Source organism: Loxodonta africana, chromosome 10, assembly GCF_030014295.1.
Source record: "Loxodonta africana isolate mLoxAfr1 chromosome 10, mLoxAfr1.hap2, whole genome shotgun sequence".
In the NCBI taxonomy this organism is placed as follows: domain Eukaryota; kingdom Metazoa; phylum Chordata; class Mammalia; order Proboscidea; family Elephantidae; genus Loxodonta; species Loxodonta africana.
The window spans coordinates 9453967-9598145 of NC_087351.1; positions in this window are offsets into that span (position 1 = coordinate 9453967).

Sequence of the window (144179 nt, forward strand, 5' to 3'; positions counted from 1 at the left end):
CACACCAGGTATAATAAGTTGTCAGGTTACTAATAAAAAATAATATTATTAAAGTTAATAAGTTATGCACAATTATCCATGGGTTTATGGACATGACTGGTGGGGTATAGTTATTGTTATTTTCAAGATTAGTAGCATAAACGCAATTAGAATTATTAAGACACCTCGGAGTGTTTGGTCCACGATTTTATCTGCCTGAGAGTTGGTTGATCTTGTGTAATTGTAACTGTCCTTGTCCTCCTCTTGTCCAAAAGGTGGGACCATTCCCTCGAGCCAAAAGCTCCTGTAGAGAGACACAGCCATGGTCACGATTTTTAACAAATACCTTATATGGCACTATCTTTCCACAAGGGGAAGGATTCCTGTCTATTTCTAACTTATCAGTGTTAAATACCATATCATGAGGAGAAGGTGTATACAACCTTTCTCTTTGATTTAATTCAAAGCAAGCTACAGTTAATTGTTCCTGAAATGTCCTGGCTTCTTCTATTAAAGCCAGTTGATGTTTTAGCAGCCCATTAAACCTTTCCACATGTCCTGCTGCTGTAGGATTGTAGGTTAAACGATAGTTTGGTTGTATATCCTTTTCCTTACCATATTCCCTAGTATACCATACTGTAAAATGAGTTCTTTGATCTGACTCTACTGTTCTGGGTGCCCCATAACGTGCTATCCAGTTTTCTAGCACTCAGCACGCTGCTCATGCTGTAGGTTATGAGGCGGCTGTAGTTGTTCCTACCCCTGAATAGACATCTACTATAGTACATGCATATTTCTGTGGATATTTATGATTTATTGGTCCTGTAAAATCTATTTGAACTATAAAGTTAAAGACATTTGGCTTATACGTAGTAGTAGTAGGTGCCCTTAATCTGTATTTGTCTATGTTTTGTTTACACTCCTCACATTGACTTATTCCCCTTCTTATCTGTGACCAAGTTAAATTTAAATTTTGATTTTCTGCCCACTTATATAATGTATGTGTTCCTACATGTCCCAATATCTGATGTAATCGCATTATATCGTAAAGAGTCCATTCTTTATATTGTACTGGCGGTGGTGTCAATTTCCATAATGATCCTTCTCTTTTTAATTTTACTGGTGGAATCTTGGGTATCTCCCAGTTCCCTTCCTTGTCTTTTATTAATTTTAATTTTACGGGGTGTCCTTGTTTTGTCTGCATTGTTAAGGTTTCTCCAGCTACTTCTTTGGTCATCTGGTCAGCTATATTATATTTAATTTGTTCACTAGAATCCTTTCTATGAGCATCCACACGAGTTACATATCTTATTTTCTTACTAGCTTCATCTAACTTCTTCCAATATTGCTGTGACCATAATTCTTTACCATTAATTTTCCATTCTGCCTTTCTCCATTTTCCCAACCATAGTATTAATCCATTATATGCGGCCCAAGAATCAGTAAATACATATATTATATTCTGTTCTTCATCTAAGGACTGCTGGACGGCATTGCTATAGCTATTAACTCAGCATATTGTGTTGATAAAGACTTACCCTGCTTCAATATCTTCTTCTGATCTTGGGGTCTTATTGCTGCCGCTGTCCATATTGTTTGCCCATTTTTTACTGTCGCGGACCTGTCTGTAAACCATGCATTTATTAGTTCCTTAGAATAGTTAGGGCCCTTTTTCACTATATTATGTTCAGGTACATCATTTTCCTTTATATTTTCTGGTATTTTGATTTCTATTTGTGCCAGTTCTTCTATTAAATTTCCTGGCTTTCCTTGTCCTTTTATATCCCTGCTCTCCACATACCATTTCCAAGCTAATAATCTGGGGTCCATACTTATTCCTGCCATCTCTTCAAGTGTCATTCTGGCCCATTGTAATAAAAGTAAGTAACATCTAACTATTATTTTATTATTTTGTGTTAATGGCTCTGTGTCCTGCCAGAAATGTCTTTCAAATGGTGAATATTTATTAGTAGCATAAGGAAATTTTGATGTCCAAAACCCTATTGGCATAAACTGCTTATGTTGTTTATCTTTTTTCCATAGGGCCCATGTCCCATAATCTTGTGTATATAACAAATCTAATCTTAATTTTGCTTTAGGTGAGGGGTATTGCAATGTATGAAATTGTATGTATGTTTTTACCATTTCTAATGCCTGTTTTTCTTCATTTCCCCATGCAAAATCGTCTGCCTTCCTGGTTACCTTATAAACTGGTTTTAATATAACCTTTAAATAAGATATATGTTGCCTCCAATATCCAAATAATCCAATAACTAACTCTCTGTGCCCCTTGTTTATTCTGTGGAGGCGCTATATTGGCTATTTTATCTAAAACAGTTTGGGGGATTTTTCTCCCTTCTGAGGACCATTGTATTCCCAGAAGCTTAGCTTCCGTGGAAGGACCACTCATCTTAGCATCATTTATTGTCCATCCTTTTGCCCTTAATTCCTGGGTTAGCCATTTCTTTTCTCCGGCCCATATTTCTTTATTATCGTTGGCCATAATTATATCATCTATATATGTTAAAATCAGGCTATCATATTTAGTAGTATCAACGCGAGTTGTTAATATTGAATGGGCCATAAACGGACTATTAAGATATCCTTGTGGGAGGCACTTACACCTATATTGTTTGTCTTCCCAACTAAATGTAGTAATTTCTCTGTTTTTTTAATGCAATGGTATAGCAAAGAACATATCTAACATATCCACAGTAACATAATATTTCTTATTAGCTTGGGCTATTTTGTTGACTCTTTTTTCAGCATCTGGAAGGACTCCAGGCAATTTGGGGGAGTTTTGGGTTAGATTTCTATAATCCACCGTAAATCAATATTCACTATTAGATTTTCTTACTGGCCATACTGGGCTATTATACAGGTTAGAGCTAGTTATTTCTATTATTCCTTCCTTTAGCAAACTTTGTATCTTCTTTGTTATTTCAGCATGGCCTCCTTTTAGTGGGTATTGTTTTGTAAATGTAGGTTTATTAGGTGCAGGTAACTTCATTGGGTGAATTTTTACCTCAGCCAAATTTACTATTTTACTTTCTTTTAACCTTTTTAGCGGTAACCAATTTGTTATCAACCTAGGAATTAGATCCATACCTATTATATTATCTAATTGAGGAGTAGCATAAAATGTATATTATATAGGATTTCTATCACATAACAAAACATTAACTGAACATGGGTTAGCATACACTGTATGATTTCCTAATCCATTAATACCTATATGCTTATGAGAAGAAATAGGGTATTTTAATATTGAAACTTGTGATCCAGTATCAACCAAAAGGGTTATATTCTCTAACTTCCTTTGTATTTCAATACTTAGTGACATATGTGGTCTGTTATCTCCAGGCAGCATGACCAGTGTTGTCTGGGTCTGTTCTAGTTTTCTGAAAAGAATCTTGAGGTTTAGTCTAAGACCTTCCTCTGTGAATTGGTAGGATACCATCCACTATTTCCTCCCTTTGGCTGGGAGTTTCTATTTCCCTGATTATTTTGACTTCTCTGTCCATTCTGTTGATTACCATTTTGATTTCTTCCCCAAAAGTCTCTATGCCACTGTCTTCTCCACTGTTGTCTGTTACCGTTATTATTATTAGGGTTGCCTCCTTGTTTGGGCACCGAGTTTCTAAATCCTCCTTTCAGCAGGGAGTTATCAAAGCCCTGCCTAAACTCTCTCAGCCTTATTTTCTGCAACGGACGAGGAGGTTCATATGTCTTCATCCACCCATTTTCAGGTCTAACCCAGCTCCAATCTTTTTCCTCCTTTTTCTTTTTGGCATTAAATGCAATTTTATTAGTGCCGGCCATTTCGGCGTTTAGCGTTACTATATCTATCATTTGTTGCATAGCATTGGCTCCAGAAATAGTGGTGGCACATGTTAATTTTAATTCTTCAGGTGCTGCAAATAAAAAGGCTCTTTTAAATTCATTATTCACCGGGACCACAAATGGGGTCATATACTGTTTTTCCTAAAACAGCCAATTTTCTTATCACCTTCTGCGCTTTGTCTAAATTTTTCTAGATTAGACTGTCGCCAAATTTAGCGGGGTTTTTTAAGTATTATTAAGTACAGGTACGCGCACCTCCAAGCAGCAGTCACCCAGTCCCACAAAGTATTTCTCAGCTTAGGATATTTCTGTGTTAACGTCATTAAATGTTGATTTACTAAGGCGTTCCCCGCCAAGCTACTTACTTGGTACATTTCTATTCCATTAAGACTAATGGTGTTAGCGTCCATATCCCAAATTTTTAGAAACCATTCTGCATCAGCAGTTTCCTTTTGACAAAAACCTTTTTTATTTGCTGCAACTCAACTCTAGTAAATTCCTTCTGTTCTATTTCCACCTTAGAGTTCCCTAGACTATCTACCACTGTTTTTCTAAATATAGCTGGTCTGGCTTGTACGATCCCAAATCCCCAAGGATTGCAGCCATCTGAGGACACCCATCATCAGGAGAGTCCTCAAGTGGGACAACTTCAGAACCCAACCTTATTTCCCCTAAGGTCTTTATATCATCTTTGAAAGGGTTTTTCTGTGATAAATTGGCCAAGACTTTTCCTTTTTGTCTTTGCTGGTCTAACTGGGATATGGTTTGTAATAACAGAGAAGGAATCTCTTGTTTTTCTGCTCTTTGTAGTAGTGGCTCTACATTCCTAAAAACTTTCAAATCTATGTGCACATCATCAACTACCTTAAGAGATATTTGCTTTTTAATAATGTCCTCTGAAGGTCCTCCAAAGGCAAATTACTTATTTTACGGCCTTTAAGCTTCAAGAACGTCTTTCTTATACACTGCATTCTTATTCGAGCCTTTCTGCCCACTGGTATAAAGTTCTAACTATCCAATATTCTATCCTCCAACACAACCACAAATAATTCACAACCTTAGCTATCAAAATACCACCTCTTTGATTTGCTAAATTATATATGCAATCCACTATTTTCATATCCTCCTACATAACCACTGTCTTTCTCCTGGTGGAATTCCCCAAGGTATAATAGATGGGAACTTAACATTAACCTTCACTAACTTGAGAAAGGAATATTCTAAAATCTTAGCATTAGTTACTGTTTTGGGAAAGGAGATCTCTGGTGAAGGGCTTTGCTAAGTTATAATTTTCATTTTATAAAATTTTCATTTTGTTATAAAAGACTATGTTTTATATAATAATCTTATGTAATTTTTTAATTACATAAGTTTAATCTTATATAGTTTTATATAATAATCCCAATTCACCAGTGGAAAGGAGAGGGAAAGCAAGCCAGCTTATGGCAAATGAGGGAGGTATTTGAGCCTTGTTGTTTTCTCATCCAGGCCAGCTCTTGACCACACTGTCATCGATGGCTTGGATGTCAAATTGGTCTCGATCCTCAAGAATCTTTCATGGATCTCTAACACGCCTCTTGAGCAGAAGGGCTTATTATCCCTTAGCTCTCAACATATGGCCGAAGCAACGTGTACCAGGTTGGGAGTGAACTAAGAGTAAGCCTGGGCGAGCTGCCACGGCCCACCGCTTCCCAACTTCCTGGATCCTAGTCCTCAACATATGACAGAGATAGACAATGTCTTTAGGACTTGGGAGTAAGCCGAGGCGAGCTGCCACAGCCCACTGCTTCCCAGTCCGCAGCGTATGACTGAGTTGGCTCTGGTTATGACTCCAAGCAAAGTTGAGCCTTAGTGTCCCTTCTTTTATATTCTTTGGAGCTCTTTGAGCCCATTTGGTTGGTGTTGATAAGTTCTTGTTTACAACTTAGTTGGTCCCAGTGTCTTATGTTGATAAGGTTGTTTTTGTCCTTTAAGTTCCATCAACTTCTTTATCTCCTTTTTTCATATGTTGTTTACTTCTACATTTGCTTTTGGTGAGCCTTCTCTCCACACATTTCATCTTTATCATTGAATTTTAATTTATTTTGTGTAATTTTAGAACATACAAAAGATAACACCAAAGCATCATATATAAACACATATACCTTGTATAAATGCTCGTTTTTTACCAATAGGATATAAAAAATTTTGGAGACTCTTTCTCTAGGAAATGAAAAGTGAGTGAAGAGTTTTAAGAAGGACACTGGCATGGTAAGACATGTGTTTTAGAAAGATTATTCTGACAGTAACCTGGAGAATCAAAGTAGGACAGTGAAGCAGGGTGTGGGCTGGCCAAGACTAGAGGTTTAAGAGAGTTCTCAGGGCAATAAACCAGGTAAAAGTTGAATATCTCATTATTAAAAGCAAAGAAATTTGTGTTGGAGAGGAAGGTTCAAATCCAGAGTGATAATGTGATATTTTGTATATACAAATCAGATTATATTACTCTCTTGCTTAAAACTATCTAATATCTCTTTATGACATAACCAACCCAAACAAACCCATTGTCGCTGAGTCGATTCTGACTCACAGCAACCCTACAAGACAGAGTAAAATTGCCCCATAGGGTTTCCAAGGGGTGGCTGGTGGATTCAAACTGCTGATCTTGTGGTTAGCAGCCAAGCTTTTAATCACTGCACTACCAGGACTCCACACTTAAAACAGGATTTAAAATTGTTAAAACAGTCTCAAGGCACTAGCTCCTGACTACCTATCTGAACTCATTTCTTACCACCCCCTTCTCCACTAACTCAGTCCAGGCACATTGCTCTTCTTGCGCCACTCTTCTAGAAGGCTTACCTTATTTCTAGTTCATACCCTTTGTGCTCACCATTCCCTCCACCCATAACTCCCTTGCCCAGATAGCAGATGCATCTCTCCATCACTGCACAAAGGTCACCTTTTCAAGAAGGCCTTTTCTGAATCCACCCCACTCCAATCTAACATAACTACAGATCACGCTTTCCTTTTTTCTGATTTATTTTTCTTCATAATTCTTTGAACATCTGACATTTTATTTTCTATTTATTTATTTATTTGGTTGTTTATTATATGACTTGTTCACTGAACAAACACTTCATTAAGGCAAAGAATTTATCTCTTTTTCACTGTTATTCCCAGACCCTAGAATATTCGTGTCACAGAGTAGTTGCTCAGTTGTTAGGTGCCCCTCAGCCAGTTCTGACTCATAGCAACCCTATGTACTACAGAATGAAACCCTATGTACTACAGGACTGCCCAGTCCTACACCGTCTTCACCATAGTTGCTCTGTTTGAGCCCACTGTTGCAGCCACTGTGTCAGTCCATCTCTTTGAGGGTCTTCCTCTTTTTTGCTGACCTCCTACTTCATCAAGCTTGATGACCTGTTCCAGCAAATGTTCCCTGCCAATAACATGTCCAAAGTACATAAGATGATGTCTCACCATCCATGCTTCTAAGGAGCATTCTGGTTGTACTTCTTCCAAGACAGATTCGTTCATTCTTCTGGCAGTCCATCATATATTCAATGTTCTTCACCAACACCATAACTCAAAGGTATCGATTCTTCTTCGGTCTTCCTTATTCATTGCCCACCTTTCACATGCATATGAGGCAGTTGAAAATGCCATGGCTTGAGTTAGGGCACACCTTAGTCCTCGAAGTGACATCTTTCTTTTTAACACTTGAAAGAGGTCTTTTGCAACAGATTTGTCCAGTGCAAAACATCCTTTGGTTTCTTGACTGCCACTTCTATGGGCGTAGATTTTGGATTCAAGTAAAATGAAATCCTTGACAACTTCAATATTTTGTCCGTTTATCATGATGTTGCTTATTGGTCCAGTTGTGAGAATTTTTTTTTCTTTTTCCTTTATGTTGAAGTGTAATCCATACTGAAGGCTGCAGTCTTTGATCTTCATCAGTGCTTTAAGCCCTCAAGCAAGATCATTTGCATATCACAGGTTGTTAATAGGCCTTCTTCCAATCCTAATACCACATTCTTCTTCATATAGTCCACCTTCTTGTATTATTTTCTCAGCATACAGATTATATATATATGGTGAAAGGATGCAATGCTGACACACACCTTTCCTAACTCTAAACCACACGGTATCCCTTTGTTCTGTTCAAACGACTGCCTCTTAGTCTACATACAGGTTCTTCATGAGCACAATTAAGTGTTCTTGAATTCCCTTTCTTGGATGCTCAGTAAACATATTAAGTGAATGAATTCAGGTTATATTGGGAAAAGATATAGTGACAGAGTGGATTTGGATAAACGTGTAAAGGATGTGAAAGCTCCTGATTTCAAAAATGGTGTGGATGTGGTGCCAGAAAGCAAGGTAAGGACTGATGGGAAAGTTTACTTTTAGAGAAAAGACAATGAGCTGGGGTGTAGGTGTGTCAGTATGGAGCATCCTGTGAAACATCCAAGCACAGGCAGTGGGGGAGCAGACAATTTCCTGAAGAAAGTGGTATTCGGCCTTAACGCATAAACGTAAAGCAGCACTCTTTTTAAAGAATATCTTAAGACGATGTTACACAGTTTCGTCTATGAACTTCCAAGAATTTTCTAAAAGATCTTAATGTGTTTTCACTTTTACGACAATCAAAAAGTAATATAGTATATATTGGATCATTTGGATGACCATTTTAAAACCGAGTACTGCATGGCACATTAATTGTCTACTTTTACAATTGTGTGTATGTTCACACTGGACCCAAGTAATTCCTAAAATTACTATTTTAATTTTTAATGTGCTGGCTATCCCAGTGCCCTGACATTGGCATGTGCTAATGACCCACCAGCAGCTCCACAGGAGAAGAGACCAGGTGATCTGCTCCTGTAAAGATTTAGAGCTTAGGAAACCCTATGAAGCAGTCATATTCTATCATATAGGCTTCCTTTGAGTCAGAATTGACTTGATGGCACACAACTGCAGCAATGTCATAATAGAGGGTAGTGGTGGTAGAATTCTCACCTTCCATGTGGGAGACCCAGATTCAATCCCCAGCTAATCCACCCCACGAGCAGTTATCACTGGTCAGCCAGTGGAGACTTACATGTTGCTATGATCTAAACAGGCTTCAGCAGAGATTCCTAAGATAGACCAGGAAGAAAGGCCTGGTGGTCTACTTCTGAAAATCAGCCAAAGAAAACATTGTGAGTAACAATGTTCTAATTCTGTTGTTTATGGACTCATCACAAGTCGCGGGCCACTTCAATAGCAGCTAACAACAGCAACAATGTCAAAATGACAATTGTCCTATGTCTCCCACTGTATACCTGTTGAATCCCCACAGAGCACAACGTAGTTACATGTATGCCAATATCAAAAGAATTTGAGTCAGCTCTTAGTAAAACAGTCACAATGTGAGAGTAAATTTAATTTTAGCAAAAACAGGTTTATCCATCATGTTAAATCAATGTTGTTAATTTGACTTTTATTGGTTTTGTAGTTTTCTCTATTTAATATGTAAATTTGTTTTGATCGTATTCTTGTGTAACAGCTATAAGCAGATGGAGCATACACCGAGCTTTATGTTCATACATACTTAAGTAACATAATAAAAATCATTTAAGTTAATACTCCATATCCAGAAATATGTTTTTACTCTTTATAAAATGACATAAATTACTTGTTTGAGAAAAACTGCCCTGGATCATTTTTAGCTCTCCCAAGAAAAGTAAGATTTGATGGGAATAAACCAACAGACTACCAACTTGAGGGAGGAGAAGAAAATATGAGTTGTAAAGGGGTAGAAGGAGCCCCATAAAAAGCAGGGGAAGCACTATAAAATGTGGAGAAGATTAAAAAAAAAAAAAACATTGCCATTGAGTTGATTCCTACTCATAGCGACCCTATAGGATAGAGTGGAACTGCTCCATAGGGTTTCCAAGGAGCAGCTGGTGGATTTGAACTGCCAACTTTCTGGTTAGCAGCCATAGCTCTTAACCAGTGTGCCACCAGTGCTCTAAAGGGAGGTGATACTAAGGGAAATTTTCCCCAACCATACACTTTTATCCTGTTCCAGTGCTGAAAAATATGATGAGCATCACTGACTCCTATATCTGCATCAGATACATGGATACTTGAATAATACAAAAAAGATGGATCAAACTGAATCTTTCTGTGTAATTGGGTGCAATTCCACCATAGGTCTGCCTTGCCTGAAAACAACTCAATGGTCACTATTAGCGTTTGAAATTGAGAAGTAAGGCAGTCTCATTTCATGGCAGTTGAAATGGCCTCCTCACTGGAGACCAAGGCTACCAACATTTACAAGACTGACTGTGTAAATCTTTCACTTCTGTGACTTTAATCAGTCCCAAGAGGTTGAGAGTTCGAATTCTCCAGGTGCTCTTTGGAAACTCTACGGGGCAGTTCTACTCTGTCCTATGGGGTCGCTATGAGTTGGAATTGACTCGGCAGCAGTGGGTGGGTAAATCAATACGATTATTTTAGGAGTGTGAGTACAGTGAAGACTTTATTACAGCCTGAGATGAGGTATGGGTGGTTAACACGCTTGGCTGCTAATCAAAAGTTTGGAGGTTCAGTTTATCCAGAGGGACCTCAGAAGAAAGGCCTAGTGATCCACTTCTGAAAAAGCAGCCACTGAAAACTCTATGGAGTGCAGTTTGACACACGTGAAGTCTCCGTGAATCCACTCAACAGCAGCTGGTTTTGGAGATGAGGTCAGGATTAGGATGCATTGTAATGCAAAATTTTTTCCGTATGTTTCCAGGCTAAAAAACAAGGGGAGGGGGTTCCAAATATAATTACAAGGAGATATTCATACCCATAAACAGAGTGTAATATCAACCACTACAAAATGTCTGGGAAATATTGGCATTTTTATGATTTTATATTGAATTTTATGAAATCATATTGAATTAGCTGAGAGATGGTACAAGAAGTTCTTCGAGCATCTGTGGGCAGCTGATTTTCGACAAGATGTCAAAGTCCACTCAATGGGGGAGGAAACAGTCTTTTTAACAAATGGTGCTGACAAAACTGGATATCCATTTGCAGAAAGATGAAACAGGAGCCATAACTCACTCCATATACAAAACTAACTCAAAATGCATCAAAGACCTTAATGTTAAAGTTAAAATACAAAGTTCCTGGAAGATAATACAGGGATAAAACTATGGGACGTAATCTTCTTTAGAAATAGATTGTCAATCACAATTACAAACACACAAACATCAGAAGACAGATTAGATAACTGGGACACCCTGAAAATTTAAAAGCTTATGCTTATCAAAAGAGTAAAAAGAGATCTTACAGACTGGGAAAAAATCTTTGGGAATGACATAGCCGATAAAGGTCTAATCTCTAATATATACAGAAAACTTCAACAACTCAATAAAAAAATAATAGTCCAACTAAAAAATGGACAAAGGACATGAACAGACCCTTGGCCAAAGAGGACATTCAAGCAGCCAACAAACACATGAAAAGCTGCTCAAGATCATTAGCCATTAGAGAGATGCAAATAAAAACTACAGTGGGATACCATTTCACCCCTGCAAAAATAGTGCTGACCAAAAAAACAGAAAATAACAAATTCTGGTGAGTTTTTGGGGAGAATGTAACCATTTTTTTTTTTTTTTTGTAACACTGATCCACTGCTGGTGGGATTGTAAAATGGTACAAACACTATGGATATGGTATGGCTAAAAATAGAAATACATTATGATCCAGCAATTCCACTCCTAGGTATATACCCTGGAGATCTAACAGCAGTGAGACAAATAGATATATACACACTTATGTTAACTGCAGCATTATTCACAATAGCAAAAAGATGGAAACAACCTAAGTGCTCATCAACAAATAAATGGATAAACAAATTGTGGTACATACGTAAAATGGAATATTATGAAGCAGTAAAGAATAATGATGAGTTCTCAAAACATAACATAGATGATTCTGAAGGACATTATGCTTAAATAAGTCAATCATAAAAGGACAAATATTGTATGATCTTACTTTTATAAAAAGAAAAGAATAGGTATACATACAGAAAACGACGTTCTTTGGTGGTTATCAGGAATGGAAGGGGTATAAAGGGAGAATTACTTTCTAGATAGCAGTCACACTCATTATTTTTGGTAATGGGAAAGAATAATACTGAATGTGGGTGAAGTCTATACAACCTGGCCAAGGTAAATAATGACACAAAGAAGTACATGAGAATAAGGGAGGTTTTTGGTAAATGCTGTAACACAGACAATTTTCCAACAATAGCAGTATCAATCAAAAAAATATGTGTGGTTACATAGGTAGATAAGTATACATATATGTGTATAGAAAGGTGTATGTGTGTATATATGTGTGTATCTATGTATCTGTAGACATAGTTATATAAAAAAAAAATTGGGGTTAATATATATATATATTCATATACATAATAAAGCACATGGGGGCATAGTTGTGGATACTTCCTAAACATAAACAAATACCTAACAGGAAGGTTTACTGGATTTGAAGGCTTAGGCCCATAGTCTCATAGGACAACTCAGTCAAACGGCACAACATACTTCATAAAGTTTATGTTCTACATCCTAGTCTGATGACCAACATCTAGGGTCTTAAAAGCTTGCAAGCAGCTGTGTAAGATATAGCAACTGGTCTGTACTCATCTGAAGCAAAAAAGAAAGGACTCAAAGAAGGACTCAAAGATTCAAAGAAGAAACTACACTACAGGACTAATAGCCCACACGAACCACAGTCCCATCTATCATGAGACCAGAAAAACTAGATGGTGTCTGGCTGCCACTATCCACACTTATGACCGGGGACACAATAGATAGGCCTGGAGAGAATGGGAGAAAAATGTAGAACGAAACTCAAATTCTTAGGAACCGCCTGAGATTGTTGCCCTGATGCACTCTTTAAACCTGGAACTGAAACTTCTGGAGATCACCTTTCAGTTAAATGACAGATTGCCATATTTTTATGCACATAACGCACTCCCTCTGCATTTTTTGTTGGCCAAGCCCCAACCACCCACCCAGGCAACCTCACAGACTCCACCATGCCAATTCTCTTCCACATGTTGCTGTAAAAGAAATTGGCATAGAGTACTCAGGAAAATATCTGGTGTGGAGGAGGGCATGGCCAGCAAACAAACACCAAAGGTGCCCGTAATTTGCCTGAAAATTCAGTGTTGTTGTTTGTTGTTAGGTGCCATCAAGTCCATTCTGACTCATAGCGACCCTATGCACTGCAGAAGGAAACACTGCCCTGTCCTGCACCATCCTCACAATCGTTGCTATGCCCTAGCCCACAGTTACAGCCACCGTGTCAATCCACCCCACTGAGGGTCTTCCTCTTTTCTGCTGACCCTGTTCTTTGCCAAGTATGATGTCCTTCTCCAGGAACTGATCCCTCCTGATAACATGTCCAAAGTATGTAAGATGCCGTCTCGCCATCCTTGCTTCTAAGGAGCATTCTGGTTGTGCTTCTCCCAAGACAGACTTGTTCGTTCTTTAGGCAGTCTGTGGTATATTCAACATTCTTCGCCAACACTGCATCTTAGCCTTCAAGGTGACTTCTTTGTTTTTCAACACTTTAAAGGGGTCCTTTGCAGCAGATGTACCCAATGCAATGCGTCGTTTGATTTTTTGACTGCTGCTTCCACAGCTGTTGATTTTGGATCAATGAAATCCTTGACAACTTCAAACTTTTCTCCATTTATCATGATGTCGCTCATTGGTCCAGTTGTGAGGATTTTTGTTTTCTTTATGTTGAGGTGTAATTCATACGGAAGGCTCTGGTCTTTGATCTTCATTAGTAAGTGCTTCAAGTCTTCTTCACTTTCAGCAAGCAAGGTTGTGTCATCTGCATAACGCAGGTTGTTAATGAGTCTTCCTCCAATCCTGATACCCTGTTCTTCTTCATATAGTTCAGCTTCTCGGATTATTTGCTCAGCATACAGATTGAATAGGTATGGTGAAAGAATACAACCCTGACACACATGTTTCCTGACTTTAAACCAATCAGTAGCCCCTTGTTCTGTCCGAACAGCTGCCTCTTGATCTATGTAAAAGTTCCTCGTGAGCACAATTAAGTGTTCTGGAATTCCCATTCTTTGCAATGTTATCCATAATTTGTTGTAATCCACACAGTCAAATGCCTTTGCATATTCAATAAAACACAGGTAAGCATCCTTCTGGTATTCTCTGCTTTCAGTCAGGATCCATATGACATCACCAATGATATCCCTGGTTCCATGTCCTCTTCTGAAACTGGCCTGAATTTCTGGCAGTTCCCCGTCGATATACTACTGCAGCCGTTTTTGAATGATCTTCAGCAAAATTTTGCTTGCGTGTGATATTAATGATATTGTTCTATAATTTCCACATTTGATTGGATCACCTGTCTTGGGAATAAGCATAAATATGGATCTCTTCCAGTCAGTTGGCCAGGAAACTGTCTTTCGTATTTTTTGGCATAGACGAGTGAGCACCTCCGGTGCTGCATCCGTTTGTTGAACCATCTCAATTGATATTCCTTCAGTTCCTGGAGGCTTGTTTTTTGTCATTGCCTTCAGAGCAGCCTGGATTTCTTCCTTCAGTACCATTGGTTCCTGATCACATGTTACCTCTTGAAATCGTTGAACATCAACTAATTCTTTTTGGTATAATGACTCTGTGTATTCCTTCCATCTTCTTTAGATGCTTCCTGCATCATTTAATATTTTCCCCATAGAATCCTTCACTATTGCAACTGGAGGCTTGAATTTTTTCTTCAGTTCTTTCAGCTTGAGAAATCCTGAGCATGTTCTTCCCTTTTGGTTTTTTATCTCCAGCTCTTTGCACATGTCATTATAATACTTTACTTTGTCTTCTTGAGCCGTCCTTTGAAATCTTCTGTTCAGCTCTTTTACTTCATTTCTTCCTTTTGCTTTAGCTGCTTGACGTTTGTGAACAAGTTTGAGTCTCCTCTGACATCTGTCTTAGTCTTTTCTTTTCTACCTTTTCAATGACCTCTTGCTTTCTTCATGTGTGATGTTCTTGATGTCGTTCCACAACTCGTCTGGTCTTCGGTCACTAGTGTTCAATGTGTCAAATCTATTCTTGAGATGGTATCTAAATTCAGGTGGGATATACTCAAGGTCATATTTTGGCTCTTGCAGACTTGTTCTGATTTTCTTCAGTTTCAGCGTGAACTTGCATAGGAGCAATTGATGGCCTTGGTGATAGAAACAATGCCAGAGATCAAATGATAGAATTTTGCAAGACCAATGACTTTGTTGCACATATCTTCTTTCACCAACATAAACAGCTACTATACACATAGACCTCACCAGATAGAACACATAGAAATGAAATTGACCACATCTGTGGAAAGAGACGTTGGAAAATACAGTAACTCCTAAAATAAACATTACCCAAGAGTACTACGCTCTTATAAAAACAAAAGTTAACTATATGTCAATATATAGTCAATATTCACCCTAAATCAAAGATAAGAAAGAGGGTTGAGGGGCAGGAAGCTAGATTAATGGAAATGGAACAACCAGATTGGAAATTATGAGAATGTTGACACATTATGAAAAATGTAACCAGTGTCATTGAAAAATACACATAGAAATTGTTAAATGAGAACCTAATTTGCTGTGTAAATGTTCACCAAAAACATAATAAAATATTATTTAAAAAATAGATATTCTTCTGATTTGTCACTGTTTTAACATACATCCTTCTCTCCTTTGTGCTCTTTTTATGCAGTTTCTTTTTACCTTATGCTCTGTGTACTCACATCTTTCCCAGTTCAGGTTTCAGCTCTTTTCTAAATAACATTCCAACATGCTTTCCTGGGCTGACACGTGGGAGACAGATTGTGCACATGGCCCACTGTATACTTCCTGGATTGGTGAAGGAAACTGTTGGGGACCTGATTACATTGGCCTGGTTCCTTGTGGCAGAGTGGGCTGCTCAGGGAGGGTGATAGTGCCTGGAAATAATTAGATTAATAAGACCTGGAGCTTGTTTGGTTTCAAACATTGTTTTATTCATTCTCTTAATCACATTTACACATTCCTGGATTTTTGCCTTGCAAACATATTTTAAGTAAATTGGACACCATAGTATCTTAGAGTTTGGACATCTGCGTTTTCTCGGTGTGCATTTTCCCTGGGACAGATGCAAATAGCTCCTCATAGCTTGCCATGACCTTCTGCCTACCAGGCTTGTCTGACCATATGTAGGTATGATTTGCACATTTCTATCACGAGCTTGATTGCTCTACCATGGCAAGGACGATGTATCTGGCACCCTGGGTGTAGAGAATGATCACAGAGTCAACTTTCTAATATCATATTTAGAATAGAAAAATAGGGAGTTAAAAAAATTAAGGATTTAATTTAAAATCTCCATGTTTTACTAATACAGAATTTATATATTGGCTCAGTAGATCAGATGAATCTACCTACGAATATGTTGAGAAATCTCTATGCTCTTTCATTCGGTCAGTAAACATTTATAAAATTTCCTGCTAAAAACCAGATACCTTGTTAGAACCTGGGTATTGTCTTTCTCAGGGGGTTCCTATGTCTTTCTCTTTGACCCCCTCCATACCAGTACTATGGGGAATTCTCAAGTTTTGTCTGGTTACTGAACAGATCTTATGCCTATATCATGGTCTTTTTCTTTTCTAAATTGAAAGGATCAACCCTACCCAACAGACGCTGAGGTTGTCTACACCATGAACCTGTTAAAGTTAAGCTTACAGGGGGCGGAACCAAGATGGTGAAATAGACAGATGCTTCCTGTGAGCCCTCTTACAACAAAGGCCAAAAAAAAAAAACTAGTGAAATGAGTATATTTATGACAAGCTAGGAGCCCTGAATATCAAAGAAAAGCTTAGAAAACAAACTAAAGGGGCAGGGGGTGGAAGAGATGGTTCAGAAGTGGAGAGGAGCTACCAGACCTGAATTGTGGGGAGCCCTCAAGCATCAATCCTGGGAATGACAGTGGCAGGCTGGCACTAGCGTTTCGCCGCAGTTTCCTCAGAGAGAAGCAGCCAACCACACAGCCTACTCACACCTCCAGAATCAGAGAAGGATGGCACCCTTGGCAAAAGCTAAGCACTTGTGTATATTTTACTGCACCACCACTCCCCACCCACCCCACTCCCAAGCCAGCTTCAGTGGCTGATTTCCCTGGGCCTGAGATAGGCTCTGTTGAGTGCCTAGAGCCATCCTCCCGGCCTTGGAGAAGGACTAAATTTGCAACTGGGGGGAAAGATAGTTTGCCAGCTCCACTAACCAGGGGAGCTCAGGACAGAAGCAGCTCCTGTCCAGGCATAAATGGTCCATGGACTTTGAGTACCTTTCCCCTCCGCATTGACCTGTGTGGGCCTATTTCAGGAGAACAGGCCCTTGTTGGCAGACTCCAACCATTTCAGTTGTGCAGTGAAGAGGTGGGAGTTTGATGTTTGACATTGCTTTGCCTATTACAACAGGGTCCTTACCTACCCGCATCAGGGGCCCAAGGACTGGTGGCTCTACTCAGATCTCAGATCACCCAGCCACCTGTGACAGGGGTCCAAAGATAACTGGTACCTCCCAGTCCTTATAACCCAAAACACTGGATGTTCATGGTCTGTCTGCAGAGCCCACCCACCTGTATGCTGTAGGGAACAGACACACGTTTTCCTCAGAGATATGTGGCGGATGATTCTCAGCCCCCTGCCTTGTTCAGAGTGTGACCCCCTATTGCAACCAGATACCAATACCTACACTGATCACCTCTGCCCCTCTAAGACTGTAGGACAGAGCCTATACCACACACTTGATGATCAGCTACCTGGACACCTGAGCTGAATTCATACAAAAAAAAAGGGAACGGACTCCTAGACTGATATACCAGGTAACTGCTCTAGCCATCTGGGGACAGGACGTCAGAGCCCCAAAGGCAAAAATAATCAAGCTAGCTCACTCAAGTAACCCATTTGGGCATATCAAAACAAAACAAAGCAAAGCAAGCTACGACACAGTAAGCAAACATAAAATAAATACAATAACTGATAGATGGCTTGGAAACAACAGTTAATATCAAGTCACATAAAGAAACATGCCATGATCACCTCAACAAGCTCTCAAAACAAAGAATAAAGAGATCTTCTAGATAAAGCTAAGCTTACAGCCCATCCTTTGCAGTTGACCTAGAAGACTCCTTAGCAATGCGTGCATGATGTGCAAATATAAGTTGTTTTCATATGACATTTCTTAAAAGAGGGCTTACCAAATTGCATGACCTCCAGGCCCCACAAAACCTGGATTTACCCTTATGTAACAAGGCATGAGCATGAAAGACTAAAGGGCCACCTCTTGCCCCAAGCTGCTGTAGCTAGAACATTGGAAATGACCAGGAAAAAAGAGCACCTCTTCCTTTTAGCCTAGTTGAAGCCTATAGTGTCTTAACTAGGAAGATGATGAGTCCTATAAAACTGAAAAAAAAAGAAAGAATTCCTAGGTAGACAGAATTTGCAAGAATCACTCCAGTTTAAAGGAAACGTGAAGAAAACCTAATCTCCTAAGATCTCTGTCATTTCTATATGCAGTAGCAACTAGGACAGAATAAGAAACAGGTGAGTTCTAGATAGTGTGTGTGTGTGTGTGTGTGTGTGTGTATGTGTGGAGGCAGGAGACACTAAAATTAAAGGCTGACATTTGAACAGTTGTTGCAAAAAGAAAACTTGAAAACATCTGCAGTGAATATGATGGTGTCAGTACTGGGAAGTCCCCTGATAAGCAAGAAACTGTGTGGACCTTGGGTAGACTCTCTAATCCCTCCAGAGTAAGGGCTTCTCCAATGTCCTGTGAGGATTCATTATCTAGCAGTTAAGAGCACTGATTTTCTATTCGACTTAAATTTGAATTGTGGATCCTTGACTTATTAGTCTTGTGACCTCGGACAACTTAATCTTTTAAAGTCTCAATTTCTTCATTTGTAAAGGAAAAGTTATAATACCTATTCCAAAGAGTTACCATAAAGGCAGCATGCAATAGTGCATGGTACATAGCAAACACTTAAGGAATGTTTATCATGGCATTTATGGCATTTTTTTTTACATTTTCTTATTGTTGGAAACCCTTGTTGGCATAGTGGTTAAGTGCTACAGCTGGTAACCAAAAGGTTGGCAGTTTGAATCCACAAGACAGTCCTTGGAAACTCTATGGGGCAGTTCTACTCTGTCCTATAGGGCCGCTATGAGTCAGAATCAACTTGATGGCGATGGGTTTTATTGCTGTTAAAGTATAGATAACACATTTGCCAACTCAACATTTTTCAAGTATACAATTCAATGACACCAATTACATCAATAATAATGTGCTACCATCACCAATATCTGTTGCCAAATTTTTCATCACCTACTATGACATTTTTAATGCTCGATTTCTAACAACAGAGCTGTTTTGTGCTTTCCCTGTAACTTGCTGAATATGTTTATGCTTAAATTGACTATGTAAACTGTGTTCAATATATAACATAGTGTGAAGTATTAACTCATGTTGACATTTATTTTTTGTAGATATATTTTGTAAAAACCCAAGATAAAAGTACTCTTTCAAGTATTTTCAAGTGAGGTAACCTCAGCCCCTTACCAAACCTGTTGCCGTTGAGTCATCCCTGACTCATAGTGACCCTATAGGAGAGAGTAGAACCACCCCATAGGATTTCCAAGGAGCATCGGGTGGATTTGAACTGTTGACCTTTTGATTAGCAGCAAGATCTTAACCACTGCACTACCAGGGCCTCAATAACTGAGCAGTGTGGAGCAAAATATTTGTAATGACCATTCTGGTTCATAACTGGGCACACTATGTAGTATGCCTCATACAGCAGTGTTCTCATAGCTACCCTCGAAGATTCTATGGAAGACACTAGGTGACTGAAGATAATTGTAATGAAACATGCACTAATATAACAATAACAGGAGAGAAATGACACATTTTCTAATTCCAGGAAAGCTGTTAGTTACATATCAACTTAAAAAAAAAAGGTGATCTAATTAGATTGCACACGACTTCAGTCTAGAAACATACAATCATCAATAAGAAAGTACCAGAAACTAGATGGGGGGCCAAGATGGTGGAATAGCCAGAGGCTTCTCGCCATCTGTCTTACAATGAAGACCTGAAAAATCAAGTGAAACGATTATACTTATGACAGGCTAGGAGCCTGCTTCTTGGCAGAAACTTCCCTGATATCATGAAACATGAGAAGATGTCAATTCAAGATGCTCACTGAACTCCACATAAGGTAGACTTTAAAAGAAAGTCACCAAGACATATTATAATCAAACTTCCCAAAACCAAAGACAAAGAGAGAATTTTAAGAGGAGCTAGGGATAAATGAAGTCACCCAGAAAAGACAGTCAATATGAATAAGCTTGAACTACTCGGCAGAAACCATGTAGGCAAGAAGGCAATAGGATGACTTATATAAAGCATTGAAGGAAAAAAATCACCAGCCAAGAATCATATATCCACAAAACTATCTCTTAAATATGAAGGTGAAATTAGGACATTTCCAGATACAGAAGTTTAGGGAATTCGTAAAAACCAAACCAAAACTATAAGAAATACTAAAAGGAGCTCTTTGGTTAGAAAATCAATGATATCAGGTATCAACCCAAGACTAGGACACCTGACAGAGCAATCAGATGTCAACCCAGACAGGGAAATCATAAAAATAAATCAAGATTAAAAAAATGCTAAAAACACAAAAATACCAATGTCATTATGTAAAAGAAAACCACATTAAAATAATAAAAAGGATTAAGAAATGTAGTCATAGATCTTTCATATGGAGAGGAAGACAAGGCAGTATAAAGAAATAAAAGTCAAGTTTAAACTTACAAAAACAGGGGTAAATATCAAGGTAACCACAAAGGAGACTAACTATCCTACTCATCAAAATAAAATACAAGAAAAAATAGAGACTCAGCAGAAACAAAGTCAACAACAACAAATAAGAGGAAAAGACAATAAATAAAGATAAACTACTCAGCACAAAAAAATTAAATGGGAAAAAGAAACTGTCAACAACACACAAAAAAAAAGACACCAAAATGGCAGCACTAAACTCATAACCTATCTGTAATTACAATGAATGTTAATGAACTAAACGCACCGATAAAGAGACAGAGAGTGGCAGACTGGATAAAGAAACACGATCCATCTACATACTGCCTACAAGAGACACACCTTAGACTTACAGACACAGACAAACTAAAACTCAAAGGATGGAAATAAATACATCAAGCAAACAACAATCAAAAAAGAGCAGGAGTGGCAATATTAATTTCTGACAAAATAGACTTTAAAGTTAAATCCGCCACAAAGGATAAGGAAGGACACTGTATAATGATTAAAGGGACAATATGACAGGAGGATATAACCATATTAAATATTTATGCACCCAATGACAGGGCTGCAAGATACATAAAACAAACTCTAACAACACTGAAGAGTGAGATAGGCAGCTCCACAATTATAGTAGGAGACTTCAACACACCACTTTCAGTGAAGGACAGGACATCCAGAAAGAAGCTCAATAAAGACATGGAAAATCTAAATGCCACAATCAACCAACTCCACCTTAAGGACATATACAGAACACTCCACCCAACAGCAGCCAAGTATACTTTCTTTTCCAATGTACATAGAACGTTCCTTACGACAGACCACATATTAGGTCTAAAGAAAGCGTTATAAGAATCCAAAACATTGAAATATTACAAAGCATCTTCTCTGACCATAAGGCCATAAAAGTAAAAATTAAAAACAAAAAAAGCAGGGAAAAGAAATCAAACACTTGGAAACTGAACAATACTCTGCTCAATAAAAACTGGGTTATTGAAGACATTAAGGATAGAATAAAGAAATTCATAGAATACAATGAGAATGAAAACAGTTCCTATCAGAACCATTGGGACACAGCGAAAGCAGTGCTCAGAGGTCAATTTATATCAATATATGTGTACATACAAAAAGAAAAAAGGGCCAAAATCAAAGAATTATCCCTACAATTTCAACAAATAGAAAGAGGGCAAAAAAAGAAACCTTCGGGCACTGGAAGAAAGTGAATAATAAAAATTAGAGCAGAATTAAATGAAATAGAAAACAGAAAAACAATTGAAAGAGTTAATAAGACCAAAAGCTGGTTCTTTTAAAATAATTAGCAAAATTGATAAATCATTGGCCAGACTTACAAAAGGAGAGCAGAAGCAGAAGCAGAAGCAGAAGCAAATAACCAGAATAAGAAATGAGATGGGTGATATTACAACAGACCCAACTGAAATTAAAAGAATCATATCAGATTACTAAGAAAAATTGTACTCTAACAAATTTGAAAATCTAGAAGAAATGGATGAATTCCTAGAAACACACTACCTACCTAAATTAACACAAACAGAGGTAGAGCGACTAAATTAAAAACCCATACAAAAAAAAGAGATTGAAAAGGTAAAAAAAAAAAACTCCCAACAAAAAAAAAAAGCCCTGTCCCGGTCGGCTTCACTGCAGAGTTCTACCAAACTTTCAGAGAAAAAGTAACATCACTACTAGGAAATTTTTTTTTTTTTACTAGGAAAGGTATTTCAGAGCACAGAAGAGGAAAGAATACTCCCAAACTTCTTCTATGAAGGCAGCATATCCCTGATACCAAAACCAGGTAAAGACACCACAAAAAAAATAAAAATATTACAGACCTATATCCCTCATGAATTTCGAGGCAAAAATCCTCAACAAAATACTAGCCAATAGAATTCAACAACATATCAAAAAAATAATTCACCATGACCAATTGGCATTTATACCTGGTATGGAGGGATGGTTCAACATTAGAAAAACAATCAATGTAATCCATCATGTAAATAAAACAAAAGACAAGAACCACATGATTTTATCAGTCGATGCAGAAAAGGCATTTGACAAAGTTCAACACTCAATCTTGATAAAAACTCTCAGCAAAATAGGAATAGAAGGAAAATTCCTCAACATAATAAAAAGTTTTTGTGCAAAGTCAACATCATCCTAAATGGAGAGAGTCTGAAAGCATTCCCCTTGATATTGGGAACCAGACAAGGATGCCCTTTATCACCACTCTTATTCATCATTGTGCTGTAGGTCCTAGCCAGAGTAATTAGGCTAGATAAAGAAATAAAGAGGATCCAAATTGGTAAGGAAGAAGTAAAAGTATATCTATTTGCAGATGACATGATCTTATACACAGAAAACCCTAAAGAATCCGCAAGAAAACTACTGAAACCAGTAGAAGAGTTCAGCAAAGTATCGAGATACAAGATAAACATACAAAAATCATTTGGATCCCTCTACACCAAAAAAAAAGAACATCAAAGAGGAAATCACCAAGTCAATACCATTTACAGAGGCCACAAGAAGATAAAATACTCAGGATTAAATCTTACCAGAGACATAAAAGACCTATATACAGAAAACGACAATACACTACTGCAAGAAAGCAAAAGAGAGCTACATAAGTGGAAAAACATACCTTGCTCATGGATAGGAAGACTTAACATTGTAAAAATGTCTGTTCTACCATAAGGGATCTATAGATACAATGCAATTTCAATCCAAATAGCAGTGATATTTTCTAATGAGATGGAGAAACAAATCACCAACTTCATATGGAAGGGAAAGAGGCCCCAGATAAGTAAAGCATTACTGAAAAAGAAGAACTAAGTGGCTGGCCTCACTCTACCTGATTTTAGAACATATTATACAGCCTCAGTAGTGAATACTGCCTGGTACTGGTATAACAACAGATACAGAAACCAATGGAACAGAATTGAGAATCTAGACATAAATCCATCCACATATGAACAGCTGATACTTGACAAAGGCCCAAAGTCCGTTAAATGGGGAAAGGTCTTTTTAACAAATGGTGCTGACACAACTGGATGTCCATCTACAAAAAAAATAAAACAAGACCTATACCTCACACCATGCACAAAAAAGAACTCAAAATGGATTAAAGACTTAATATAAAATCTAAAATGATAAAGATAATGGAAGAAAAAATAGGGACAACTTTAGGAGCCCTAATACATGGCATAAACAGTATACAAAACGTTACTAACAATGCAGAAGAGAAACTAGATAACTGGGAGCTCCTAAAAATCCAACACTTATGCTCATCCAAAGACTTCACCAAAAGAGTAAAAAGATTACCTACAGACTGGGAAAAAGTTCTTAGCTATAACATTTCCAATCAGTGTCTGATCTCTAAAATCTACGTGATACGGCAAAAACTCAACTACAAAAAGACAAATAACCCAATTTAAAAATGGGCAAAGGATATGGACAGACACTTCACTGAAGAAGGCATTCAGGTAGCTAATAGATACATGAGGAAATGTTCACCATCATTAGCCATTAGAGAAATGCAAATCAAAACTACAATGAGATTTCATCTCACTTCAACAAGGCTGGCATTGTTACAAAAAACACAAAACAATATATGCTGGAGAGGTTGTGGAGAGACTGGAACACTTATACACTGCTGGTGGGAATGTAAAATGGTACAACCACTTTGGAAATTGATTTGGCGCTTCCTTAAAAAACTAGAAATAAAACTGCCGTACAATCCCACTTTTTTTTAATTACAACCCAGCAATCCCACTCCTTGGAATATATCCTAGAGAAATAAGAGCCTTTACACGAATAGATATATGCACATCCATGTTCATTGCAGCACTGTTACAATAGCAAAAAGATGAAAGTGGATAAATAATTTATGGTATATTCACGCAATGGAATATTATGCATTGATAAAGAACAATGATGAATCTGTGAAACATTTCATAACTTGGAAGAATCTGGAAGGCATTATGCTGAGTGAAATTAGCTTCAAAAGGACAAATATTGTGTAAGACTACTATTATGAGAACTTGAGAAATAATTTAAACAGAGAAGAGAATATTCTTTGTTACAAGAGGGGGGTTTTCACTAATAGATAGTAGATAAGAACTATTTTAGGTGAAAGGAAAGACAACACACAGTACAAGAGAGGTCAGCACAACTGGACTAAACCAAAAGCAAAGAAGTTTCCTGAATAAACTGAATGCTTCAAAGCCCAGCGTAGCGGAGGCAGGCGTTTGGAAACCATAGTTTCAGGGACATCTAAGTCAACTGGCAAAATAAAATCTGTTAAGAAAACATTCTGCATCCCACTTTGGAGAGTGGTGGCTGGGGTCTTAAATACTAGCAAGCGGCCATGTAAGATGTATCAATTGGTCTCAACCCACCTGGAGCAAAGGAGAATGAAGAACACCAAAGACACAAGGTAATTATGAGCCCAAGAGACAGAAAGGGTCACATAAACCAGAGACTACATCAGCCTGAGACCAGAAGAACTAGATGGTGCCCGGCTATAACTGACGACTACCCTGACGGGGAGCACAACAAAGAACCCCTGAGAGAGCAGGAGAGCAGTGGGATGTGGACACCAAGTTCTCATAAAAAGACCAGACTTAATGGTCTAACTGAGCCTAGAATGACCCCAGAGGTCATGGTCCCCCGACCTTCTATTAGCCCAGGACAGGAACCATTCGTAAAGCTATCTCTTCAGATAAGGATTGGACTGGACTAGGGGATAGACAATGATACTTGTGAAGAATGAGCTTCTTGGATCAAGTAGACATATGAGACTGTTGGCATCTCCTGTTTGAAGGGGGAGATGAGAGGGTAGAGAGAGTCAGAAGCTAGCCAAATTGACACGAAAAGAGAGAGTGGAGGGAACAAGTATGCTGTCTCATTAGGGGGAGAGCAATCAGGGGTATATAGTAAAGTATTTACAAATTTTTATATGACAGTCCGGCTTGATTTGTAAAGTTTCACTTAAAACACAATAAAAAAAATTTAAAAAAGAATGTATGAGAAACTAAACTGTAAACTTTCACTTGAAGCACAATAAATAAATAAAAGCAAACAGCTTTTGAAACACTCTTAAAAAAGATTAGTTGAAGCATTAATTTATAACCATCATTATAAATGAAGAATTTTTCCCCAATTCCATATTTTTCCTTCATTTGATTACTATGAAGACATCCTGATCGGCAATGACACATTTGAGAACTGAGTAATAATAATGTAATTCACATATCAATGAATTTTCGGTAATGTTAGAGGTCTTTTCTTACCCAAGCCAGTATTTACAAAGTTTCATAAAAATTTAAAAATGAATAAGGTCTGTATATTGTACAAATGTCAACTTGTTAGTTTTGAAATTATACTAGAGTTATGTAAGATATTACCTTTGGGGAAAGCTGGATGAAGTGTACATGGGACTTCCGTGTCCTGTTTTTACAAATTCCTGTGAGTCTATAATTATTTCAAAATAGAAAGTTAAAGAAAAATTCGCTTCTGTTTTATGTATTAGAATTTTTAGCAAAATTTAAATTCAAAAGGGGATTCTAATCTAGAGACCCACTTCTTTGCACAACTATGCCCAAAGTGCCCTAGTCCCACCTCCCTGTGCCATCCCTCAGCTTGGTATCCAAATATTACTGAGGCTCAGTTTGCCTACAGTGAGACCACTGAAAGGCATTCAAACCGAAGTCCAAAATGATGTATAAACTGATAACTATGTTTTAGGCTGTTTGCTTTTATTTTACTTATTTATTTATTTTTGCTTTAAGTGAAAGTTTACAGTTCACTTTAGTTTCTCATACAAAAATTTATACACACATTGTTATGTGACCCTAGTTGCTCTCCCTATAATATGACAGAGCACTCCTTTCCACCCTATATTTCCTGGGTCCATTCAACCAGCTCCTGTCCCTTTCTGCATTATCATCTTTATTAGTAGTGGTCTTAACTCTTCTCTGAAAATTTGGTAGGATTCTCCAGTGAAGCCGTCAGGGCCAGGGCTTTTTTTTTTTGGCAGTTTTTAAATTACCTTTTCAATCTCTTCTTTTGTTATAGGGTTATTTAGTTGTTCTACCTCTGTTTGTGTTAGTTTAGGTAGGTAGTGTGTTTCTAGAAATTTGTCCATTTCCTATAGATTTTCAAATTTTTTAGAGTAAAATTTTTCATAGTATTCTGTTATGATTCTTTTAATTTCATTTGGATCTGTTGCAATATCACCCATCTCATTTCTTATTTGGGTTATTTGCTTCCTCTCCTGTTTTTCTTTGGTCAGTTTGGCCAATGGTGTATGTATTTTGTTGATATTTTCAGAGGACCAGCTTTTGATCTTGTTAACTCTTTCAATTGTTTTTCTATGCTCTATTTTATTTAATTCTGCTCTAATTTTTATTATTAGCTTTATTCTTGTACTTTGATGCTCTCTTTCTATTTGTTTGAGTAATAGGGTTAGTGCTTTGATTTTGGCCCTTTCTTACTTTTGAATGTTTGCATTTATTGCTATAAATTGACCTCTAAACATTGCTTTTGCTAAGTCCCAAAGGTTCTGGTAGGATGTGTTTTCATTCTCATTTGATTCTGTGAATTTCTTTATTCCATCCTTAATTTCTTCTATAACCCAATAGTTTTTGAACAACGTATTGTTCAGTTTCCATGTGTTTGATTTTTTTTTCCTTGCTTTTTCTGTTATTGTTTTCTACTTTTACGTGTTTGTGGTCAGAAAAGATGCTTTGTAATATTTTGATGCTTTGGATTATGTTAAGGCTTGCTCTATGGCCTTAAATGTGATCTATTCTGGAGAATATTCCATATATGTTGGAAAAGAAAGTATACTTGTCTGCTGTTGGGTGGAGTGTTCATAGATGTCCATGAGGTCAAGCTGGTTGATTGTGGCATTTAGATCTTCTGTTTCTTTACTGAGCTTCTTTCTGGACATTCTGTCCTTCACCGAAAGTGAAGTGTTGAAGTCTGCTACCATTATTGTTGAGTTGTCTATCTCTATTTTCAATGCTGTTAGCATTTGTTTCATGTATTTTGGAGCCCTGTCATTGGATGTGTAAATATTTATTACGGTTATGTCCTCCTGGTGTATTGACCCTTAATCATTGTATAGTGTCCTTCCTTATCCTTTGTGGTGGATTTTACTCTAAAGTCTATTTTGTAAGAAATTAATATTGCCACTCCTGCTCTTTTTTGATTGTCATTTTCTTGATATTTTTTTCCCCAGCCTTTGAGTTTTAGTTTGTTTGTGTCTTTAAACCTAAGGTGTGTCTCTTGTAGGCAGCATATAGACAGATTCTGTTTTTTAATCCATTCTGCCACTCTCTGTCTCTTTATTGGTGCATTTAGTCCACTTACATTCAGCATAATTATTGAAAGGTATGAGTTTAGTACTGTCATTTTGATGTCTTTTTTTTCGGTGTTGTTGATCGTTTCATTGTTCCACTTAATTTTCTGTGTTGAGTCATTTTTCTTTTCATTTTTTTCATCATTGTTGATTTTGTGTTTTCTGAGTGTTTATGTTTTTCTTGCTTTTTATTTTGATGTGTAGGATTGTAAGTTTCCTTTTTGGTTACCTTCATATTTACAACTATTTTTCTAAGTTTAAACCACTCTTATTTCTTGATATTGTCTTGACTTTCTCTCCATATGAAAGATCTATGACTATATTTTTTAGTCCCTCTTTTTTGTTTTAAAGTTGTCATCTTTTACGTAATGACATCTCTGTTTCCCTATTTCCAGTGTTTTAGCTTTATTTATTTATTTATTTATTTCCCTATCTGGGTCAATACCTGGTTGCTCTGTCCTGTGTTCTAGTGTTGGGTTGTTATCTGATGTTATTGATTTTCTAACCAGAGGACTACCTTTAGTATTTCTTATAATTTTGGTTTGATTTTTGCAAATTCCCTAAACTTCTGTTTATCTGTAAATGCCCTAATTTCATCATCATATTTGAGAGACAGTTTTGCTGGCTAAATAATTCTTGGCTGGCAATTATTTTCCTTCAGGGCTTCATATATGTCATCCCATTGCCTTCTTGCCTGCATGGTTTTTGCTGAGTAGTCCGACTTTAATCTTACTGACTCTCCTTTGTAGATGACTTTTCTTTATCCGTAGCCACTCTTAAAATTCTCTCTTTATCTTTGGTTTTGGCAAGTTTAGTTATAATATATCTTGTTGACCTTCCTTTGGGATCTACCTCGTGTGGGGTTCAATGAGCATTTTGGATAGATACCTTCTCATCTTTCACAATATCAAGGAAGTTTTCTGCCAACAAATCTTCAACAATTCTCTCTGTATTTTCTGTTATCCTCCCCCCCCAACCCCCCTGCAGCCCCATTCTGGTACTCCAATGACTCATAGGTTATACTTCTTGATAGAGTTCCACATAATTATTAGGGTTTCTTCATTTTTTTTAATTCTTTTATCAGATTTTTCCTCAAATAAGTTGGTGTCAATTCTTTATCTTCATCTCACTAATTCTGACTTCCATTAACTCAGTTCTGCTCCTATGACTTTCTATTGAGTTGTCTAATTCTTAAATTTTATTGTTAATATTCTGGATTTCTGTTTGCTGTCTCTTTATGGATTCTTGCATCTTATTAAATTTGTCATTATGTTCTTCTCTAAAGTCCCTCTATTGCTTTGTCTGTGTGTTGCTTGGCTTGTTCTACATTTTATCTGATCTCCTTCCTGGTGTCTTGAAGGGTTCTGTATGCTAATCTTTTGTATTCTACCTCTGGTAATTCCAGAAAGTTCTCTTCATCCAGAAGATTTCTTGATTCTTTGTTTTGGGAGCTTGCTGAAGCCATCATGGTCTGCCTCTTTGTGTAATTTGATATTGACTGTTGTCTCTGAGCCATCAATAAGTTATTATATTTATTTATTTTATCTTTGCTTACTGTGTCCTAGCTTCTTGTTTCGATATGCCCAAATAGGCTGCTGGTGTGCATTAGTTTGATTATTGGTGCCTGCGAAGCTCTAATGTCCTGTCACCTGGTGGTTAGATCTGTTTCTGGGTATGTGAGCCTAGGAGTCTGCTTACTTTTCTTATATGGATTCAGTTCAGGTGTCCATGTTGTCAGTCACCAAATGCATGCGGTAAGCTCTCACCTGCAGTCCTAGATGGGCAGGGGTGATTGCGGTAGCCACAGGTATCTGGCTGCAGTAAGGAGTCATGAGCTGAGCAGGGCAGGAGGCTGACAGTAGCCCCTGAGTGTCTGTGAGAAAAGCAAGTCCCTGTTCCTTAGAAGACGTACGTGAGTGGGTTTTGTAGCCAGACCATGGGCACCCAGTGCTTTTGGCTGTAAGAGCTGGGTGGCACCACTTATTCTTGGACCCCTGTTGAGGGTGGCTAGGTGGTATGGATGGAGCCATCAGTCCTCAGGCCTGTGAGGTGAGGATCCTGCTTAATAGTCAGAGAGGTGTCAAATGTTATGAACCTGCCTCTCTGCCATGTAGGTGATACAGGCAAAGTTAGGCTTCAGGTATATACCATGTTGTACTGTGCTAATGAGAGCCTGCACTATCAAAATGGACCCACACGTGTCTACTCAGGGTTGAAAGGCATTCAAAGTCTGTGGACCCCTTATGCCTGTGCTAGGCAAAGGAGCTGTTTCTGCCAGCTTAGGGGAGTTGGTAGATCGTTTTTTCTTGTGTGTTAATTTATTCCCTCTCCAAAGCCAGGAGAATGGCTAAGGACAAGCAACAGGTCCTACTTTTGGTGCTGAAGCTGTCTGAGGGGTCAGGTAAATGGGAAAGAGGTTTTTCCTAAAGCAGTGTTTTTTGATCTGCATGGTAGGTTATACGCATGTACTTACCTTTTGTCCATCGAGTGTTACTTTCCACTGGTTCCAGAGGTGTGAGTAGACTCTCAGGTGCTTGGTCTCTCTCCCTGTGGAAGATGCATCCCAAGTGCCACTGCTTTCCTCATCTGTGCAGCTGATTCAGCCTGCAGTATGCCAGTTCCCACCAGCTCACATCTGGCAACTCCTTGCTGTGTCTGAATTGCCTCTTCCTCCCTCTGCTCCTCAGTCCAATTCCTCAATTTTGCCTTTGATGTTCAGAGCCCCTAGATTGTCATATATAATCAATTCACTCACTGTTTTTCGAGTCTTTGTAAGAGGGACCACAGGAAGCATCTGACTACATTGCCATCTTGGTCCCATCTTCTGGGCTGTTTGCTTTTAAATACCATGTTTTAGGAAGGTACCAAAAAGAAAAAAACCTGTTGCCATCAAGTCGATTGTGATTCGCAGTGACCATGTAGGACAGAGTAGATCTGTTCCATAGGGTTTCTGAAGCTGTAAATATTTGCAGAAACAGACTGCCACATCTTTCACCCCCAGAGCAGTTGGTGGGTTTGAGCCTTTTGGCTAGCAGCTGAGCACTTAATTTACTGTGCCACCAGGGCTCCTTTTTAGGAAGGCACAGCTCCTTACAAATCTGATGTCCAGAGTTTTCATTTTGGTCCTGACGCTGAGATAAAATGTTTAGCCCTAGTAAAATAACCCATTTTCCTCAACTCCAGAACTGTAACACTGGGCACATGCAAAAATTAATGAAGTGCTTTCCTTAACGCCCAGGTCCTTTGCTCAGATACTTTACCCCCACTCGTGCTTAAGCATGTTCTGTTGATGAAGAGGGAAGAAGGAAACGAGATCTGAGTTAAACAAAAGCAAAAATCATTTGAATCAATTCTGACTCATTGAGAGCCCGTGTGTGAGAATAGAAATGTGCTCCGTATGGTTTTCAATGACTAATATTTTGGAAGTAGACCACCAGGTCTTTCTTTTGAGATGCTTCTGGGTGAACCCCGACCTCCAATCTTTTGGTTAGCAGCCAAGTGTGTTAACCATTTGCACTGCTCAAGGTATCCAAGCCACCATATTCAATGGTAAAGTTTCAGACATTCAGTGGTTGGCTTCTCATTGGAGAGGATTCAATGCATGGCAGCAATTGCTGTGTTTGCTGGCAGCAAAGTTACAACATAGCCATGTTTGAAATGCCGGAGTGGGGAGGGGATGAACTTCAGCAGCTCTCATGTCTTTGGCAATCACTACAAATCAAGGCATCCTAACCTGACAGCAGGAATTAGCCTGTGGGATGTCAGTTCTGCACCACGCTCTCTGCTCTGATTCCTTAAGAAGCTCACAGAACATTTTCCACATGGCATCCTTCTGTGCAGCTTCTTTTCCTACTGTATGTGTAACTGGCTGATAGAGCTCATGCCTTTCAATTTTCACTTGCTCCTTGCTTTATAATAAAGATTGTTGCTTTCTGCTTGGTTAGGCTCCTGATCTTGTGTTATTCCCACAGGCTTCTGGCATCCCTTGGTTAAAGTCCACATTTTTGCATTCTTCCTTGTTATTTCCACTCCAGTTTCACAGCTATGTGGGCCCTAAAGTCATTGATATAGAGACAGACTGCTCCTTTATTAACAGGAGGAAAGCACACTGGAAAGACAGGGTTACTTTACTGGGATTCAATAACCCTTCTTTCCATATTTCACCCATCCATGCTGCAGCCTAGATCCCAGAAATCACTCCTGCAGCTCCTCTATATAGGCCTGCTTTTGGGGGTTCAGGACCACATCTTTGCAGATCCATCCTCAGTTTAAGGGCTTCCAAAAAGGTAAGCAAACATACTAATTCTTTTTAAGTTTCTGATGGGTGATTATGAATCAATATGTTATTAGTGCCATAGCAGTGCCTCCCAAGTTTTCTCACTCTTTGTCTTTCATCAGAACTCATTTTATGTGCTAGATAAGACTGGCATGTTATCTCATTTTAGTCAAGAGGATAGATGCCTTTGGGCATCCCTCCAATAGTAGCACCTAGTTCCTTGTTAGTGTGGTCCTTCCCCAAACAACCCTGTAGTAGTGTGGCCAGAAAATTCAGCACTGGGAAGAGTGGACAGGATCCCAGCCTCTAGGTCAACAGTATCACTTCTGAACCTGCATTTCTGTCGGCCAGAGCCCTCAGTGAGGGCACACTACTGCAGTGGCAATGCCTATACAAAATAGAGTCTTACTATATCTGAAATGCTGTATTCTTGGAACTCAAAGAAATGAAAGCAAAGATTAAGTTACCCATCTAGAGTTCTCTGCCTTATAAATAACTTGTCTTTGGATGGGTTTTGGGGGGCAATTATTGTCCAAAGTGGACACTTAAACATTCCAATATTTGGAGCTAGCTCTAGAAGTTTCCAGAGCTTTCTAGCATTCTGAAGGAAAGGTAACAATGAGAATGAGCAGGTGTGCATTGCCTAGTATTCCAAAATTGTGCTGCCCTCCACATTTTCATGACCAAATATGGCAGAAGTTGCTATTGGCAATTTATTATTTTATTTCCTCTGGATTATGGATGAGGAGTTGAGCCAAACACTTTTTACTTTCTCACCATATCTTGCTCAAATTCTCCTTCCTGCCACTGGTAGTTAAGACAAATGGAAACAAACTACACTTCCTAGGGGGAACTAAGAAAGGCAGGAAGAACCTCTGTAATACAGGGAATAGAAACAGAAAACAACAGGAGAAAGAGAGGTGAGGGACAAGAGGGTCTTCTGCATTTTGAAGAGGAAGAGTCTCCAGAGAATTTTATGGAGATAGGTAGTACAAGGGCTAAGCCCTCACCAACTAACCCAGATCTTGGTGATTGGAACCGCCAGTGGCTCTGGCTCTGCAGGAGAAAGAACTAGCAATCTGCTTCCTGTAAAGATGACAGCCTAGAAAACACTATGGGGTAGTTCTACTCATAAGTCAAAATTGACTCAACGACACCTATCAACAACAGAGAACTGAAAAGAGGACAGAGAGCGATAAGAAATGTAGCTGTGAGCTATATGCTTGGGCACTCTTTGAGTCTTGAGAATTTCAAAAATATTATTTGAGTTATTTCTAAATTCATTTTGGAAACCAGACTACTTTCCTTATTGTAACACCCTCTGAAATCAGACAACATGGTTTTAAAAGGGTGCATCCACATTTTTAAATCTAATACACACAATGGTAAATGTTGGTCTAGACCAATAATTAATTATGCATGTGTGGAAAAAGGAAAAAAAAAAACAAACAACTTACAAAAATATGCAGAAACTAAACATAAGCCAAAGCTAGAATCTTAGAATGTCGTAGATGAAGGGAAATAAATTAGCATTGTACAATAAAGAAACTGAGGCCAACACAAGTTAATGGACTTGTCCAAGGTTTTTCCCAAACTTTGCCCCCAGTTCTAGGGCACAATCTCCTTGATCTGCTGCTTCTGATAAACACAAATCGATCTAATTTGGGGCTCAGTTTTGCATTTGATATACTTTAGATCAATGGGAGCTATAAGAAACCATGAGTGACATTTACCTCAAGAAGAATGGCAGAAGTAAATTACAGGGAAAACAAAGTTGAATATGGTTAACAACACCTGCCAAGAGCAAAGGGAGCATGCGCTCATCTGCCATGACACCAGGAAATGAAGCTAAAATAAAAGACAGAGTTGGGGGGCGGAGCCAAGATGGCGGACTAGGCAGACGTTACCTCGGATCCCTCTTACAACAAAGACACGGAAAAACAAGTGAATCGATCACATACATAACAATCTACGAACCCTGAACAACAAACACAGATTTAGAGACGGAGAACGAACTAATACGGGGAAGCAGCGATTGTTTCCAGAGCCTGGAGCCAGCGTACCAGTCAGGTACGGCACAAGCACAGAGACCTGCTCCACCCCCCTGAACTAACCCCGGGAGGGGGACCAGCCGGTTCCACGGGCGGCGTGGGACGCAGCCGGTAGGAGAAGTCCCCGGGAGGCAGTGACTGATCTTGGAGCAGAAAGAGCAGCATCCGAGCCGGGGAACCGTCTCGCACGGATTTGGACTGCACGCAGGTACGCCATAAACACGGAGAGTTGCTCCACCCCCTGAACTAACCCCGGGAAGGGGACCAGCCGGGTCGCACGGGCGGCGTGGGACGCAGCCGGTAGGAGAAGTCCCCGGGAGGCAGCGACTGGTATTGGAGTGGGGAGAACAGCGTTCCAGCCGGGACACTCGGTCGCGGCACAAGCACGGGGAGCTACTCCACCCATCTGAACTAACCCCGGGAGGGGGCCTACCTGGTTCAAGGGGGCGGCACGGCCACGCGGCTGGAGGGAAGAGAAGTCCCTGGGAGGCAGCGACTGATTTTGGAGTTGAGAGTGCACCGTCCCAGTAGGGGAGCCTTGACGCTGGGCGTGGGGCTGGAAGCGGAGGATCTGACCGTGACTCCAGCGGGCCAGACCCCCTGGGGGCAATCTCCACACAGCCAGCACACTTAGGCAACGCGCCCGCGGGAATCTCAGATATAACAGTCATTCCAAGCAAGACAAGCAACTCTGGCTATATTCTGAGGTGCTACTCTCCTATCTCTCTGTTCCCTCCCCCACCCTCCCCAGGCGGCTTCATTAACATCTGAATAGCCTGAGCCAGAGGGAGAACTCTGATAGGGATCTGATCGCAGTTTTTTTTTAGCGGATTTTCTGGAAAAACTAGTTTCCCAGTGATGGCTCGGAGACAACAATCCATATCAAACCACTTAAAGAAGCAGACCGTGACAGCTTCTCCAACCCCCCAAACAAAAGAATCAAAATCTTTTCCAAATGAAGATACAATTTTGGAATTATCAGATACAGAATATAAAAAACTAATTTACAGAATGCTTAATGATATCACAAATGAAATTAGGATATCTGCAGAAAAAGCCAAGGAACACACTGATAAAACTGTTGAAGAACTCAAAAAGATTATTCAAGAACATACTGGAAAAATTAATAAGTTGCAAGAATCTATAGAGAGACAACATGTAGAAATCCAAAAGATTAACAATAAAATAACAGAATTAGACAACACACTAGGAAGTCAGAGGAGCAGACTCGAGCAATTAGAATGCAGACTGGGACATCTGGAGGACCAGGGAATCAACACCAACATAGCTGAAAAAAAATCAGATAAAAGAATTAAAAAAAAATGAAGAAACCCTAAGAATTATGTGGGACTCTATCAAGAAGGATAACCTGCAGGTGATTGGAGTCCCAGAACAGGGAGGGGGGACAGAAAACACAGAGAAAATAGTTGAAGAACTCCTGACAGAAAACTTCCCTGACATCATGAAAGACGAAAGGATATCTATCCAAGATGCTCATCGAACCCCATTTAAGATTGATACAAAAAGAAAAACACCTAGACATATTATCATCAAACTCACCAAAACCAAAGATAAACAGAAAATTTTAAAAGCAGCCAGGGAGAAAAGAAAGGTTTCCTTCAAGGGAGAATCAATAAGAATATGTTCTGACTACTCAGCAGAAACCATGCAGGCAAGAAGGGAATGGGACGACATATACAGAACACTGAAGGAGAAAAACTGCCAACCAAGGATCATATATCCAGCAAAACTCTCTCTGAAATATGAAGGCGAAATTAAGATATTTACAGACAAACACAAGTTTAGAGAATTTGCAAAAACCAAACCAAAGCTACAAGAAATACTAAAGGATATTGTTTGGTCAGAGAACCAATAATATCAGATATCAGCACAACACAAGGTCACAAAACAGAACGTCCTGATATCAACTCAAATAGGGAAATCACAAAAACAAACAAATTAAGATTAATTAAAAAAAAAAATACACATAACAGGGAATCATGGAAGACAATAGGTAAAAGATCACAATAATCAAAAAGAGGGACTAAATACAGGAGGCATTGAACTGCCATATGGAGAGTGATACACGGCGATATAGAACAATACAAGTTAGGTTTTTACTTAGAAAAATAGGGGTATATAATGAGGTAACCACAAAAAGGTATAACAATTCTATAACTCAAGACAAAAACCAAGAAAAACGTAACGACTCAACTAACATAAAGTCAAACACTATGAAAATGAGGATCTCACAATTTACTAAGAAAAACGCCTCAGCACAAAAAAGTATGTGGAAAAATGAAATTGTCAACAACACACATAAAAAGGCATCAAAATGACAGCACTAAAAACTTATTTATCTATAATTACCCTGAATGTAAATGGACTAAATGCACCAATAAAGAGACAGAGAGTCACAGACTGGATAAAGAAACACGATCCATCTATATGCTGCCTACAAGAGACACACCTTAGACTTAGAGACACAAACAAACTAAAACTCAAAGGATGGAAAAAAGTATATCAAGCAAACAATAAGCAAAAAAGAAGAGGAGTAGCAATATTAATTTCTGACAAAATAGACTTTAGACTTAAATCCACCACAAAGGATAAAGAAGGACACTATATAATGATAAAAGGGACAATTGATCAGGAAGACATAACCATATTAAATATTTACGCACCCAATGACAGGGCTGCAAGATACATAAATCAAATTTTAACAGAACTGAAAAGCGAGATAGATACCTCCACAATTACAGTAGGAGACTTCAACACACCACTTTCGGAGAAGGACAGGACATCCAGTAAGAAGCTCAACAGAGACACGGAAGATCTAATTACAACAATCAACCAACTTGACCTCATTGACTTATACAGAACTCTCCACCCAACTGCTGCAAAATATACTTTTTTTTCCAGCGCACATGGAACATTCTCTAGAATAGACCACATATTAGGTCATAAAACAAACCTTTGCAGAGTCCAAAACATCGAAATATTACAAAGCATCTTCTCAGACCACAAGGCAATAAAACTAGAGATCAATAACAGAAAAACGAGGGAAAAGAAATCAAATACTTGGAAAATGAACAATACCCTCCTGAAAAAAGACTGGGTTATAGAAGACATCAAGGAGGGAATAAGGAAATTCATAGAAAGCAACGAGAATGAAAATACTTCCTATCAAAACCTCTGGGACACAGCAAAAGCAGTGCTCAGAGGCCAATTTATATCAATAAATGCACACATACAAAAAGAAGAAAGAGCCAAAATCAGAGAACTGTCCCTACAACTTGAACAAATAGAAAGTGAGCAACAAAAGAATCCATCAGGCACCAGAAGAAAACAAATAATAAAAATTAGAGCTGAACTAAATGAATTAGAGAACAGAAAAACAATCGAAAGAATTAACAAAGCCAAAAGCTGGTTCTTTGAAAAAATTAACAAAATTGATAAACCATTGGCTAGACTGACTAAAGAAATACAGGAAAGGAAACAAATAACCCGAATAAGAAATGAGAAGGACCACATCACAACAGAACCAAATGAAATTAAAAGAATCATTTCAGATTATTATGAAAAATTGTACTCTAACAAATTTGAAAACCTAGAAGAAATGGATGAATTCCTGGAAAAACACTACCTACCTAAACTAACACATTCAGAAGTAGAACAACTAAATAGACCCATAACAAAAAAAGAGATTGAAACGGTAATCAAAAAACTCCCAAGAAAAAAAAGCCCTGGCCCGGACAGCTTCACTGCAGAGTTCTACCAAATTTTCAGAGAAGAGTTAACACCACTACTACTAAAGGTATTCCAAAGCATAGAAAATGACGGAATACTACCCAACTCATTCTATGAAGCCACCATCTCCCTGATACCAAAACCAGGTAAAGACATTACAAAAAAAGAAAATTATAGACCTATATCCCTCATGAACATTGATGCAAAAATCCTCAACAAAATTCTAGCCAATAGAATCCAACGACACATCAAAAAAATAATTCACCCTGATCAAGTGGGATTTATACCAAGTATGCAAGGCTGGTTTAATATCAGAAAAACCATTAATGTAATCCATCACATAAATAAAACAAAAGACAAAAACCACATGATCTTATCAATTGATACAGAAAAGGCATTTGACAAAGTCCAACACCCATTCATGATAAAAACTCTTAACAAAATAGGAATTGAAGGAAAATTCCTCAACATAATAAAGGGCATAAAAAAATTTTTTTTTTTTTTTTTATGCAAAGCCAACAGCCAATATCACTCTAAATGGAGAGAACCTGAAAGCATTTCCCTTGAGAACGGGAACCAGACAAGGATGCCCTTTATCACCGCTCTTATTCAACATCGTGTTGGAAGTCTTAGCCAGGGCAATCAGGCTAGACAAAGAAATAAAAGGTATCCGGATTGGCAAGGAAGAAGTAAAGTTATCACTATTTGCAGATGACATGATTATATACACAGAAAACCCTAAGGAATCCTCCAGAAAACTACTGAAACTAATAGAAGAGTTTGGCAGAGTCTCAGGTTATAAAATAAACATACAAAAATCACTTGGATTCCTCTACATCAACAAAAAGAACACCGAAGAGGAAATCACCAAATCAATACCATTCACAGTAGCCCCCAAGAAGATAAGATACTTAGGAATAAATCTTACCAAGGATGTAAAAGACCTATACAAAGAAAACTACAAAGCTCTACTACAAGAAATTCAAAAGGACATACTTAAGTGGAAAAACATACCTTGCTCATGGATAGGAAGACTTAACATAGTAAAAATGTCTATTCTACCAAAAGCCATCTATACATTTAACGCACTTCCGATCCAAATTCCAATGTCATATTTTAAGGGGATAGAGAAACAAATCACCAATTTCATATGGAAGGGAAAGAAGCCCCGGATAAGCAAAGCACTACTGAAAAAGAAGAAGAAAGTGGGAGGCCTCACCTTACCCGACTTCAGAACCTATTATACAGCCACAGTAGTCAAAACAGCCTGGTATTGGTACAACAACAGACACATAGACCAATGGAACAGAATTGAGAACCCAGACATAGATCCATCCATGTATGAGCAGCTGATATTTGACAAAGGACCAGTGTCAATTAACTGGGGAAAAGATAGCCTTTTTAACAAATGGTGCTGGCATAACTGGATATCCATTTGCAAAAAAATGAAACAGGACCCATACCTCACACCATGCACAAAAACTAACTCCAAGTGGATCAAAGACCTAAACATAAAGACTAAAACGATAAAGATCATGGAAGAAAAAATTGGGACAACCCTAGGAGCCCTAATACAAGGTATAAACAGAATACAAAACATTACCAAAAATGATGAAGAGAAACCTGATAACTGGGAGCTCCTAAAAATCAAACACCTATGCTCATCTAAAGACTTCACCAAAAGAGTAAAAAGACCACCTACAGATTGGGAAAGAATTTTCAGCTATGACATCTCCGACCAGCGCCTGATCTCTAAAATCTACATGATTCTGTCCAAACTCAACCACAAAAAGACAAACAACCCAATCAAGAAGTGGGCAAAGGATATGAACACACATTTCTCTAAAGAAGATATTCAGGCAGCCAACAGATACATGAGAAAATGCTCTCGATCATTAGCCATTAGAGAAATGCAAATTAAAACTACGATGAGATTCCATCTCACACCAGCAAGGCTGGCATTAATCCAAAAAACACAAAATAATAAATGTTGGAGAGGCTGCGGAGAGATTGGAACTCTCATACACTGCTGGTGGGAATGTAAAATGGTACAACCACTTTGGAAATCTATCTGGCGTTATCTTAAACAGTTAGAAATAGAACTACCATACAACCCAGAAATCCCACTCCTAGGAATACATCCTAGAGATACAAGAGCCTTCATACAAACAGATATATGCACACCCATGTTTATTGCAGCTCTGTTTACAATAGCAAAAAGTTGGAAGCAACCAAGGTGTCCATCAACGGATGAATGGGTAAATAAATTGTGGTATATTCACACAATGGAATACTACGCATCGATAAAGAACAGTGACGAATCTGTGAAACATTTCATAACATGGAGGAACCTGGAAGGCATTATGCTGAGCGAAATTAGTCAGAGGCAAAAGGACAAATATTGTATAAGACCACTATTATAAGATCTTGAGAAATAGTAAACCTGAGAAGAACACATACTTTTGTGGTTACGAGGGGGGGAGGGAGGGAGGGTGGGAGAGGGTTTTTTTATTGATTAATCAGTAGATAAGAACTGCTTTAGGTGAAGGGAAAGACAACACTCAATACATGGAAGGTCAGCTCAATTGGACTGGACCAAAAGCAAAGAAGTTTCCGGGATTAAATGAATGCTTCAAAGGTCAGCGGAGCAAGCGCGGGGGTCTGGGGAACATGGTTTGCGGGGACTTCTAAGTCAATTGGCAAAATAATTCTATTATGAAATCATTCTGCATCCCACTTTGAAATGTGGCGTCTGGGGTCTTAAATGCTAACAAGCAGCCATCTAAGATGCATCAATTGGTCTCAACCCACCTGGAGCAAAGGAAAATGAAGAACACCAAGCCCACATGACAACTAAGAGCCCAAGAGACAGAAAGGGCCACATGAACCAGAGACCTACATCATCCTGAGACCAGAAGAACTAGTTGGTGCCCGGCCACAATCGATGACTGCCCTGACAGGGAGCACAGCAGAGGACCCCTGAGGGAGCAGGAGATCAGTGGGATGCAGACCCCAAATTCTCATAAGAAGACCAAACTTAATGGTCTGACTGAGACTGGAGGAATCCCGGCGGCCATGCTCCCCAGACCTTCAGTTGACACAGGACAGGAACCATCCCCGAAGACAACTCATCAGAAATGAAAGGGACTGGTCAGCGGGTGGGAGAGAGATGCTGATGAAGAGTGAGCTAATTATATCAGGTGGACACTTGAGATTGTGTTGGCAACTCTTGTCTGGAGGGGGGATGGGAGGATAGAGAGAGAGGGAAGCCGGCAAAATTGTCAAGAAAGGAGAGACTGAAAGGGCTGACTCAAGACGGGGAGAGTAAGTGGGAGTAGGGAGTGATATGTATGTAAACTTATATGTGACAGACTGATTGGATTTGTAAACGTTCACTTGAAGCTTAATAAAAGTTATTATAAAAAAAAAAATGGAGCTAGCACGTCAAATTCATAGACTAGTTGAGAGGATTAAATAAACTAATTCATGTATGGCAAAAAAAAAAAAAAAAAAAAGACAGAGTTGTTCCAAGGTCTGTAGCCAACTTGGCTCTCCTGGGCACATAAATACTGACGGCACAAGCCTGTAAATGCAAACAGTGGTGCAGGGGTGCCAAATGGGTCTGTGTGTATAGCCCTTACAGACCCCCAGCCTTGCACCTTATATAAATCTCTAGGTGGAGTAGAATGTTGGGATAGACCATGGGGAAATATGGCATCTGCTTGCTGAAAAAAATAATGGCAGGTGAAAAGGAGCCATAACCCCTGTCAGGGGCCCTGGTGGCGAAGTAGTTAAGCATTTGGCTGCTAATCAAAAGGTTGGCAGCTCAAATCCACCTTGGAAAGCCTATGGGGCCATTCTACTCTGAGTCACTATGAGTCAGAATCTGACTATCTGGACATAGAGGATCACTTTCATGTGCTTTATCTCTCAAATGAAAAGGAATTTAACAAGGACAATCAAAGATGCACAAGTACATATAAATCACATGATGTTGCAAGACGAGTAAGACAAAGCACTCTTGTTCATAAATCTCATGTTGCGAAGTTATGTACACTAAAGAAAAGGAAGACCCTTCTCCCACTGTTGATATTATGAGAGCAGAGGCCTAACATCTGTAAGGTGAGAGAAGGGATATCTCCATTTGCCATAACATACAAGTGCTCTGATCACGGCTCAGGAGGCGTGCAAATCACAGACTTTATTGGGCTTTGCAGCTCACAGACTCTTGACCTGCATAGAGAATTCTACAGAGCTCTAGGTTTTATCATTTTCCAATTTTACATACATTTACTGGTAATCTCCTACATATCAGCTCTGTGTTTTATTCTGGAAATTTTCTGTTATTATTCAGATGATATCCTTTGTAGGTAGCTGCATTTAGAATGGCAAATTTGGACTCCTATTGTCTGCAATATAGTGAACCTGACCACCTGAATACCATCCAAGAACAAAACACTTCAAAATTCAGGCTAACACCCCTTAAAGTGGTCAGCTGAGCTCACAAGAAAAAGGAAAGAAGGAACTGGGAACATAACTATTCAGCCTGAGGCTACTCTGTAGGATTTTCTGTCAAGGTATGACAGAGACTATTAGCACACATCCATACTTGTGTGTTCCTCTATATTTCCCAGTTTCTCTTGCAGATAGATTGAGTCCTGGCCAATAAAATACGAGTGGGATTGACTGCCTCTAAATATATATTACACACTCTTCCACTAGCTGTGTCTCCCCCAACCTTTGCTGCAAAAGAAAATAGGGAAATTATGTGATGAAAGCCATCTGGATCTTCAACTCCCTGCCTAGAGGAAAGCTCCCAAGAGAATTGCTCAATTTTTACTGGATTATGTATGAACAATAAATAAACTTGTATTTTTTAAGCTCAAGTATACTGGGGTCATTTGTTTCAGCAGATGACACTAATTACTAACATACAAGTTACCTGAAGTTTGCAATTTAATTTTCCCACAGAAAAAGATGATGCTTTAGGTCTTTGTGAGAAAGTGATGTGAAACTAGGACCCCCAAATACTGTTCATATAATCTAGAAGAGGTGGATACTAGAAAAAGTTTAGCACTGTTGTTGTCATTGTCATTGTTGTTGTTAGTTGCCATCAAGTCAGCTTCAACTCATGGCGACCTTAAGTATTAATAGACAAAACATTGTCAGGTCCTGTTCCATCTTCTTGACTGTTGGTATGTTTGAGTGTATTGTTGTGACTATTGTGTCAATTCATTTCACTGAGGCTTTCTCTTATTTTCACTGACCCTCTGTTTTACCAACCATGTCCTTTTCTAGCAATTGGTCTTTCCTGATGACACATGCAAAGTAAGCAAGCAGAAGTCTCTCCATCCTCACTTCTAAGGAGCATTCTGCTTGTATTTCTTCTAAGGCTGATTTGTTTGTTCTTCTGGTAGTCCACAGAATATTCACTGTTCTTCACCAACATCACAATTAGAGTGTATCAGTTCTTCTATCTTCCTTTTCCATTGGCCATTTTTCCAATATGTATGAGGCTACTAAAAAGACCATGGCTTGGGCCAGGGGCACCTTAGTCATCAGAGTAGTATCTTTGCTTTCGAAAACCTTAAAGAGGCCTTTTGCAACAGATTTTTCCAGTGCAATATGTTGTTTGATTTCTTGACTGTTGCTTCCGTGGACATTGATTGCTGATCCAAGTAGAATGAAATTGATGACTACATCAATTTTTTTCAATTTTCCTGATGTTTAAGTTAACATTGGTTTATTAATTCATTTATATTTTCTGATGGTTTAATTACATTCGTTTGGTTAGACAAACTCTCACTTTCAACTCTGTATTAAATAGAGTTTCTATTGCATGTAGCATTTTTATTTTCACAAACTTCTTAATAACCCTCAGAAATATTTTAAATGGCTTTCTGCAAGCAAATTAAAGGTAACAAAAATATCTTTGTGGATAATAAATGAAAATGAGAAGAAACCAATATATTTCAGATAATATGTCCACCCACTAACCCTTTATATTGGAGGTTCTCAACTCCAACTCAAAGATGAGGGCTTGGAAATTTCTGTAACTTACCTTTATAAATGATACATCTGGAGTTCAACATAATCTTGCCCTACTCCTGAATCCATGATGGTTAAGATTCAATTTCTGGTTAACAGATCCAGTATTTTGTGGCTCTGACATTCATTTTTTATAAATATATACATTCTTTGAATCTTCTGGGAATCTAGTTTCTACTATCTAAAATGAAACAAAAGAAGCCATTCAAGTTGTATTAGCCTGCTTATGTGTGTAGTGTCTGGAAACTACAATTATCTGAAATATTTTTGAGAACAAATAAATGAACAAAAATGGTGCTGAAGGGATGATACCAAAGGATATTATTCCTAAGGCAGTAAGCCATTGACTCTTACTTTACACAAAATTTTAGCAAATACAGTGATTTGATTTCCCAACTCACGACAGGTTAAAAACCATGAATGAGAAAAGGGCTATTAAAAGTGAACCTGTGACTAATTGCTGAATAAAGAGGGGGAGAAATTACCAAGAGAGACACAAGTATTTACATAAGGTAGCATAGTGGTTCCCCTTTATGAAGTGACATGTATTCATTTATCTCTTAATCAAAATGTTTTATTTGAAGGCCAGCATAGCAGGGGCTGGGGTTTGGGGACCATGATTTCAAGGGACATCTAGGTCAATTGGCATAATAAAATATATTAAGAAAACATTCTGCATCCCACTTTGGAGAGTGGCGTCTGGGGTCTTAAACGCTAGCAAGCAGCCATCTAAGATACAACAATTGGCCTCAACCCACATGGAGCAAAGGAGAATGAAGAACACCAAAGACACAAGATATGTATGAGCCCGAGAGACAGAAAGGGCCACATAAACCAGAGGCTACATCAGCCTGAGACCAGAAGAACTAGATGGTGCTCATCTACAACCAATGACTGCCCTGAAAGGGAACGCAACAAAGAATCCCTGAGGGAGCAAGAGAGCAGTGGGATGCAGAACCCAAATTCTCGTAAAAAGACCAGACTTAATGGTCTGACTGAGACTGGAGGGACCCTGGAGGTCATGGTTCCCAGACCTTCTATTAGCCCAAGACAGGAAACATTCCCAAAGTGAACTCTTCAGACAGGGATTGGGCTGGACTATAGTATGATACTGGTGAGGGGTGGGTTTATTGGATCAAGTAGACACATGAGACTATGTGCACAGCTCCTGTCTGGAGGGGAGATGTGAAGGCCAAGGGGGACAGAAGCTGGCTGAAGGCACACGGAAATACAGGGTGGAGAGAAGGAGTGTGCTGTCTCATCAGGGGGAGAGCAGTTGGGAGTATATAGCAAGGTGTATATAAGGTTTTGTGTGAGAGGCTGACTTGATTTGTAAACTTTCACTTAATGCACAATAAAATATATATTTTTAAATGTTTTATTTGTGCAATAAACCCTACACCTAACTGCATGCCTATAATAATAACATGTTCAGAACAATCCTGAGCAACATAAGCAAAAACATTAAAATTGGATCACAGAATATCAGAGCTAGAAGAAATCTTAAAAATCCATCATCAAATTAACGCTCTCATTTTATAGATAAAATCGCTTTGTCTCAGAGAAGTTAAGTAACTCCCCAAAATGGCACAGCTTGCCACCTGTCTCAGCACTTGGCAGAGCTGAGAAAATAACTCAGATAACCCAACTGCTCACTACATTCCTTCCCTCTTTCAGTTTCCTTATGCATCAAGGCATTACTTTACAAAGTGCATTACACAACGATCAGTCTTTTTAAAGACTTCCATTAAAAGGAAGTTATTTCTCTTAAATATTGGAGCCTGAGAAGCTGTAAGCGTCTGTTATCTTTAAAAATCACTGCTGTGGAACATCTCATTCCCTGAGGAAATGAGGTAAATGTGTTATTGCTGCATGCTAAATTTTTAACTACCATGGACAAATAGGTCACCCATTACTTGATCCTTTTGCCTAAACTCTATGGGCCTCTCTGATGGGAGAAAATGAGATGGAGAATATGTGACTGAGCAATACACACTTTGGTCCCCTGAAATGGATGGAGGTGACTTAATTTTCTCACAGCAGTCTGGGGGTGTCAACTAGAAATGAAGGAAAGGTCAAGATAGAAGCAGAAATGATTAAAATAAAGGGAAAATTAACCTAAGTGCCACAGACTCATCACTGAAGCTGAGAAAGAAAGTTGGCAGAGTGAATAAGCAGGATCAGAATGACATTAATATTAAATAGGAAGGAAATTCAGGAGGGACGAGTGTGGGGGAGGAAATGAATCTCAAGAAATGCAAAATAAGAAAGCTTAGATTCTTTTCTGAATATTAGTACCTACTATAATGACTTCAGTAATTAGAAAAAAAATTGTTCCTGTTCTTGCCCTTGAGACTACATTTTCTAGACCTTCCTCTGCTCATTCACCCCAAAGAAATCTCAGTTCTGATCTGTGCCTCTCCCAGGCCCCATTCTCCTGTCCTGCTACAGCCCCTAGATTCCAGGCATTAGCATAATGGATTCCAACCAGAACTGTCATCAGAAGTAGAAGCATCTTTCCCAGGTGCTCTGGCTCTGATCAGCACTTTTGCTCTTTTCCACAGTGCTTATTTTTCTAGACAGTCACTTATCCACAACTCAGGTAGCAGCTGGGCTACAGGCAGCCCTGACAGCAGCTTCTATAGGTAATCAGGCTGAGATAGAGAGTATAAGGCCTAAAGGGAAGTGATACATTTTAAGGACACAGAAGTTGTGTTAGTACTGTATTTATGTATATGTATATCTACACACAGACACACACACACACAAATACACAATAGATAGATACTATGTACATGTTTATTATACATATACTATTATACAATGGTCACCATTCAACCATTCAGGAGGTAGCATATGGTCAAGAACCGATAGTATTGAAGGAAGAAGTCCAAGCTGCACCGAAGGCATTGGGAAAAATAAGGCTCCAGGAATTGATGAAATACAAATTGAGATGCTTCAACAAAGGGATGCAGCACTAGAGGTGCTCACTCATCTATACCAAGAAATTTGGAAGACAGGTACCTAGCCAACCGACAGGAAGATATCCGTATTTATGCCTATTCCAAAGAAAGGTAATCCAACTGAATTTGGAAACTATTGAACAATATCCTTAATATCACAACAAGTAAATTTTTGCTGAAGATAATTCAAAAGCAGTTGCAGCAGCACATTTACAGGAAATTGCCAGAAATGCCAGCTGGACTCAGAAGAGGACATGGAACTATGAATCCTCATTACTCATGTCAGATGGATCTTGGCTGAAAGCAGAGAATATCAGAAATGTGTTTACCTGTGTTTTATTGACTATGCAAAGGCATTCAACCGTGTGGATTCTAACAAATTACAGATAATATTGTAAAGAACTGGAATTCCAGAACACTAAATTGTGCTCGTGATGAACCTATGCATAGACCAAGAAGCAGTCCTTTGAACAGAACGAGGGGGAACTGCGTGGTTTAAAATCAGGAAAGGTGTGCATCAGGGTTGTATCCTTTCCCCATAAGTATTCAATCTGTGTATGAGCAATAATACGAGAAGCTGGATTATGTGAAGAAGAAAATGACATCAGGATTGGAGGAAGGCTCATGAACAACCTGCAGATGATACAACTTTGCTTGTGGAAAGCAAAGAATACTTGAAGCACTTACTGGAGAAAATCAAAGACTACACCCTTCAGTGTGAATTATACCTCAATATAAAGAAAACAAATATCTTCACAACTGTATCAATAAATAACATCATGATAAACAGAGAAAAGATTGAAGTTGTCAAGGATTCCATTTTACTTGGATCCACACTCAACACCCATGGAAGTAGCAGTGAAGAAATCAAACATCACAATGCATTGGTCAAATCTGCTGCAAAAGGCCTCTTCCAAGTGGTAAAAAGCAAAGATGTCACTTTGAGGACTAAGGTACGCCTGACCCAAGCCATGGCATTTCCAATTGCCTCTTATGCATGTGAAAGGTGGACAATGAATAAGGAAGACCAAAGAAGAATTTATGAATTTGAATTATGGTGTTTGCAAAGAATATTGAATAGCAGAAGAACGAACAACTCTGTCTTGGAAGAAGTACAGCCAGAATGCTTCTTAGAAGCAAGGGTGGGGAGACTTAGTCTCATGTACTTTGGACATGTCATCATCAGGAGGGGCCAGTCCTTGGAGAAGGACACATGCTTGGTAAGGCAGATGGTCTACAAAAGAGAAGATCCTCAACAAGATGGATTGGCAGTGGCTGCAATGATGGGCCCAAACATACAAAGATTGTGAGAATGACACAGGACAGGGCAGTGTTCCATTTTGTTGTACATAGGGTTGATATGAGTCAGAACTGACTCGAGGGCACCTAACAACATTATACAAAGGATGGAGAGATTAGATAGATAGATAGATAGATAGATAGATAGATAGATAGATAGATAGATAGATAGATAGATAGATAGATAGATAGATAGATAGATGATAGAAAAGATAGATAGATGATAGATAGATAGATAGATAGGCAGACAGACAGACAGATAGATAGATAGATAGATAGATAGATAGATAGATAGATAGATAGATAGATAGATAGATAGATAGATAGATCAGGCAGGCGGGTGGGCTGGCGAGCAGGCAGGCAGGCAGGCAGATTGATTGATAGATAGCTAGATTGATAGACTGATAGATGATAGATGATGGATAGATGGATAGAAGGAGAGATGGAGAGATGATGGAGAGATGGAGAGATAAATGACAGATGACAATGTGTGTGCATGCATGAGTAGAAACCCAGACCCCACACCACCTCAAGCCACATGGAAGTATAATGCTCAGATACTTAAGGTACTCTTGAATAAAAGCAATCAGCTGTTCAAAAAAACCCTAACTGTTAAAACAGATAAAAGTTCTATAGCTATCAATCCCTCTTCTTTGCAGCTTTAATTTTTCACTCTTTACCCTCAGGTTTCTCTCATTCTAAATTACCTACCTAAAAAGAAAAAGACTAACAACTTTGCTTCCCTCCTTTTCATTCCCTTCTTCACTGGCAAAGCCTCTGAAAATGCACTCAGTGTCTCCCACAGTCTGTACACATGTTGCAACTCCCCTTTCCCTCCTCCAGTTCTAATGATTGCATTTCAGGCCCACCACTTCACTGATTCCGCTTTGCTTGAAATGGTATGATTTCTTCTCAGATCTTACCTGACTAGTCCCTTTCACAGTGTGATAATATTGGTCATGCCCTTTATCTTGAAGCTCTTTCTTTCTTAATTTCTATGATCCTACTTCACCCTTCCATCTCTTTGATTGACATTTCTCAGACACCTTTCAGGATTCCTCTTTTCCATACACCTCTCAGATGTCGAGGTTCTCTAGAGTCTGGTCCTTCACTTTCTTCCTCCCTCGCTCCAGTTTCTTGATGCTGGCCAAATCCTTCAGGATGACTTCATCCACATGTTGATGGTGAGATTCAGAAATTCCAGTTTCAGACATGACAAGGTTTAGAAGAAAAAGAGAAACTATCTTTTCTTGCCATTCTTTTAGATGAATGGGTAAACTTTTCCCTGACAGCAAACCAACAGATTTTTGGATCCATTTCACTGCCCAGAACTGGGTCTCATGACAACAGATATTTATTAAACCAGTGAGGAAAATGGGATTTCTATGGGGACTAATGCTCATCATCTTGAGAAGGAATGATATTAGCCAGGGTCCTAGCAGGAAACAAATGGCAGCTTTAAATTACATTTTGAGGAATAATTAATAATGGGACATTTTACCTGGGTAGAGACAAAATGTGGGAAGACCACAAGGGGTAGTATAGTGCCTTGTGTCTAGGTACAGGTGGGTATGAGGGAGTCATGAGGGTTTTCTACCTTCAGATGTGAAGGGAAGCAAGGGAGAGAGCTATACGAAGATGATCCCCAAGCGTAAATATGGTTTTGGCCAAAGGTCACAGCTTGTCTGAGACAACCCCATAGTAAGGGAGCTAGGGAGTAAAGGTCCCAGCCTCGTTCTCTTCCCTTTTCCAAGTCATCCATCTGCTGAGCCCAAGCAGAACACTGAGGCGAGGACAAAGAAGTTGTGTTCAAGTCTGTCCTGGTAAGCTTCCTCCTGGATACAGAGGAAGATACAGGAGGATGGAAAGTGAGTGTAGAGGGAACATGAAAACTGTCTTAACGAAACAGGATACTGGGACTCAACCAGACAGTCCCCTACATCTTAGATTTTCCTAACAGCTTTCAGAATTAATTGGTAACTGTATCCTCCTAAGGAGCCCTGGTGGCACAATGGTTAAACCCTCAGCAGCTAATGTAAAGGTCATCCCTTTGAACCCACCAGTGGCTCCACAGGAGCAACCTGCTCCTATAAAGATTTCAACCTGGAAAAGCCTATGGGGCAGTTCTACTAAGTCAGAATCGACTGGAGTGCACACAACAATAACATATCCTTCTACCAATCAAGGCGAGAGCTTTAGCGAACTTCCAGTTCTCTCTCCTTCCTCTTCCCCTCTACAGTGATTATACCATTGATATTTTGGTTTCATGTTTTCACAGTCAATTTCACTTAAACTTAACACCTTTTGCTCACTCTCTTTCCTTGTACCCCACTTTAGCCTGCTAGATTATGCGTCTTAATGAGGTAATTCTTTCAGAGAGGCCTCTGATTGATAAACTTTTCAGACCTTGTATATCTGAAAATGGCTTCATTTTACCTTTATAACTGAATGATTGTACTACCGCATGGCTAAGGATGGGAAGCAAGAAGGACTGTCTCCAGTGGGATGGGAGAGGGATGTGGAAGTTTTGACTATTTGACTGCTTTTACGTCACTTCCAACCAATCACCCTGTGCCCTGGGCCTCCCCCACTTCTGGGGTTGTGTCTTGTGGGGTCATTCCCACTTTTCTAGCAGTCTAGTCTATGAGCATTTTGGCCTGTGGTTTCCTCCTTCAACCTAATTCTTTCTGTTTTCATCTCTTGGCTATTGAACTGTAATGCCACTTCAACATACCTGAAACTTTCATAAGTAGGTGGGTCTTGTTTATATTGTCTGTTTGGGTCCATTGGTATATTTGATTATCCCCAGTCCAGAGACTAAAAATTACTATAGCTTTGTTGTATGTTCCAATATCCGGTAGGGTGAGGCCAACATTTTTGTTCTTATAAAAAAATTAAAGTGTTTCCTCTTCAGGGTCCTTTTATTCTTCCTTAAAAAACTTTAGAAATCATTTGTTCAGTTAAAAAAATAAATAAAAACCTCTAGTATTTTCATGGGAATTAAATTGAATTTTGCAGGTTATTTTGGGAATTCATTGATAACTTCACAAAATTACACAGTATTTCTCCCCACAAAGATAGTGTTCCTTTCCATTGATCCAGAGATTCTTGTATGTGTGTGTGTGCTTGTTTGTTGGTTTGTTTGTTTAGTAGAGACTCTGGTTTGATTTTTGGCTTACTCTGCTAGACTACTTCATAGATATTTTATGATTTCTTTCTGTGTGTGCATGCTTTGTTATTTTAAAACTTTGCTATTTTAAGTGCTGTTGCATTTGTTTTAGTTGGGAATTATTGGTGCAATTTGTTGACCTTTTGTATGTTGGATATTGCTGAACTCTATTTTAGTCTTAATAGCTTTCTCTGCCATTTTTTGTGATTTTTAAAAAATGCATTTTATCACATCATCTGTATATAGTCATATTCTGTCTTATCCCTTTCGATCCATATATATCTCACTTCTAAATAATTTTTCTAAAATTACTGAATTGACCAGAATCTGCACTATATTAATAGCAGGTACCTAAGGCTTGCTCCAACTTTAAAGAGAATGCACCTAAATTTTCTCCACTGTGTTTGCTATTTTTTGTAGGCTTTTATTAGATAACCTCATCATGTCCTTTCTATTCCCAATGGCTCTTCTTACTTTAATCCCTCATTACCTCTCCCCAGGAATATTGTAATCGCCTCTGAAGTAATTCATCTGTCTTCAGCCTCATCCCCCACATAGTCATCTTCTGCATTGTGATCAAGGTAATATTTATGAAATGCAAATCTGATCATCACTTCACATTTTTAAAATCCTTCATTAACCCCACACAATGTGTGTAACACGCAAGTCCATGCTTCCTGATGACAAAAGGTCAACCCACCATATTAGACAGAGTTGAATCTTACATAACCACCTGTTAGCAGAAAGAGAAAATGTTCTCAGCAAGTAAGAAGTCCTTCATGTTTTACTAGGAAAGTCCTGTGCCCCTTTTAAGTGTAAGTTGTCACTACCTACCCCTCACAAATGCCTTCTGGAGAGGATTTTCATAAGATTTCTTCCACCTCTGTATTTGCCCCCATGCCTTATCATAAGCTATGCCCCAATTCGCCTGTGTCACAAATCTATATCCACTGCTGACACAAGTCAGTTCTCAAATGTCTTAAATTGTACTATATACAAAAGAAAATCTGTGATTTGCTTATGATATCAAACAATTGCTTTAATTTTTACTTGTTGTAACATTATTATTTCAGACACTTTCTCATTAATGTGGCTGACTTGTTATAAGCTTGCAAAACTAGAGCAAACTCTGGAGAAAGAATGGAAAAAAGAATAAAAGTGTGATATTGGATATGTCACTTAACCTCTCAATGTCTTAGTCTTCACATCTGCAAAGTGAAGACGATAATATAATCTTTCCTACCCATACAGTGTCTAAGAGTTCAGGGTCTGTATTCAAATAGACTTGGGTTCAAATCCTTACCACTGAGTACTAGCTGTGAAACTTTGGGCAACTTACCTAACTCGTCTAAACTGTAGTTTCCTCTATCGATAAAGTGGAGATAAAACCAGTATCTTACTCATTTAGTCTTTGGATTAAATGAAATAATATATGTGAAGTGCTTAACACAATGCCTAGCACTTAGTACGCACTAATTTAATGAAAGTAATTGTTATTATTTTATTAGCATTAAATGAGATAATAGATGTGAAACTACCTTGGAAAGCTTAAAGAACTATTCTAACGTAACATATTGTCACTAGATACATATAGAGAGCATACCATTACACAGGTACCCTGTACATATGGCAGACACACTTAGTATACACATAGTAGCACGTATTTATTTAATGTATCACCTTAGTTATGCAGTTGATATTCCCATTTATCTCTGCCTCTGAACACATTCAGTGGAAACGCATCAGGGTATACTTCCAAGAAAAACATAAAGTGGACTGATAACCATTTTTAAATGGATGGAAGGTTTTGTTTGGACTTAAACCAACCCATTGCCATTGAGTCGATTCCAACTCATGTTTGGACTTAGAAGGCAGAATTATAAGCAGTGGATGCCAGTAACAGAAATGTAGATTTGGGCTAAATGCAACGAAGAACTTTTCCAACATTCAAGGTTGTCAAAAATAGATTAGGTATCTGGAATAGGCAAACGTATAGAAACAACAGTAGATGAGTAGTTATCGGGGACTGGGAAAGGGGAGAATGGATAGTTATTGCTTAATGGGTACTGAGCCTGGGCAAAGGAATCGAATGGAGTCCCTGGTGGTGCAAAAGGTTGGATGTTTGGGTTCACCCAGAGGCACCTCAGAATAAAGGGCTGGCAACCTACTTCTGAAAAATCAGGCATTGAGGGCACTATGGAGCACAGGTCTACTCTGACACACATGGTGTGCGGACAACTGGTTAGTAGAAAATCCCCTCCTTCCTTCCTTAGTAAATAACAAAGTTTCAGTTTAAATTCTAAGTCTGAGGCCTTATTTTAGACAACATCCTCTTTCTAGTTTAAGCTATTTTTGAAATAGCTTTTTGCAAGGTTAGCTTCTGAATATCAAAGCATGAATGTTTCTGTAACAAGCCATAACATGGAGATTTGGTGTGTTTTCACATAAGTGTTCTCCATGCCTGAACTATCTTTCCCTCTGAAAACCTATTCTCTTTCAAATCTCAGTTCATATGTCATTTCTTCCAGGAAGCTTTCCCTTCTAACCCCAGGGAGGAGGGATTCCTTTCTATGTATTACTTCTATGCATTTAATACATTTTTACTGCACTGTTTTCATGATACTGCAACTTCTTTGCACGATAGATGTCTGCCTCACAGTGCTTGGCCCAAACATGGTGTGCGATTGTGTGTAACGATAAATGAGTACGTGAAACAAGGCACAGGCCTGGCACTGTTCAGATAATCAATATTCTGTATGTGTTTCCTCCCCCTTGGTACACCGGGCACTAGTAACAGGCCTGTTTCATCAAAGAAGTCTTAAGCAGTCCACACACAGCACTGTCAAAAGCAAAGCAGCCTCCGTTACTTAGGGACATACATGCCAGGCTGGGTCCTAGTTACATCCAGCTACTCATCAGTGTGTTACCGACTCCTTTGTTGTTCTGAGGAATGAGAATAACGTAGCTCAGCTCACGGCTAACGCTGAGCTGTTAAAGAGAGCGGTTGAAGAGCTCCCATGTTAGAGTTATCTTAGTAGGCAAGTTAAGAGCTCATAGTAGAAAATACTACCTAACCTAGATTTGGGGTTTGAGACTGTCCTAAGCAACCTTATTCCACAGGAGGGGGTGAGGGTCTGGAGGAAGGTATCAAGAGCTAAGAGGTAAAGTTTCTAACATGGCACTAGCTTTGGAACAGGAAATGCAATAGGCAGACATTGTACTAGATTGAATGTGCTAAAGTGGCTCATTTCATTATCACAACAGGCCTAAAAAGTCAGTATTATTCCCATTTTATAAATGAAAACCCTAGAGCCAAGTGAAACTAACTCATTTAATGAAGGCTAAAAAAAAAAAAAAAAAATTTTTTTTTTTTTTTTTATAGATAGTAAATTAGGTCTAGTCTTATTCCAAAGAATTCCTTGTTTTCTTGCTGTTGTTTTCCTTAACCCTGTACTACAACACACTTTTGTCCAAAAGCAGAGTGGCTTCAGCTCTCACTATCCGCACAGCCACCCCACTCCCCAGTGTACCAAAACTGGCAGCATATTTCAGCGCGATACACCAAGTTAGTTCTATAAAAGAGGGAACTCAACAGGCATTTAATGCCAGATGTCATGCAAACTGACCACCCACCTCTCAAGTACCAAGAAGCAAGGACAGGAGCAATTAGACTGTGGTGATTGATGTTAGACTAAAGAAAGAGGTAAGAATATGTGTGATACTTTTAAAAGAGGTAGTTCTAGTTTAGAAACAACATGAATCAAAATTTAAGCTAAACTGTAATTTTTGTAATTTGGTGAATAAAAAAGGAATTAAACTTCTATTCACATCTAGTTCAAAAGGGTTTTGATTGTCATGTTATATTTTTCTGTTGCATAGAAATACAAAATTGGGAATTCATTCCAGATTTGCAATAGTAATTCAAGGCTGTCAGGGGAAAGAGGTTTGATGTGTTTTGCTTGATCCTAGTGGCAGAACTAACACCAATGAATGGAAGCTTCAGTGAGCTAATGAGAGAAAGCACTCTGCAATAGATCCAAAGTTGGAATAAGTTATCCAAAGTGGAGTTATCCAAAGTTGGAATAAGTTGCTCCCAGTAGGACTGCCTCCCCAGAGAGATTTGAGAGTAAGTGGGACTGCTCTTAGCAAAGGCTCCACTGGAGTTGGATCAGATGATCTCTAAGGTCCTTTCCCAACCAGTGGTTCTTTTTACCAGAACATTGAAAAGGTTAAAGATCTTCCATTTATTTAAAATGATGTACTACAATATCAGCAATTTATCTCTGCATGTACCCAAGCACTTGGTTCGTGTCTATAGCCTCCAGCTTGCCCCTTATCAATATTAAATGTTATCAGGTCTTTACCAACATGAACTACCCAGTGCCAGTGCCGTCGACTAGCTGCACTTAATTCATTCTCTATTATGGTGAGTTTTAGGCATCTTGGTGAACAAATCCACTGCTAGGCTTAAGTAAATATTTATAATATACAAAGTCAAACTTGAAGAACCCAGGAATAAAAAAGTTCTTTAAAACACACACATACACACATATCACTTACAATATTGGTTTTTGATAGTAATTTGAAATCTATTTCTACTCCCATATTATTGGACATCACCTCAGTTCTTTCCTGGTTTCTGATAATCCTTGTTTATAAAATTTGGCAGTTGATAAGCTATAGTTGCCTATTTTTCATAGATTCACATAGTCTTAAACGTGAAGGGGCATAAAACTTTCTTCTTCCTACTTCCTCTTTGTACAGATGATAAAATTTAAGCTCTGAATAGTTAAATGTCACATATAAAGCTACACTCTGCTCTTCAAGAGCAGAATTGCATTGAGAACTATGTTTCCTCTTGGGATTTCTGTTACCTCTTAGGATTTCTGTCTCTGTCTCTTTTGAGATAGATAGATATTGCTATATGATACATATTATATAATTTTATTGTAGCTATATAACTATGTATATATTATTTATTTATTATAAATTACATTTAGTATGTTAATTAATATAAATTATAATGAATAAAAAGAATGAGAACCAGGGTCTTTTTGTATGTTTGTTTTTGTTTTGCCTTTTATTGGTGGTTTGAAAAATATTCAAGTAATCTTTGGACTTAATTATTGACATGGCAGACATTTGTCCTATCTTAGTGGAGCCTACACTGTCTAGGAGAAGACAGAAAATTAAGGATTCAATTTTAATACATTGATAAGCAGTATGAAAGAGGACGTAGGAGCACACAGAGGGGCACCTGACTTGAGACTGTGGTGGTTGGGGATGGTGCTAGGAAGGCTTCCAAGAGCAACTGATGGCAAAGTGAAAACCCGAAGGCTGAACAGCAGTCGCTGATGCAAGGAAAGAGGTCTTGGGAAGGGAGAAGAACATTCAAGAAAGGATAGCATATACAAAGTCACAAAGTGAGCTAGAGAAAGAAGCATTCAAGGAACTGTAAAAAGGTCAGTATGTTGGGGAGAGAGGTTTGAGGAAGCCAGAAAAACGGGCATGGAGGTGTATAGAAAGAAATAAAGCTGAAGAGTCACACAGAATATAAAACAAAGCAAAGCTACTAAAACAGTGGGGTAACTAGATTCTTGCCAGTTTCAGGTTCTTGTTGAATGATCACATGTATCTCTTACATGACTATATTCTCCAATTCCTCCCAATCCAGTTAGCAATTTTTTGTTTGTTAATTTTTATAGCTCCACGAATGGAGCTACCCTCTACCCAGTTGCCCAAGTAAGACTTCTCAGCATGATTTCCACCCCCGATCAAAACTCCAAGACCGTTCAATTCTACCTCCTGGGTTTCTCTTCAATCTACAATGTTTTCACATCTCCATAATCACTGCTTGCTTGGTTTATCTGGTTTGTTACAATAGCCAGGAGGCCTTTTTCTTTGGTTTATCCTTTCTCTTGCCAATCCATTCTCAACATAGCTTTTAACATTCTGGAGGCAGAATGGTGCAGTGGGGAGAGAACTGTGATTCAAGGGTGGAGAGCTAGAGAGCTCCCACAGAAATTTTGACATGTGGCCAAGAGTCAGACTTAATAAATATGGTTGATGAACCCAGCTGAGTACCATACAATGTCTCTCCAATGTCCCTTTCCCTCCCTTCAACAGCCTCCCACTCCCACACATTCTTGTTTCTAGAAATATTGGTTGCTAGGACACAGCTCTGAGAAGGAGCCCAAGAACAGTGCCTTTTGGCATCAAGTTTAGCAGTAGGTGGACCCTGGACCCTCTCTTTCCTGTGCTGCTGCCAAACCTTCCTAATTGGCTATAAACGCTGTTAGAAAATTATTGGCAGCTTCAGAAGTACCAACTTTCTGTGTGAATATCTACTCAAAACCAAGGAATGCCTATTTTCCCCTTTGCCCTCTACATCTGAACTCTAGTATCAGAAAAGGCCATTAGGAGCTTAAAGAAGTGCTCAGGGAGATTATCCACATTCTGAATTCCCAGGGTTGCTATTAAGATACATTTTGAACTTTTTCATCCTTCAAACAATAGTCAAAAAAAAAAAAAAGCTTTGTGTGTAGATTGGTACTATCACTAGGCAAATGATTGCCTTTTTAGCTCCATTTGTCTCTCGATGTAGACAAATTATTTTCAGTGCCTCCATTTTCTCCCACTTCAGATTTCAACAAAGCAGCTCTCTCTTCTCTGACTCAGAAGGAGGGCAGAAGACTGTGAGATAAAACTATGAAGCAATTTTTTTGGAGAAGCACTTTGTGACCATATGGGATAGTCAGCAAGTAGGATATCACATAAATAGGGTCCCTTAACTTAGGACTGAATTTCAGTGAGAGGATTTTTTACTATGGTTGAGTCATAGGACTGAAGCTAAGCATAGAATGGATGTTTCTTGAATCTTTTACTGTCTGTCTGTGCTGACCTATAAGCCTGGTTTCCATTCTGCGTCCTCATGTTTGATGGATTTTGTCCTGCTGCACTTTTTGCAATTGTACTTTCCTTTTTATCAGAAATAGTACCAGGAAGAAAATGAAACTTCCCACGGAAAGTAGATTCTGAGTATGTAGAAGCACATTCTCAATCAATTTGTTGTTTAATTTGTAAAACTCGCCCTTTCGAAGTGTTCAGTTCATGAGTTTTGTCAAATGTCTGCAGTTCTGTAACTTCTAGCACAATCATGATATAAAACATTTCCATCATCCCAACTCACGTTGCCCCTTTGTAATCCTCCCACCCAGTGAACCCTGGCAACCACTGATGTGTTTTCCGTACCTATAGCTTTGCTTTTCAACAACTCCATATAAAATGAATTGTAGAATATGATGTATTTTGTTTCTGGCTTCTTTTACTTAGCATAACGCTTCTGTGGTTCAGCCATGTTGTGAATGTCAAGAGTTTGTTCCTTTTTGTTGCTGAATTGCATTTCATTTTATGATTATACCAAAACGTGTTTATCCATGCAATAGGTGACAAACATTCAGATTGCTTCGAGTTTTTGATTATTATAAATAAAAATTCTACAAACATTCCTATAAAAGGCTTTGTGTGGGCATTTCTCTTGGGTAAATACCTAGAGAAGAGATTTCCGGGCAATTTAAGTGTATGTTTAACTTCCTTTCCCATTAGTTGTTTCACATCCTTGTAAACACTTGGTATCGTCAATCTTCTTAATTTTATCCATTCTAATGGCTGTGTAGAAACATCTCCGTGGAGTCTGAATGTGCATTTCCTGGTGACTAACGATATTGAGCGTCATTTCATGTTCTTACTTGCTATCTGTAAGTTTAATAAAATGTTCAAATTCTACCAATGTCTTCTTATTGATTTGTTCAATAGTTGATCAATTGTTCAAGTAATTTTTTTTAAAATATATTATTTGTGTCTGAGCAATTAGATTAACTTTTTTAGATAAGATCTAATAAAGGTTTAAGCCTTAACTGACTAAAAGATTACTGGGTAACCTCATTTTCCAATAACTTTCATGTTACTATTTGTATTGCACATCAAATTATTATTAACTTTTTATTATAGAAAACCTCAAACTTATTAAAAAATAAACAAAGTATTACTTTGGACCTATACCAAAGAATTACTTTAATCCATTACCGTGGGCCTATAACCCAGCTGCTTGGTCGTTGTTAGGTGGCAACAATTTTTTCCCAGTCTGTAGGTTCTCTTTTTACTCTCTTGCAAAAGTCTCTGGTGAGCATAAGTATTTAATTTTTAGGGGGTCCCAGTTATCTAATTTATCTTCTGTCATTTGTACATTTTCAGCTTTGATAGACTATTTATGCTGAAAATTAGCTCCCCTGGTTTTTACCGTATGTTACCTTCCAAGAATTTTATAGTTTTAGCTTTAATCTTTAGATCTTTGATTCATTTTGAGTTAGTTTTTGTGCATGGTGTAAGGTATCCTGTTTCATTTTTCTGCATACAGTTATCCAGTTTTGCCAGCACCATTTGTAAAAAGACTGTTTCTTCCGCATTGAATTGACTTTGGTCCTTTGTCAAAGATCGGTTTACTTCTGGGTTCTAAATTCTATTCCATCGATCTATGTGTCTGTCATTGAACAAGTACCAGGCTGTTTCAATTACCATGGCTGTATAGTTAGTTTTGAGACCAGAAATTGTGAGTCTCCTGCTTTTTTTCTTCTTCAATTTTGCTTTAGTTATTCACGGCCTCCTTCCTTTGCATATAAAGTTGGAGATTAGCTTTTACATTTCATTAAGGAATATTGTTGGGATTTGGGTTGGAACTACATTAATCTATTATCATTTTTGATAGTATTGGCATTTCCACAGCGTTAAGTCTTCCAAGCCACCAGCTTGGAGTGTTTTTCTGTTTATGTAGATTTTTTAAGTTTCTTGTAGTACTGTTTTATAATTTTCCTTGTATAAATATTTATGTCCCTGGTTATGTTTATTCCTTGGTATTTTATCCTTTTGGAGACTATTGTATAAGGTATTATTTTCTTGATTTCCTTTTCAGAGTCCTCCTTGTTAGTGCGGAGGTGCCCAACTGATTTTTGTGAGTTGATCTTGTAACCTGCTGTTTTGCCGAATCCTTCTATTAGTTTCAGTAACTTTCTTGTGGAATTTCTGGGATTTTCTACGTATAGGATCATGTCATCTGTGAATAATGATGGTTTTCTTCTTCTTTTCCAGTTTGAATACCTTTTATTTTCCTTTCTTGCTTTATTGCTCTAGCTAGGACTTGCAGTACAATATTGAATAAAGAGTGGTGATAAAGGGCATCCTTGTCTTTTTTTTTTTTTGTCTTACTCCCAGTACCAAGGGGAATGCTCTCCATCTTTCTCAATTGAGAATAATGTTGGCTGCTGATTTTGCACATATGCCCTTTATTATGTTCAGGAATTTCCCTTCTATTCCTAATTTCAGGAAATTTTTATCAGGAAAGGGTGTTGGATTTTATCAAATGCCTTTTCTGCATTGATTGAGATGATTATGTGCTTCCTCGCCTTTGTTTTATTTATGTGGTGAATTACATTGATTGATTTTCTAATGTTGAGCCATCCTTGCATCCCTGGTATGAATCCCACTTGATCATGACTTATTTTTTCGATATGCTGTTCAATTCTGTTGACTAGAATTTTATTGAGAATTTTTGTTTCTATATTCATGGGGGATATTATCCTGTAATTTTCTTTTTTAGTAGTGTCTTTGCCTGGCTTCAGTATCACAGTTATGCTGGTTTCACAGAATGAATTCGAGAGTATTCCTTCCTTTTCTATGTTCTGGAATAGTTTGAATAGAACTGGTGTCAACTCTTCTCTGAATGTTTGGTAGAATTCTGAAGTGAAGCCATATGGGCTGGGTTTTTGTTGTTATTGGGAGTTTTTGTTTTTTAATAACACCTCAATTTCTTCTTTTATGATGGATCTGCTCAAATTTTCTACCTCTGATTATATTAGTATAGGTACATAGTATGTTTCTAGAAATTTGTCCATTTCCTCTAAGTTTTCTAATCTGTTGGAGTACAATTTTTGATAATATTCTGTTATGATCCTTTTTATCTCAGTTGATTCTGTTGTAATGTCACCCATCTCATTTCTTATTTTGGTTATTTGCATCCTTTAATTTTTTTCCTTTGTCAATTTGAACAGTGGTTTGTCAATTTTATTGCTCCTCACAAAGAACCAACTTCTAGTCTTATCGATTCTTTCTAATATTATTCTGTCTTCTATTTCATTTATTTCTGCTCTGATCTTTATTATTTTCTTTCTTCTGGTAACTCTGGCCTTCATTTGCTGCTCCTTTTCTATTTGTTCCAGTTGTCAGGTTGTTACTGATTTTCACCCTTCTTTTTTGATGTGTACATTTATTGCTAAAAATTCTCCTCTGAGCACTGCTTTTGCTGGGTCCCAAAGGTTTTGGTATGTTGTGTTTTCATTCTCATTTGATTCTAAGAATTTTTAAATTTCATTTTTAATTTTTTCTGGTATCCAATAGTTTTTAAGTAAGGTGTTATTCAGTTTCCATATATTTGATTTTTCCTTGTTCTTTCTATCATTGATTTCTAATTTTATAGCATTATGATCAGAGAAGATGCTTTGTATTATTTCAATATTTTGAATCTATTGAGGCTTGCTCTGTGGCCTAAAATATGGTCTAGTCTGGAGAATGATTCATGTACACTGGAGAAGAACGTATACTGTGCTGATGTTGGATGGTGTGTTCTGTATATATCTATGAGATTGAGTTGGTTGACTATGTTATTTAGATCTTGTGTATGAGTTGGAATCCAGGTGACAGCAATGGGTTTGGGTTTGATATCTCTGACAGTTTCTTTCTAGGTATTCTGTCCACCATCAAAAGAGGTGTTTTAAAATCTCCTGCCATTATTGTAGAACTGTCTATTTCTTTTTTCAATTCTATTAGAGTTTGTTATAGATATATGAAACTCTGTCGTTGGGTACATAAATATTTATTACGGTTGTGTCTTCTTGGTAGATTGACCCTTCGATCATTCTATAATGTCCTTCTTTGACTCTTATAATGCATTTTGACTTCAGGTCTATTTTATCAGACAATATTATTGCTAATCCTGCTCTCTTTTGGTTACTGTTTGCTTGATATATTTTTACCGTCCTTTAACCTATTTATGCCTTTGTGTCTAAGGTGTGTCTCTTGTAGATAACATACTGATGGTTCATGTTATTTTTATTCATTCTGCCACTCCCTCTGTCTCTTGACTGGTGCATTTAAACCACTTACATTCAATGTGATTATCAGTAGGTATGAATTTATTACTGCCACTTTGTTATGCTTTTTTTTAATGGTGTTACCGGTTTCTTTGTTCCACTTAATTTTCTGTACTAATTTCTTTTTCTTTGTGGACTTTCTTTTCATATCCTTCATTGCTGTTGATTTGGTTTTTACTGGGTCTTTTTTGTTTTCTTCTTTATTTTGATGAGCAGATTTATTAATTTTCTTTGTGGTTACTCTAACATTTACTTTTATCTAGCTATGTTTAAAACAGTCTGTCATATCTTGATATCACTTTGACTTCCTCCCCATATGGAAGTTCTGTAACTACATCATTTATTCCCCCATTTTGTTATGAAGTTGTCATTGTCAATAGATTGACATCTCTGGTTCTGTTTTCAGTTTTGCAGCTTTATTTTACTTTTGAGAATTTTTTATCTGGGTTGATATCTGGGTGATACTGTCATTTGTCTTAGTCACAGGTTGTTGTCCAATGTCGTTGGTTCTCTGTCCATATTTCTTGTAAGGTTGGTCTGGATTTTACAAATTCCCTTAATTTCTCTTCATCTAGGAATGTCCCAGTTTTGCCACAGTATTTGAAACACAGTTTTGCTGGATATATGATTCTCTGTTGGCAATTCTTTTCTTTCAGAGTTTTATGTATATCACCTCACTGCCTTCTTGCCTGCATGGTTTCTGCAGAGAAATCAGTGCTTAGTCTTATTGGTGCCCCTTTGTAAGTAATATTTCATTTTTCATGAGCTGCTTTCAAGAATTCTTTGTCTTTAGTTTTGGAAAGCTTGATTATATGTCCTGGTGATTTTCTCTGGAGGTCTATCATGCGTCTGGTTCGCTGAGCTACTTGGATGGAAACCTTCTCATCTTCCACGATATTAGGGAAGTTTCTCCCAATAAATCTTCAAAAATTCTCTCTGTAGTTTTTTTTTTTTTTTCTCCTCCTTTTCTGGAATTCCTATTATGTGTAAATTATTCCTCCTGATAGTGTCCCACATAACTCTTAACCTTTCTTCATTTTTCTTCATTCTTTTTCTGATCGTTCCCCAAACAGATTAGTGTCAAGGGATTTGTCCTCTATTTTTGCTGATTCTTTCTTCCATTGATTCAATTCTATTTCTATGCCCGTCCATTGAGTTATCTATTTCTGATATTTTATTGTTAATCTTCTGGATTTCTAGTTGTTGTTTTCGTATAGTTTCTAATCGTCTATTTATTTTGTCATTTTGTTAACGCATTGTTTTTCTGAATTCATCTAGGGTTTTGTCTGTGATTTCCTTGATCTCTTTGAGGGTTCTACACATATATGTTTGAATTCCTTATCTAGTAGTTCAATTATCATTTCTTCCTCAGGGAGGTTTTCTGCCCCTTTATTTTGGTCACTTGTTTGAGCCATCTTATCCTGTCTCTTCATATGATTTGTTATTGTCTGCTGTCTCTGAGGCATTAAGGTGTTAATTAATTTATTTATATATATATATATTACTGATTGTACATGTGTTTCATGCTGATTTTTCTCTTTTCTTTTGATATATCAGGAGCTTTGTTTCTTCCCTTTTTAGAATGTGTTTCTTCGTTTGTATTATTTTAATTGTTGTTTCATGGGTCTGGTCTATGAGTAGCTTTGGTGGTGTCTGTTGGCTGGGCATGGTTTTCTCTCACTAATGGGTATGGTGGGTCACACCCATGTGGAATTCCACTGTGTTTAGGCTCATATGTCTTCCCTTACCAGATTGAGTGGAGATGGGAGAATATGTTCTTTCCCTAATATTGGGTGACAAGTGTTGGGTGTCTACAGGGATCCTTCTGGGTTGGTGCTAGCAGTTAGCGCATTCTCTGGAGGTCAGGGCAGGTCGCCTCCATACCCACAGTAAAGGAGTGCTACCCAAATGGATGAGGTAGGCTTGATCACATGCATAAATTGGCATCTCAGTAGGCAGGAGGGTATCAAGAGTTTCAGTGCAAGTGCAGACAGCCTGAAGGAACTTTGTGGAATGTGAGACATTGCAGCCAAGCAAACATTGATGAGTACACTAGGGTATCCTGTTCATCGTTTGATAGAGGTGCAGATGGCACTGTCAGGATGTGACTAGAGTTGCTGATGAGGTGATTTGTCTGTCCAGTCAGTCACCAGGCATGGGTGCAGGATGCATTCTCACCAGTTGTTAGGTTGGGCACTGTGTGTGCACACTGCCGCTCGCCAGGTGGTCAGGGTAAAGGTGCATGGGTTAACAGTCACCAGAAAGGTGGCAAGGGAACTCACGTTGCTGTTGCCATATGGGTAGGGTGGTAGGGGTAGAAGAGGGGGGTCTTGCATCTCTGGTCACTGGTCTGGTGGTAGGAGTACACATCCCTGATCATTAGGTAGGCAGGGTGGCATGGGGTGCACAGGGGGGGCAAAAGTCTCTAGTCACTGGTCTGATGGCATGGGAGTGCATGCCACAGATTGCCAGATCAGGGAAAGGGGTGGCACATGGCTGGTCACCAGAAGGGCAGGAGAGAGAAGGGCGGGAGTGTGTTTCCCCAGTCTCTGGTTTGGGCACTGGGGCACTCCTCACAGAGTGTAGCCAGAGATCAGGACCCAGCCCTGGCCAAATGCAAGGAGGGGGGCTGTCTAGAGTCTGATCAGGTGGGGGTTCTCTAGCCACCACTCTAGGGATCCTCCACAACATGAGTGCCACCTGCCCAAATGATCAAGGACTATTGCTGGTGAGTAGTTCTGTACCTATTTTCTGGCTCCCTCCCTGCTCTGTGGACACCTCAATCCCTAGAGCTCTCATTCACTTTCCTGCACATTCCCTTCTCTCCTTAGACCCAGTTCATGTTACGCACACCTTGCTTCGTTTTGAGTTTGTCTACACAGTATCTGTGTCTCCTACTGGGGATTCTGTGAAGTTGCCTTCCTGTGCTCTTCACCCAGGAACACTGCTCGCTTTGTCTCAAGATGGCCACGCTACACTGGGTTGGCTGGCAGGACACCTAGGTCCATAAGTCTCCTCATTTGCTGTTTTCGTTCAATTTCTCCTTCCCTTAAGTGTTTGATCTAATTCTTCATCCTTCACTTTGCTATTCTGGGTTCCCAGATTATTATCTGTATCTGTTTCACTTGGCTTCTTGGTTGTTTGCTGTAGGGGGACGGCATGGTGTGTGTGACTAAGCTGCCATTTTGGTTTATTTACTTATTTTCATTTTTGAAGCATAGCTTTTCTTACATTTCTGGTTTGACAGGTTTCATTTATTCTTTCTTTTATCACTTTAAAAATGTCATTCAGTTATCTGTTGTCCTCCATTCTAATAGCCGAGAAGTTACTTTCATTTGTATTTCTTTCCACTCTAGGCAATGAGTCTCTTTACCTCTGGGTACATTCAAGATTTTCTCCTCAGCTTTGAATTGCAATAGTTGCACTAAGAAACACTTATGTGTGATTTTCTTTGTATTTACACTGCTTGGGTCATGAGTCTCTTGGATCTATAAATTGATGTCTTCCACCAAATTTAGGAAGCTTTAACTCATTATTGCCTCAGTTTGCCTTGCTTGTTATTGTTGTTCTACCTCATTCTCTTTTGCCTTGACTCTGGGGCTCAAATTGCATGTGTGTTAGACTTCTTGCTATTGTCCCAAAGATTTCTGAGATTATGTTCAAGTATTTTCCATCTTTCTTTTATTATGGTTCTTTAGATAATTTCTATTGCTTTATCTTCAAGTTCACTGACTGTTTCTTCTATAATTTCAAACTCACTCATAAGCTCCTCCTGTGAAATTTTTATTTCAATTATTGTAATTTTCAGGTCTATAATTCTCATTTTTCTCCTTCCTAATAGTTTCCATTTCTGCCCTGACATTCCCCATCTGTTCATCTATTACGCACCTATTTCCCTTTAAAACCTTAAACATATTTATAAGAATTATTTTAAAGTCCTTGTCTGCTAATTAAATATCTGGGTCACCAGGATGTTTGCTTCCATTTACTGAGATTTTCCCTTAGCGAGGGTCACATTGCCTTTAATTTTACATGTCTACTGCATTATATTTGGATATAAGATATTATGAATGAAACATTGTAGAGGCTGTGAATTTTGTCATGTTTATTTGAAGAGTGACTTTTTTATTCAAGTAGGTGGTTAATTTGACAGCCAGACTACTTTTCCTCTGTGTTGGCAGCAGCTAAACCCTCTACTCAGTATTTTCAGTCTCCACCTGCTGCTCTTTTTCTGGCCTCCTAGAATGGTCTAGTCTCCCTTGCACGTGCATTGTTTAGTGGTCGTACAAGAATTCGGGTAGAGTTTGCACACTTATTTTGGAGCTCACCCCCTTGTGGTCCATACCCTTCTAAGATTTTCCCCAAAACATTCCAATTGTTCTGACAACCTAAAGCTATATCCCCTAACACTTTAAGCGTGTAAAGCTGTCTTTGTGCTATACTTGATATTTCTTAGGCAAAAGGCCACAGAAGGTCAAATTTCACCTATTGCAGCTTATCTTTCAAAAGTAGTTACCTCTCCAGTCCCTGCCTATTCTTGGTCACTCTTCAGTGCCTTTGAAACAAAAAATTTTTTTTTAATTTTATTTATATTTGATCATTGTTATCTGTGGGAGGGATGGTCTAGCCAAGCTGCCCCAAGAAGCTGGAACTTCAAGCCTTCATCTTTAAACTAAGGGCTAGCAATTAAGGAACCACTTGGATCATAAGGCTTCTTTAACAAAACATGGACACCACAGGACGAGTTAGAGGGGCTTGGTTGTCTCACTTTCATGAGTTTTCTTCAATCGTGAACAGAAGAAATTTTATTTATTATTCTTTTTAAATTTTCCTAGACATTTTGTTAAGAATTAGAGGAAAGCTAACGAGGACCAATTTGGACTGAAAAAGTAAGATTATGGGCACCCTCTAGTTCCCAGATGTGGAGAGCTAAAAGAGTTAAAAGTTATATGACATTCAAGTCTGCTATTGTAATCTACAGGTGTGGCCTTATCACCACTTTGAGTCTCTCAGTATGCAAAAAACTGACATTAAAAGGATTGGGACCACTTGTTCTCTCTTCTTACTGATGGCCTAAAAGAAAATAAATGGACAAACTGCTGCACTGGAGATTAAGGTCAGCTGTATAAGAAAATGGAACCCTGGTGGCACAGTTGTTAAGAGCTTGGCTGCTAACCAAAAGGTCACCATTCTAATCCACCAGCCACTCCTTGGAAACACTATGGGGCAGTTCTACTCTGTCCTATAAGGTCACTATGAATCAGAATTGACTCAATGGCAATAGATTTGGTTTGGTTTGATTTTATATAAGAAAATATTTCTCAATACTGAAAGTCATTAAACTCCTCAATGGTAACCAAAGGTAGAGTTTGAGGGAATGTTCAGTGAGTGTGTCTTAGTTTCCTAGAACTGCTGCAACACAAATACTACAAGCGGGTTGCTTTAAAGAATGGAAATTTATTTTCTTACCTTTCTAGAGAGTAAAAGTCTGGATCAGGGTCTTGTTCAGGCATTCCCTGGTTCTTTGGTAATCCTTACATGGTAACTCTCTTCCTCCATGCATGCCAGCTTCTGCATCTAATTTGCAATTTTTTTTTTTTAATTCAGGAGTGATTCAGTTTAGGACACACCCTACACTGATGTAGTCTTATTAATGTTATAAAGAAAACTCTATTTCCAAACAGGATTGCATCCATTGGTATAGGGGTTAGGATTTGAACACATCTTTTGCGGGGGCACAATTCAATCCATAGCACAGTATGTATGTGAACATATGATTAACTGTATCTTCCTGGAGAGAAACTTCTATATTTAGAAATGATAGAATATACTTTTTGTTTTGAGTTTTTAGTCAAGCTCTGTTCTAGAGTTGTATCAATTTCTAAATGACACCCCACCCAGTACCCAGTGCCGTCGAGTCAATTCCGACTCATAGCGACCCTATAGGACAGAGTAGAACTGCCCCCATAGAGTTTTCAAGGAGTGCCTGGCGGATTTGAACTGCCAACTCTTGGGTTAGCAGCTGTAGCACTTAACCACTACACCACCAAGGTTTCCTCTAAATGACACACCCATTTTAAAATGGGCCTTAATTTCCAGGAGGCATATGAAGCACCCAATATAATAACGTAGTAAGACTATATATCTGAGATATTTAAGAATTTAGACCCCTTCAGGAAAAGGGATCACCTATGTGTCTGTCAGTTTGTCCTATTGTGGGGGCTTGTGTGTTGCTGTGATGCTAGAAGCTATGCTACTGATATTCAAATACTAGCAAGGTCACCCATGGAGGACAGGTTTCAGCTGAGCTTCCAGACTAAGACAGACTAGGAAGAAGGACCTAGCAGTCTACTTCTGAAAAGAATTAGTCAGTGAAAACCTTAAAAATAGCAGCGGAACCCTGTCTGATATAGTGCTTGAAGATAAACTCCTCAGGTTGGAAGGCACTCAAAACATAACTGGGGAAGAGCTGCTTCCTCAAAGCAAAGTCAAACTTAATGACATGGATGGAGTCAAGCTTTTGGGACCTTCATTTGCTGATGTGGCCCAACTCCAAATGAGAAGAAACAGCTGCAAACATACATTAATAATCAGAACCTGAAATACATGAAGTATGAATCTAGGAAAATTGGGAACCATCAAAAATGAAATGGAATGCATAAAGATCAATATCCTAGGAGTTAGTGAACTGAAGTGGACTGGTACTGGTCATTTTGAATCAGACAATCATATGGCCTACTATGCCAGGAATGACAACTTGAAGATGAATGGTCTTGCATTCATCGTAAAAAAGAACATTTCAAGATCTATCCTGAAGTACAACACTGTCAGTGATAGGATAATATCCATATGCTTACAAGGAAGACCAGTTAATACAACTATTATTCGAATTTACACACCAACCACTAAGGCCAAAGATGAAGAAATTGAAGATGTTCGGATGTTCTGCAGTCTGAAATTGATTGAACATGCAGTCAAGATGCACTGATAATTACTGGAGATTGGAATGCGAAAGCTGGAAGCAAAGAAGAAGGTTCAGTAGTTGGAAAATATGGTCTTGGTGATAGAAATGATGCCAGAGATCATATGACTGAATTTTGTAAGACCAATGATTTCTTCATTGCAAATACACTTTTTCACCAACGTAAACGGCAACTATACACACGGAGCTCACCAGATGGAATACACAGGAATCAAATCAACTACATTTGTGGAAAGAGACAATGAAAAAGCTCAATATCATCAGTCAGAACAAGGCCAGGGGCCGACTATGGGTCAGACCATCAGTTAGTCACATGCTAGTTCAAGTTGAAACGGAAGAAAAGCAGAACAAGTCATCAAGAGCCAAAGTATGACCTTGAGTATATCAAGTGAATTCAGAGACCATCTTAAGAGCAGATTTGGCAAGTTGAATACTAATGACCAAAGACCAGATGAGTTGTGGAATGACATCAAGGACATCATACGTGAAGAAAGCAAGAGGTCATTAAAAAGACAGGAGAGAAAGAAAAGACCTAACTAGATGTCAGAAAAGGCTCTGAAACTTGCTTTTGAATGTCGAGTAGCTAAAGCAAAAAGAAAAAAATGATGACATAAAACAGCTGACCAGAAGATTTCAAAGAACAGCTCGAGAAAACAAAAAGTGTTATGATGACATGTGCAAAGACCTGGACGTAGAAAACCAAAAGGGAAGAACACACTCAGCATTTCTCAAACTGAAAGAACTGAAGAAAAAATTCAAGCCTCCAGTTGCAATACCGAAGGATTCTATGGGGAAAATATTAAACTATGCAGTAAGAATCAAAAGAAGATGGAAGGCATACACAGAGTCACTGTACCAAAAACAATTGGTCGACATTCAACCATTTCAAGAGGTAACATATGATCAGGAACAAACGGTACTGAAGGAAGAAGTCCAAGCTGCACTGAAGGCATTGGTGAAAAACAAGGCTCCAAGACATTGACAGAATAACAATTGAGATGTTTCAACAAACAGATGCAGTCCTGGAAGTGTTCACTTATCTATGCCAAGAAATTTAGATGATAGTTACCTGGCCAACCGACTGGAAGAGATCCATATTTATGCCTATTCCCAAGAAAGGTGATCCAACCGAGTACAGAAATTATCAAACAATATCGTTAATACCACATGCAAGCAAAATTCTGCTGAAGATCATTCAAAAGTTGTTTCAGCAGTATATCGACAGGGAACTGCCAGAAACTCAAGCCAGACTGAGCAGAGGATGTGGAACCAGGGATATCAGTGCTGATGTAAGATGGATCCTGGCTGAAAGCAGAGAATACCAGAAAGATAAACTTGTGTTTTATTGACTATGCAAATGCATTTGACTGTGTGGATCATAACAAATTATGGATAACATTGCTGGGAATCAGAATTTCAGAATGCTTAATCGCGCTCATGAGGAATCTGTACGTGGATCAAGAGGCAGCTATTCAAACAGAAGGAGGGGATACTGCATGGTTGAAAGTCAGAAAAGGTGTGCATCAGGTTGTATTCTTTCACCATACCTATTCAATCTGTATGCTGAGCAAATAATCCGAGAAGCTGGACTATATGAAGAAGAACGGGGTATCAGGATTGGAGGAAGACTCATTAACAACCTGTGTTATGCAGATGACACAACCTTCCTTGCTGAAAGTGAAGAGGACTTGAGGAACTTACTGACGAAGATCAAAGACCACAGCCTTCAGTATGTATTACACCTCAACATAAAGAAAATAAAAATCCTCACAACTAGACCAATAAGCAACATCATGATAAACAGAGAAAAGATTGAAGTTGTCAAGGATTTCACTTTACTTGGATCAACACCCACGGAAGCAGCAGTCAAGGAACTAAAAGATGCGTTGCATTGGGAAAATCGGCTGCAAAAGACCTCTTTGAAAAGAAAAGATGTCACCTTGAGGACTAAGGTGCACCTGACCCAGGCCATAGTGTTTTAAATCACCTCATATGCATGGGAAAGATGGACAATGAATAAAGAAGACCGAAGAAGAGTTGACGCCTTTAAATTGTGGTGTTGGCGAAGAATATTGAATATACCACGGACTGCCAAAAGAATGAACAAGTCTGTCTTGGAAGAAGTGCAGCCAGAATGCTCCTTAAAAGCAAGGATGGCGAGACTATGTCTCACATACTTTGGACCTATTATCAGGAGGGATCATGGAGAAGGACATCATGCTCGGTAAAATATAGGGTCAGTGAAAGAGAGGAAGACCCTCAACGAGATGGACTGACACAGTGGCTGCAGCAAGGGGCTCAAGCATAGCAACAATTGTGAGGATGGCTCAGGACTGGGCAGGGTTTCATTCTGCTGTGTGTAGGGTCTCTATGAGTATGAACTGACTTGATGGCACCTAACAAAGGAAACAAACAGGAAAAGGGATAAACCCAATTAAATCTTAATACTATTTTGGATTCCTCTCCCACTAACCCAAAGCACAGGACTAGGCATATAGTTAGTATTTATTAAATACTTAAAAGCCAAAATGTTCTAAAATTGCCAAAATATTTGCACAGGAAAAAATAAAGACTGGGCATCAGGAGAGCTGGGTTCAAGACCCAGCTCTGCCATGGAAAGGCAGGGTTATTTGGAGTTTCTCCTCTGGTTTTCAGTGCCCTGGGCTGCATGTGTAGGGACCTAACAGCACCATGGCCATGGGATACTCCTATGTCAAGTAGTTCTAGGATTGCAGAGAAATGAATGCTGTTCAAGCAGGGCTGTAAAAATCACCCTTCTGCTGTTGAGCCCTCCTCATAGGCATTCATTCTTGTTACTGGGCAAGCTGGGTAAACTACTTCCCAAAATAGGGCCTGAGTATGTGACTTTGGCTACTTTTAAGACACACGTCTTGAGGGCTTATCAAGACCTATTTTTTCTCAGTAGAAATTTCTTTGAGCTAATTAAAGGGGAAATGGCTCTATTTACGACAGCTAGAACCTGTATTTTTGCTCTCTGGCACCAAAGCTATCACTAGTCATTTTGGCACAATCACAAATATAATAAAAGATCTATCAAAGAATAGGCATTTATAGAATTGAAACTATGGAGAAGCTACAGAATAAAATATATATTCATCACCTACCCGTCCCCTGCTATATTGTCTCTGAATCTTTTCTGACATTTCTTGCCGAAGAGGAAACTCCCAAGTTAAGTTTGCCACATTGGAATGAATGAAGTCATAGATTATTCAAATGATGGAACATTGCCGGTCTTTACAAATCACATTAAAAAAAGAATTATGAAATGGGAAAATGCAAACCAGACAATATTAGGTCAAATAAGTAGTAGACAAAACTATTTACATGTTATAGCCCTGTTAATGCAATTACATTAAATTGTAAACTAATGTAAAATAGAGTAAATTAAAACACATCAAAATTTTAAAGTGGCATTTTGTATGTTGGCGAATTATAATTAATTCCTGTTTTGTTTCCACGCTGTTTTGCATGTTTCACTTTTACAGTGTTTACATATTCCACAGGGTAATGGTGAGATCAGGGTTGGGAGCCATATCACCATGGTCCAAAGTCTGAATTTGCTACTTAATAGCTGTGTACACTGGGCAAGTTACTTGTCTTCTCCATGCCTCAGTTTCTTTATCTATAAACTAGGATGATAATAAGAGCTAATTTATAAGGTTGGTAAAAACAGTCGCTGTAGAGTTGATTCCAATTCATGGTAACACCATGTGTGTTAGATTTGAACTGTGCTCCATAGAGATTTCAAAAGCTGATTTTTCTGAAGTAGATTGTCAGGCCTTTCTTCTGAGGGGCCTCTGGATATACTCAAACCTCCAATCTTTTGGCCAGTAGTCAAGCATATTAACTATTTGCACCACCCAGGAACTCCTACTAGGTAAGAGAATTAAATTAATTAATATATGTAAAGCACTTAGAAAATTACCTGGCATAATTTTCAATACATGATAGCTTTTATCATCACTTGTATTACCATATTAAAGAATTTAAGGTTTTTACTTTTGCTTGGCAGTCTTTCTCTGTACTCCAGTACTCGACCTTTCGCTGTCATTCATAGTCCAGATTTTCTTATGTAGCCTTCTTTTTCAAGTTCAACGTCTCTAAAGAGGCGAGACTGTCACAGGTGAGTCTGACATTTAAAGCCCAGCTTACTTATCAGACTGGAGAATTTCCTTAGAGGTTCCTTTGTGATTGAAATTGGGAGGAATACTTTTCTCCAGCAGGAGCTATTGACCAGCCTGTCAAAAAACACAGCAGATACAAAAGACTTGAATTACACAACTGTTTGGGGAAGGCTCGTGCAGCCTATACTGTCGTTAATCAGGAGGAGTTGGTCCTTAAATTACTCAGGGCCCCTAGGGATGTTGACAAGGATAACAATTCTTTCCCAATGTGCTGATATAACTCTCAATTGTTTCATATTAAAACAAGAGAGGAAAAAGGCTTTGGGAAAGAATACACATTTTTAATAGGCACTATAATTCTGTGTGAAGGGTTATCTGAATAGTTTGCACAAGAAATGAAATTAGAAATTTTTCTATTCCACTGACACAGTCATCGAGGGAAGGAAGCCAAAGTCCTATCATCCTTTGAAATAGATGTTTGTAAGGACACGTTAACCCTATGCAAGTTCTGTCCATATAGTCTGTGGGCTTTGTTTTACTCTGAAAAGAACAAACTAGAATAATTAATCTTTGCTTAATCTGACTGCAGAGCCTTATAACAAGTAAATGGTATTATAGCCACCGAATCCGTCCAGGTATTACTATTTATTCAAAATAAATGCCAAGCCATAAACATAAAAAGAGTATACAGCCCCATGGATAATGTTATGTGTGTTGGATAGTGACAGTTAATAATAAATATTTGAAAGACAATAAAAAATAAGTTGCCATCAAGCGGATTCCAACTCATGGCAACCCTGTATGTACAGAGTAGAACTGTGCTGTCTGGGGTTTCGCAGCTCTGACCTTCCAGAAGCAGATCGCCAGGCCTTCTCTCAGGTGCGTCTGCGTGGGTTCAAACCCCCAGCCTTTCCGTCAGTAGCCCCGCGCTTACCCATTTATATCACCCAAGAACTCCTATAATAAATATAAGTACAGTTAGTACAGTTCCCATGTAACCATCCTGGCTCTTTGAAATATATACAACTTTGCCTCAATATATTTAAAAATATCAGAAATGTATAATGTGCCTGGACAATTTGTGGTCCCTTTGTCTCCTAGAAAAATACTGGAGCTTTGAGCAGGGCTAAGGTGAGTTCTAGCTAGACCCGCCAGGGAGCAGAACGACGTTCCCTTGTTTAACTATAACTTGTGTACCTAGCCACTGCTCAAACTCAGGGAAGGTATAAAATCCCCAATCAATTAAGAAGCAGGATTTAGAAGACAGCCAATTAATGCAGCTCAACTTTTCAGAAAGCCAGAGCAGAAGAAAGTAGCTCCCCAAGGCCCCTGGTAATGATTTCTGTTTCCATCTTCAGCCAGGAGAAAGAAGCTGGAAACAGCCTCCATTCCAAGAGTGTCTGGGGCTACCGATTTGTAATACCCAGGTAAGAGTAATTTACAATCAACTTAGAGAATCATAGCCTATTAACACTTTAAGGATGTATCAAGAAAATCTAATCCATTTTACAGATGAGCAGACTGAGGCCTACAGCGGTTTAAGGACTTGTCCAAGGTCACATGTTTGTTAACAGCTCAGCTGGGATATTGATTGAATGTGCTATTTTTAAAAGGCTTAATGTGGCTTGAAAAACAGGTCACTCTCCTAAGTAGCATAAACACTTCCTCTACAGTGTTACTTAGATTATGGTTTGTAGAAAGTACAAAGTTATATTTCATCCCAGCTCCCACTTAAAATAAATAAACAGCAAAACTTGAAGGTTTTTGTTTAGAATTTGATGGTGCTTTAAGCAACCAAAACCAAACCTGTTGCTGACCAGTCGATTCCCATAGAGTTTCCAAGAAGCAACTGGTGAATTAGACCTGCCGACCTTTTGGTTAGCAGCCATGCTCTTAATCACTGTACCACCAGGGCTTAAAATGACTGCTAATGAGTGCCTCACGCTTACTTCTAGGAGCAGGAAGGATGAGAGCAGGAGAAAGATGCCTCCCAAGTTCATGGAGAATAGAGATGGGTTATAATTAGTTGAACTAGTGTGATTATTGGAGTCATGTTGGTAAGGAGGCTTGCAGGATCTTCTACAGATTTACAGGGTGTCGATGAAGTGGGAACCTTGTAGAAAAGCAATGTACTGCTGACTGATAGAGGTCCCAGCTCTTCTGTACCATCCTTAATTAAATTAGGAGTTTCATTTGGGAAGAGAGGGTTAGAGTCACACTCTCACGCGTGGTCTCAAGCACACATGGAAGTTGGGATATTAGGCAGGATAGCACCATACTTGTCACCGTTGTCCGTCTCCTGAGCACGCTTTGTCTTAGGCCAGAAGGAGGGCGGCTTGTCTTTGGTGGGCGGTCAGCAGTTTGCAGGCCTGGGTCCGTGTGGAGCGGGCAAGAAGTTATTGCAGCTGCTCCACTGCATTGCCTTCTCTGCTGTAAATGAGGCTGCTCATTAATGAATCTCACACACAGACTTCAAGGGTCTCAGCATTAATTGGCACTAATGGGAGCATCTAATGGTTGAAGGGAGAGCTGTGGGAGCCATTTTCAGTCTGATCTGATTTGGAAGGGTGCTCGGACAATTTACATTTTCCGTAAAATTCTAGGGCAGCCTTACACACCACGTTTGCACTCTAAACCACAAATAGGTTGCTGAGTCTCTGCAGCAACTTCTACAGAATTTCTCAGGGGAAAGAAATAAGGTCAACGCGTATTTCAATGAGATTTTCTCTCCTGTTCCAGGCATGGCACCTACCAAAAAGACGCGAATCTGCTTTGGCCTGCATTGTGCACGCTAAGACCTAATGAGTATATATAATATGTTTTATTCCTTTGAGATCATTTGGCAGTCCAAGTTAGCCCTGAGGAAGTATTGCCCAATAAATGTTGTTAAAAAATGTGTACTTCTCAGTCCTTTTCAGAATATGGATCAGATAGGTGGATCCCACCTCCCTGGGTACCTCCTGCCTATACTACACCTTACAGTGAATTTGGAAAAGATGTGCCTACCCTCAGGTGAAAGCACCCCACACCAGGGCACACTGCTTGCAGCCTCCAATTGCCCCTTCAGTTGGTGTTCTCGTGCACTGCACATCCTGTGAAAGGTGTATGATAACCTTGGCCTCATCCTTGTGAACGTTAACACCTCTCTGACCCAGCAATGACATGTTCATGTGTGAGGGCCAGGGACAAGCAAGTTGATCTCATAAAGGATAATGTAGGGCCAGAGAAGAAAATGTGGAGCAGAGCTATGGGGTAGGCACACAATGACATAATTTTCTGTAGAGGAGAATGTGATAGAAAGCCTGAGATCCGTATCCCTGAAAGTTATTTTTACTTTCAGTCAGCCCCACCTTAGGGTAAAATATTCCACAGTTAATCCACTTCAGAAGTAAGTATTTTCTTTAGGATAATGTCGTTTATGCTGAAGAGAACTTAGGACCCAGTTAGTCCTACCCTTTCCTTGTTCAAATTAGAAGTAACTATACACGTGACTTCCTAGCTAATTAATGATGGAGCCCAGATTAGAATCTAGGCCTTGTGATAAGGAGTCGAATTCACATTCCATGATGCCAAGGTAATTATCACAAGTACACTCCCATTTCTCAGGTTCAAGAGTGCCTTTAAGTCTGATATTCTGCTCCTAGGTGACTGCATCCATATTCACCAATACCCTTACACTTCTCGAGTGAATAGTTTTGATTCCATTCCCTCTCAGCCTTCATATTTGCAAACTGAAGAATGATAATATTCTAATACAGCCTTTTGAGGATAGTTGATACTCCTGATGACAATGGAAACCCCATGTAGTGGGAAGTTTATCAGCTGACTGCTAAGTTCCCTTCCATCACAGGGTATTATTTTATTTGCACTACTTCTCTTATCCTTATTTTGTTACCTTCCCCTTCTCTACTCTTATGGCTTTCTTAAGGGGAAGTACCAAAACCTATCTGTTAGGATGCAAAACCAAGATTAAAATAATATTTTTAATCTACTACCCTGCTCCCATATCTCCCTCCTTCCTGCTACCTTCCACTCCTCCTCCCCCCTCCCATATTTTAGATTATATCTGTCATGGATTTAATTGTGTCCCCAAAAATATGTGTCCACTTGGTTAGGCCATGATTTCCAGTATTGTGTGGTTATCCTCCATTTTGTGATTTTAATTTTATGTTAAAGAGGATTAGGGTGGAATTGTAACACCCTTACCCAGGTCACATTCCTGATCCAATGTAAAGGGAGTTTCCCTAGGGTGTGGCCTGCACCACGTTTTACCTTACAAGAGATAAAACTAAAGGAAAGCAAGCAGAGAGTGGGGACCTCATACCACCAAGAGAGCAGTGCCAGGGTCAGAAGGTGTTCTTTGGACCCAGGGTTCCTGCACAGAAAAGCTCCTAGGCCAGGGGAAGATTGATGACAAGGACCTTCCTCCAGAGCCAACAAAGAAAGAAAGCCTTCCCGTGGAGGTGACGCCCTGAATTTGGACTTCTAGCCTACTAGACTATGAGAAAATAAATTTCTCTTTGTTAAAGCCTTCCACTTGTGGTATTTCTGTTACAGCAGCACTGGATGACCAAGACACTAACAATATGTTGATACCTTGGATATAATAACCCAAAACGAAATGCATTGCCGTGAAGTTGATTCTGACTCACAGTGACCCTGTAGGACAGCGTAGAACTGCACCATAGGGTTTTCAAGGAGCGGCTGTTGAATTTGAACTGCCAACATTTGGGTTAATAGCCAAGCTCTTAACCACCGTGCCACCACATTGGAATTATGGTAGTACCTACGGCTCCCCCAAATCTGATAGGTCCAATTAGAATTCGATGCTCTTTTAGTCAAAGCTGCCTTTTAAAATAACTCTACTGGTGAAGGCATCATGCTTACCTCTAGGAGCATCTTCTATATGCAACTGGAGCAGTCATTAAATTCTGAGCAATCACCAGACCCACAGACCCTCTCTGGGGAAAGCTGCCAAGATAGGACCTTATGCTAAAGTAGTCAAGATTCCTAAAACGGAACTTTAAGAATCTGGCCACAACTGATTAGACCAAGGGTTGCTAGCCAAGGGTATAGATTTACAGGCTTAACATAGGGCCAGCCGCCTACAGGATGGCCAATAAGCTTTCTCTATCTTTGATAATGACTAATAAAGCCTTCTGTAGATGAGATTTAAATATAATATACACAGGGAGAAGGTGGTAGATACAGTGTTAGAGGAAAAGCAAAGCAGCAAAGTCACATAAATGACCCCTATTTTCCAACCCACTTTGTCTCCAAGTCTTGATAGTAAAGGACAATACATTTGGGTTTGGGGGTTAAACAGACCTAGTTTCAAATCCCAGTTACACCCTCTTTGGGCCTCAACTTATTTATTTTAAAAATAGGAATAATAACACCTGCTTCAAGAGCTCAGCTGCTAACCAAAAGGTCAACAGTTCAAATCTACCAGCCACTCCTTGGAAATCATAGTCGTTATGAGCTGGAATCGACTTGACGGCCAAAGGTTTTTTAGTTTTTTTGTTCAAAGGATTATTAAAAATATTAAACGAGAAAATGCTTTAAAAGACAGGGCAGAGTGCATGTCACATAGGTAAGTAATCGGTAATGATATAAACAAGAGACAGGCTCACGAGTTCTTGAAAAGCTTAAATGAGGTAATGTTTGCAGTGCTTCAGACATAGCATAGGCATCTATTTATAATAAATGTTTTCTCTGTCCCATGTGACTTCAGGAAGTATAAAGACTTTCTTTAAATGTTTAAGGAGATTTAAATGTGCCAGTCTTCTTTGGCGCATGGACACAAGAAATGTTTATTGAGCCTGTGTTATGTGCCAGGCTAGGTGCTAGGTGTTGGGCAGAAAGATGATAAAACTGACAACTAGGAGCTCATAGTATGGGTTTTAGACAGACAGGAAAGTAGATAAATCACATTTATCTTCATGTGGTATTATAACAGCATGCATCATCTCCTAAACCCTTGAAGATTCTAATAGATCAACAAGCATGGTTTCTCCTCCCAGAAGCCAACCGGAAGAACCTACAGTGCTTGGAAATGCCAAATCAGCTACTCCATCTGAGAAGTGTGTGGAAGAAGGCTGCTGTGTCTGTGAATACAGAGAACAGAGGAAACGTGCCTGGCCAGCAGAATCCAAAGGAAATGCCCGTCATCATAGAAAACAAAAGCTTTCCTCCAACACCATCTGGCATAAAAAAGGTCTGAGTTAATAGTAAAATAGCATCTTAGGCATTTTAGCTTCCATTCTGATGTTTCCTCCATTTTTAGATGAAATGAGAATATCAGGCTGCATTCATCTATCCATTCATTCAAATCCTCACTCCCGGTGAAACATGCCGTGTGGGAAAGAAAAGCTTTAAAAATACATAATGCTTCTATTTCCATCTAATTCCATAAATAATCACTAGAAATTATGCCCAACCACCAAGTAATATTATTGAGCATCTGTCCATGTCATTTAAATGTCTAAAGGGGCTAAGGTTGTTTAGCCTAGAAAGGAAAAAAACAGAAGTAGTATTTGTGACAGTCTATTATTCAAACGGCAGTAAACAAGTGTTTGTCACCCTCCCCTAGGAAAGAAGAAGAGGAAAAAAGCTTGCAAATGTAAAAACTTTTTGAATATGAAATTTCGTATGTTCAATAGAGTTTGTAACTATGGAATACCTATGTCTGTATCTCTATATTTATATCTATAACTCTATCTATCATCTATATATCCGTACCTACAAACCTATGTCCACATAGAATTATAGAATCAGGACGCCCCAATTTTTGTAACAAAGACAACAATTTGCGGAGGGCAATCAGAAAACTGAGGACCATGGGACATTATACACATATATTTTTTTTAAGTTCATCTACTAACCCACTGCTCTTAATTAGTAGTATTTATTGAGTAAATAACATGTTACCCAGTTAAGAGCTTTGAAGGATTACAAAAAGTCTAAGAGGTAATTCCTGCCCTGAAGGAGTTTATAGTCTGGTTGGGAGACATACTGGGTGGATAAAGTAGTGGGCAATACAATATTATTCATAGTCATGTCCTGTATTAGTCATGTAACGTAGGCAAAATATTGCAGGTATTCTGAAGACGACAGGCTTTGATCAGTCTGGAAGTCTCAGATTAGGCTGGAGGCATTGAAACTTGAGTTGACCCTTGAAGAATGAGTCAGATTTTATGGGTGAAAAAGGACGAAGAGAAACAGAAACACAAGATGCTATGAAAAAAGGCAGTAAAGCAGCATTTAATAAGGAATTTTCATGGAATCAGTAAAGACACAGACCTAACCACAGGAGAAGGCATGTGACAGACAGTGATGGGGAATAAGATCCAGAAGGTGGAGTGAGACCGCTCACCAAGGAGTCCTTGCTTTGTGGCCAGGACAGTTACTATGTGTGCTGTTTAGCCACTCGTACATCAACAGAATACACTATCCCAACCAGTATCATTCCTTATTTTCATTCTCCCAAAAGAGCAAATGTATCCAATCATATGTTCCATACAGTTTGGCGCTAGAATCAAAATCAATGCAATTTTCTGATAAGATTGGGCATCAGGTAAGGGCAGGTCATCCCTTTCCAACATCTCTTCTCACCATTATCTGCTTCTCGCTCTCTTCCATTTCTTTTTATGATTGTTGGTGTTCATGCCTTTATTATTAATTCAATAAACATGTTACTGAGCTTCTGCTGTGTCCTGTGCTCTGGGCTAGACACTGGGAATACAGAGATGGGTAAGACACTCATTTTACCCATACGGAGCTTTTAGTCTAGCAAGAGGTACAGACAAGTGAGATAGGCAACTCCAATAGAGTCTGATGCATGCTATAGTGTGCCTCACCCAGCTCCCTCAGGAGGGTCATCTAATCTGAACAGTAAAAAGAATAAGTAGGTGAAGATGGGGTAGAGGAAGAAGACTTCCACTCAGAAAGAGCAGCGTGTGAAAACAGGAGTGAGAAAGCCCACCATACTTGGACGACCTCAAGAAGCACAACATGGCCTACAGCCTGATAAGGGAGAACAGATATGTGAACAGGATAAGTCTGCCATCTAAACCCCATTATCGTAAGTCTTTGAGAATTTCACGCAGTCGTTGACTCACTGGGCACATGTTTAATGAGCACCCCTTGTGTGTCATTAAGACTAGATCTAGAGCTGGAGACTAGAGCTAGTGCTCCACACAAGACACAGAGCTGCTTCAGAGAAAGGTCCAAAATGGCTGAGATATCAGAGTAGCAGAGTGACTGTTCTTGATGGTTATGATGGACAGGAAAGGGGCACATGAGTTGTCACAAATTTCTTCTATAACATTCTCTCTGCCTCTGATCTCCTTTATGTCTACTCCTTACTCTTTTGTTTGTTTGTTTTCAGAGTGTAGACATGTCTGATAAATTCTGTGGCTCTCCTCTTTATTTCTGTTCTTTAAACAACTGAGATGGGCATATTCCCATTAATATTCAGAAATATGTCCTTCCAGATAACATATTCACGCACTGAATTTATTTTTTTCTTAAATTTTCTGACAAATCTATAGGGATTTTTTATTCTAATTTTAGTATAAGGTTTTTTGTGTTTTGTTTTTACATTTTTGAATAAAATAGAAAGTAAGATATTAGAAATAATTGTGATAAAAGATAGTGTACCCAATTGTTCCCCTTTAATCTATATCACTTGATATAAAAGCCAAAATAAAATGTAGAAATAAAAAATTAAATGTGGAATTAAAAAAAACTTAATAATAGAAAAAAATTACAGTAACACAGAGGGTTTATCTCCACCTTTTAATTCAACATCTCTTCGAGGAGGCAGAAATTTGTCAATAAGCAAGGTGTCACTAGCAGTAAGTTCCTGGAAAGGGATGAAGAGCTGGATGAAACAAATAAAACACTGAAAACATGACTGAGAAAAGCTGAATAGGATCCTGGAGTAAATAGTAGTAAAAAAGAATGAAATGGGGAGAATAAATAATAGAAAGGCTGAGCAAGCAATGCTTTGGGATTGAATGCAACAACAAGGAAATTAAATTCAGAGAAAACTAGGACCTAAGAGAGCAACACGGTTATCTCTCACCTGTTTCTCCATAGAAATAACTGTCTGCTACATGTCATAAAGCTTTTGAGACTAGTGACCTCTGATCTCCAACCCTGTGATTCATGTCCTCTGAGCAGAGCTGCAGCTTCTCCTCCTTCTGAGAAAACTGAGCCAACATGGCTGAGTGGCTTCTCCCATCCATCAGGCAATGAGATGTGTCTCATTTTGCCATCAGCATTCTTCATCCTGGCAAACTCAGGAGTGCTTTACAGACCAATACAGAGTCAGCGGACACATGGATACATTTTCTTAACAGAAAAAAAAGTAGTTATATATATATGTGTGTGTATACATACACATATATATTTAATTTATAAATGCCTTCTACTGAAGTACAGAAAGAAAGCAGTTCCCAATTTCATTAACAGACTTAAATCGCTGAGTGTCAGCAGGACCAGTTCATAACTGGCCAGAGCTGATCTGCCCCATTTGCAAAAATGTTCACTAAACATAAAGGAAGAAGAGGTCTCTCATTTGCATTGGGCTGTTCTACTTGGCAAGTAAGTAGAGGCATCCATTTACAAACGGGCACAATTCCACATACAGGCAATCAAAAATGTATTTCCACAAGAGCAGTGATGATTAAGTAGAATATAAACACCCTCTTTGATGCCATTTGAAGCAGCAGGGAGACCGACTGGAGTCTGGGAGGGGACCTGGGGTAAATTGTTCTTTTGTGAAGCTAAGACTTCTGGTGGGCAGAGTTGGCTCTGGCTTTAGGGGGCAAAGGAGACTGAGTCATCTCCCTTCACGGAGCTGATTTGTTGAAAGGGCAAAGAAGTTCCCAGGGATTTCATACTGTTTTGAGGCAATCTGTATTTCAAATGGATGGAAAGGAGGTGGGGGAAGTGGGTCTTGTTGCTAGGTCTCCCAATGACTTGCCAAAATCTTGCCTTTTTCTTTGTGTATCCAGCAACTGCTCCAGCTGGGCTCCCCATTACTCTAAACAGGAAAGGAATGAATATGTTCAGTCTTTTTCATCTTGCAAATGTGCCCTCGGGAGGGTAAACATGGCCGTGTTTGTTCTCTCTAGGGAACTAGTCAGGCATGAAGTCCCTTTTGTTCAGGCTAAGAACAACCCCTCTCATCCTCAAGTCCCAGAAGGGCTAGCAACTCAATCTGGGAAACTGAATATTAATCCTGCCTAGGAAGGGGAGGATACTCTGATGTTACCCAGGAGCTAGCGGTCTCTCCAAAGCCCTTGGAAGACACAAAAAACAACAACAAAAACTGTTGCTGTTGAGTTGATTCCAACTCTTAGCAACCCTATAGGACAGAGTAGAACTGCCCCATAGGTTTCCAAGAAACAGCTGGTGAATTCAAACTGCCAACATTTTGGTTAGCAGCTGAACTCTTAAACAGTGTGCCATCAGGCTTATTCCTGGAACAGGTTCATTTGATAGGTATATAGTTCCATAAAGTGGACTTCCCCTGACCCCAGGGCAAGTGAGCTCCAAACACACTGGAGAGAAAAGAGTTGGTCCTGCATTGTCTTTGGTCTTGATTACTTCAACTAGGCTTATGAGCTGAAAGAGCTAGAAATATGTTAAATAATGTGTCTTAGTCATCTAGTGCTGCTATAACAGAAATACCACAAGTGAATGGCTTTAATAAAGAGAAATTTATTCTCTCACCATCTAGGAGGCTAGAAGTCTACATCCAGGGTGTCAACTCCAGGGGGAAGGCTTTCTCTCTCAATCTTCCCCTGATCTAGGAGCTTCTCCATGCAGGGACCCCGAGTCCAAAGGATGTGCTCCCAGCACTGCTTTCTTGGTGGTATGAAGTCCCCATGTCTCTCTGCTTGCTTCTTTCTTTTATATCTCAAAAGAGATTGGCTGAAGATAAAATTTAATATAGTAGATTGAGTCCTGCCTCATTAACATAATTGCTGCTAATCCCATCTCATTAACATCATAAAGACAGGATTTACAACACATAGGAAAATCACGTCAGATGACAAAATGGTGGACAATCACATAATACTGGAAATCACTGCCTAGTCAAGTTGACACATGTTTTTAGGGGACACAATTCAATCCATGACACTATGGGAGTATAAAATTATAACCATTTGCAGTCTGCTTCCTGAATGAGTATGTGCACGGAAGAGAACAGAGGGATGGATATTTATGTATTCTTTTTTTCATGGTGATAGCAAGTGCATGAGACCTTGTGCCTTCTAGAATGCATACACAGAGATAGAAAGAGAGAGAAAAAGAGTTAGTTAGTTCCTGGATGGTACAAATGGTTAATGCACTCAGCAGTTAACCAAAAGTTTAGAGGTTCAAGTCCACTCAGAGGTTCTTTGGAAGAAAGGCCTGGTGATCTATTTCTGAAAAATCAGCCATTGAAAATCCTGTGGAGCACAGTTCTATTCTGACTCACATGCAGTTGCCATGAGTAAGTCATCATCCCTAGCTTCAATAAATTTTCAGGAAGAGAAAGAGTGAGAAAGTCATATGACATAATAAATGACAAATATTGATACGGTACTGAGTACCATACAAGAAGATTAAAGAACTCCAGGGACCTACAAGCGTAAGGGATCACATTCCATCACACAAAATCAGGAACGAATTTACAGTAGAGGAGGCCTCTGTGATAAACCTTATACACGTGGAGAACTTCAACATATGAAGGAGAGTGGTGAGGAGGGCATTCCCTAATGGGAGAGAGGGCGAATAGCGTTGCCAAGACTGGAGAGTGTAGAACTTGCTGGTGGAGCAGTATGGCTTAACTGAAGCTTTACCTTCTTATAGGAAAATAGTAAGAGATAAGAATGGGCAGCCAGATTGGGGCCATATTAGTGAAGGCCACATATGTTAGGATAAGTATTTGGTTTTTAACTAAATAGGAAATACGGAATCTTTGAAGAATTTAAATAAGGGAGTGATATAATTGGAACTCTACTTCACAGAAATTAATCTAATAGTGGAAAATATTGGAAGGAGATTCAAGACTGAAACCCATGAGCCTATCTAGTTTAGGCATTTAGTCAAAATGTGACAAATGCTATGATTGTGGAAGTGGGAATAGGAATAGGAATATTCGAAAAATGTTGTAAAAGTAGAACCTGCAGGTTTGACAACCTATTGGAGATGGCTAGTAAGGGAGAGAGAAGAGTCAGAGACTATGCCCAGGCTTGGAGCTCAAGGGATTAGAATAATAGCATTGCTATGGTGAGGAAAGTCTGGAGTCTGGGAGGAAGTTGAGTTCAGTTTCGGGTATATTAAATTGAAGGTATTAGCCAGAAACTGGAAACTGAGTTAGAAATGCTCAGAAGGCAGCTGGATTATAGGAAACAGGCCAGGGATAAGGCACAGAATTGAGAATGACTTATTTAGCAAATTGTTATGGAAGACCACTATATGCCAGGCACTGTGTGAGGTACTGGGGTTACAAAGATAAATAACGTAGATGTCCTCTGCTACCTGAGAGCTTACAGTCCAGTGAGGGGTACAGACAGGTGAATCCCACAGGCCCCGGCAAGGTGATAACTGCTATAGAGGAAATGGGGAAAGCACAGGGTGCTATGGCATCCCAAAGAGTACCAAAAACCCTAACCAGACCCTGGGGGCCAGAGAAGGGTCCTAGCTGAAAATGACCTCTAAATGACAAGAAATTGGGGAAGGGGACTGGGAAGAGCATTTCTATACAGTATAAAAGTGCAGCTTAGAGTGAGAGTGAGAGTAAAGTACACTGGAGCTGAAAATGCAGAATAAGATGGAAAGCATTAAAAGACGAAGTTGGAAAGACAAGGCCAATTATTCTGAGCCTTGAGGGTCACATTAACAACCTTGAGCTCTATTCAGAGTCATAGGAAGAGGCTCGTGGGCTTTAAGGTGGAGAACTGTAAGATTTGAATTTTGTAAAACTCACTCCAGCAACAACGTGGGACTAGAGAAGAGAGGGAAACACAGGGAAGTGAGACTTGGTCTCTGTATGAATTGAGAACTACGGGTGGACCCAAAAGGTAAGGTAGAAGCGTTTAGTGATTGGTTTGATGGGGATGGGAGAAGAGTAGAGAATGGTGCCCAGTTTCTTCCTGGCAACCAGGTGGTTGGTGGTGCCATTCACTAAGAAACTGGGGCTTCTGTAAATGGGTATAGTGTGTATGTGAGAGAGGAGGGTTAATTTGGCTTGATGAGATGTAGAAAGGAGTCTAATTTTATGATGTTAAATTTTAGACTATATCTAAAAGATGTCTGGTATGCAGTTAAATATGTGTTTGAGAGACATTGAGTCTGAGGATATCAATTTGAAAGTCATTACCATATAAATAAAAACTGGAACCCAAAAGAGGATGAACTTACTGCACACACTCCAAGGAAATAAACAGAAACAGGCCTAAGATAGAGCCTGAAGAATATCAATGTTTAAGGGGTAGGTAGATGAAGTGAAAAGGAGCCTACAGTGAAGACTGGGAAACTCTTGTTAGAGGGATAGGAGAAAAACTGGAAGAGATCTGCATCATAGGATACAAGAAAGGAGTATGTTTCAGAGAGGAAGGAGGGGTCAACTATATCAAATACTGCCAAGAGTTAAATAGAGAAGTCTCTATCGGATAAAATAAAAATGAATTAATAGGTGTCTCAAGAAGAAGCAGTTTCAGGGGAAGGGGTGGACAGAGGTCAAAATGTAGTGGGTTGTTGGGTCAAAGATTCTAAAAGGTCAGAGGGCTGACTAAGCAAGGCAGAGGGATTTGACTACTAGCTATGTTAGAGAGTTGACTGATGGGGACAGGGGCAAGACAGCGCAGGCTGAGGAATAAATGAGTGGGTGGGGTTAGGAGGAAATGGAAGAAGAAAGAGTAGACCACTCATTCTAGAAGTGTGTTGAGGAAGCAAGCACACACACACACAAAAAAGCTAGAAGGTCAACTGAACCTGTTTGTAGCCAAAGAAGAAGGGGTCAATAGATGTGGGAAAACTGATGGTACAAAGGAGAAACTTGGTGGAAGATGCTCTGGGCAGACACACTTGGTTAGAACCCAGTTTTTAATGAGAAGCCCAATTTCTACCTCTTTATTTTCACCGCCTCACAAAACCACTTGGAAAATGGAGTCAAGGTCTTCCCGTGGTGTTGCCCTAGGAGATGTCGCGTACTTTATCTCCTAAATATATAGATCATAAGAGGAAGAACAAGCAGCACAGACCTGTGGGATAGATAGGAAATAGCGGATTGCTGAGCCTACAATATCCTAGTGTAATATACCAGTCTGGAAATATCCCTTTGTAGGGTTAAGATCCTTACACTCTGAGTTGTTTACTTTTGTATGTAAATAGCATTAGCTATTTACGATGAAAGAAACTCTCTTGGTCCTGGTTGTGGGAATGGGATCCATGAGAAGGTGAATGGGGATTTAAAAGAAATTGGGGCATGGTAGGAAGAAGGGAAGGAATAGGTCAGGGAAGTTCGAGTCTGCCTCCTACCCAGGCAACACTCCTCCCCTCCTGCTCAAACTCCTCCTGCCTTCTGGAAAATGTATTAGGCTTTCTTCCCATTTCCATTGCTGTTTACTGACTAGCATCCAGGTCACTAGAAACAGTAACTGTTCACAAAATGTTTTAAATAGCCTAGCAGCAGATACAGCTCAGCAGCCAGGGTCATAAATAGGGCCTGGGTCCTGAGATTCTGTTAAGATCTCTGAAAGCACAGAAGACAATGTATATACTTTATGCACATCAGGGCAGGACAACCAAAAAGATGTCCAGCTCCAAGCTAGTTTCACAGGGTAACTATGGAAGTTCAATATGGAGTTTCATTAGGATGGTAAAGAGGTACCCCCACCCTCCTGAGAAAGAACACACAGCTGTCGTTTCCCCAAAAATCAAAGGCACTGCTGTCAAGTCGATTCCAACTCATAGTGATCCTACAGGACAGAGTGGAACTGCTCCATGGGGTTTCCAAGGCTGTGATCTTCATGGAAACCAACTGCCACATCTTTCTCCCAAGGAGTGGTTGGTGGGTTCAAAGTATCCATCTTTTTGTTAGTAGCCCAGAGCTTAACCATGGCGCCAGCAGGGCTACTTTCTTGTTCTTTAAGTACAAATAAATAATTCAGATGGTCTCATTTTCATTCATGATTAGCTCCAGGAACAGGAGACAAGGTGTCTTAGTTTTCAGAACCCTTCACATTTTGAATGCTTGTAAATACAGCCATGCTGTGCTCACCGTCCACCTTAGGTTCTGTGAAATAAGACGTTATGTGATTTGGACGTTGCGTAAACAAATTGCGAACAATGGCATTCGCTGGTTTTCCACTTTCGTGTTGTTTGATAACCTTTTGCCTCTTGCTGCTGCTAACACTGGCACTGGTTTTGCTACATTTGGGAGCCATGATGCACTTCACGGTAATATTTTCAAAAGAAAATGAAACGGAGAGATAACGCTACAGCTCTGCTGCCTATGTGCTGCCTACTGTGCTGCTGCCTACCACAGGAACATAGGCAGTACATAGGAAACATTTTATGTGTAAGTAGGGAAATTTCACATTAAAATAATGATAGAAAGTACAGTACAGTGCACACATAAGGCATTCATTATGACTATCATATAAGTCATATGTACATGCTGTACCATCATACACCTGCCACTGCGATCGCTTTGTATACAAGAGACACCAGATACACAGGTTGCTTAGGGGAAGGAGTTGTGATCACTATGTCCAGTTACATCCACTACGTCCCGTTTTCTGACCGGGGTTTCTGAACTCTATTATAACTTTATGAGATCACAAACATATATGCGGTTCGACATTGCCCAAATGGACATTATGTGGCACATGGCTGTACTAAGAAACCAACTCAATATGTGAAAATAAAAAGCCAAAATAAATCTGCTTCTTTCTTGAACGTTGAACCTTTAAGCACTCAGCAGGGAAGAAGCATGTCTCCAAGTATATATGGAGAGAGTTATTTGTTACAAAAAGGGAAAACAGATCCAATTAAAAAGTGGGATTTGTGAGGCCCCAGCTTTGGCATGAACCATACAGCAGAGCCAATACGTTAGCCCTGATGCCAAGCCTGGATGCCTGGTATTGGAGATTATCAGCCGTTTTCCAGTTGACTGGATTTTTCATCAGAGGTCGTTTAGCCGTTCTGATCTCAGTAATAAATATCACTAAATGAACTTAACTAATAAAGCCTAAACTTTTTTGCCTTAAATGCTTACACAAAAATATCTAAAACTTGCTATTGTGGATTAAATTGTGTCCCCCAAAAATGTGTGTCAACTTGGGTAGGCCATGATTCCCAGTACTGTGTGACTCTCCACCATCTTGTCATCTGATATGATTTTCCTATGTGTTATAAATCCTACCTCTATGATGCTAATGAGGCAGGATTAGAGGCAGTTATGTTAATGAGGAGAGACTCAATCTATAAGTTTAGGTTTTTATCGAGTCAATCTCTTTTGAGGTATAAAAGAGAGAAGCAAGCAGAGAGACAGAGGGACTTCATACCACCGAGAAAGTAGTGCCAGGAGCAGAGCAGGTCCTTTGAACCCGGGGTCTCTGCGCTGAGAGCCTCCTAGACCAGCGGAAGATTGGTGACAAGGGCCTTCCTCCAAAGCTGACAGAGAGAGAAGAAAGCCTTCCTCTGGAGCTGGCACCCTGAATTCAAACTTACAGCCTACTAGCCTGTGAGAGAATAAATTTCTGGTTGTTAACACCACCCACTTGTGGCATTTCTGTTGTAGCGGCACTAGATAACTAAGACACTTGCCAAAGTAATAGACTAAAAAATAAAAAAATTTAGTCATACCAGTTATTTTATAGTATGCTGTAAAAATGGTGCGGCTGAGGCGTCTCTTCATTCAGTTGGGTTCTGGTCAACTGGGTCCAAGCTAGGTCACAATGGGTACAAGCAGTAGGCTCAGGAGTTCACACACACCTCCCAGTACTTCAGACAAGCCAGTCCTTCCACTCTCTCTCTCAGTTCTAGCCCCCTTCGGCTAGGTTAACAGGCTCCACCCATAAACTCAGGAGTCCACACAACTCCCTGTACTTCTGAGCAATCAGCCCTTTCTCTCTCTCTCTCTCTCATCCCCAGACCCTATGGGCTAAGTCAAGGGGTGCCAGTGGAGCATTTCCAAACTCAGCCCGTCTCTTCATTGCTGCACCTCCCTCACTTCCATTCATGAAGAGACCCAGGTGGTCACAAGCCAGCATACCAAGCCGTCTTCTCGCCAGCTCCCTTTAACTTCCAGTCCTGGAGGGGCTTTCTTCTAATGGGCACCGACTTTTCCTGCTTCATTACACCCAAAGGCAAACCATTTGCTGGAAACACAAAAACAAAACCATCATTTTTTTTTTTTTCTGTACGTCCTTCCTTCAAATGCAAATCCTCTGTTCTCTCAGCAGTTTTGGGTAGGTCTGCATGTCTTTTACAACTCAAAGCTTCCTGACTCTGAAGGATTAGCGTGGAGCTCAGGTATGCACAGGGCTACTGCATTGAAATGAACAGCCCATTTCTTTCAGGCAAATTCTAGTTCCCGTTTTAGCATATCCAATCAAGCATTGGCAGCAAGAAGACGTTACATACTTTCTGTAATCTAAAATACTCAATATTCATTTCTATCATACGTTAAGTGCTATGGCTGCTAACCAAGAGGTCAGCAGTTCAAATCTGCCAGGCATTCCTTGGAAACTCTAGGGGGCAGTTCTACTCTGTCCTATAGGGTCACTATGAGTCGGAATCGACTCGACCGCAGTGGGTTTTTTTTATTTTTTACCATACATTTAGGTTCGTTTGACAATACTAGGTAGGAGAAACATTCTATACCCATAGTACATTCAAATAAACACATAACCCTTTTTAAAAACATTCCAGTTCCATTTTTTCCACCCTTTGACTATCTTCCCATTCATATGCATATGGCCTTGGGCCTTTGGCTGGCTGGAACCAGGAGACCCTGGCCCACAATTAATCATCTTGTTTAACTGGCTTGGCTTTTGCCCCAAGCCACGCCAGAAGTGGCTTTTCTCCCCTCAGGTGCAGCATAACATCTCTTATTTTCCTTTCAGCCATTTCAAATAAAAACCAAAGTAACCATCTAAGTATCAAAAGTTTCATCATTTCCCATGCCTTTCATTCTTTCTCTTACAGAATTCCATGCTCCAGTGTCTGGACACATTGCAACAAATCCCGCTTCTGACGCCAACTGTAAAAATGGTGTGGCAGAGGTGTCTGACCTCCTGTAACTTCACAAGGAAGGAAAATCAACATCAACAGCCCAATACTGATCCCTATGAAGCAGAGGTCAGGCTTGCTTTTGCCATCCCTTTTTACCAATTCTGATATCATCTGTCCCTTCTACGGCACACTCTACTTCTCTGCTAACTTCGATAATTCATTGCAATGACCACACAGAACTCACAGAAGATACTCATGACTATGGGGGTTATTGGGGAAGTAGGAGGTTTCAATTCAGGTTCAGGAACACTCAGGCCACAGTTCTTCCATCAGAACAGCCTATTCTCAGCTGTGCCTGCGGGCATACCTCTCTCTGGCTCTTGGCCTCTGCCCTGCTTGGGCAAGCGTTACAAAGATCTTTTAGCTCTGCGAGAAGTGCCCAGAGGCACCCCGCTCTAGACCAGTAAGCCTCAACTGAAGGTGCTCAGGTCTAGCTTCATGAATCAACAAACCTAGCTCTCCCAAGTATCCAGAGGCACACTACTCTACCAGCAACCCTCCTGCCTGAAGGCATTCAGCTTTCTTGCTCCGTGTGCTGGGAAGCCTACTGCACTGTCTCCTGCCAGTCTCTCCTGCTGCCATTTCTCTGCCATCACTTCTCACCCTTCTTCAGTGTTACATCTATCTTTCTCTTCCACTCTTCTGGTTCCAGGAGCTTCTCAGTGTGGACTCCTGAGTCCAAAGGAGGCACCCCATGCTTGACTCTTCTTTCATGGTGGTGGTGAGATCCTTTCCTCTTGCCTCTGGGATGGCTGATTTTAAGCCTAGCAGTATGGCAGAACTGACCAATCCTTATCTGCATAATCCCACTTAATCATTGTGTGTGAGAAGGGCCACAATATTAAGCAATTCATTGCATCACACATGAAGAATAAAAAGGGTCATTTGGCTAAATGATATACCATTTAAACCTAGAACCTAATTATTAGGTTTAGTAGAACAATTTCTAATGACATCATTTCATTATATTGAGGAAAATTAAATAATGTAATGTATTCTTTTGGAGAAGGCGTTGTCAGCTCTACCCATACCCTCTCTGATCCCTTGGCCATTCTCATGCACTCCTGCCCCTGGAGCACTCTCACTCCCAACAACCAGAACCCTAATACTGCTGGACTGGCTTTTCTTGCAGGCATTGAGACCCATATATGACCTACTAATAATACTTAGGAGCCCTGGTAGCACAGTAGAGCTATGGCTACTAACTAAAAGGTCGGCAATTCAAATCCACCAGCCACTCCTTGGAAACCCTATGGGGCAGTTTTACGCTGTCTTACAGGGTCGCTCTAGGGTCACTATGAGTCAGAATCAACTCGACGGCAACATGTTTGGTTTTTTGGTTTAAAAATACTTAACATTTACTGAGTGCTGACTACATGTTAGCAGTTTATCTAAATTGTCTCATTAAATTCTCACAGCAATTCTGCACGGTATAAATGAAGAACAAAGCTTAGGGAGGTCAAGTGTCCTCACTGAGTTCCCATTAAAAAAACAAAAACGAAGAGGAATTTGAAACTAGGCGTTTAAACCCAGGGGTTTCTGACTCTATAGTCCAGAAACTACTACTTAGTGACCACTAAAATAAAAGCCAAACCCACTGCTGTCAGGTCAGTTCCAACTCATAGCAACCCTAAAGGACAGAGTAAAACTGCCCCATAAGGTTTCTAAGGCTATAATCTTTATGGAAGCCGACTTCCACATCTCTCTCCCACTACTTGCTACTAAAAGCAAACAAATTAACTCCAGCTTTTCTTCATATTTCTTACACTACCCAGTAATAAATGATGTAGATACCTAACTATTGTCGTGGTAGATTGCTCTGTGATAGAGTTCAGGGATGGCTTGACGGTAAGGGATGAAATGAGGGTCAGGAATCATTATTGTAAACCTTATGTTTACATACACACACATACTATGTTACATTTTTTTTAGGAAAAAACACTCAAATCTATTTAGGGAAGTGAGGAAGCATACACATTGGCACAATGTCTTAGAAGTTCAATTTTTCAATATCTGCCAAAATGTTTACTTTATGCAACCATTTGACCCCAAAATTTCCCTTCTTTAAAGTTATACTGATATTACTACACATATGCTCTACAATATATGTACAAAGATGATTACTGTTGTAATGTTTGGGGGAAAAAAAAACTCTGAAAACCTAAATTTTCATCAGTAGGGGACTGGTCAAAATAAATTTGGCACATATGCAGCCAGGCCAAAAACAAGGTAGCTCTATGCACACTTGAATGGAACAATCTCTAAGATGTATTATTACCTGAAAAAATAGCGTGATAGGCATTAATGTGTGTGTGTGTTTAGGTGTGCATTGGCTATTTCTGTAAGAATAAGAAACTAGACAAAATTGGTAGGAAGATCCACCTCTGGTGAGAGGGATTGAGGTCTGGCCAGGTGGGAGACTTGTTTTTTACTTTATATTCTTCTTTGACCCCATGTTTACATTACTTTTTTTAATTTGAAAATAAATGAATGCAGAATTAGGTAGGTAGATACAGGCTGATCAGTACCCTCGAATTTTTCTAAGAGATGAAATGTTTCAAATATGTATATTATCAATCTTCTTTATACAACCTCAAAAGTGGGTATTAGTATTGTCATTTTAAGGACAGGAAACTGAGTTTCTGAGAATTCACTAAATTGCTCAAGTGCCTGCAATTAGTGAATAGCATGGTCAGGATTTGAATCCAAGAGAGCCTGATTTCTAACCCGGACTCCTTACAGTGTATCACTACTGTTTTGCCTTTTAAAATTCAACAGAGAATAATGAAAGAATTCTAGCAATTTTACAAAAATGAATTTTTTTTTTATTGTGCTTTAGATGAAGGTTTACAGAGCAAATCAGTTTCTCATTAAACAATACACATATTGTTTTGTGACATTGGTTGCCAACCCCACAACGTGTCAACACTTGCCACTTCTTGACCTTGGGTTCCCATTATGAGCTTTAAATGAAATAAATTTTAACAGCAACGAATCTCAGTTTTGGCTTCGTTATTTAATTATGATACAATCCACTTGCTTTAAACAAAGATGTAATCCAAACACAAATTCAGCCACAGGGAAATTTTCCTTTTTTAAAGTACTATTAAAATTATAATTAATTATTATTATTTTGGGAATATAAGTTGACCAGGAAGTATGAGAAATTAATGGAATAATAGTATATATGTATATACTATATACATATATATGTCTATTTTTCCAAAGAAGTGGGGAATTTATTTACCAGGTACAAGAGTAATTTCTCTGAAGACAGTTTCTATGTTTCACTCAGGAACTGTTTGTAAAGTCAAGTCATAAAATCAAAGACGTAGAGAAAAAGACCCAAACAGTGTTGTCCTGCAGCTGGCTCATACTGGTTCACAAGAGCTGATTACTAAGTTTTCAGGAATTTTAAGATCTGATTATTAGGGAGCCATTGTTAAACATTCAAGAATCTACTTGACGGCATTGGGTTTGGGTTAGGTACACTTAAATAAAATTTATTGAAAGCAAAATAATGCTCAAAAGCAATTACTTCCTAATTAATTAAATATTACCTATACCCTTGAAGGGAAATCCTGGTGGCTTACCGGTTAAACTCCACAGCCACTAACCAGGAGGTCGGCAGTTCAAATCCACCAGGTGCACCTTGGAAATTCTATGGGGCAGTTCTATCTACTCTGTCCTACAGGATCGCTATGAGTCGGTATCTACTAGATGACAACGGGTTTTGTTTTTTTGCTTTATACGCTTAAAAGGAGCCCTGGTGGCGCTAAGTGCTCTGCAGCTTGCGGGGCGGTTTCCTCAGCAGCTAACCCAGAGGCCCGCAGTTAGAAAGAACCCACCAGCCGCTTTGCTTTGCGAGAGAAAGATGTGGCAGTCTGTTTCCATAACAAGATTACAGCCCTGGAAACCCTAAGGGGCGGTTTTCTGTTCTTTAGAGTCACTATGATTTGGAATCCACTGGAAGGTGGTAGGTAGTAATACCCTTGAAGTTATTTACAGGCAATGAATTTATATGGCGGAAATACTATATAACAGTCTCCTGTGACTGTGAATCTTTTCCCAGCTTCACGGTTAGTGATGTCACACTGGTAGTTTGAAATCAGCCTTGGCGAAAGTATTTACACAATCAACAAATGCTAAAACTCAGGGCTCCTCCAACTCAGAAATCCAATTGCTAAACAATTGTAAACACATGATTGGCAACAACCTTCATTAATAACAATAAATGTATGGATTGTACAATTCACAACCTTTCAGGGGACAAAAGCATGTGACTTTTGCTGTGATGACTATTAAACCATATAATAATGGAAAATTCACTGATGATTTCTGTTGTTGATCCTAGAAACTATATTTCCAACTACTATGTACCAAATGTACCCTTCTAAGTTCTTTAAAAAAGAAAAAAAATTAAAGGCAAAAATAAAAAAACAAAATATTACCTTCTTTATGTAGGAAATATAGTTCTGGATTCATGATCTCTTCTTAAGAAATTGTGTATGCATAGGACACATAGAATGGAGGTTCTCAGGATGGATTTCGTCTCTGTTATTCATGTTTGTAGGATAAAAAAAAAAAAGTCAATTGTTTTCTGCTCACGAAAAAAGACAAACTTTTTTTTTTTTCCCTTGCTTCCTGGAACACTGGGATAGACAAGGACTCCAAAAATCAAAATGAATTGAAACCCAGGGAGTCATATTAATAGAAACCAATCTAAACAGCATAACTAAATGAGGAATGAATCAGCAAAGACAGCGCTCTCTAAGATTCAGTAATTGAAACCTGCAAGAGATGTAGGGAAACTGCCTAATGGTCTATTGAGCAAAGGTTTGGATTAAAATATTGTTAAAAGACCAAAGAAAATGGCCTGAAAACTTGTCGAAACTCAGTGGGTGGTAAGTGCGTAAGACAAATGGTTTTATTGGTATACCTCAGGTTTCAACATTATTTTTATTTGGAGTAAAAACTGAATTTGTTTAATGGAGGGACCTGGCTTGTTTTCTTCCTCATAGAATCTGCTTACATCAACTCCGGGCCAGTAAATCATTTGTTTTTTAGGAAGAAACGTAACATATATATACATATATATGAAAACCTCTTTCTTTTTTTTTTTTCGCAAAAAGCCAAACTGTTTAAAATACATACAAGTGTGTGTGTGTGTGTAATTTAAACAGTTTGGCCTTTTGCCAAAAAAAAAAAGGGGGGGAGATTTTTAGTTAAGGTATTTGATTGCTCTCCAAGGGTAATAACTGAGAGGCACGATTAAAGGATACAGGATTAAGCTGATAGTATATAAGGATAACTCCCTAGTGACAAAGTAATGTCTCTAGAAGGTGTTCCACTGACCGACACTCACTGATCTCATTATTAAACAGAATTCTCACTACTTGATTTATAAGACAACCTACAGGGAGTGTTATTGAAGCTTCTTAATTGGAAACAGCACTTGACTGGCACAATCAAACCTGTTTAGTCACAATCAAATTTGTTCTATATATGCCCCAACCGCCTTGGCAGACTAGGTAGCTACCTATATTGTATGATTTTAAAGAACCCAAAAGGACCCCCTTTTTATAAAACATACTTGTTACATATTTCAGCCAGCCTGTTATTCTTAAAATCCCCACTGCTCAAATAACGGCACTGGGTGAATCATTATCTCCAGAGGAAAGTCTTGGGAACCAAAGCCTTAAATGTATATTTAAAGAAAAAAAAGAATAAATGAGTTCAGAATTCACCTTAGGAAACTAGAGAAAAAGGTGGATAGATTAAACACAAAGGAAACACATAGCAAGAAATTAGAAAGAGAAGAGCAAAAATTAATGGGAAAAAAATTGGAAAAACTTCATAAGCAAAACAAACTATAAACTAGGAAAATATTTGGAGTTCCTATCACAACGAGCATTGTGTTTTAATAAAATATGAAGAGTTCCAAAAACTAACAAGAAAAATCCTGATAACCTAGTAACAAGATTGACAAAAGATTTCAAAACCTGAATATCCAATGCACATAAGAAAAGTGACTGAACCTTATTGGCAATCAGTAAAATGCAAATTAAAATAAAACAACAAAAAAAAAGAGTTACCATTTCACGTTGACAAAATTAAAAAAGCATGACAATAACAAGTTTTGTTGAGTGCACAGGGAAATTGGAGGCCTCATATACCACAAATTAAATGTTACAAACAGTATGAAAAGCAATTTGGTGACCTAGTAAAGTCAAAGATGCCCAGTCCAGAAACTCAGCAACTCTACCACTAGTCATGTCCCATAGCGTATTTCTTGCACACACATGCTCAAGGGGACATGTATAAGAATAATCATTGCTCAATTCATTAGGAGAGTAAAGAAAAATGGAAATAAACATCTATCAATTTGAGAATGGGCAAAGAAACTGTGTGGTAAATATTTTTGCAGTCAATACTATGTAGCAGTTAAAATGAATTCATTACAGCTAGCAATATATAAACTACATCTCAATATAAATAAATCTCAAAAGCATAGTTTTAAGAAAGAAAAATATGGAACATAATATTTACAATGTTATTTTCACGAAATTAAAAGCATACAGATGTGTCATATATTTAACATGATAGATACTAAATCACAGATGGGAAGGATACATGGATTCCAGGACAGTGATGACATATGGGAAGCTGAGGTAGAAAATGGGTTTGGAAAAGGATATAAGAGGCTTTATATTAAATGTGCAATATATACATATATTTTTTTTTCTTTAAAAGCTAATATGGCAAATGGTAAGATTTAATTAAATCTGATAATAGCTACAGGGTATTTGTTCATTATTCTCTAAACATTTGGTGAGTTTAAATAGATCATAATAGAAACTTAACAAAAGAATGAAATGCACTCTTCAGAGCTGCTTATAGAGTCATTTTAATTGGAAACCTCCTCACTACTTTGAAAAGAAATTGATTGAATTTTACCTGATTTTGTCAGGAATTTGTATGTATTCCTCAACTCCTTAAGATAAAATGCTCGATGTTATTTAACAAATTATGCTTTTATATTTAAAACAACTTTAAGCAAATTGCCTTTCCCCCCAGAGAAATTATATTAATGCATTTTACTTACAGATAAAGAGCACTTGAAAATGTGCATAAATACATATAGGCTCCCACCTACATAAAATGGGCTCAAGCATGACAACAATTGTGAGGATGGCACAGGACCGGGCAATGGTCCATTCTGTAGTACACAGGGTCACTATGGGATGGAATCAACTCGATGGTACCCAACAACAACAACCTACATAAACAAATCAGACACATGCAAGCACACATATGTACACAAATACACAGTCTCCCACACATATACACATTTTCATGTACGTAGGCACACATACTGCTTATTTTCCTGGGCCAATCTGATGCAAAGGAACTCTTTTAAAGTGTTGAAAAGCAAAGATGTCACCCTGAAGACTAAGGTGCACCTGACCCAAGCCACGGTATTTTCAATCCCATAATATGCATGTGAAAGCTGGACAATGAATAAGGAAGGCCGAAGAAGAATTGACGCCTTTGAATTGTGGTGTTGGTGAAGAATATTGAATATACCACGGCCTGCCAAGAGAACAAACAAATCTGTCTTGGAAGAAGTACAACTGGAGTGCCCCTTAGAAGCAAGGGTGGTGAGACTGCATCTTACATACTTTGGACATGTTGTCAGGAAGGATCAGTCCCTGGAGAAGGACCTTATGCTTGGCAAAGTACAGAGTCAGTGGAAAAGGGGAAGACCCTCAACGAGGTGGATTGGCACAGTGGCTGCAACAGTGGGCTCAAGCTTAACAAGGACTGAAAGGATGCCGCAGGACCGGGCAGTGTTTCATTTTGGGCATCGGGTCACTACGAGTCGGAACCAACTCAATGGCACCTAACGACAACAATGTGGGATTACTGTATATGTTTTTATGATTGTATAATTATCATGTTTTTGTTTTTAATTGATATATGCATACTGAGCACCTTTATGTTTGTGCTGTTGGATCACAAATATAAGACAGAAAGAGGTTAGAAAGACGGAGGAGAAATGAGTAGTCTGTGGCATTGCTGAGTCCCTTGCTCAGAGCTGGACAGCCGTTGGCTTCCTTCACAAGTCTACGTTTGTTTGGGTAATTTCTATTAGTTTCATCTCAAAATCTCTTGGATCTGAAAGAGTTTTTGGAGGTCATCTGAGCCACCAATTTCCTGATAAATGTTCTGTTTCTTGATATTTCAGTTGATGTATTTTTAGCCATTTCTGGACTCTGCACTTAGTACTCGTTTCTAGTATTAACACAGTTCTCTTTTAGAGTGAAAGGAAATAAACTACTCCCAATGATTTAGGCCTTAGATATTTGCATATGCTGCACTGGGAGTCAGTTTCAATACAATCTTCACAACACTATTCTATTTATGGTTCATATAAAATATATGAAATAGTTTATTTTCTGCATGTAAGCGCAATTTGAAATTTTGCAGAAAATGAAAGTATTGGCAAATGAGCTTTATTCTCTGTTTTAAAATGGCCAGCTAATAAGATCTATTTGTTGAACTGACAGCATTTCTAGTGATTAAGTTAAGTTTCAGTGTTGCCTGAGGTGTTTCTCTTGTGGGGAATGATTGAGAAAATAATTATAATGGGCTATGTCTTTGACAGAGTCTATAAACACTGGGATGGTGGCACATGATTAAATTTATGTTTAGATTGTAGAAATCGTTGCTGCTTAAGAAAAGAACAAGCATATTGATCTTCAAGAGTGAAATAAGGCAAGATGAGAGGAATAATTAAATCTGACTGTATTGGTGTTCCCATCCACAGCACTACAATTATACAAATTACGTCTCTTCTCGCCTTGCCCCTCCTTCCCTCTGCTCTTTAGGTTTAGATTCAAGACCCTGAGCAAATGTTGCAAAAAGAATTTTGATTTCTTTTGCCTTGCTAAATCAAATGAGAAAGCCTCTGAACTTGTTCTTGAATAAGTCTCTCTTTTAACTCCCGTTTGAGGTGGAAAAGGGTAGACCACTTAAGCATATTTCAGTCTTTGTGCGTGTATCATCTTTGGCCTTAAAACCCTATAAATAATCTAGGTGCTAAAAGAAGCCCTGGTGGCATGATGGTTAAGAGCTCCAATACTAACCAAAAGATTGGTGGTTTGAACCCACCCAGGGCTTCTTGGGAGAAAGACCTGGCAATCTCGTCCCATAAAAATTCAAAATAAATAAACAAAATAAAAAACTCATCACTGTCTAGTCAATTCCAACTCATAGTGACAATAGGGCAGAGTAGAACTGTCCCATTGGATTTCCAAGGCTATAATCTTTACAGAAGTAGATCGCTACAAATTTCTCCCCGTGCGAAGATTACAACCTAGAAAACCCTATGGTGCAGTTCTACCTTGTCCCATGGGGTTGCTATGAGTTGAAAATCTACTCAATGGCACCTAACCAAGTGGACAGGAGGATACAGTTGTAACACAAAGGAGGCTAAGAGGAGAAACTTCTAGGGCTATGACCTTTCAAAATGGAAACAAGAAGCCCCTATGGGTTCAAACCAAGCATTGTTGGGGATGAAAAACCCGGAATCCCCTACCAGCAACCCTTATCTATTGGATTCCACCTAAAATAATTAGGAATAAGTATGTCAGAATATATAAGGAGTTCTGAGAGTTGAACACTTTCTTTTCCGTGATTTCCTTGAATTGGGAAAATGCCTGAATTTAGAGGGAACCACCATCCTTCCTAGAGGCTCAGGGTTTGAGAACCCTTCTGTTACTGGGTGGAAACCCCAAGTTTTGCTTGGCTTGACTCGTATTGGCCAATAAACGAGAGACAGAGGTGGGGGAGTGTAAAGTTGCCTTTATTTCATTGCGAAAGGAAGAAAAAAATCAGGGCTGTTTCTGCCAAGACTGCTTCAAGAGGGAGAGAGAAAAAAGTTATTTTTAAGGGATTTACAAGTAGGGAGTTCATACAAGTTACACCAGCAACATTCTTAATCATACCATTCAGGTACCCAGATTTTCACAGGGTAGGCCAAGCAAAGGAAGTGCAATTTGGATGCAAATTTGTGAGGCCTGCTAAACAATGGAACTGGGAAAGGCCAGGCAAGCTGCAGTGGAATTTTCTGCAGCCTGGGAACCTCTCTTTGTGCACTGGTATCTCCCCTGCAAGGCAAAATTAAGGATGCTCCTCTTCTTTGAGCACCCCTCATTCCCTTGCACTTCTTGCTAATGCTGGCGTATCCCTTTCCTTCTTCCTGCTCATGGGGATAATCCAGGTGAATGTTAATCTCTCTTGTATATAGGTGGCCCCATCAAGGTGTGATGCACAGGTGATGCTAAATTAATATTCACAACAGCCAGACTGACTTTGTGTTTGCTCAAATCTGACATCTTAGCAGGATTTTCCATCTCCTCACTCTTCTACCAACTGGCAATATGTCCATTAGTTTCCTCTGTAAACCAATTTTTCTTACAATGTGTTCTATGGTATATAACCCCTCAACATGTCCCATGAAAAATAAGGTCCCATGGAAAAATAAGTTTGAGAAATACTGCATAATCTAACCCTGACTAGTCAAATGCAGTAGCCACTTGCCATACATGGCTATCGAGAACTTGAAGTGTAGCTGATCCAAACTGAGATGTTCTACAAGTGTAAATTACCCACTGGATCTTGAACATTTAGTATGGAAAGATAAAAGAATGTAAAAATATCTCCTTAATAATTTTATAGTGATTATACCTTAAAATAAGGAGCCCCGGTGGCACAACGGTAAAGTGCTCAGCTGCTAACTGAAAGTTTGGCAGCTTGGACCCACCCAGAGACTCCACGGGAGAAAGAACTGGCAATCTGCTCCCCTAAAGATTATATCCTAGGAAACTGTGTAGGGCAGTTCAACTCCATCACATTGAGGCAGAGCCCCCAGAGTGCTATATTAAAAATCCTGTTTCCTGGGCTTCCTCCCCCACAGTGTTGTATTAAAAATCTTGTTTCCTTTGTTAGGCTTCCCACCCCCAGCTTTGCATTTGAATCCTGCTTTTGCTTAGAGTTTATATGTAAACCCCATTTCACCTGCGTAGTATGATTAAGGAAACCCTGGTGGTGTAGTGGTTAAGTGCTACTGCTGCTAACCAAAGGGTCAGCAGTTCAAATCTGCCAGGTGCTCCTTGGAAACTCTATGGGGCAGTTCTACCCTGTCCTATAGGGTTGCTATGATTCAGAATCGACTCAATGGCACTGGGTTTGGCTTTTTTTTTGGTTTAGTATGATTAAGAATGTTGCTGACATAACTTGTATGAACTCCCTATTTGTAAACCCCATAAAAGTAACTTGCCTGCCCACCCTTGGGGAGTAGTCTTGGCAGTAACAGTTCCCAATGATTTCTTTTCCTTATACAACGAAATAAAGGTGCCTTTCCTGTTCTGCCACCTCGTATCTTATTTACTGGCCAATACAAGTCATGCCTAGCAAGAACCTGGGGTTTCCACCCGGTAACAACACTGAGTCACTGCCTTAGTCATCTAGTGCTGCTATGACAGAAATACCACAAGCGGATGGCTTTAACAAAGATAAGTTTATTCTCTCACAGTTAAGTAGGCTACAAGTCCAAATTCAGGGCATCAGCTCCAGGGGAAGGCTTTCTTTCTCTGTTGGCTCTGGAGGAAGGTCCTTGTGATGCATCAGTCTTCCCTTGGTCTGGGAGCAACTCATCGCAGGAACCTCAGGTCCAAAGGACATGCTCTGCTCCTAGCACTGCTTTATTGGTAGTATGAGGTTTCCCCATCTCTCTGTTGCCTTCTCTCTTTTATACCTCAAGAGATTGCCTCAAGACACTATCCAATCTTCTAGATTGAGTCCTGCCTGACTAACATAACTGCCTCCCATCCTCCCTCATTAACGTCATAGTGGCAGGATTTACAACATATAGGAAAATCACATAATACCGGGAATCATGGTCCAGCCAAATTGATACACACATTTCAGGGGGAACATAATTCAATCCATGACATTCCACCCTTTGGCTCCCAAAAGTCACATCCTTGCAAAACATGTTCACCCCATCATAGCACAAGTCTTAATTCCAAGTCCAAAATCCAAAAATTCTTCTTCATCTGTGAAATCTAGAGTACAAGTTATCTGGTTCCAAAATACAATGGTAGAACAGCCACAAGCTTGACATTTTCTATATGGTTTCTATGAGGTTCCTGCGCTGAGATGCTCCCAGAGCAGGGGAAGATTGATGACAAGGACCTTCCTCCAGAGCCAACAGAGAAAGCCTTCCCCTGGAGCTGATGCCCTGAATTTGGCCTTGTAGCCTACTAGAATGTGAGAGAATAAATTTCCCATTGTTAAAGCCATCCCCTTGTGGTATTTCTGTTGGAGCAGCACTAGATGACTGAGACAGATGCTATAATAAGCAATCGCAGGCATAGTCAAAGTTTACTGAAAATATACATCAAAAATATCCATTACAGGATTGATGACATAGGAAAAATTATAAATTCCCTAACTTAAATTCCCATTGTAAGAATATGGTTAAATAAATTATAATAAATCCTTATATTGAAGTCAGCCATTTTTTTAAACTTAACTATCAGAGGGAAATTCCCCATATATAATATTCTATGCATAAAGCACAATAGGAAACTATACTTATAAGATGATCCCAAGAATATCCAAAGAAAAATGAAGATGTGTAGAGTCATAGATAAATATAGACAACACGGGTAAATACAGATACATATAGAAATATGGAAAAAAGATTGAAGGTAATCAACTAATAGCAGTAAATACATCTTGATAATTACAGGTGGTTTTTGCTTCTCTTTTTTGTAATTCTCCATGTTTTACAACTTCTTAAACAATGAATGTATATTACATCTCTAAGTATAAATTAACCTATTTTTATTGTAGAATTCTGTGAATCCATAAAATTAATTACTGGTCTTCTTTACTCTCCTTGGCCTGATTGCTCTTAATTAAACCAAGGTATACAATCTCAAATCTAACCTGAGTCATTAATAAGAATAATAAAACAAAAGCACCCTGCCAAACTGATATTTCTTCATGGGTGACACCAAACAAATATGTGGTCCACAAAAAGGATGAAAAGATCTGTAGAAAACCTTGGAATTGTGAGCGAGGCGAACTGGTGCAGGAACTGAAGAGGCTGGACCTAAGACAGAAAGTCCAAGGAAGCTGTTGTGCAGCCCTGATCTGGACAAGGTAACGGATACATGAAAAGCACAGGAGCTACAGTGGAGAACCTGAAAAGTACTGCATCAGCCAGGTGAGCAAAGTTAACATCAACAGTGATAAGTCATGTTGAGGGTATGTACCCTGGATATGATGTGATGAGAATGGTGATTTACTTCTGTGGTCTTCCTCCTCAAAATCCTCAATCCCAATCTGTTGTTTGGAAACCCGGGTGGCATAGTGGTTAAGAGCTATGGCTGCTAACTGAAACGTTGGCAGTTCAAATCCACCAGTGCTCCTTGGAAATGGTTTGGGACAATTCTACTCTATCCTGTAGTGTCACTATGAGTCCAACTCGAAGGCTACAGGTTTGTTTTGTTTTTGTTTTTTTTGGTCCCTGCTATAAGGATTCATTTTTTTTGTCCACTCCTATCAATTATTGCAGACCTTAATCTTAATTTGAACATAAGACCCATAATGACGATTTGAAACTGAATAAAAGAAAAACAAAGTGAGCACAAGGATAGTGGCCATACTGGTAATCACTGCCATGTCCGGATCTCACAGAATGTGCAGGCATCTAAAAATTACCTTAAACATTGCTTGGAGCTTGAAAGTCAAAACAGGGAGAGTATATTAAAGAAGATAACACTGATACCTGCATTTTGAAGGTTACTGGGAGGATTAGCTGAGAAAATCACCACACAATCAAATTGCAGCTCTTAAGTTTCCTCAGGTGTGGAGCACCTGAAAGTCATGATGCTCCTTGGAGACCACAAGGAATACTGATGCACTGAATTACACCAGAGGAACCATTTTAATGGCAGGAACTATTACAATGTAATGCAGATTGAGATCACAACCACCAGCACATGCCATACACACACAAACTGTCAAACTCAGCTCAAGAGTCCCTTCATGGTTCTTTCATTATTAGTTGTTTGCTCCTCTGTTCTCTTGTTTACAAAACTCACTTTGGAAAACACGAAGGTGCAACGTATTAAAAACCTTTATCCTCTCCTTTCTACATAGCATGCTTCCTGATTCTTAGTAAGAAACAGAGGGCATAGGCTAGATAGAACAAATGTCTGTTTAGCCCAGAACATCATAAATATACCTGAATATAAATGGATTGTATAACTTTTCAGTGATTATTTTTGTCAATAAAACTAAGTAGAATTCAAATTCATAAATTTACTGATGCTTCTTCTCTACCCCTGAGTATTAGCCTTCCTTCAGAATTTGGTAATGTTAAATACATACATAAATATCAGTGTTTGGTGGCGTAAGAGAATGGATTTTCTATTATCTCCATAATAACGAACATGAAAAATACTTGGCCGGTAGCCATCCTGTATTACTGGAAAGCAGTGAGAGTCAAAGAAACAGTTGTCATCTTGTTGATTCTGGCTCAGGTTATCGCAGTCACAGCATTCAGTGGAAAATTATTTTGGTTCTAAAGCCCTTAGTACTTTAACTTTGCTTGTAGTATTCTCACGTTTTAGGGTAAAACAGGTAAAAAGCAAGGGGGTAGTTCATGATTGTAACAGAGAATGAGAGGGAAGTAAAGAAACTATTTATGTTATTGAGTTGACATTTGCTGAAAGGATTTTCTTGTCTCTTAAATTTAAATGGTTGTTAATTTAATCTAAGATATTATCAGATGGCTCCAGCAGCCCTCCCTCAGTTATTCAAACCAGAAGAATTTGGACAGACATTAAGACATCAGTGTCTCAAATCTCCAGACCACAGAAAAGGTCAAGGGAGAAGACAAGACTAGAAAGGAATATTAAAGGCGCTGTTGGGCTACTGGGTACACGCCGACCTTCTCCCTTTCGGTCTAGCCATCGGCAATGTCTACATGCCCCCTCATGAACCGTTAGCTTCAGAAATCACAAAAATTAAGTGGCTGTTTTAATCTTGACAGCAAGCAGATATGACTTGTTCTAAACAGACAAAAGGGAGGACCTAGATTATACACATAAGCAAAACACTTTCCTCCAAGCTTTTTTTTTTTTCTTTCCAAAAAGGCAAAGAGATGTAAGGAAGAAAATACATGCATAAATGCAATGTATTCATTTTGAATTTAAATTAAAAAAAAAAATCATAGGGCATCGCTTTGTTCTTACCAGTCTAGGTTGAAAGGTGCTTTAGTTCAGCAATTTCCCAGGCTTCATTCCATGTATAAATGTCTTAGATTGCTATCCATCTACGAAAAATAGAGAAATGTAAGAAGAAAAAGGCCTACTGTCTCCTCACATGGCTGACAGTCAATTTTCTGCTATACTTTTCATTTTTAAATGTGCTTATTTAGCTGTTTTCCACTGCATTACTTGAAAGAGCTATTACATTTGAACAGGTTCCATGCTGGCAAACTGCATTTTGGAGTCACCAAGGGTCCCTTGATGCTTTGCCATCAGCCTACTAAATTGGTCTCCATTCCAATGGTTTTACACTTGGATTGATGGATGTAAAACTTCGTGCTCTTGAACTCTGTGGATAGTTATAGACTCTGAGGATTAGGGTAGGGTTCAGATTAGGAGTATAATGGGCCCAAGGGCCCATCTTAACTGATACTCATATTGGAAGGATCTTCTCTGAACTTTGATTGGTTCCTCAATTTTAGAGGAATCTCAAGGAGGTAAATTCACTTGAAATTCTTGCTAAGGATCCAAGGTTACTTGGGGAAAAATGCTTTCATTCTTTGTGCATAGGAGTAGTCTAAGCACCAAGGAATATAAAAAAGAAGTACAGGTTTGCTATCTGAGCGGCAGACAAAACAACTCCCACAGAACTTCAGAGAAGAAATCAGTCCGGCTGAAAGAGAGGAAGCATGACTTATTCTATTAGATGCTGTCAGTGTTCCACCCAGTTCCTCTAGAATCCCTTTTACCCTTTCTGTGTACACAACCCCTAGATCATATGTGCATTACTTCAAACAGTTTGCACCTGCAACTGTCTGCAGAGGGGTGACTTTTAGCTACTAGAGCAGCTTCGCCTGCATGTGTAGAGAGTTAGAAGTACCTAGTCATTTATGCTGCCATCCTTTCCAACCAGCAGCAGATGACTGACCAGCTTGAGTGCATGAAAGTCAGGTCCTTTGCATTGAAGCAGGACAAACCTGAGGTGCAATTTATACCCCAGAGCTCGACACAGGACCGAACTGAGGTTTAACCTCTTGATTAGCACATTTGCCCTGTCCTGCTTCCTTCACTCCCTTACCAGTTTTTTCCTGAGAACACTTCTTAATAAATATCTTGCACAGAAATCTTTTTCTCAAAGCTTGCTCCTGGCGAATCTGAGCTCAGACACTTTACTGAGCTGTCCGGACTTGCCCTGGAGACTGGAGCGTGAATAGCATTGGCTTTGAAAGTGAGGAGGGAAAATGGCTCTATCTCTAAGAAGGCAGGATGAATAATACGAGCAAGGGACCAGGCTGGAATCGGGAACTGGCATGGTGTATTGGAGTACAACTAAGAGAAAATTATGGTTGGATTGAATTGTCATATCAAAGGAGAAGGAGCTGTTCCTCAGCTCATCTTGATATTCCCTGCCAGAGTGAGCTTTATAAAACAAAAAGTCCCTGCTTAGAACTTCCCGACTTAATCTTTTTTTCCCTCCCTGAAAACCTGGAAGACAAAAGCCTAAGTACTCATCTCAGTTTGTAAAGATATGCAACATTAATCCTATCAGAAGACCTATATCAGAGGATTTCTTTCTGAGCCTTACTGCACCCAGGGCAAGAGGTTTACTACTTTGTCACTAACTAATGTGACTTGGGCTGGCACACAGGCTGAATTTGGCCTTGCTGTACAACCAAAGGGCATGGGCAAAGTAAAAGCCTGTGGGTTTGTATGCCATTCACATACCTGAGAGTAAATGCTAAAAAGAAAATAAATGCTAATTTTTTTAATATTATTTAATCTTTAGCATGGCATACAAATGACCTTCATAATCATCCCCATGGTGTGTGTTAAGCTTTCTCTCCCTTCTTTCTTCTCTGTGCACATAATCCATCAGACCTTCATGGAGCTCCTTGCTATTTTTTAAGCACACTGCTATTTCACACAATCATGTTTTGCCTGCTGCTCCTTGAAATGCCCTTCCTCCCTCTCTCTGCCTGATAAACACCCGTTCATTTTTCAATACCCAGCTCAAATGTCACATTCTCTATGTTGTTTTTTGTTACTTTTTTGAGTAGTTAATTGTTTCTGCCTTTGTGTTTTGGTAGCACTTGGAATATACCTTTACTATAGCACAATATTCCTTTTGAACACAAACAACCTGTCCATGGGATTCTGGAGAAACATGTTTATTTCATTTTTGTTTCTTGTCCCCTGCTGTAGTGCCTGACACATTTTAGCAGCTAATGTTTGTGAATTTGAAATGACTTGAAAAATTTGATTTAACAAGGTAGAATAAAATTGTAAAAGTTCTTGACTGGTAAACTAATTTGAACTTTAGCCTAAAACTAGAATAGAACATTTGGAATTCTTTATTACGGGAATGAGAAAATGTTCTAAACTTTTGGAGAGATCAGTAAAACACTCATTGTGTGGTCTCTCTATATCCAGCCTCTCCTCACACTCAACTGGATCTTGAAGAACAATAGTGCAGTGTATTTCCAACAATACTGGACAGAGGAAGGGATGCACAAACTTGTAGATACAATTATGATTAAATTCGGCATTTTTATCTCATATTCACCAATGAATTTGAGAAGTGGTTTCCCAAAAGCAAAAGGTTAAGAGCAAGGAATTTAAGTCTGAGAGATCTGGGTTATAATATGGGCATTCACCTCATTGGTTAGATGAAGATAAAGGCACTGACTTCATACAGTTGTGAAGAATAGTGCTCTACCTTAAAATACTAGCTATTCTCAGTAGTAATAATGTTTAGGCTTTCTTTGACAATTATTCCTAAAAAAAAAAAAAAAAATTTTTTTTTTTTATATCAGGGGGACTCTCGAAGATATCTCATTCAAAATGTGCCAGCATTCAGTTATTCCACTGGTAATTAAGAGGGGAATGGAAATTCCAGTGGAGGCATAAAAGCACACGTGGAGGCATGTAAGCACATGATATATTCAGGCAGTGAGTATATTGACTCACTTCTCTGCCCCTACCCCATCCCTGTACCCTTAGCATAGACTGAAGTAGTAGATAACTTAGGTCTGAACTCCTCAAACCTTAACGTTCCATCAAAATGCCATGGGTTTTCTGAGCCTGGCTTAGCTTTAGGAATAGTCCTGAGCCACTGACTAGTTTTTTCAACTCTCTACTCTCTACTGTTTGGAATTGGCAATTCACCGAAACAACACTTGCCCTATTTGTTCCCTTTGTAATTTAGATAACTTCTAGGTCTTTGTATTTTGGGCAGATATGCTGCAAAATAGCTCTTTAAAGTGTTAAAAAGAAAAGATGTTACCTTTAAGACTAAGGTGCCCTTGACCCAAGCTGTGGTATTTTCAATTGCCTCATCTGCATGAGAAAGCTGGACAATAAATGAGGAAGAAAGAAAGATTGATACGTTTGAAATACGGTGTTGGTGAAGAATATTGAATATAGCATGGACTGCCAGAACAAATCTGCCTTAGAGGAAGTACAGCCTGAATGCACTTAGAAGCGAGGATAAGGAGACTTCGTCTCATGTAGCCGGACATTTTGTCAGGAAGGACCAATCCCTAAAGAAGGATATCGTTCTTGGTGTCTTAGTTACCTAGTGCTGGTATAACAGAAACACCACAAGTGGATGGCTTTAACAAAGCTGCATTTTTTTTTTTTTTTTTTTTTTGTGGTGGTATATCAGATATGACAAGCTATGCTGCTAACCAAAAGCCTGGCAGTTTGAATCCACCAACCGCTCCTTGGAAATTATGGGTCAGTTCAATGCTGTCCTATAGGGGCACTATGAGTTTGAATTGACTTGACAGCAATGGGTATTAGACATGACAACAAAAGCATGAGCACCTAAAGACAAAATAGATAAATGGGGTCTCATAAAAATGAAATAATTTTGTGCATCAAATGCTTTATCAAAAAAGTAAAAAGACTGCCTACAGATTGGGAGAAAATTTTTGAGAAATTTTTATGGTCTAATTTGGTCTAATATCCAAAATACATAAAATTACTTCTTCAACTTAACAATACAAAGACAAATAATCAAAAAATGGGCTTGAACAGGCATTTTACCGAAGAAGATATTCAAGTGGCCAACAAACACATGAAATCATGCTAAAAGTCATTAATTATCAATAAATAAAAAAAAAAAAACCTGTTGCCTTTGAGTAGATTCAGACTCATAGCAACCCTATAGGACAGAGTAGATCTGTCCCATAGGTTTCCCAAAGAGCAGCTGGTGGATTTGAACTGCGGACCTTTTGGATAGCAACAAATATATAACCAAAAATGGAACGAAACTTGTTGCCATCAAGTCGATTCTGACTCATAGTGACCCTACAGGACTGAGTGGAACTACCCCATAGGGTTTCCAAGGAGCTCCTGGTGGATTTGAATGGCTGACCTTTTGGTTAGCAGCCATAGCTCTTAACCACTACACCACGAGGGTTTCCAACAAATATACAGAAGCCAAAAATTATTAGTGGTTACCAGGGGTGGGAGGGAGCAGGAAAGAAAGTGCATGGAATGTATGTTCCTGGGAATAGTTACACAACATGAAGGAGGTAATCAATGTCACTGAAGTTTACATGTACAAATTGTTGAATTACTGTATGTTTTGTTGGACATATTTCACTACAATAAAAAAAATTATTCCTTAGATATTTCTATGTCTACTTCCAAAGCCCCTCAGCTGCTACTGCCATTACTTCTTCTGTCTCCTGAAAATAGCTTCCATAACTTCCAAAGTCCCCTGACCACAGCCTATGCAGCATCCTTCCTTCTTGATCTCTCTGATAGCACCCGCCATTTGTCACAGATTTCTCTCCTCCAAACATGTGTCCCAAACGCTTATTTAATAAAATCTTTGGTTTTGCACAACATTCTGCAGTTACCCTAGTCCACTTCCCTTAGAAAACAGATAAGGATGTATAGGTAATACATTTTCTCCTGTTAAAATTATTGTCTTGCAATCTCACAAAGACAGATGAAGAGAATGGTAGGACATACACAGACAAATTAACAGGTAAGGTGTCAGAAGGTGCAGGGATGTTACGTCAACAACCTTCTGAGAGTTTTGTTTTGTTTTGTTTTTGTTTCTGGCTCTCAATTTCGTCAACTTTCTCCAAATTTCCCAAGTTGATTTGGTCATTTCTATCTAGAAGTAGTTTCATAATCTGAATGGCAATAGGTCTAAAACTGAATTTACTCTCTTCACTCAACCTGCTCTCTCACTCAGCTTCCATTTATGACACTTCCATTTTCCTCAGTTGCTCAGGCTTAAAAACTAAGAGCAATCTTTGGCTCACCTCTATTCTTCATTTCTATATCCAATTCATCACTAGTCGATTCTTTTTCCTAAATGTCTCTCAGTGTGTAGTCCTTTCCATTTTCACCATGCTAGCCTATTTCGAAACCTTCAACCTGAGAACTACAAAACCACCTCCAATTTTTTCTTTACCCATCATTGCCAGATAAATCTTACTAAAAGATCACTTTTCTGATGGCATTTCTCTGTCCAAAAATCTCCAATAGCTCCCCATTGTCTAATTGCTGAAATCAGGAAGAACAATTAGCATCATTAATTACTCTTCAATGACACTGATTAAAACAAGCAAGAGAAATGGAAGTGGAAGAAGTTTGGCCTGTCACAGATATCTTGAGGTTTCTATTGGTACTCACATAAATAACTGCCTTCTAGAAACACTTGGCCAAAAAAGAGGGGAAAAAAAGGGGGAGGTGGGGCCAAGATAGCTGACTAGGTAGATGCTACCTCGGATCCCTCTTGCAACAAAGACTTGGAAAAACATGTGATTCAATCACATACATGACAATCTATGAACCCTGACCATCAAACACAGATCTAAAGAGTTGACCTGAGTGACAGGTGAGCGAAAAGCTGTGCCCTGAACCAGCGACCACTTCTGGAACCCGCAACCCACTCCACAGCCTTGAGCCCTCACAGTTCCCTGGTGCCAAGTGGCAGGGCTGATAGCAGCTTGCTGAGGCGGGACAGGCACAGGACAGAGCCCTAACCACTAGCACCCTGGGGTAACCTCCATAGAGACTCAGCCAACGCAAGCAGTCTGCACACTAACAGGGCTAACGAGAGAACAAGCGAGCAACCACGGGGAAGCAGCAACTGTTTTCAGAGCCTGGAGCCAGCATCCCAGTCAGAAAACCTTGGCACCAGGTTTTGGACTGGGTGCAGGGGAGCTGAACACGGCATCCTGAGATGGCGCAAACATGGCATGCAGCACTAGCCCCCTGAAGTGACCTCGGGGGAAGTCCAGCAAGTGCATACAGGCAGCGCAGCGACACGGCTGACAGGAGAAGAAGTCACCGGGAGGCAGCGACTGGTTTTGCAGCCAGGAGTGCAGCATCCCAGCCAGGGAACCATGGCGCTGGGCTTTGGGCTGGGAGCAGAGGAACTGACCACGGTGTCTGAGACAGCACATGCACAGGACGCAGGCCCAAGCCTCGGGGGTGATCTCAACCCAGTCAACACACACAGGCTACCCGCCCTTCGGTAATCTCAGATAAAACAGTCATCACCAAGCAAGATAAGTAGCTTTGCCTATATTACTGGGTGCTACTCTCTTCTATCTATCTGATCCCTCCCTTCCCCTTCCCAGGTGGCTTCATTAACATTGGAATTTCCTGGGACAGAGAGTGAAGTGCTCTGCAGTTTTTTTTTTTTCTTTCTTTCTTTGTTTTGTCTTTTCCTAACCCATTCTCCTGGCCTGAGAGAAGCAGCTACAAAAAACCCAGGGACCAAAAATCCTTCCCTGACTTCCCGAAATTGGACTAAAAATACAAAACCAGCTCCAGCCAAGCGTATGAGATCCACAGCCTTGGGCTTTCATCCCTACAGGCAACAAGGTGGCTATTATAATGCAAAGGCAATTTGGGTAGTGATCTGACTGTAACTGTTTTAGCAGATTACTGGAAAGACAAGTTTCCCAGGCCTGATATCTCTACCTATTAAACAGAGCCCTCACTGACCCACAATAGGGAACTGAGGGCTGAAGCTCCACCCAAACCACCTAACCTCCTGCCATAGGGGTCTGAGGACAGTGACATCTACCAATCTGTAGAGGTACATCCATTGGGTGCCTAAGGTACAGCTGCAGAGCCCACCCACTAAAGTGCTTTAGGAATAGAGACACACCTACCTCACTGGCACTTGGGAGAAGCCTGTCAGCATCCTGCACCCCCTGGAGTGTGAACCCCTGCTGCTACTAGAATCTGGTGCACACAACTATCACCACTACTCCTCTAAGCATAAAGGTGACAGTCTACCCCACACACTTGGTGACCCAAAATCAGATTCTACTCGAGAATAGCGAATGAACTCTTGGGCTTATATTTCTCGTAATGGCCCAAACCAGCTGGTAAAAGGACATAAGTGATTCAAAGGCTACGACAATCAAGACATTGCAATCTAGTAGCCCATCTACATATATTGAAAGAAAATAAAACAAGATAAGACTCAGTGAGCAAATATAAAATAAATCCTTACAACATCTTAGAGGTGGCTTGGAGACAGCAGTCGATATCAAACCACATAAAGAAGCAGACCATGATTGCTTCCACCACTCCCCAAATTAAAGAATCAAAATCTTTCCCAAATGAAGATACAATCCTGGAATTGCCAGATGCAGAATATAAAAAACTAATTTACAGAATGCTTCAAGACATCAGGGATGACCTCAAAAATGAAATAAGGCAATCTCTTTTTTTTTTTTTTACTCAAAAAGCTAAGGAACACACTGATAAAGCAGTTGAAGAAATCAAAAAGATTATTCAAGAACACAGTGGAAAAATTAATAAGCTACAAGAATCCATAGAGAGACAGCATTCAGAAATCCAAAAGATTAACAGTAAAATTACAGAATTGGACAACTCAATAGGAAGTCAGAGGAGCAGAACTGAGGAATTGGAATGCAGAGTGGAGGAGTAGGAGGATAAAGCAATTGATACCAATATAAAAAAATTTTTTTTTTTTTTTTAGTTGAAGAAAAATCAGATAAAAGAATTTAAAAAAATGAAGAAACCCTAAGAATCATGTGGGACTCTATCAAGTAGAATAACTTGTGTGTGATTGGAGTTCCAGAACAAGGCTGGATAACAGAAAATACAGAGAGAATAGTTGAAGATCTGTTGGCAGAAAACTTCCCTGACATCAAGAAAGATGAAAAGATACCTATCCAAGATGCTCATCGAACCCCATATAAGATTGGTCCAAAAAGAAACTCACCAAGACATATTATCATCAAACTTGCCAAAACCAAAGACAAAGAGAAAATTTTAAAAGCAGCCAGGGATAAAAGAAAGGTCTCCTACAAAGGAAAATCAATAAGGATAAGTTCAGACTACTCAGCAGAAACCACGTAGTTGAGAAAGCAATGGGATGACATATATAGAGCACTGAAGGAGAAAAACTGCCAGCCAAGGATCATTTATCCAGCAAAACTCTCTCTCAAATATGAAGGCAAAATTAAAACATTTACAGATAAACACAAAGCTTAGAGAATTTGCAAAAACCAAACCAAAGCTACAAGAAATACTAAAGGAAATTGTTTGGTCAGAAAATCAATAATGTCAGATAACACAACACAAGTTCACAGAACAGAACATCCTAATATCAACTCAAATAAGGAAATCACAAAAACAAATTAAGATTAATTTTAAAAACAAAAATGCTCAAAACAGGAAATCATTGAAGTCATTCTGTAAAAGATCACAATAATCAAAAAGAGGGACTAAATACAGGAGGCAAAGAACTGCCATATGGAGAGGAAAACAAGGTGATATAGGACTATACAAGTTAGGTTTTTACTTAGAAAAATAGTTAGGTAACCACAAAGAGGTCTAACAATTCCATAACTCAAAATAAAAACCAAGAAAAACATAACGACCAGGAAACATAAATTCAACTACTATGAAAATGAGGAACACACAATTTACAAAGAAAAACATCTCAGCACAAAAAAGTAAGTGGAAAAATGAAACTGTCAACAACACACACAAAAAGGCATCAAAATGACAGCACTAAACACATACTTATCTATAACTGCACTGAATGTAAATGGACTAAATGCACCAATAAAGAGACAGAGAGTCTCAGCCTGGATAAAGAAACACAATCCGTCTATAGCTGCCTACAAGAGACACACCTTAGACTTAGAGACACAAACAAACTAAAACTCAAAGGATGGAAAAAAATATATCAAGCAAACAACAATCAAAAAAGAGCAAGAGTAGCAATATTAATTTCTGACTAAATAGACTTTTAAAGTTAAATCCACCACAAAGGATAAAGAAGGACACTGCATAATGATTAAACGGACAATTGATCTGGAAGACATAACCATATTAGATATTTATGCACCCAATGACAGGGATGCAAGATACATAAAACAAACTTTAACGGAACTGAAAAGTGAGATAGGCACCTCCAGAATTATAGTAGGAGACTTCAACACACCACTTTCGGAGAAGGTTAGGACTTCCAGTAAGAAGCTCAACAGAGACACGGAAAACCTAATTGCTACAATCAATCAAATTGACCTCAAAGACTTATACAGAACACTCCACTCAACAGCTACAAAGTATACTTTTTTTTCTAGGGCACATGGAACATTCTCTAGAATAGACCACATATTAGGTCATAAAACAAACCTTTGCAGAATCCAAAACATCAAAATATTGCAAAGTACAAAGCATCTTCTCAGACCACAAGGCCATGAAAGTGGAAATCAATAAGAGAAAAATCAGGGAAAAGAAATCAAATACTTGGAAACTGAACAATACCCTGCTCAAAAAAGAGTGGGTTATAGAAGACATTAAGGAGGCAATAAAGAAATTCATAGAATGCAACGAGAATGAAAACACTTCCTATCAAAACCTCTGGGACACAGCAAAAGCAGTGCTCAGAGGTCAATTTATATTGATAAATGCACACGTACAAAAAGAAGAAAGAGGCAAATTCAGAGAACTGTCCCTACAACTTGAACAAATAGAAAGCGAGCAACAAAAGAATCCATCAGGCACCATAAGAAAACAAATAATAAAAATTAGAGCTGAACTAAATGAATTAGAGAGCAGAAAAACAATTGAAAGAATTAACAAAGCCAAAACCTGGTTCTTTGGAAAAAATTAACAAAATTAATAAACCATTGGTCAGACTGACTAAAGAAATACAGGAAAGGAAACAAATAACCTGAATAAGAAATGAAATGGGCCACATCACAACAGACCCAATTGAAATTAAAAGAATGATATCAGATTATTATGAAAAATTGTATTCTAACAAATTTGAAAACCTAGAAGAAATGGATGAATTCCTAGAAAAAACTACCTATCTAAACCAACACAATCAGAAGTAGAACAATTAAATAGACCCATAACAAAAAAAAGAGATTGAAAAGGTAATCAAAAAAAAAAAAAAAAAACTCCCAAAAAAAAAAAGCCCTGGCCCGGATGGCTTCACTGCAGAATTCTACCAAACTTTCAGAGAAGAGTTAACACCACTACTACTAAAGGTATTTCAAAGCATAGAAAACTACGGAATACTACCTAACTCATTCTATGAAGCCACCATATCCCTGATACCAAAACCAGGTAAAGACACCAAAAAAAACAAAATTACAGGCCTATATCCCTCATGAACATAGATGCAAAAATCCTCAACAAAATTCTAGCCAATAGAATTCCACAACATATCAAAAAAATAATCCACCACGACCAAGTGGGATTTATACCAGGTATGCAAGGCTGGTTTAATATTAGAAAAACCATTAATGTAATCCACCATATAAATAAAACAAAAGACAAAAACACATGATCTTATCAATTGATGCAGAAAAGGCATTTGACAAAGTCCAACACCCATTCATGATAAAAACTCTCAGCAAAATAGAAATTGAAGGAAAATTCCTCAACATAATAAAGGGCATCTATACAAAGCCCACTTCACATACAAAGCCAACAGCCAACATCATTCTAAAAGGAGAGAGCCTGAAACCATTTCCCTTGAGAGCGGGAACCAGACAAGGATGCCCTTTATCACTGCTCTTATTCAACATTGTGCTAGAGATCCTAGCCAGAGCAATTAGGCTAGACAAAGAAATAAAGGGCATCCGGATTGGCAAGGAAGAAGTCAAATTATCTCTATTTGTAGATGACATGATCTCATACACAGAAAACGTTAAGGAATCCTCCAGAAAACTACTGAAACTAATAGAAGAGTTCGGCAGAGTCTCAGGTTACAAGATAAACATACAAAAATCTCTTGGATTCCTCTACATCAACAAAAAGAACATCAAAGAGGAAATCACCAAATCAATACCATTCACAGTAGCCCCCAAGAAGATAAAATACTTAGGAATAAATCTTACCAAAGATGTAAAAGACCTATACAAAGAAAACTACAAAGTACTACTGCAAGAAATTAAAACGGACCTGCATAAGTGGAAAAACATACCTTGCTCATGGATAGGAAGACTTAACATAGTAAAAATGTCTATTCTACCAAAAGCCATCTATACATACAATGCACTTCCGATCCAAATTCCAATGACATTTTTTAAAGTGATGGAGAAACAAATCACCAACTTCATATGGAAGGGAAAGAAGCCCCGGATACGTAAAGCATTACTGAAAAAGAAGAACAAAGTGGGAGGCCTCACTCTACCTGATTTTAGAACATATTATACAGCCACAGTAGTCAAAACAGCCTGGTATTGGTACAACAACAGGCACATAGACCAATGGAACAGTATTGAGAACCCAGATATAAATCCATCCACATATGAGCACCTGATATTTGACAAAGGCCCAGTGTCAGTTAATTGGGGAAAAGATAGTCTTTTTAACAAATAGTGCTGGCATAACAGGATATCCATTTGCAAAAAAATGAAACAGGACCCATACCTCACACCATGCACAAAAACTAACTCCAAGTGGATCAAAGACCTACACATAAAGACTAAAACGATAAAGATCATGGAAGAAAAAATAGGGACAACATTAGGAGCCCTAATACAAGGCATAAACAGAATACAAAACATTACTAAAAATGAGGAAGAGAAACCCGATAACTGGGAGCTCCTAAAAATCAAACACCTATGCTCATCTAAAGACTTCACCAAAAGAGTGAAAAGACCACCTACAGATTGGGAAAAAATTTTCAGCTATGACATCTCCGACCAGCGCCTGATCTCTAAAATCTGCTTGATTCTGTTAAAATTCAACCACAAAAAGACAAGCAACCCAAGGAAAAAGTGGGCAAAGGATATGAACACGCGCGTCACTAAAGAAGATATTCAGGCAGCTAACAGACACATGAGAAAATGCTCTCGATCATTAGCCATTAAAAAAAAAACCCAGTGCTGTCAAGTCGATTTCCAACTCATAGCGACCCTATAGGACAGGGTAGAACTGCCCCATAGAGTTTCCAAGGAGCGACCGGAAAATTCGAACTGCCAACCCTTTGGTTAGCAGCCACAGCACTTAACCACTACACAAAATTAAAACTATGATGACATTCCATCTCACTCCAACAAGACTGGCATTAATCCAAAAAACACAAAATAATAAATATTGGAGGGGCTGTGGAGAGACTGGAACTCTTATACACTGCTGGTGGGAATGTAAAATGGTACAACCACTTTGGAAATCTATCTGGCGTTTTCTTAAAAAGTTAGAAATAGAACTACCATACAACCCAGAAATCCCACTCCTTGGAATATATCCTAGAGAAATAAGAGCCTTTACATGAACAGATATATGCACACCCATGTTTATTGCAGCACTGTTTACAATAGCAAAAAGCTGGAAGCAACCAAGGTGTCCATCAATAGATGAGTGGTTAAATAAATTATGGTACATTCACACAATGGAATACTACGCATCGATAAAAAACAGTGACGAATCTGTGAAACATGTCATAACATGGAAGAACCTGGAAGGCATTATACTGAGTGAAATTAGTCAGATGCAAAAGGTCAAATACTGTATAAGACCACTATTATAAGTTCTTGAGAAATAGTATAAACTGAGACGAACCCATTCTTTTGTGGTTACGAGAGGGGGGAGGGAGGGAGGGTGGGAGAGGGTTGTTTACTGATTAGTTAGTAGATAAGAACTACTTTAGGTGAAGGGAAGGACAATACTCAATAAAGGGAAGGTCAGCTCAACTGGACTGGACCAAAAGCAAAGAAGTTTCCGGGTTAAACTGAATGCTTCAAAGGTCAGCGAAGCAAGGGCGGGGGTTTGGGGACTATGGTTTAAGGGGACTTCTAAGTCGATTGGCATAATATACTCTATTATGAAAACATTCTGCATCCCACTTTGAAGTGTGGCGTCTGGGGTCTTAAATGCTAACAAGCGGTCATCTAAGATGCATCACTTGGCCTCAACCCGCCTGGATCAAAGGAGAATGAAGAACACCAAGGTCACACGATAACTATGAGCCCGAGACAGAAAGGGCCACGGGAACTAGAGACTTACATCATCCTGAGACCAGAAGAACTAGGTGGTGCCCGGCCACAACCGGTGACTGCCCTGACAGGGAACACAACAGAGAACTCCTGAGGGAACAGGAGAACAGTGGGATGCAGACCCCAAATTCTTATCAGACCAGACTTAATGGTCTAAGACTAGAAGAATCCCAGCGGTCATGGACCCCAAACCTTCTGTTGGCCCAGGACAGGAACCATTCCCCAAGACTACTCATCAGACATGGAACGGACTGGACAATGGATTGCAGAGAGATGCTGATGAAGAGTGAGCTACTTGTATCAGGTGGACACTTGAGACTGTATTGGCATCTCCTGTCTGGGGGGGAGATGGGAGGGTAGAGAGGGTTAGAAACTGGCAAAATCGTCACAAAAGGAGAGACTGGAAGGAGGGAGCGGGCTGACTCATTAGGGGGCGAGTAAATGCGAGTATGTAGTAAGGTGTATATAAGCTTATATGTGACAGACTGACTTGATTTGTAAACATTCACTTAAAGCACAATAAAAATTATTTTTTAAAAAAAGGTGCCGATGAAAGAAGAGGAATAGAAAAGAAAAAAAGGGAGGAAGATAGAAAGAGGAAGGGAGGGAGGGAGAGAGAATGGATGGGAGGAAGAAGCCCATTTAAAGATGTTCTTTCCAGATTACTTCCTTTCTTTCACCATCCGGATTGCTCTTTTTGTATAAATCCAATTTTTAATTAGAAAAAAGAAAAGTGTCCTAAGTCAAGAACAAAACAAGTAAAACTCATGAAACTAAAGAAAAAGCACATGATTTGCCTTGACTTTCATGCTTTCCAGAAAGATATTAAAGCAAGATAGCCCTCTCTATTCCAATTTAGAATGAGAAATAGGAAAAAAAAATTTTTTGTGACTTTCTTTAATAAAAGCCAGAACATCCCATATATTTGAACTCTACGTGGCTCAGATGTGATGCTTACCATTTCTCTCTCTTCTTTTAAGATTTTTTCTGACACCTTTGCTTATGTGTTGATTAGTACGTCCAAGAGAATATTGAGGCAGAGGCATGGTAGTGCATTTAAGGCGCTTTATTGGCACAAGATATAGAAAGTAAACAACTTTAAAACTGGCAAGCAAGCTTTCTCAATTAATATATACTTTTAAGTGTGAAAGCACAGGCATGATTGAAAAAAATGAAATTAAATATAAATATAAAAATATCCTCCAGTGAAAAATAATTTTCTTTTAAGGAAGAAGAAACAAGCAATAGCTGCTGCTAATGTTAATATTGAGCTTGGTTCTTTAAATCATACTGTATAAAATCCGTTGGGAAGTAGACCCTAATGTGAAGGAGGTGAGTTAAGGTCTTTTAATTAAATTTAAAGATTTTCTTACCCATAGGAAAGGGCACAATTAGCTGTTTTCTAATGTGTATGACCCGAAGATGCTTGAATCAGCAGATAATTGAATGTATTAAAATAAGTAGCAAGTTCTAATTATGAGACTTAGTTGTTGGGGTAGTGGAAAAGAGAAGTTACTTATTTATTCAAGAGAGTGCAAAGAAATGGGAGTACTGAGGAGAAAATTTACCAGTTACCAGGTGTCTCAGGCCCAAGATTGGGCACCCTCACATGGTGGCTCTTAGAAGGAGAATTAGGCAGCTCAGGACTTGATTTTGTTATTCCTACGAAAGAGCTCATTCTGAATGCCAAATAAATCACCACTAAAAATAGAGTCAAGCCCTCACAGTAGCAAAATGTAGCAGCTGGACTGATGCCTATATCACAGAGTAACTCGGCTTTGTTACGTTGCCACCATGTTTCTGAAGGCACATATATACAAATCTACACACTAACAAGCTGTGCTGAGATGGAGTTCTACTCACTAAGTACTTGGATCAGTTGGTACTTATGCAAGTTTGAGTAAGTTTGGTCTTTCAAATGAAAACAAGTCTCATGAACTCCCAGTTTGAAATTATTTTATTATTATGTTACTTAAATATTTATACAACTAAAAGCTATGAACAAAATATGTACTTATGCTTTTTAGATTTTGTACTGTTTAAAAACAAAATAATTTATAAAAAATGCAAATAATGAGGCAATAAAATTCAAATTAACAAAATTTAATGTGATGGATAATATTGTTTTGGTGAAAATTAATCTCTACTCAAAACTTATTTTATTGACTACATGAAGGAAAGGAACACTCTCAATGAGATGGACTGACACAGAGGCTGGCGGCTCAGACATAACAACAATCATGAGGATAGCGCAGGACAGGGTAGTGTTTTCTTTGTGTTGCACACAGGGTCACAATGAGTCAGATCCAACTCCACAGTACCTAACAACAACCATGATACAGGTTCTATTGACTTTGTCATATCTAAATTATTGTGTGCCTTGTCACAGTTCATTTCTTCAACACTCTTCTTTATTTGACCTTGTGCAAAACCTAACTTTTCTATTGTCCTTGTTGTGAGTTGCTCATGAGTCAATTCCAACTCATGGCAACTCCATGTGTGCGAAGTCTTCAGAGGAGCCTCTGGGTGGGTTTGAACCACCAACCTCTTGACTGGTAGTCAAGCACTTAACCATTTGCTCCACACAGGCATTTGGCTCTCATTTTGCATTAATGCATCATTTAAATATTAAGTGGACCTTTGCTTTCTTTATTGGTCCTGGATAACTAATGTAGTAATGCTTCTTTGAGTAAAACTGTAAACCAAACATAAACTCACATAAATTATATCATATGTATACATATATATTACAAAAAGTCATTCATAACAATGTATATTGTTCTAATTTTAATAAAATCTAATATCTATTGACCACTTCCAAGTGCTTTGCATCAAGTACTATAATGGATTATCACAATCCTATTAGTACTTTTATTATCATTATTTTAAAGATGAGGGACCTGAGGCACAAAACAGATAAGCAGTCTGCATAAGGCTATACAAAAAGAAAGTGATAGAGTCAGAAATGGACTCAAGCAATCTGGCTTCAGAGCTGATCCTCTGAACTCCCATGCCATACCACTTTTACATAAGAAATAGAAATAACAGTAATTATGTGATGCCCCTATTCAAAATCATTCAGAAACTATTGAATAGATTAGGAACGTGGAATGGGGGACATACAAACATAGATTGGAGATGAGGAAATCAGTGGGTATTTTCTGTAATGGTATTAGTTATCTGGCAATGGAGTCCTGAATTATGGTACTGATGTCAAAAAGTGCAAGAGAAATGGAATATTCCTGTTCATCTTACTTATTTCTTTTAGTCAGTCGTGTTATTTATTTCGATGATAAATCAATGCCACTTCAGAAAAATAACCCTTATAGTATATTTGCTGTATTTTTTTCCCTTGTGGCACTGTTAGTTGGAGAATACGAAAACTCAAGAAGAACATAAATATTTTTCTACTCTCAGCTGTTATAGTATTTTATTTAAAATAGGAGAAGAAATGTGCGTTTGTGCTTGTTCCACCACCTGTTGCTAATAATTGGGCTACTATGGAGAATTTGCCAGCACTCCTGAAGACTACTGAAGCTATCCCTTTAAGGAACATATATACAGAGGCAGTGTTTTTTATAGATTGAACAGTGTCCCCCAAAAGTGTGTCAATTTGGCTAGGCTATTTTTTTTTTTTTTTTTTATAATTCCCAGTATTGTGTGCTTGTCCTTCAATTTGTAATCTGTTGTATTCTAAATCCTAGCCTCTGTGGTGTTAATGAGGCAGGATTAGAGGCAGTTATGTTAATGAGGCAGGACACAATCTACAGGACTAAAGTATATCCTGAGTCAGTATCTTGTGAGATATAAAAGAGAGAGAAGCAAGCAGAGAGGAGAGGAACCTCCTACCACCAAGAAAAAAGAGCCAGGAGTAGAGCATGTCGTTTGGATCCTGGGTGTCTGCTCTGAGAAACTCCTAGGCCCAGGAGAAAATCGATGAGAAGGACCTTACCCCAGAGAAAACAGAAAGCCTTCCACTGGAGCTGGTTCCCTGAATTTGGACTTCTAGCCTCCTAAACTGTGAGAGAGTGAATTTCTCTGTGTTAAAGCCATCCACTAGTGATACCTTTGTTATAACAGTACTAGATAACTAAGCCTCCATGTGTTTGTCAGTTTGTCACACTGTAGGGGTTTGCCTGTTGCTGTGATACTGGAAGCTATGCTGCCAGTATTCAGATACCAGTCACCCATGGAGGACAGGTTTCAGCTGAGCTTCCAGACTAAAACAGACTAGGAAGATGGACCCAGCAGTCTACTTCTGAAAAGAATTAGCCAGTGAAAACCTTATGAATAGCAGCAGAACATTGTCTGATATAGTGCCAGAAGTTGAGCACACTAGGTTTAAGGCACTCAAAAGACGACTGGGGAAGAGCTGCCTCCTCAAAGTAGAGTGGACCTTCATGATGTGAATGGAGTAAAGCTTTCGGGACCTTCATTTGCTGATGTGGCATGACTCAAAATGAGAAAAAAAAAAGGCTCCAAACATCTGTTAATTATCAGAATCTGGAATGTATGGAATATGAATATAGGAAAATTGGAAATCATCAAAAATGAAATGGAACACATAAACATTGATATCCTAGGCTAATGCTGAAATGGACTGGTATTGGCCATTTTGAATCGGACAATCATATAGTCTACTATGCTGAGAATGACAACTTGAAGAGGAATGGTGTTGCATTCATCAACAAAAAGAACATTTCAAGATCTATCCTGAAGTACAATGCTGGCAGTAATAGGATAATATCCATACACCTAAAAGGAAGACCAGTTAATACGACTATTATTCAAATTTACACACCAACCACTAAGGGCAAAGATGAAGAAATTGAAGATTTTTATCAGTTTCTACAGCCTGAAATTGATCAAACATAGAATCAGGATGCATTGACAATTACTGGTGATTGGAATGGGAAAGTCAGAAACAAAGAAGGAAAGGTAGTTGAAAAATATGGTGTTGGTGATAGAAACAAAGTAGAAGATCGAATGAGAATTCTGCAAGGCCAACAACTTCTTCATTGCAAATACGTTTTTTCACCAACATAAACAGCGACTATACACATGGACCCACCAGATGGAACACACAAGACTCAAATCAACTAAGTCTAAGAAAGATACCATGAAAAAGCTCAATATCTTCAGTCAGAATGAGGCCAGGGGCTGACTCTGGAACAGATCATCAATTGCTCATATGCAAGTTCAAGCTGAAACTGAAGAAAATCAGAGCAAGTCCCCAAGAGCCAAAATACAACTTTGAGTATATCCCACCTGAATTTAGAGACTATCTCAAGAGTAGATTTGATGCGTTGAGCACTAATGATCCAAGACCAGATGAGCTGTGGAAAGGCATCAAGGACATCGTACATGAAGAAAGCAAGAGGTCATTGAAAAGACAGGAAAGAAAGAAAAGACCAAGATGGATGTCAGAGGAGACTCTGAAACTTGCTCTCCTACGTCGAGCAGCTAAAGCCAAAGGAAAAAATGATGAAGTAAAAGAACGGAACAGAAGATTTTACAGGGCAGCTCAAGAAGACAAAGTATTATAATGACATGTGCACAGAGCTGGAGATAAAAATCCAAAAGGGAAGAGCACACTCGGCATTTCTCAAGCTGAAAGAACTGAAGAAAAATTTCAAGCCTCAAGTTGCAATAGTGAAGGATTCTATGGGGAAAATATTAAACGATACAGGAAACATCAAAACAAAATGGAAGGAATTCACAGAGTCATTATAACAAAAAGAATTGGTCAACGTTCAACCATTTCAAGAGGTAGCATATGATCAGAAACTGATGGTACTGCAGGAAGAAGTCCAAGCTGCACTGAAGGCATTGGTGAAAAACAAGGCTCCGGAATTGACGGAATATCAATTAAGATCTTTCAAAAAACAGATGAAACACTGGAAGTGCTCACTTGTCTATGCCAAGGAATATGGAAGACAGCTTCCTGGCCAACCGACTGGAAGAGATCCATATTTATGCCTGTTCTCAAGAAAGGTGATCCAACCAAATGCGGAAGTTATCGAACAATATCACTAATATCACACACAAGCAAAATTTTGTGGAAGATCATTCAAAAGCGGCTGTGGCAGTACATTGATAGGGAAGTGCCAGTAATTCAGGCTGGATTCAGAAGAGGATGTGGAACCAGGGATATCATTGCTGATGTCAGATGGATCCTGGCTGAAAGAAGAGAATACCAGAAGGATGTTTACCTATGTTTTATTGATTATGCAAAGGCATTCGACTGTGTGGATTGTAACAAATTATGAATAACATTGTGAAGAATGGGAATTCCAGAACACTTAATTGTGCTCATGAGGAACCTTTACATAGATCAAGAGGTAGTTGTTCAGACAGAACAAGGGGATACTGATTGGTTTAAAGTCAGGAAAGGTGTGCACCAGGATTGTATCCTTTCACCGTACCTGTTCAATCTCTATGCTGAACAAATAATACGAGAAGCTGCACTGTATGAAGAAGAACGGGACAGCAGGATTGGAGGAAGACTCATTAACAAAGTGCTTATGCAGATGATGGGTTTATGCAGATGACACAACCTTGCTTGCTGAAAGTGAAGAGGACTTGAAGCACTTACTAATGAAGATCAAAGATCGCAACCTTCAGTATGGATTGCACCTCAACATAAAAAAAAAAAAAAAAAATCCTCACAACTGGACCAATAAACAACATCATGATAAATGGAGAAAAGATTGACGTTGTCAAGGATTCCATCTTACTCGGATCCAAAATCAACACCCATGGAAGCAGCAGTTAGGAAATCAAAAGACACATTGCATTGCAAATCTGCTACAAAGGCCTTCTTTGAAGTGTTAAAAAGCAATAATGTCACCTTGAAGACTAAGGTGTCCCTGGCCATGGTATTTTCAATCCCATCATATGCAAGCGAAGGTTGGACAACAAATAAGGAAGACTGAAGAAGAATCGACACCTTTGAATTGTGGAGTCAGTGAAGAATATTCAATATACCACGGACTCCCAAAAGAATAAACAAATCTGTCTTGTTAGAAGTACAACCAGAATGCTCCTTAGAAGCAAGGATGCCAAGACTGAGTCTTACATACTTTGGACATGTTGTGAGGAAGGATCAGTCTCTGGAGAAGGACATCATGCTTGGTAAAGTATAGGGCCAGCGGAAAAGAGGAAGACCCCCAACGAGATGGATTAACACAGTGGCTGCAACAATGGGTTCAAGTACAACAACGATTATGAGGATGGTGCAGGACGGGGCAGTGCTTCGTTCTGTTGTGCATGGGGTCACATGGTATGTTTTCTCATACTGTCTCCTAGGGCTTTAATTTATAGGATTATTCATTTTTATATTATTCTGTGTAACCTAAGATAATAGCAGCATAATATTTATATAACGACAGATTAACAAGTTGAAAGTGAGGACAGTCAAGTTTTTTTTTGTTTGTTTTTTAATATAAATTCCCAAGATTGCTGTTCCACAAAGTTTGGTCTAACTCTGTGTGTCTCATTTTATCTATTTGAGTGGCATATATACCATGTAAACTAAAAGAAATAATATTAGGCTGTTTCACAAGGAAAGGTAAAATTAAAATGTTAGTTCCTCTCTTTAAATGAAAGCAACTAATATGAAAAAAGTTGAAAAACAGACTTATACTTGTTAGAATAACCCAAGTTTGATATTAACCTGTAAGACCCAAATATCTTACTCTAAATTCTCTTACTTAATGTGAAAATTTTGAAATTCTAGCTGAGAATTACAAAGAAGTTAATAATTTTTATATTTGACCAGAGTCATAAGAAGAAAACAAGTGATTTCCTTTTATAAATACAGAGACCATGTATTATTAATTCATATGTATTTATGTTACTTCTCTCTCATTATCACAAATATTCTCCATGGCATTGGAATAACAAGCATATAATTCCAATATTCAAATAACTGGTTAGATTTTCCCTGACTCTTTTAAGATTAAAAAGAAAAATGAGTTACAAGAACTTCTGCCTAGAACAAAGTAGGTCATAGAAGAGAGGTAGATAATTCCTCAGTGGAGCTTTATTCACAAGGAGAAAGAGAAATCTGTAAACTTTTAGAAATTATGTAAACTAAAACCTTGAAGGAAATCCAGTTTACCCATTAAGAAGCTAAAGAGCTTGACTTAGAATCTCCAAATGGCAGAGTTCCATTCTTAAAAATTTTCAGGGCTGAGAATGCGTATACCCAAAAGGCTCTTAATGCAACTCCCATGAAGGTCATGCCTACAGAACAGGGGCAAATAAGAGTTAAACTAAATATTTCTAAAATTGCAGCCATGCTTTGACCTTGCTTAATTTCTTGTTGAATTGAAATCATCTGCCCTTCATCTTATCTGCTTTACACAGGAAAGGGAAAACTCTCAGTGGAGGAATATAACATCCCTGAGTTTCTCTAACTCTGTCCTATAGGGCTGCTATGAGTCAGAATCAACTCAGTGGCAACAGGTTTGGTTTTGGGTTTGGTGGGTTTCTCTAATGCGTTTTAGCTCAGCACACAATATTTTAAAAAATAATTATAAATAAGAAGCAAAGAAATATCACAGAAAAATAAGAGAAACAATAATATAAACAGACCCACAAATGATCTAGATATTGGGGTTAACACATAAAGACTTTAAAATGGCTATGATTAATAATTTTACCACCATGTATCTGTCAGTTTGTTGTGGTTGCTTATATTGCTGTGATACTGGAAGCTTTGTCACTGGTATTTCAAATATCAGCAGGGTCACCACTGGTGGACAGGTTTCAGCTGAGCTTCCAGGCTAAGACAGACTAGGAAAAAGGACCTGGCAGTTTACTTCTGAAAAAATTGGTTAGTGAAAACCTTCTGAATAGCAGCAGATCACTTTCTGATATAGTGCCAGGAGACGAGACCCTCAAGTTGGAAGACATTTAAATACAACCTGGGAAGAACTGCCTCCTCAGAGTATGGTTGAACTTGATGTGGACGGAGCCAAGCTTTTGCTACCTTCATTTGCTGGTGTGGCATGACTCAAAATGAGAAAAAAATACGTGCAAATATCCATTAATAATTGGAATGTGGAATGTACAAAGTATGAATCTAGGAAAATTGGAAGTCAACAAAAATGAAATGGAATGCATAAAGTTCCATATCCTAGGCATTAGTGAGCTGAAATGGACTGGTACTGGCCATTTTGAATCAGAAAATCATATGATGTACTATGCCAGGAATGACAAATTTAAGAGGAATGGAGTCACGCTCATAGTCAAAAAGAACATTTCAAAATCTATCCTGAAGCACAATGCTGCCAGTGATAGGATAATATTCATACGCTTGCAAGAAAGACCAGTTAATACAACTATTATTCAAATTTATACCAACCACTAGGGCCAAAGATGAAGAAGCTGAAGATTTTTATCAACTTCTGCAGTCTGAAATTGATCAAACATGTAATTAAGATGCATTGATAATTACTGGCAATTGGAATGTGAAAGTTGGAAACAAAGAAGAAGGATCAGTAGTTGTAAAATATGGCCAACTGTGGAACAGACCATCCTCATATGCATGTTAAAACTGGACAGTAAATAAGGAAGACTAAAGAAGAATTAAAGCCTTTGAATTATCCTGTTGGCAAAGAATATTGAATAGACCATGGACTGCCAGAACATTGAATATCTGTCTTAGAAGAAGAAGAGCCAGAAAGCTCATTAGAAGCAGGATGGCAAGACTTCATCTCGTGTACTTTGGATATGTTCTCAGGAGGGACCAATCCCTGGAGAAGGACATCCTGCTTGGTAAAGTAGAGGGTGAGCTAAAATGAGGAAGTCCCTCAATGAGATGGATTGACACAGTGGCTGCAACAATGGGCTCAAGCAATGACTGTGAGGATGGTTCAGGACTGGGCAGTGTTTAGTTCTGTTTTACATAAGGTCACCATGAGTCAGAATTGACTCAATGACACCTAACAACAAAAAATATTTTCAATAAAAAAAGGACAAGGTATACAAAATAAATGAATGGATAGAGATTTTCAACATAAAATTAGCAGCTATAAAATTATTAAATGGATATTCTAGAATTGAAAATTTTAAAAGAAATATCTGAAAATAAGAATCACATTAGATGTGTAGACAACAGGATTAATGAAATTGAAAATATTGGGCAAGTGAAAGAGACACCTGGTATCATCCCAAAGGCTGATGTACTTATACTTGGAATTCTAGAAAGAGAGAAGAGAGAGAATAAGGCAGAGACAATATTTGAAGAGATGATGGCTTAATATTTTCTAAAACTGATAAAAGACATTAATCCAAAGAACTCTAATGAGGAAAATCTCAACTCCAAGGAGGAAAAATACAATGAAAACCACATGTAGGCACATCATAGTAACATTGCTTAATATCAAGAACAAAAAAGGAAATCCTAAAAAGTGACAGAACAAAATGAAACATTACCTTTAAAGTACCCCCACCCACTGCCATTGAGTCCATTCTGACTCATAGCGACCCTATAGGACAGAGTAGAGCTGCCCCATAGAGTTTCCAGGGAGCGCCTGGTGGAATTGAACTGCCGGCCTCTTGGTTAGCAGCCATAGCTCTTAACCACCAGGGTTTCCTCTAAAGTGCACAAAAAGTACCAACTATAAATTAGCAGATGAATCCTCAACAGAACTGATGAAAGTCAGAAACAATAGAATAGTATTTCTAACTGCTAAAATAAAATATCGACCTAAAATTCTATGTGCAATAAAAAATTCTTTTATAAATGAAGGTAAAATTAAGCTGTTTCAGAAGAAAACCTCAGGATTTTTTTTTTTTTTTTTTTTTTTTTGCCAGACCTGCACTGAAAAAACATCTAAAGGAAATTCCTAAGGCAAATGGAAACTCATCCCAGCTGAAAATATTGTGAGGCAGAAGAGAAAGAAAAATGCCATTTGGCTCATTTAACATGAGTATCAGCTACGCAAAATAATAATTATACTTGTTTGCAGTTAAAACACTTGTAGAACTAAAATATTCCCATCATATTAGGCAATAATTATTCAAAAAAAAGAGAAAAATGGAGCTTAAAAGTCCTGAGATTCTAGCAGTTTCATGTTTGGGATAAAAATAATTATTTATATTAGACTTTAGTAAGTCAAGAATGAATTACTACATTCAAGTATCTATTAAGATGATGCAAAACTCCCATGTTAATAACAGTAAAAATGTTGCTACCAGTCATATTTTGTAATTTAATACAATTAAGAAGATATGAATGACAATAAACACACCTAGGCCCAAACAGATGCTTATTGAGCCTCAGCTTATCAATTACATGTTCAATCATACTTGAAGAGAATAAAATTTAAAAAGATAAGGAAGTCTGAATACTTATCATTGAAAATTATGTCTAAGAAGTAGGTATTATTAGAGATGTTATAACATAGGTGGAAACACTGGTGGCGTAGTGGTTAAGTGCTACAGCTGCGAACCAAAGGGTTGGCAGTTCAAATCTTCCAGGCGCTCCTTGGAAACTCCGTGGGGCAGTTCTACTCTGTCCTATAGGGTCGCTATGAGTTGGAATCGACTCGACAGCACTGGGTTTGGTTTGTATAACATAGGTAGCACTCTGGGAACAAAATCACATCTTGTCCTTTCAACATAAGTCCCTGTTACAGATTGAATTGCATCCCCCAAAAATGTGTGTCAACTTGGATGTGCCATGTTTGCCAGTATTGTGTGATTGTCCACCATTTTGTAATCTGATGTGATTTTCCTTTGTGTTGTAAATCCTACCTCTAGGAAAATAATGAGGCAGGATTAGAAGCAGTTATGTTAATCGGGCAGGAGTCAATCTACACTATTAGGTTGTATCTCTAGTCAATCTCTTTTGAGCTATAAAAGAGAGAATCTAGCAGAGAGATGGAGAGACCTCATACCACCAAGAAAGCAGCCCCAGGAGCATAGTGTGTCCTTTGGACCCACAGTTCCTGTGCTGAGAAGCTCCTAGACCAGGGGAAGATTGATGATAAGGACCTTCCTCCAGAGCCAACAGAGAGAGAAGGCCTTCCCCTAGAGCTAGCACCCTGAATTCAGACTTTTGACCTCCTAAACTGAAAGAGTAAATTTCTCTCTGTTAAAGCTATCCACTTGTGCTATTTCTGTTATAGCAGCATTAGATAGCTAAGAGTCACCTTTCAACATTCAACTTCCATCTGCATTTTCAAAGATTCATAAAGAAATTAAAGTATCGGTAGTATCCAGGATCCTGAATATATAATGCAAATAACAAAAAAAATTAAAACTTCGGAAAAAGGGTAAGTGTGGCTGAAACGAGTATTTCCTTTCTGGGTAAATTTTTATTAAAAAGAAGAGAAAGATACGCACCTTCCCACAAACTCCGGCTAGAAATAGGAAACGCAACCAGATACCAATAATAAAGGTCTGAGTTTGGACACTTTATTATCTTACTCACAATAATATTGGCTCTTAAGAGTGAGGACCTGGGACAGGATGAATGACATGGAACTGATGATATAAAAGTTTCCTCTCACTTTATACTTTGCTACGATTAGTGCTTAAGCCGGGAAGTCTACACAGACCCCCTCCCCTGAGAAGCAAGAAGCTATGAGGACTGTGTACCAGTTTGCATAGTGAGATGATTAAAAGGAAACCATACAAGAGCCCTGAAATGCCAGAGTTATGTTTTCAGATAATGGCTTTTAACTCTAAGAAAATTGTGAGGGTTAATTATCTTAGCTGGCCTTAGAGGTAAAACCAAAACTATTTCAAGCAGTGATTATTAACAGTTGAAAATTAATAACTTCTCCAATTATACTTTGTTGTCTTTATTTTTTCTAGTCTTTTCCTAAAAACAGTGGCACTGTTTATTATAGATTGGTTCACAATTATAATTCATTGTTGTAACAATGTATTTTTCTGGTTTTCATAAAATTGTAAACAAGTATAGTTTCTAATACCAGTATCAGATAACTATGGTTATAACTGTATCCATTCCTTTGGACCAAGAAGTTATTACGAAGATATCACCATAAGTCTGCTGATTATTTATCAGGATTTGAGATACAGTTCCTGGGAACAGAGAAAAATAATTATATTTATTTGCTTGGTAAACCCAAAACTCTCAAGAAATATTGATTGTCCTTAGTGATATAACACAAATGCTATGGCTGGATGTCCAACATGATAATATAAGAAGGTAGATAATTATGTAAAACTCCCATTGCCAATAGGACTGTGGGAAATAAATCCAGAGGTGAGATGTACATGCTGAATCAGTTCCATCAGGGAACACACGTAACCATGCAGTGAGACTGAGTGGCAGCTGTGGAATAACTAGCATTCAACATGTGGCCGTCTTACACTGAGTTTTCTCTGATACCAAACATCTGAAAGACTCTACAAAAAAAATTTAACATTTTTTAAACACAGTAAATTTACCGAATATGTGACAGTTTTAACTATTTTTTGAACTTAAGATTCTCATCAAAATTCCACGGGAACAGTTTTGCTCCTGAAACAAATCCTTGGTGGCTCTGAATCCCAAATTATATCTGGTTTTGTTTTAGATCCCATCTGAAACTTTTAAAAACACTTTCATCATGTTTGAAGTCAAATAATTAATGAAATTTACACAAACAGTATTCTCTGAGGCACTGCTAACCAATCACCAAGGAAGGCACACAAAATGTTTTTTTAAAGTGAAATGACAGCACATCTTTCTAAATTTGGTTAATCCCAGAGAGTCTAAAGGAATATTATCAAAAGACACGGCTCAATAATTATGCAGCCTCCAGTTGTGCAATAATTAAGTTACATTTTAACCTAACAATATCACTGTCCTAATTTCCTATATAGAAGAGCTCCGGTGGTGCAGTGGTTAACCACTCAACTGCTAATTGAAAGGTTAGCAGCTTGAACTCACCAGCCACTCCGCAGGAGAAAGATGTGGCAGTCTGCTTCTGCAAAGGCTACAGCCTTGGAAACCCTGTGGTGCAGGTCTACTCTGTCCTCTAGGATAGCTATGAGCCGGACTTGACTCGATGGCAACGTTTTTTCATTTGTTTGTTTCTTTAATTGTTTTTAATTTTTCCTACCTACAAGGAGGGTCTGTAAGGTTAGGAGACAAGTCTAAAGAAGCAGTCTACTCTAAAGCATAATGTCCCAGACCTGGAAGCCCACTTCCCTGTCAATTCTGAAAAAGTTAATCCGGTATGCTGACATCCCCCATTAAAGAAACTCCCATAATTAACTATCAATAAGTACATATAATAACAAAATAGCAAATTAGGAATTCTAAGGCTACACTTTTATAGTAAGTTATGGGTATTTCTAACACCTATACTCACATCTGTGTCATGCATGATGTCTCACACTTGTTGGATGATTGTTTCATGGCTACTACAAATATCCTGAAAATTCTTAGAGAACTTGCAATTTAGAACTCCATCAATGGTACTTAGGGCACTGGACAAACACAGTGTTATCAGAGAAATGGGGATCAAATGTCAGTAGAAGCAACAATAAAACGGAATTAATGTTGAACCAATGAACAGCCTTCATGGAGCTTATGTATTGTTCCTGCCCAAGGCCGGGATTGACCCTAAAGTCTGCAAGTGCCAACAGCCAAGTTTACAGGGATGTGCTCAATGGGAGTTAGGCATTTGCAGAGACCAACTCTGTTCATTCTCTCCACTCTCAGCTGATCCCATCCTTACTCCTTATCCTGATTTCCCTCATTGTGCCCAACCCCTAGGGGACTGTAGCACAAAGACTATAGATGAAGAACAGGAACAAAATGATTAATGTATGAATAAACATTTACAGCCTATTCTTCCTTCCTACACCTAAATAAGAAAAATCTTGGCATCACCTATTTGGCATTTCCCTCTTCCCTGATTTTTATCACAGAGGTACTTGGAAACTCTATAGGGGCAGTTCTACTCTGTCCTATAAGGTCACTATGAGTCGGAATCAACTCAACAGCACTAGGTTTGGTTTTGGTTTTGGTGAAAGAATATTAGGAAGGAACAAAGGAAGAGAAAGAAGCAGATAAGCCCCTGAGATGATAGGTAGGGTTTTTGTGGGAAATATAAGTGATAGAAAGAAAGGTGTTGGAGAGACTGGAGACATATTGAGAGAAAGAGGAGAAAAGGAATAAGGTTTAGAGACACACTACACTGGGAAGGATGAATTTGATGCCCTTTGATGCTCTTCAAAAGAAAAAGCAAAAAGTGATCATCGGAATTACATTAAAGCACTTTTGGCCACGTGACTGTTCTTCTTGGAATGTGACCCCTCACCAGGATTGGAATTCTCAGGCATAACCCAGAGAGTTAGAACAGTGAAGAGCAAAGATAGAGGGGCAACTTCTGAATATGCCATTGACCAGCAACTGCTGGGTTGGGTGAATTCCTGTGAGGACAACTGAGAAGAAACAGGTTGGCTGGAGAACAGAAGAAATATAACCAAAGAAAAATCAAAGATGATGACTAATATTCAGAAATTAATTGGTATTATATTTGGAGTTGGTCAACAATTATGCAGTAATATTTCATCATAGTGTACACATTTTCAAATATTCAGGTACCTGAAATCAAGATGCACCTTAAAATTATTCATTTAATGTTCACCATTTCTTGTTATCTTGAAAAATCTTTGTTTCCCATGTTGTTATTAAATCAATGAAGGTGTAAGGACCATGTCTGTTTTTTTAATCATTATTATGATTATCATTAACTATTTACCTTTTTTTTTTTTTTTACCCAGCACAATCGATTGTACACTATTGTGCACAAAGCTTGAGCATGATAAGTGCTCAATAAATATTTTTTAAAGAAATAATCAGTAGTGCCTTGATTTTAAAAAAAGTTAATAAAAAGGCTACTTTTTTCCTGTTTTTTTTTTTTTTTTTTTAAGTATGTCCCAGACACGTGCTAGGTCTACTAAAAATATTACTGCAGTTAATCTCCACAATATCCCTACATTATTTTTTTTTTATATGTATTATTATTTTCATGTCACAGATGAGGAAACTAAGGCTTGAAGAGATCAATAAACTTGGCCAAGGAAAGAGATGTAGCTGATATTCACACCGGTGTCTGAGGAATTCAAAAGCACAATTTCTTAGCACTACACCATGTTGCTTCAAAAGAAGAATCCACTGGACAAATGAAGTGAAAAGTGATTTGAATGAGGTGCAGGAAGAGAAGCAGAGTCCAAAAATAGACTTTGATTAGAAGGGATTAGGGTCGGAGACAGAGAGCAATAAGAGAATATAGAGATCAGGTGAGAAACTATGCCTCCCTTGAGTTAAATACCAGACAAAGGGGTTCCTGGATGATTTTTAAAAAATCTGCATTTTCATCACCATTCTTTTATCCATAAAGTATCTCATTTTATGTTCTTAAGGAGAAATGAACATTCGGGTTATTTTTACTACCTCAGTTTTCAGATCTGAGCAACACACCAATTTGAACTTATTACATTATAAACTTTATGGCATCCATTTTTTTAAAAAAAAGGTGAATTGTTAATTCAATGGTCAAAAGCAGTTCACAAAAGTACTTAAGATACTCCAAAGGAGAATTTGTTATACTGGAAAAAAAAAAAAAATAGAATTTCCTTCTAAACCAGTGTGACTTACAGATTTTGTGTTTATTTGCATGACCTGAAAGTAGTATGTCATTGTTCTCAGAAGCCATCTCTATGAATAAATGGAAGTGTCACCAAACAATCCCTGCTACTGTTCAATGATAATGGGCAAATGACAAAGTCAACAACACAGAATAACATAGGCGACATGTACCCAATAGCCTCCAAACCAATTATAAAGAGCTGAGCAGGGTGGGGTGAGGCTCAGTAGTGGGAAGTTTGCTTTTCAGTAGAAAGATGGTTTACTCATTGTTATTTGTGGTGCCAACTGAAATCTGTGCGACCGAGGGCAGAGACCATTTCCTGTGTGCACCCTGCTCTGCTCTGCATTTCACCCATTTCAGTGGGCCTCTCCTAGCAAGCTGTGAACTGTCTTTTCCCTGGTTACAGTGCACCCAAGAGTTGATAAAAAAAAAATTGCAGTTGTCTCACAGCCTATTATATCTCCTCAATAACCAAAACAAATACGGACTCATGTACATGCACCTTTTCCTCATTGGAAGCTGAAATCAGTTACACACAGTTGATCGTGCCACAGTTTCAGTTTACACGCAGAAGCTGTCATTAAGGCTCTCCTCTTAATAACTCTGATGGGTTCAGGGATTCCTGGTCAACCTCCAAGCATTTTTAGTTTTGTTTTTCTCATTTTCTCTGGATCCTACCCAAATTCTCTATTTCTTGGATCAATAATAGGATTAAATGAATCCCATGGCAGCTAAGGCCCAAACAACACGAATGACAGTGAGGGAACACTTCATATTTCCAATGCCAGCCATTCAGAGCTTGATTTGAAATGGTGGGCATGCATTATTGACTCTCTTAGCTTGTATTCTAGGGGTTATTCAACCATGTTTATACAGAGCCTGAATGAAAGAATCACACCAGCTCATATCCAAGTGATTATCTACTTGTCCCAGAAAATATGTTCCATTATTTTTATTTCTTCCTGAGATAATTATACTGAATGTATCAATTGAAACAGCAAACAATAATTTATCCAGTTTGTCAAGGAAACTTAGATTTTAATTTCTAGTCTAAGTTGGTATTATCCCATTGCTAAGTATGTGTATATATGTATATTTCATGTATACATATATATGAGTGTGTGTATATATATTTGGTTAGTAAAAAAAATTTTTTTTTTTGGTTAGTAGCTGAGAGTATATATTCGGTTAGTAGCTGAAATGATACTAGGTCCTTGGGTGGCAGAAATCATTTAGTCTCAGCTATTAACCAAAAGGTTGGCAGTTTGAACCAACCCAGAGGTACTGTGAAAGGCCTAGCCGTCTGCTTCTGTAAAGATTATAGTCAAGAAAACTCTGTGCGGGACCTCTGGCCAACATGGCAACATAGACAGAAGCACCACACCATCCCTCCACAGCAAAGACCTGAAAAACTAAGCAAAACAGAGACAAACATCATTCCTGGAACCTGAAGTGTCAGATGAAGAGATAAAGAACTCAGCCAAGGGCAGGACCAAGATGGTGGAATAAACAGATGCTTCTGGCAAGCTCTCTTACAACAAAGACCTGAAAAAACAAGTAAAATGAGTAAATTTATGACAAGCTAGGATCCCTGAATACCTAAGGCAAAGTTAGAAAATGAACTGAGTGGCAGGAGAAGGAAAAGAAGGCTCAGAACTAGAGAGGAGTTGCTGGGCCTGAATCACCAGAAGCCCCCAGGCACCATTCCCAGGAATGGCTGTGGCACAGTGGTAGTAGCATTTGGCCGCAGTTTCCTCAGGGAAACTGTGCAGCCAGCAGCACAGCCTACTCAACATCTCTGGACCCAGAGAAGAATGGTGCTCTTGGCAAAAGCTAAGCACTTGCGTGTACTTTACCATTTCCCCCAGCCCCCAAGCTGGCTTCTGGGGCTGCTGACTTCCCTGGGCCTGAGATAGACCCTGTTGAGCACCTGGAGCCATCCTCCTGGCCTAGTAGAAGGAATAAATTTGCATTTGGGGGAGAAGATAATTTGCCAGCTCCGCTAACCTGGGGAGCTCAGGACAGAAGTGGCTCCTGTCCAGGCATAAATGGTCCATGGACTTTGAGTACCTTTCCCCTCCTCAGGAGAATGGGCACTTGTTGGCAGACAATAACTGTTTCAGCTGTGTGGTGGAGAGGTGGGTGTTTGATGTTTGACACTGCTTTTCCTAACAAACAGGGTCCTCACCTACCCACATCAGGGGCCTAAGGACTGGTGGCTCCATTCAGGTCACCCAGCCAACCACAGCAGGGTCCAAGGATAACTGGTACCTCCCAGTCCTTACAGCCAAAAACTTTGGGTGCGCATGGTCTGTCTGCAGAACACACACAACTGTACCCTCTAGGAAAGAGGGATGTGTTTTCCTCAGAGGTCCTTGAGGGATGATTCTCAGTCCCCTGCCTTGTTCAGAGTGTGACCCCCTGCTACAACCAGATATACTGGTACCTACGCCAATCATCCCTGCCTCTCTAAGACTACACAACAGAGACTGTACCACACACTTGATGATCAGCTACCTGGACACCTGAGCTAAATCCACACAAGAAAAGGGAATGGACTCCTAGACTGATATAAATGATAACAGCTCTAGCCATCTGCTGACAGGATGTCAGAGCTTCAAAGGTGAAAATAACCAAGCCAGCTGACTCAAGTAACCCATTTGGGGATATCAAAACAAAACAAAGCAAGAAGCTAGGATACAGTAAGCAAACATAAAATAAACTAATACAATACCATATATGGCTTGGAGGGAACAGTCAATATCAAATCACATAAATAAACAGACCACGATCGTTTCAACGAGCTCTCAAAACAAAGAATCGAGGGATCTTCTAGATGAAAGTGCCTTCCTGGAATTACCAGAACCGAAATACAAAAGATTAACATACAGAACCCTTCAAGACAGCAGGAAGGAAATCAGGCAATAGGCAGAACAAGCCAAGGAACACACAGATGAAGCAGCTGAGAAAATTTAAAAGGTAATCCAGGAACAAAATGAAAAATTTAATGAGCTGGAAAAATCCGTAGACAGACAGCAATCAGAAATTCAGAAGATTAGCAATAAAATTACAGAATTAGACACTCAGTAGAAAGTCAGAGGAACAGAATTGAGCAAGTGGAAAGCAGAATTGGTGACCTTGAAGATAAAGAACTTGGCAATAATATATGTGAAGAAAAATCAGATAAAAGGATTTTAAAAAATGAAGAAAACTTAAGAATCATGTGGGACTCTATCAAGAGAAAAAACCAACGAGTGATTGTAGTAACAGAACAAGGAGTGATAACACAAAATACAGAAAGAATTGTTGAAGATTCGTTCACAGAAAACTTCCTCCACATCACGAAAGATGAGAAGATATCTATCCAAGATGCTCATCGAACTCCACATAAGGTAGATTTTAAAAGAAAGTCACCAAGATATATTATTATCAAACTTGCCAAAACCAAAGATAAAGAGAATTTTAAGAGCAGCTAGGGATTAAAAAAAAAAGTTTAGGGAATTTGTAAAAACCAACCAAAAAAAAAAAACTACAAGAAATACTAAAGGGAATTCTTAGGTTAGAAAATTAATAATATCAGGTATCAGCCCAAGACTAGAACACTGGACAGAACAATCAGATGTAAACCCAGACAGGGAAATCACAAAAATAAATCAAGATAAAAAGAACACTCAAAACAGGGAAACAGTGATGATATTGCATAAAAGAAGACAATATTAAAACAATAAAGAGGGGCTAAGTAATGTAGTCAAAGATCTTTCATATGGAGAGGAAGACAAGGCAATATAAAAAAAAAAGTTAGGTTTAAATTTAGAAAAATATGGGTAGATATTAAGGTAACCACACAGGAGACTACACTACACATCAAAACAAAATACAAGAAAAAAACAGAGACTCGGCAGAAACAAAATCAACAACAATGAATAAGAGGAAAACACAATATATAAACTACTCAGCACGAAAAATTAAGTGTGCAAAAGAAGCTGTCAACAGCATACAAAAAAAAAAAAAAAGACATATGAGGGCACTAAATTCATACCTATCTATAATTACTCTGAATGTAAATGGACTAAATGCACCAATAAAGAGACAGAGAGTGGGAGAATGGATTAAAAAACACGATCTGTCTATATGCTGCCTAGAGACACAAACAAACTAAAACTCAAAGGATGGAAAAAAATGTATAAAGCAAGCAACAATTAAAAAACAGCTGGAGTAGCAAAATTAATGTGCGAAAAAATAGACTTTAAAGTTAAATCCACCACAAAGGATAAGGAAGGTCACTACATAATGATTAAAGGGACAATATACCATGAGGATATAACCATATTAAACATTTACGCACCCAATGACAGGGCTGAAAGATACATAAAACAAACTCTAACAGCACTGAAAAGTGAGATAGATAGCTCCACAATAATAGTAGGAGACTTCAACACACCACTTTCGGTGAAGGACAGGACATTCAGAAAGAAGCTTAAAGACACGGAAGATTTAAATGGCACAATCAACCAACTTGACCTTATAGACATGTACAGAACACTCCACTCAGCAGCAGCCAATTATACTTTCTTTTCTAGTGCACATGGAAAATTCTGTACAATAGACCGTATATTAGGTCATAAAGCAAGCCTTAGCAGAATCCAAAACATTGAAATATCATAAAGCATCTTCTCTGATCATAAGGCCATAAAAGTAGGAATCAATAACAGGAAAAGCAGGGAAAAAAATCAAACACTTGGAATCTGAACAAAACCCTGCTCAAAAAAGACTGGATTATAGAAGACATTACAGACAGTATAAAGAAATTCATAAGGATGGAATAAAGAAATTCATAGAATCCAATGAGAATGAAAACACTTCCTATCAGAACCTTTGGGACACAGTGAAAGCAGTGCTCAGAGGTCAATTTATATCAATAAATACACACATACAAAAAGAAGAAAGGGCCAACATAAAAGAATTATCCCTACAACTTGAATAAATAGAAATAGAAAGATATCCTCAGACACCAGAAGAAAGCAAAAAATAAAAATTAGAGCAGAATTAAATGAAATAGAAAACAGAAATGCAATTGAAAGAATTAACAAGACCAAAAGCTGGTTCTTTGAAAAAATTAACAAAATTGATAAACCATTGGTCAAACTGACAAAAGAAAAACAGGAGAGGAAGCAAATAAGAAATGAGATGGGCGATATTACAACAGAACCAACAGAAATAAAAAGAATCATATCAGATTACTATAAAAAATTGTACTCTAACAAATTTGAAAAACCAAGAAGAAATGGATGAATTCCTAGAAATACACTACCTACCTAAACTAACACAAACAGATGTAGAACAACTAAATAGACCCATAACAAAAGAAGAGACTGAAAAGTTAGTCAAAAAACTCCCAACAAAAAAAAAAAACCCTGCCCTGGACGGCTTCACTTCAGAGTTCTACCAAATTTTCAGAGAAGAGTTAACACCATCACTACTACTAAGGTATTTCAGATCATAGAAAAGGATGGAATACTCCCAAACGCATTCTATGAAGCCAGCATATCCCTGATACAAAAACAAAGTAAAGACACCACACAAAAAAGAAATTACAGACCTATATCCCTTATGAACTTTGATGCAAAAATCCTCATCAAAATCCTAGCCAATAGAATTCTACAACACATCAAAAAAAAATAATTCATCATGACCAAGTGGGATTCATACCAGATATGCAGGGATGGTTCAACATTAGAAAAACAATTAATATAATCCATCATATAAATAAAACAAAAGACAAGAATTACATGATTTTATCAATTGATGCAGAAAAGGCATTTGACAAAGTTCAACACCATTCATGATAAAATCTCTCAGCAAAACAGGAATAGAAGGAAAATTCCTCAACATAATAAAGAGCATTTATACGAAGCCAATATCCAACATCATCCTAAATGGAGAGAGCCTGAAAACATTCCCCCTGAGTTCAGGAAACAGACAAGGATGCCCTTTATCACCGCTTTTACTCAACATTGTGCTGGAGGTCCTAGCCAGAGCAATTAGACAAGATAAAGATATAAAGAGCATCCAAACTGGCAAGGAAGAAGTAAAAGTACCTCTATTTGCAGAAGGCATGATCTTATACAGAAAACCCTAAGGAATCCTCAAGAAAACTACTCAAACTAATAGAAGACTTTAGCAGAGTATCAGGGTACAAGATAAATATACAAAAATCAGTTGGATTCCTCTGCACCAACAAAAAGAACATCAAAGAGGAAATTGCCAAATCAATACTACTTATAGTACACCCAAGAAGATAAAATACTTAGGAATAAATCTTACCAGAGATGTAAAAGACCTATACAAAGAAAACTACAAGGCAGTACTGCAAAAAAACAAAAGAGACCCACATAAGTGGAAAAACATACCTTGCTCATGGATAGGAAGACTTAAC